Source organism: Chenopodium album, chromosome 25 (genome assembly GCF_948465745.1).
Source record: "Chenopodium album chromosome 25, dcCheAlbu1.1, whole genome shotgun sequence".
In the NCBI taxonomy this organism is placed as follows: Eukaryota; Viridiplantae; Streptophyta; class Magnoliopsida; order Caryophyllales; family Amaranthaceae; genus Chenopodium; species Chenopodium album.
The window spans coordinates 9623075-9766346 of NC_137858.1; the positions used below are offsets into that span (position 1 = coordinate 9623075).

A 143272-nucleotide genomic window follows, 5' to 3' on the forward strand; every position below is an offset into this window, starting at 1 on the left:
GCCTATGTGGCGCCTTGGAGAGGACATGTGTCTTCTTTCTCTTTTTCCCTCCGTCACCTTCAACCTTTCTTCTTTGGTGATTCATGGAGACATGCAATCTTTTCCTCTGAATGCACCTTCCCGTTTTTTTCCTCCAATTTGTTTCCTTATTTTTTTTTTCCTTTTTTCACTCCATGGTGATGCTAACTTGATATTTTTTGCCCCAATTTTCTTTTCTAGATTTTTGCTTCTTCTCTTGAACTCTGTATGATGAAGTTGACACAACACTATGTGTCGACCTTCTATGTGGTTTCACCGGCTTCCTCACCTTCTGCAATCGATAAAGCAAAATCGCAGCTTTTCATCAATGGCTACAAGATGTCAAAATACTTACCAGTTCATCATTATTCATTATCAGAAGGTAAATTGTATATATAAGCATTGGGTTTTAGTTTAGATTATATGTTTGCCCTTTATACATTGATATAGTAAAATTTGTTTTGCATTTGACTCAAATTTTCTGATTTCATACTTTATATATCTATATATAGTTATTAAAATTAAAACTTGTCTCTATTATAATTCATTTTATCATCAATATAGGGTAAATTGTATATATAAGCTTTGGATTTAGATTACAACTTGTTCATATGTTTGCCCTTTATACACTGATATAGTAAATTGTATATATAAGCATTGGATTTAGATTATTACATACCTTAATTATTATAGTTATAATTCATTTAATTAAAACTTGTCCCTTTGTAGTATATATGCTTGCTTTGCTTAAAATTGCTGGTGTTCTCGAGGCTTATGTTGAGCTTATATAGAAATCAATGAAAATGACGTTGACTTCTTTTCTATCTATCTATATATTTATCACTTTAGGTCCTAATCCAAATTCCAAATCATATCCAAATCCAAAATCCAAAAAAAAAAAAAAAAAGGTAGAAACCAGCAAGAACTCCAATTTTTGCTCTTACATGCACTATATTTAATTATGCTCTTACACAAGTTCTAATTTCCAATTTTTGCTGTTTATATTATATTGGTTTTGATATGGTTGTTTTGTATAATTGGTTAATGAGTGATAATATATTAATTGGCTAGATCACTGATTGTAATGTGATGGTTTGTGCAGGCTTGTGTTGGGGTTCTGTTTGCTCTGGCTTTGTTGGCTGGTGTTGGGGGTCTTGTTTTACATCTGCTGCCCACAATTATTGGTATTGTTTTTCTGATCTTTATGCTATTTGCTTTTCTTTACTATTGCTTGTTTTCTTTACTATTGCTTATACATCGTATGGTAGTTTTTTTGGTTCTAATATGTGCTTGGTATGTGATACATGTTGTATAGTTTTTTGGGTTCTAATATGTGCTTGGTATGTGATACATGTTGTATTTCACTATTTTGTTCTGTTTAGATAAGGATATTAACTTAAATGTGTGACAGTGATACCAAATTCTGTTTCATTATGGAGTAAGTGCCTGTTAGATTGTGGTCCTTTTTAATGGTGTGTGCTTTCTTTTTAGGCTGACTGGTAGTTTTAGTGTATGTTTCTAATAGGGCTTTGCTTGTTTTAGTTTAGGATAGGATTGATTGGAATGAGGTAGGTTATGTTGTAGAATTAGTGAATAGGAACGATGTTAATTGTTTAATCCGTTGGGCATGCGCACAGGTCATGGAGCTAGAGTCTCACAAGGTCTCTATTTCGTATTGTTGCTTGTTAAGGCAGGTTGTGGATCACCTGCAGTTTCCACCTCCTGTTTATGAATTCGTGAACATTCATAAGAATCATGTGAAGTTGCTTGTGGAAACAACGGACCTTGGATTTTCACACACCTACACTTTTGATGGTGGTGAGGGTGAAAAGTTGGAGGCTTCATCTGAAAAAAGCGGTAAAGGATGCTGTCAGACACTTGAGGCTAGAGTTTGACCTCTGTATTCATGATTGGACGAGTACTAAGATTTGGATGTACAAGCGTTGCGAGGTGCTGTTCCAGCTGAAGCATGGTGCTTTGGAGTCTAAGGAACGGCTGCTGCAGAAACCACCTGTTAATTGGCTTAGTGCTTTCCCTGAGAAGGCAGGTGCTAAGGATGTCTTTATTGACTACTTAGATGTGCTGCATGTGCTGACTGTAGAGACTTGTGCACGAGTCTCAGCTATTGAGTCCTCTGAGCTTGCATTGCAGGGGTATGTGGCATGGCTTACAGTGTATTGCCCTGGAGAAACAGTTAACATGGAGTGTATAATTAGTGACATATGTGTTGGTGAGGCAGCTGCTAGACAAAATGCTGCTGTGAAGGCTGTTTCTTTCCTCCAATGCAGGTATAGGATAGAAATAATTGACCTGAACTATGGCCATGAAAAATATGCTGGCATTAAGTGCTCATTGGCCCGAGAGAGCTACATGTCTGCTCAGGAACGTGTGCTTGGTGTGCAAGGAACACTTCACTTGGCGCCTTTTCTAGACGAGCATGACTGCAGCACACCAAGATCCCTCTGTAACAAGATCCCCAGTGCAACCCTACCACCTAATACTCCTCGTAAGCGTAGAGCTCGTCCTACTTTCAAGAGGACAGGTGCATCTAATCAGCCTCCTTCACTTAACTTTGTTAAGGTCCCATCAGACTTGGAGGCTGTTTTTAAGCGTAGGAAGAGGAATTAGTTATTGGGTGGTTTGTTTAGAGATGATAGGTCAAATTTCGAATCTGTGTTTGTTTATGGCCTGTTTAGTATTGTTGTTTTGTAAACCTAAGAGCTATAGTGCTCAGTTAACTTTGCAATGTTGTGTTTGCTGTACTCTGAATTTGATGTCCATGTATTTAACTTTAGCTTAAGCATTGTCTATGTAATTGCTATTTTGGATAATGACTTTTTAAGAGCAATGAAATCTACAATTTCTCAGTTATAAAGTTTGTTTCACTGTTTTGCATCTATATACTGTTATTTTTAAATTATTATAGTGTGAGCTTATGAGGCTTGGCTTTTTATTGTGTATATGTATTGATGGCGTTTACTATCTATACATGGCAGGAGTATATTGTCTTCTAGATTTTTAACAGTGTCGGCCATCTATGGGTATCGTCTTCATAGCCTATTATATTGTTGTACATTGAATATGTTAGGATTTTACTTTATATCATATGTTACCTTCGCTTGCTACAGAGTACCCTGATTACCCTTCATCTTCTAAAACTAAAACTCAAACAAGTAAACGCATACGGGGAATTACTGGAGAGCCCAAAAAAAAGAAACAAAGGAAGCCTAAACCTATAGGGCCAGGTAGTGTGGTGTTTAATATGCTATATTTAATTGCCTTATTATACATGTTGTCCAAACTGTAAACTAAGGCATTGTTATAAATATGTAGTTGGAGATGCATGGGATGTTGGTCAGCAAATGCCAACAGCTCCTTTGGAATTGGCAGCTCCTTATTTCTGTGACAAATGCTTGGCAAAAAAATTTGCCTATGAACCCCCCAAATTTTGCTGTAGTGGTGGGGAGTGTGTGATTGTTTATAATCAGCTTCCTCCTGAGATTATTAGACTGTTCACTGCGAAAGATGAAATCGCTGACCATTTTCAAACATATGCGCGTTTATATAATAATATGTTTGCTTTCAGTTCTTTGGGGGTGCATTGGAATCACAGTCAAAAAAGGGTGTATATGCTTTTAAATTACATGGGCAGTTATACCATTTTGTGCCTGACTTGTTATCTGATGGCACCCAGCCACAGTTCCTTCAACTTTACTTTTATGATTCTCAGCATGAAGCTAAGCACCGACTTGACCTCTTCCCAGAGCTCCAGGCAGATGTTATTTCAATTCTAATGGAAGTTATGTCGCATAACCCTTATGCCAGATTTTTTAAATCTCTGAGGGATATTAATGTCTCAGCTGAAACTGTGATTACCCTCAACAAAGACCCTACTTTGGATCAGCGGGTGTACAATGCTCCGACATCTGATGAGGTGGCTGCTATATGGACTGATGCCAGTGCATCCCATGAACAAAGTACTCCTCACATCACAGTGTACGGGAAATCTACTGAGAGCCACCGTATAATGCATTACTATGGCTGCTATGACCCTCTGCAGTACCCTTTATTATTCCCTCGTGGTGATTGTGGTTGGCACCATGGCCTTCTAAAAATGTCTTCTTGTGGGCAGACTCATGATCAGAGCTTTGTAGCCACAGTCACTGCAGATGGGGATGATGATGCTGCTGCTGCTGCATTGCTGCAAGGAGATGATCCATGTAAGATTTTCAGTATTCTTTGTTGCATGCATAGCTAATATACATACATTGCCAGTAAAATTTCTAATCAATTAGATGGGTGATATAGTTAATTTTTTGTTGCATATTGTTGTCTCAGCTGCTGCTAATGGCAAACGGGGTAGGTTTATTTCTGCTAGGGAGTATTATGCCTATCGTTTCCAAATACGGATTGGTAATTATCTGCTAAGAGCAGGACGGCTGTTTTTGCAATTCATTGTGGACATGTATGTGAAGATTGAAAATACGCGCTTGGATTTTTTCCGGAAAAACCAAAAAAAAATAAGGGCTGAATTATATCAAGGTCTTGTTGATACATTTGATGGTGGGGAAACAAATGCTTCTAATGTTGGGCACTCAGTTATATTGCCCCCCACGTTCCTTGGGTGCCCTAGGGATTTGAGAAGGAGGTACCTTAATGCAATTACTCTTGTGCAAAGGTTTGGCAAGCCTGACCTCTTTGTGACTATGACTTGCAATCCCAACTGGCCAGAAATTAAAGCAGAACTTGCTCCCGGTGAAAAGGCTCAAGACCTGCCTGATTTAGTTGCGCGTGTTTTCAGGGCAAAACTTATTGCACTGAAAAAGAAGATTACAGAAGAAAATGTCTTTGGTGAAGTGGCCGCTTTCATTTATGTTGTGGAGTTTCAGAAGCGTGGCCTGCCACACGTACATATGCTGATTATACTGAAACAAGGGTATAAAATCAAGGAACCAGCTTTGTATGACAAGTTTACTTGTGCTGAGATTCCTAGCAATGACAACCCTCACTTGCGTAAAATTGTTCTTCGCCATATGATGCATGGCCTTTGTGGTAAGGACGATCCTAGCTGCTCCTGCATGTACAAGAAAGGGTTTGAAGGAAAGTGTAAATATGGTTACCCAAAAGCATACAACGACACAACCACCAACAATGATAGTGGTTACCCTGCTTACCGCAGGCGCTTTACTGGTGAGTCTATTCGAATTAGGGGGAGAAGGCTAGACAACCAATGGGTGATCCCTTACAATCCTTACTTGTCAGCGCTCTTTGATTGCCATCTTAATGTGGAAATTTGCTCCACAATTCAAGCTGTGAAGTATTTGTATAAATATGTCTACAAAGGGCATGATAGATGTTCTTTCACTGTAACAGAAACAGGCGTGAGGCAACCTGTTAATCAGATTAAGCAATTTCAGTCAGGCCGCTGGGTCTCTCCTTGTGAAGCTGCTTGGAGGATCTTTTCATTTGATCTTTATGAGATGCATCCGCCTGTACTGTTGCTGCAAGTGCACTTGCCAAACCACCATTCTGTTAGGTTTAATGCTACTAACCAACTAGAGGATGTAGTTGCTGACAGTAGAAGGGCCAGAACGTCGCTAACTGAGTTTTTCAAAATGAATGCTGCATTTCCAGACAAGCCAAAATATCTGTATTCTGAATTTTCTGAACATAATGTGTGGCATCCTTCTTCTAAGACATGGACAGAACGTTCTATTGGTAGTGTTGTTAGCAGATTAGCCTTTGTTTCTCCATCTGAAGGGGAGATATATTTTCTTCGTCTTCTCTTAACGCATGTAAGGGGTCCCACATCATTTGAAGACCTGCGTACTGTTAATGGGTTTCTCTGTGCTACATTCCAAGAAGCTGCTGTTAAGTTGGGTCTACTTAGTGAAGATGATGCTGTGGAAAAGTGTATGGATGAAGCTGCTACTGCACAAATGCCACGGGCACTACGAAGGTTATTTGCAACACTGCTTATTTTTGGTAATCCGCGTGATCCTTTAGCACTATGGCATAAATACTACACCGCTCTTTGTGAAGACTACAACTACTCATTCAGAGGTGAGGAACAAAAAGTAAAAGCAATAACAGTTCGGGAAGTGGAACGATATTTAGAAGAGATGGGCAAGACATTACAAGATTTTAGGTTGGAGTCTTTAGTCGTTCCTGCTGATGAAGCGCTTACCAGGACTAAAGATATTGCAGATGCATTAGACGCACCTATACCTAATGAATATGTTGAAGCAATTGATACGCTAAACAGCAAGCAACATGAGGCTTTCACTGCAATTATGAGAAAGGTCAACAGTGGAGAATCGGGAGTCTTTTTCATCGATGGTCCGGGGGCACGGGTAAAACTTACCTTTACTGTGCTCTCTATGCTGCCATTAGACAGATGGGCAAGATAGTGCTTCCTACAGCAACATCAGGCATAGCTGCATCAAATATGGTCACGGGTCGGACAGCTCATTCGCGTTTTAAACTTCCTCTAGACCACACCGTGTCAATGGCTTGCAATGTATCTAAGCAAAGTGGCCTTGCAGACCTATTAAAAGCGAGCACTTTGATAATTTGGGATGAAGCTTCGATGGCTTTGAAACAAAATATTGAACCTCTTGATCTGTTGCTTAGAGATTTATGTGAGGAAGAACATCCATTTGGCGGTAAAGTAGTTGTTTTTGGAGGTGATTTTCGGCAAGTTTTGCCTGTTATGCCTAAGAAATCTCAGAAAGAAGCAGTGGCAGCAAGTTTAGTTTCTTCTCATTTATGGAAATATTTTACGCGTATTAGGCTAAGTGAGAACATGCGTGCACGGTCAGACCCATTTTTCTCTGATTTCTTGCTGGCTCTTGGAAATGGTGAGCTCCAGGAAACAGAAACTGGAAACATCCAAATCCCTGAAGAGCTCCTTATCCCATTTGAAGAAGAAGGTGTTTCCTTGCCACACCTTATTAAAGAGGTGTTCCCAGAGTTGTCAGAAGGTCACTTCAGCCCAGAAATTTTCACTGATCGCGCTATACTAACACCACTTAATGATGATGTTGATGAAATCAACAACCTCCTTATTGAAAATCACCCTGGTGAAGCAGCAGTGTATAAAAGCTTTGATTCTTTGATTGATGAAAGCTGCAACATTTACACAACTGAGTTTTTAAATACTTTATGCCCTGGAGGAATGAGTCCACACTCCTTGGTTCTGAAACAGAACTGTCCTGTAATTTTGCTTCGGAACATAGCTCCAGCTTCAGGCCTATGTAATGGGACTCGACTCATTTGTAAAGCATTCTACCCAAATGTTATCCTATGTATGATCACAACAGGCCATCATTCAGGCGAAATGGTCTTTATACCACACGCTAACCTAAGGCCTTCCTCTTCCAGCCATTACCCATTCAAGTTTGAACGGATACAATTACCAATTAAGCTGAGCTTTGCCATGACCATAAACAAAGCTCAAGGCCAAACTCTGAACAAGGTTGGGATTTATTTACGGCGTCCTTGTTTTTCTCATGGCCAGCTTTATGTTGGGCTATCTAGAGCACGGAAATCAAGCCAAGTAAGAGTGCTAAGTAAGCCTGTTAATGAAAAACTAGATGCAGATGGTGTAAGGAATGTTGTGTCTTTTGATATACTATACAAGGCTGGGATCATATCTGAAAAATCTTCAAAGGTCAGTTTTCCAGGACAATTCCTAACTATTTATGCTTACTGTACACTTATTCTTGAGCAGCCACACATAGCATAATACTTATCTACTTGAATGCAGGCTCTAACAAATGATTTATGAGTTAATGCTGCAGCTTTACAGCAGTATATTACCAAGAAAGATACAGTAAGGTGAGTTTTAAAGGGTCACTCAATCAGTATCTTCAATGTGTATTTGCTTATGATTCCTAAATATGATTAAGCTTCTGATGCAGGGTTTTTCTACCAAAGGGGCAATCTGGATACATTTCTTTTCCCAGCCTTTTGTACTTCCTGCAGTAGCATTAGCAAAATGCACTAAACCTCAAATTACTTCTAGAAAGAATTGTTGGAAGGTATATTGACAAATTTAGACTTTCATGTTGAAAATTTTGTAATGTGAGATTATGTTAGTGGTAATTGCTTATCCAGCTCTATTTATAAAGTCCATTTCATATGCTTTTACATAAATATATTTCCAATTTAAACCTGAAATTGTTGATTGTTAAGTGTTAGTGTGTTGCAGCTTATAAAATTTGGATATATAAAGTTAACACTTCAGAAAAACGTAGACAGTATCAGACAAAGAGGAATGCTAAAAGCAAAACTCTTTGGCTACCAGCACAAACAGAGTCCAGCTTAATGAAACCATTATAAGCAATATCTATGGCATGTAGTCCAGCAAAGTAAAGCAGATTAGAACCCATTGAAACAGCCTAGGCTATTCAAACGTGTGCAATGCTGTATTAGAAACTTAAAAATGAGAAGTTAAAATAATTAGATCCAGATAACATTGATAAAGAGGCCTCCTAAGAGCAAGTCTATTTATAAGCAGTGTATACAGCCTGCAGTCCAGCCCACATTCAACACTTTACAACCCATTAAAACAGCCCACATAATATTGCAAAAAAAAATATAAAAAGGTATAGAAGTTGCTTTAACGCAACAAATAAAGGTGAACACAATTGTTACAAAAAAGAAGAGATTCCAGCTCCCAATGTTAAGTAGTAAAACAGGTTTCACAGGTGCTTATAAATCACAGAAAAAGCTATGCTTACAACTTCTGGAAAAAAAAAATGAATAAACAAGGCTGTAATGGGAAGCAAGCAGATGATAGCAACTAATAATTCCTTATCTCAATGCACATTAGTTTAGTAGCTACCAATAAATGCTTAAATCACTAGAATAGATGTGCTTATTCCTATCACAAGAAAAAGCACAGTCAAATCGTCCCATTTCTTTTGTTTTACTTAATTATCACTTCCCTAGGTCTACAAAATATAGACCCATTGTTTTACCTGCTGGTTAATAGTCATTGCTTGGCTATATATTTGGGTATATACAAAGCACTCTCTCACTACTATCACCTACATTCTTTGGAAAATAAAAGGACTAAGGGAAAATTACTGAGGAACTCCTTTGAAGGTACTTCTTTACCTCTTCATTTAGAATTTAATTAATGCTTACTTGAATTCTTTTATTATGCTAGCATAAGTTTGGTATAATATATTAATTATTTTGCATGTTTTGGGCATTGCATTTATGAATTATTTGCTTAATTATATGCCACATTTTTACTATTATGCATACATTAAGAGAAGAATATAAGGTTGTAACTACCACAAGTCCACAATGATAAATAGATAATCAGCACAAAAGAAATAGGAGGAATAAATGACCATTTCAGTAGTAAAATAAATACACCATCATAATATGAACTTATTTGACTTAATTAATATGGTCTTGTACTTTTGAAAATTGCAGTCTATGTAGTCTCCAAATGAAATTAAATATTCCTCTACTGATTCTTATCTCATAAGAATCACACCCTTAAACTGTAATTTCAATGGTGCTTAAATTATGAATATGTAATTTTTTGTACTCATGTCCTGTTACTCCTACTAAGGCATTAATACTATATAATGTGTTCTTTAAGAGTATGCTTAGGGTTAATCAGTTAGGACATATTTATGTGTAAGAATATACCTGTCATATAATCAGTTAGGTTGTTCAGAGTTTGGCCTTGAGCTTTGTTTATGGTCATGGCAAAGCTCAGCTTAATTGGGAATTAACATGTTGCTATATAGATAACTATGTGTAAGAATATACCTGTCATATAATCTATTTATATACCACTTACTTAGATAGCAACATGTTAATTCATATAATCAACTAATCTGATGCTATAGTTCCCTGCAGAAGAATTTAAACTTAGGAAAAATTTGTCTATTCATGATTACTTACAAGCCTAAACTAATAATATATTCAACACAATGTGTAGATGAAGCCTGAATATACTCCCATTAGCAATTTGACTCCACAAACTAAGGCATACAAAGTTCGGGCAAGAGTAATTGAGAAGGCAGAACCAAAGCTATCTCCTAACAAAACTCTGTATCAATGGCTAAAACTAGAGGACAGTGAGGTTTGTTGCAAATACTGCTATTTTATTTTGGGTTAGAATTCTGTACAAGTTGTTTATAAGACAACGCAAACTAGATTTAATTATTTTTGTTATTCTTATTGCTTAAGGGAAATCGCATTCGTGGAACTTTGTTTGAAAATGAAGTTCAGAGCTTCAAGGGAATTCTTGAGCTAGGCAGGGAGTATGAAATTGCAAATGCTCCACTAAGAGATGTTGATGAGAAATGGAAAACAAGGGAAGATGGCCAGATGTCCTTTGGAGGGAACACATCTATCCAGCCCCTTCAATCTGAAGCAGGACCTGTGCTTCCTAAGTACACTCCAATTGCTTCTATTCCGCGCACCAGCTTTAAGAGTGAACGCTTCGGTATCTACTTAATTGCTTCTGCTTAAGTACTACTGCTTAAGTAATTTTATATACTATTGCCCTGCTACCCTTACTTTAATTTGTTGCTTGCAGATGTCATTGGAGTAATTCTATACATGGAGCAAGTTAGGCAGGTCAAGATTGCATCAGGGGCTTCAATGGATGTTCGTGAGGTTGTGATCGCTGATGACAGGTATATTCTTACACATAGATATCTAATTACTAACATACATTCCTCATTAGTTGATCCAATTAAAATGGTAGTCTATAGTATAATACTTGAACAGCCTATTGTTTTGAACATGCTTATTTTGCTCCATTTAGATCCAAAACATGAATATTATTAAAAGTGTGGATTTGAAAAGAAAAATACTTCACTTATATAATTCGTATGTGCAAATATTGTTAAAAGTGTGGATTTGAAAATCAAAATAAATTTACAAAAATTTCATGCAAATGTGGTTTTCATTATTTATGCTCACACTTTTTTGCTTCAATAAACCCCTAATTTAACTAACATGCAGTATATATCAACCTCTACTACTTTCTCTTTGGGGAGGGCTTGGTACTGATGGCTGCGAAAAATTAGCTGCTTGGGCATCAATCCCACTCATTGCTGGTTTTACCTACATGCGCCCAACAGCTCACAAGGGTAAGAGGTTCTATTGCACTTCTATTTTTTAGGGTGACACTAAATAGGCTCCTATGATAACACTTCAGAAAATTCCTGAAACCATAGGCTTCTCGCTATCATCCTCTATGTCTACATCAATCATACTTGGGCCTTCAGGAGAGACAGCAGAACATCTCAAGAAATGGTAAGCCACTGTATATATAACTAACATTTACAACATTCATTTGGCTATAATACTTACTTAGTATCTGTTCTCAACAGGAGTAGGGACAAAAAACCTTACATAAATGAGCTAATGGCTAAAGCTCTGCTAATCCGTGAACCACCTGTGGAGAGAATAATAACTACTATTGGTGAACTTGAACTGAAAAAGGTTTTGGTTCACAAGCATTACACTTGTGACTTGTATTTTCTACTCTAATCTATAGCATGTGCATTATTGAATTTGATATGTATCACTGCAGCTTACTGATACAATGCAAGAGGAGCGCATATGGCTCAAACGAAAAATCCCTGAACCTGATGTGAGGAAAATCATTGCCTACATAGGCTGCGACAACTGTGGCCGCCGTTGTGAAGAACTGGCTGGTGAGACCTTTAAGTGTTCCAGCTGCCCAAACAAAGTCTGCACAGCCACTACTAGGTAGCTATATTCTTGTGATGACAATAACAAGCACATATGTTAATTAAAAGCTAACTATAATATTGTTTCATGTAGGGTGAACTACACCTTCACCATAACTGATGGAACAGGGGAATTGAAGCTCACAGCTTTTGGCGCAGAGTGTGAGAAGCTTTTTGGCATGAAACTTGCTGACATATACAGCAAAGTAATTGCTGTAAGTAACTCATACACCTAAGACTTACAAGCATAATAGATAACAAGCTATGAACTTACTAAAATCTACTACCTTGCTAGGAACACTGGGATGACTTTGATGAAGCAGCGGCTAAACTGTCCACTAAGGAGGCTTACTTTTGTGTTGGACCAGCAAACATGTTGAGCAGAGTGGGGGCTCTGAGGTGGGCTCTCAAATCTGTCTCAATGGAGTAACTAGATGGAGGTTTGCTTAGCAAGCAGTGCGATTCGTATCTTATATTCCTCTACTGATCCTTTTGGTATTGCACTGCTTGTAACTATTGTGCTGCTTAGCTAATAAGTGGTTCTTCTAAACTTTTGGTATTGCACTGTTTGGTTGTAATCTTTTGGACAAATTTACAAACCTCAGTCATCCATTACCACATTAATCTAAGCTTTTTAACACTTAATGATTCTATGCATTTCCCTCTTACTTGTTTACTGAAAGCTGCCATCTTAGAATGCTAATTGTGTTTTTCTATGAAATTATGCATGTGAGATTATATAGCTAATAGTATAGATTATAGCTTTCTGTTTATCATGCTAATAATTTAGCTGTGATTAATTAAAATTTGCTAGAAGTCATATGCATGCTGGACATTATTCTAAGTGATGATGCTGAAAATCTTCTGAATGATGTTATAAGAATGATAATACTAAATTATATTGAAATTATTATATATGATGATGCACAATTCAGAAACTACTTTATTATATTGAATGATAATAATTTCAGAAATTAGTATTAGCATGATACACAATTCAGAAACTACTTTATTATTTCTGAAAATATTAGCATGATTCAATATATTCAGAAACTTTCAAACTAAGTATATATAAGAATGATAATACTATAATGATACACAATTCAGAAAATACTTAATTTAGATTTAGGCAAAAAAAGAAAACAGCATTAGAAGCTTAACAACAGATACCATAATTTATAGCTAAATTTTTTTAACATAACTAGCAGGTATATTAATTAAAAGGCTTTAGCCTTAATATTTACAAAGATTATCCCATAATATTACACTGATAATCAAAGTAGTAGCAAAATAAGCCTAAACACAAGGCCATAATTACATCCGAAAATAAGCTCCCACAAGGAGCAATCTATACATCAAAATTAACCCCAAAAGGAATCTGCTTCCCAACAGCAAAGCTATCAAACCATAACAACCACTAATCAATTTGTTCATAATGAGAAAAGTTGAGGCCATACATAGCAGAGTCTTCTGCAGAACCAGCGGACTTATAGCCTTCAACAAAGTCATCATCTTCGTCGCTGCCATCATTGGAGCCATCAGAGTCATCTTGATCATCCTGCTCTGAGCTAGCCTGATCGTCGTCCTCCGGGGCCACCCCTGCATCCTTCTGCTCTTCCGTTTCACTGTCTTCCTCCCCTGAATTCTCTTCACCCTCCTCTTCTCCTTCAACACCCTCATCATCTTCCTCCTCCTCTTCCTCTTCTACATCCTCCGCCCCTTCCTCAACTTCTTGATCACCCTCCACCCCCTCAGCTTCGTCATTTACTACTCCCTGGACCTGCTCAATCTCCATTGGAGCCACCCCATATCTCTGCTCCACCATACCACTCCTAGCCACCGCAGCAGCAGCTTCCTCCTCCACCATCCTCCTCCTCTCATTTTCGAGCTCTGCCTCAACCTGCTCCGCTTCTCTCTGAAGCTCCTCCCTACGAGCTTGTAAAGCCCTAAGTCGTGAACGTAGCATACTTAGTTGAAGTCACCGAGGACGACCATGAGGGGCAATTGTAGAAGCTCTTGATGAAGATGAAGAGGCACCATCATTGTTAGCCATTTTAAGCTTAAATCAATTAATTTACACAAAATTATCTAGGGTAAAGAGAAAAAAACAGATGATAGATAAAGAGAAGGTTGAGGAAGATTAATAACTTCTGACTCTTATTATAAGCTATGTAATAATGGCATCTTCACTCTTCAGTCTAATGTCAGTGAATACAGTTTTAGCTTTACATAGAAATATGTACTTTGCAAAGTCTGATTTAATTTTTGTACAAAAAAGCCCTTTTATAATCCTGACAAATTTTTTATTCTATTCCAGTTTCAATTTGTATGCCATTTTTAGTATGAAAATGAAATATTTTGTAATTTACAATTGGCTATGACTAAGGTTCTTCTCTCATTGAATTTTTTAAGGTGAAATATTATACAATATTGTTAAGTTCAAATTAATTCGAAGTATGGTAATTTGTACTCTATACCTTAATTCCATAATAATTAATTTATTAATTTTGTGTTATTTTTAAATAAATATTAATATATTAACAACGAAGTCACAATCTCTATAACGGCGAATTGGATAGGCGACAACGAAGTCATTCAAGACTCTCGACTCGTGTTCTTTAATGATTTGTCCAATCCGAATTACCCGATCCGAAAATCTGGTGATCCGATCCGAAATTTCAAATATCCGATCCGGAATTGGGCTTGTTGTTTTGATATCCATATATTTACTTAATTGGGCCTGGGCCTATTGTTTTGCGAATCAAAGAAATGAAAAAGACTTTGCTATATAACAAGTCAGCTGCACCTCAAATCCAAATTCCACCCTCTCTACTCACTTAGTCAAGGAATTACTCTGTACAATCATTTCAAAACAGAAAATGTAAAATAAAAGCCAAATTCAAAGATAATAATTGAATATGTCAAAGGCTCATATAAAGAAAGTTTATTAATCATAAAATACTTTGTCATCCAAAAAGAATAATCTACTTGTAAAACTGTAAAATTACCTATTTATAATCCTAAATACTCAACTGTTATCTCACTTTTTAACCCTCAATGAACAAATTTATCTATGTACAATTCAGATTCCCAGATCAGATACGGAACAAAATTTTTCCGAGAAACGGATATCCGACATTGAACAGCACTACATCATACGAAGAAAAAAAAATACGGCTAATAAAAACACAAATTAGGTATTGGCATTAACTTAGCCAATTAGTAATCAAGCGGTGCTAAAAAAATAAAGCAAATCCACGAATGCTAAGCTTCGTTTACCTAGCTTTAGTGGTTTTACAAATAGGGCATAATGAGAAACTAAATACACGTTTTGTTAAATAAAGGAATGTTCAATGACATTTTATTTCATATTGATAAAAAATTTCTAATGTATATTGCACTATTCTTCATTTTTGTATTTCTAATTTCAAGGTTATTGTTTAGTTTTCTTAATAATATAGAAGATTATTAAGGTGAAGTCAACACACACACATCATATATTTACTAATTGGAGAAACTAATACATAAAACCCAAAAATCAACCAATTATGTAATAACACTTTTACAGGCTTCTATCATAAACCATGTTCCATGGATCACTAACATTTAAACTTCAGCATTTGCAATTTTCAAGCCCCCACATTTTAAAAATCTACCATAACATTACACACTACCCATTATAGTAATAGTGAGTAGAGAGGTGTAATCTATTTAAGTTTAAATTTGTGTTTGAAGATCATGTATTAGATACATGGTTTTATACTAGCATGGAAGACTGTGAACATTTGGAGTTTGAAAGTATGGATGGTTTGGAATCTTTGGTTTTGTTTTCTATTGTAGAACAACATTTTCTCAGTGAAGTCAAGCATTTACACAAAGAATAAAAAGATAAACAATCAACCATAATAAGTTTATCAAAGGTAAAAAAGAATACTACCTTTCCCTAAAGGAAAAAAAGAAATTAAATTTATAGCCTTTTCCATCTTTCAATATAAATTGATTATAACAATATTTAAGAAGCATGGCTTAAAAGCCCAAACTATTAATAATACACAAAAATAGAAGCTGCAGCCATTCAAAGTAAAGAAAGAGCAACTACCTCTCTTCCAAACTGATTAAATAAGCCCCATCAATTCTATAAAGTAGCTCAGATGTTGCTGCTATAAGTACCATTACTTCACTACTAATCCCTCATATAACAATTTCAATTCTCATAGCAAATTACAAATACAAAAAATGGCAGACAATGGTAAGGGAAAGCTTCCTGTTGACACAAAATCACACTCATCAGGAAAGCTAACATTGAAATCAATGGAAAAAAGAATTGATGCACTTGCAAGACAAGTAGAAGAGCTAGAGCAAAAATTGCAGCACCTTTAAGCAACCACTTCAAGGGAGATTTCTATGCCAGAACAAAGGCAAATGCCACCAAAGAAGCGTCGTTTTATCCTCGGATCAGACTCAGACCAGGAGCAAATAGTAAGCTATTCCTACAACAATGACTTCCAACAACACAGTTGTAACACCCCAATAATTCTCCCTTTTCCAAACCACTTAATTTAAATAAAATAGTGGAGAACCATTAGCATGTTACCGCCACGTGTTAAAACGTTAAGGCTTTATCAAAGTATCGCAGCGGAAAATCAAACTTAAGTCTTTAAAATAACATAGTTTAGAAAACGAATAAGCCAAAGCTTACAAATTGGAACCATATAAGGCCCTTATTTAAAACCAAACCAATATTTAAAAATCCCAAAACATAAATGAATAGCAAGGCATAAATAAGTTCAACACAAAGAACGAATACTCTCAATCACACCAATCCCTTGACAATGCGTATGTCAAATCCCCGAACTTCACATCATCAAGCTAACCTGTGCAATACTGCTCCCCAATAATACAAGTGTAATAATTGGATCATCACAGGGTCATTGAAAGGCGAAGGCCATGACCAAAGAAAAACACACAAAGCACGCAATCAGCAAAGCTGAGTACATACAAGCTACAACGCACAAAACCTGGCATGCTCAATTAATTAAAGTAAATAAACATACAACTCGAATTCATTAATCAAGACTCTACACTTAAACAATTCAATTGACTCAACATACTAACTAACCAATTCCAAACACTTGACTCTTTATATTTAATTTAATTAATTTAATTTGGAGTAAGCAATAGACCAGGTTGTCCAATCCACCAAATCATTTTGGTCCCAAATGACCATTTCAAATAAAAGTTTAGCGCGATGCAAGAATGGGCGCGACTCCATTCTCACAAAGTTAGTCTAGGATCCCATCTAACTTTCATTATAAAATAAAATGTAAATACCAAAAGAGAAGAGGACATGTTGATCAAACAAGCCTCGAAAAGCCACGGGCTACCACCGTGTACCCTAACCCATAATTGTCAATACTCTAGAAGTGCACGCTTTCCAGAGTTTTATTGCTCATCCATGTTTCACTTTATGTGATTACAATTTTAATTAATAGCCGACTCAATCAAGAAGACCATACATAAAAATCATACATCAATTCATTTTTAATCTTATTTAGGACAATGGTGATCACATCACAAATTGACCTTTAATTCCATTAAACTTCCAAATTATCCAAAATTGTTGAACATAGTCAACTTACCTAGCCATTTCGGCTTAATCCACCTTTACTCAACATACTAACAAGTTATGATTGAGTAATAAATAAATAATAATAACCTTGTGGAATAATTAATAAATTCATTCCACTTAAACCATTCAATTCCAATCCTTTAATAATCCAAATGTGGTTAACAAACCAATCCAATAAAATTATGCTTGTATCAACATTCCATACAAACATTTTATCCAATATAATTCAACATGTTTGCATCCATAATTCCATACAAACATAATCAATTCACCAAAACATATCTCATAAACATAAGCACATGAATTAAATCAATGTGTAATCAAACAATTTCCATCCAAGTGTTCCCTAATCATGAAACTAAGTTCTTTCATTTTGGTACCTAACATGATACTACTTATAACGAAGTAGACATGTACGTACCTCGTACAAACAATCCTTTGAGCCACTTTTAATCACTTAAAATTCTCCTAGGGAATAATCACTTCCTAGAAAACAACCAACAATTAATATTACTAACCCAAGTAATTTCCAACAATATAATATGATGAAAAACTTATTAAAATAAAAAAAACATATTTATATGCTTAATTAACTTTAAACATAATTAATTTTATTAATCAAACTCAAGGATAAAATTTTAAGCATAAAAAAAACTTCGTTAAAATGAAAAACTGCCCGAAAATCATATTTAGAGGCAGAATTTGGCCACGAGAGGGTGGTGCTCATTACCATAGGTAGTGAGTCTTTCTTAAAACATCGTTTCCACATGGAAAACACTACTTTTTTGTCAAAATCGGATGAGTTTAGAACCTAATCGGGATTAAAACGGGATTAATATTAACGAACCGAAATCTAAACATTAAAACACGAATTTACATGTTCAAAATAATCTGGAATTAAGTTAAACTAATAAGTAGTATAATCACCAAAATTTCAAAACATCATTACTATAAAAGCCCTAAATCAATTGTTCATAAAAACCCTAAAATCATGATTTTCAATAATTAAAAACCCTAGCTTATTAAATTTACAAAATATGAAAATTATAACATTTATAAAATCTGAAATTATAAAGTTTAATCATCAAAATACAATTTGATACTAATTAAAATTAATTTCAAACAATAAAATCAAAACTATAATCAATAATTATAATTACATAAATTAATAAAACAAAAGAGAAAGAAAATAAGACTAACCTTTTGTGTGGGAAATTTTGGGGATGTATAGGGTATTTATAGGAAAGAGAGTGGTGTAGGGTTAGTTTTAAGATTGGGCCTCATAAAATTAATGGGCCAATTAAGAAAGTAAAGTGGGTTTGGTTTGTTTGTTGGACATAAATTATTGAAGAAAGGTTCATAAAAAGTTATTTGTAATAAAATCGTTCATCAAACCCAAAAATAATTTGAAACTTTTGAAATTAAATCCAAAAAAACATACAAATAAATATTATGAATAAAATATAATTTCATTAATAATATATTTAAAAATACGGGGGATTACAACAGTTTTGCCTCCAAGGGTACCAACCATAGCAGTGACCCAGACTACAATGTTGATGATGACAGTGCATCTTACAACCAAGACACCTCCAATGCATCATCTAGACAAGAACAAGACTACTCAGATAGCAGCAATGATTCAAACAGCAGTGAGTCTTACTACTAGAAGATCATGCAGCCAAGACAACCCCCTAAGCTATGACAAGTTAAGAAACTATTAAACGAAGTCAAGCAAAACTATAGCTACTTTTAATGTACTATCTAGCAGTAGGTTGTATTGTGTCAATATATGGCACTGAGCTAATTTTAGTGTTTTGTCTACCATTAAGTAATATTGTGTGAATGAATGACAACTTTAGGAAGTACATGTATGGTGCTGCTGTTATTATATATAATTAAAATTAATTTTATATAATTTACTCTGTTTATAATTCTATAATTTACACTGTTAAGTTTATAATTTGAGCATTGATCAAAGGAGTTCTCTGGCATTTTTTAGGATACTTGGAATCACAAATTAGGATACTTTTTAGTGCAGATTGACCCTTCAACAGATAATTACCAACTGTACTATTGTGATACTTCTGCTTCTTTCAAAGCCAATCTGCTAGCTGTGCTTTTCAAGTCTCTTTGAATGATAATTTCTTAGCTTGATATTCATATCACAGCCCAGCTTTAGTCAACTGATTGGCTTCTGATTATCATGCTTCATTTTTAAAAAGTCAACTGATTGGCTTCTGATTATCAGCTTTAGTCAACAGAGAAATAAGTCTAACATTGTGTCAGATAGTATTTTTAAAAAATCAAATAAAGAAAACCTTTTAATTTCGTTTTTATGTTTTTTTATAAATTATTTTTTAAAAAACCACATAATTATATATTGAAACCTTTTAAAAGTAATAATACTAATTAATAAACATAATAGAAAAAGATAAATACTAAAACCATAATAGAAAAGGATAAATAATTAAACTATTATAATCTTGAGTCAACCTCCTAAAAGGAAAAGAAAACAAGCAAAGGACTTTCATGGTCAAATAACAACTAAGCAAAGAAGAACAAATCAGCATTAGCTAAATAGAAATGTAAAAAAATTAAGCAAGAGTGGAGACTTTTGAAAACCCAAGTTATTAAGCCACATTAGAATTTTGGGCCTTTATGGTAGCCCAAGCCATTTTTAAGCCAAAAAAAAAAATGGGCCTTTAATACATATATATAGTACTCTTACACAATCATGTACAATACTCAAGTAAACCAACTTAGTTAATACTCTTACACAATCATGTACAATCACTTATTTTAGTTTAATTTTATTAACGACGTATACATTTACTAATAAATCTATATTTATTCATAATTACACTAAAAAAAAAAATACACATTAGCCTTAGAAAACCACACATCTAGCTATAATAACTAGCAACACCATACGACCTCGCGCGCAACGCGCGCGCCGAGCCACCCTAGTCTTATAAAAAGTAGAAAACTACTCTTATGAATAGTGTAATGTCAATTATACCCTTCAAAATGTGTATTTACATACATACCCTCATTAATATGTACAAGCTATTCATACATACCCTCATTAATATGTATAAGCTACTTGTATTTTTAATGAATAATGTTTAGACAACTATACCCTCTAAAGCACTTATTTACTTTTATGTTTTCATTAATGTTAGTTATCATGAACATTTATACCTCCTAAATATAGTTGTTTATATATTTTCTCTTATTGTTAATTTAACTAAATTTGTGATTTAAAAGCCAAACAAAAAAACCTTCTAACTTTGACTAGCTTTGACGCGCGCATTAGCTTCCCTAGTTACAAGAAAAACAACAGCCCTAGTTACAAGAAAAACAACAAAGAAGTGGTAATAAGCAATGCTATCCTACATGCATGTTGGATTTCGGGAAAACCCCTGAAGTTGAAGTGTGTAGCATTGATCAATATATAGAGAGTTTACAATATTAGTTCTAATCACGTTAGGAAACCCAGTACGATAAGATATAAAATATACATAAAATCTATCCTAATCCGCGACAAATATTATAATAAATATAATATCTATCACTACTCATAATAACAACGCTTATTTTTTTCTAAGCAAAACTGTAACGGCGTGGTTCTGAGCAGGTTGAGCATGATCCAAATATTCGAATGCATAATATATAAGTTTATCATATAAAGGGGTGACTATATCTTCTCCAAAATGACGCGATACTAATGATTCAGAGAATGCTCTAATGAAGTTGGTAATGATTTGAGCTCTTTCCCATTTGTCTTCAATTTCAGGTGCTACATCAAGTACTTTTGTCCTTGAAATTTCAACTTCAAATGACCCTTCTTTTTTCACTATGCTTTCAAGATCCTCTGTGTTTGCAAAATAGCAAGGGAAATCGAAACTATCGAGCTTTTCTTCGTTAATCAATCCCTGAAAAACATTATATTCACTTTAAGCTATCAATTGTAACCCTAATATAGCAAATTGAATTATTAAGTGAAATTTGGTTTAGGTACGTAGTACTTCTAAGGGTTAAGTATATTATCGATGAATTAAAAATACTAAATTACTAATTGATGTATGATTTTGTCATAAAATTCCAAATTAATAGAAATATTATTATATTTTTAAAATAAATTTGAATGCTTTATAACCACAAAATACGACATATAAAAGAAAAAAGAAAAATGATAAGAGTGGAGGGAGAGTAAGACCTCGGAAACAAGGCAAGTAAGAGCCTTAATAAAGATTTTGAACTCAAATGATGTCCAAGTGAATGGGTCTGAAGAGCATGGTCGACCTCGAAGGGTCAAGAGCATACACCCGTTGGTTACCACTTCTTTGGAGCGGCACTTGAGGAACTGAATGAAGTCTTGTTCAAATTGATCCCTATAAGCTTTAGCAACTGGCCTAGAACTTGTTTCGGATATATAAATGTTCCTCTTGTTTATTGACATACCTTGTTCATCGTAAAGTCCTAGTGGTACCTATACAATACATAACACATAATCATGAAAATGCTTGTCAATTAAAAAAATTCATAATGAGTTTAAATATATTTTTTTTTTATAATTTTTCCATCAAGAAAAACAATAAATCTTATTTTGATGGAAAATTTATGAGATGGTTTATTTTATGTTAGAAGATGGTGTTAGTTAAACTCCGTTTTATTGATATGTAAAATTTTTATGAAAATGCTTGCTAACCTCATAATTGGATATGTTTAACTTGTTAAATGTAGATATGAGACATAATATTACTCAAGATCACAATTAAGTTATATTTTAAGAAAAGAAAATTATCAAACAACTTAGGGTTCATTTGGTATTATTATAGTTTTCTATTTTTTGATTTTTTTTTCTTGTTTTTGTAAAATCATATGATATATGATATATCATGAATTATAAATTGGTCAAGCTAACTAATTTTATAATAATTTTCATAACTGTCAACCGGAAAGTGAAAATACTTTTTTTCTTATTTCTTGTTTTTGGTTTTTTGTTTTCAATAAAATCATAATACTAAAAACCAAAAACGATGTCAAATAAACCCTTAATTAAGAAAACAAACCTTAGATAACCAGTGGAGAGTGTAATTTGCATGAACAAAATGCAAAGTATTGTAAGGAAAAAGCACGTCATAATAGGAACCAGGCACACCCATCAAGAAGCACAAGGGCACACCATCATCTTTTCTCTTTAATACCTCCAAATTAAGCAAATCTTTGAACAATAAGTTGAAATCATTTGAGGGAAGGTCATTCATGTACATTTGAAGTTTAGGCACTTGATGAGTTTCATTATTATTGAGCTTCAATTCCTTGCATTTCCTTTGCACAATTTCTATCACCAATGATACTAGAGTCAAAGGAGCTGGGCCTACACCACATCCTAAATCAGCTACATTAAGACCTTTAGATAAGCCAATTTGCTCTGAAATTAGAGATTGAATTGTGCTCTCTAATATATCTTGGTTCATTGATAATGCTTCCCTCTGTTAAAATAAATTGAATATGATTATCATATGAATAACATTATATTGAATCGAAGCAATGCAAGTACATGATTTTAAATTAACAAACAATTAGATTTGTGCTTAAAATTTTGTATAATAAAAAATCATGGTACTAATAATTTAATAAGGAGTACAAAGTATATTTATAATAATTTATAAAAAATGTGTTCTTAAGTCGGTATCTTGATAATAAAAAACTTATCCAATTAGCTGTCTACGTTATTTTAATTTACATGTTCTTTTTTTAAACATAATCTAATTATAGTGTGTTTATGTAATAACTTGGATATCGCCCAAAATCAAAAGTAGACTTAATTGTATGCATTAGAACTTTCTGTTTATGTATGGGTAATATTCCAAGTTATTATAAGTATCTGTTAATGTATTTCTCCAAAAAAAAAAAAAAAAAATTATAAAATAAAATAAAATAAAACATTTTTTTTTTAAAAAAAAAAGTATCTGTTAATGTAACATATCTAAGTCAATTGACAGTTGTTAGAATACTATATCATGTCATTTAATGTGATCTACGTTTTCTACTTGGTTGCGTAAGTTGTTTTTATTGGTACATTGTGAAAGATTTCACCTGTCATTAAATGTGAGTGTGAGTGAGATATAGCTCAAGTGATTAGAGCTTTCCTTCCAATACCAAAAGATTTTAGGATTGATCTTATCACCCGCCTTTAATTTGTGGCTCTCTGAAAACCAAATATAAGCCATTGTGGCAGCCAAGCCAAACTTACGTAGACAACTCGACCTTGAATGCTCACCCGTGAAGACTTGGACTTTTGAGTTTACACACTAAAAGCTTGTCAATTTTTATTATCGGTACGATATTTTTGTCCTATTGATAACATGAGTGCAAAACATTAAACCCAGTATAATACTACGTAGAAAGGATGCAGATGATTCAACCAACCCATTGTCCCATTGACTACTGCAGATAACTGAATAAGCAAAGCAATGCACATAACATGTAATTATGTTGATACGAGAGTGGAGAGTATACCTAAATATGTGCGGAACACGCAAAAATTGTATTAACCTTTTTTTTTTATTAATTTTTTTGGGACACAGACTATGTACGCTAAATTATTGGACAAAATATGTTACGGAGTACTAATTTTTATTAAAAGTTTGATTTTTTTTTTCTTATGTTTATTATCACTTATAACGACGTAATAATAATTTTACGGTTTTAATTTTTTTTATCTTATCACTAACGCTTCTCTCTTCTCCTTTCTCTTCGATACTGTTTATGATTTGTAATTTCTAAATGATACGGAGTGTTGGAGTAATTCAATTCAATCATAAATGATTATTATTCTTGTATAAATATCTAAATGATCAAACTCCTAGCACAACATTTACCTTTGTCACTAAAATTAACTCGATAAAAAAATAAAAATAAAAAAACCCTTCAAATGTACAATATAAAATCTTTTGAATATTAATCAAAATATAATAACAATATACATACGAAATGCAATACAGGTACTTGCTAAATATATAAAAAAAAAAAAAAAAAAAAACAGATAATAATAATGTGAATTTGCCTTGATATCTATTTTAAATATCATATAATTTTTTTTTGATTCAAAATATTAGCTAACTCTTTTTTTCCTAAATAATTTCAATAAGAATTTAGATGCTTTAAATGTGTGCAATATCAAACAATAATACGAAATTTGTATACAAGAACAAGATTGTAATAGCGAATTATGGGTACCATACACATAATTAATGTGCTTAGCTTGCTTACTAAAAGACCTAAACTTTTGTTTCAAGTTAAACAATCATCAAATTATGATTAGTAAACATTAATTGATTGATTATTCATTGAAGGGAGAGAAATCAAGATTAAATTGTTATGAGTTTACCTGAACCGAAGAATTTTGAGCATAACTGAGCTTCCCATCACCTTTAGTCATGTGGAAAAACTCCTTCATTTTTATTTGTTTTTAATTTCTTTCTTTTGGGTGCTCTCTTCTTTTTTTATTTACTTCTCTCTCTTTTTTATTGGCCAAAACCCTCTTCTATAAATAGATGTTCATTTGATGGAAACACCCATTTTTATCATAAAGAAATGTAAACAGCCATTTTAAATGACCTATTCACAACGTGTCATTTTTTTCAATTAAGAAATTGATTGTTTATTTGTCTTGTATAGTTGTATTAACAACGTTGCAAATTAAATGGGCTGGTCGTCAGATTATATTATGCCAAATGAGGGTCTTAATTTGTCGGCTATTTTTGGTTCTTCTATGAACTATTCCAAATTTCCAACTCATAGAAACTCAAGTGATATATTTTATTAGTTCTCAAAAAAATTAAAAAGGCTAAAACGAAAAGGATTCTGACCAAATTTTAACCCTTCTGGTTTTTTTCTCCTAGGATAAAGTACAATCAATGTCTTTTTTTGTTATTTACATAAATACAAGAGTAGATTGATGAGACTCAATTTCAAGATAAATCAATAAGAAGGAAAACTCTATTTAACTGATGAGCTATCAATCACTCACAAAGTATTTCAATGTACGTATATACATTACCTATATAGCGGAAAATGCCTTCACCCAAAAAAAAAAAAAAAATTGCGAAAAATGTTATTTTGTTGAACATGAAAATTATGACTTAATTGTTCCCATTTATTGAAAACAATTGAACTGAACTAATTGGGGCTAAACTGAATAGAGCTGAAATGAGTTGTTTATGAGAGAAGAAAATGAAGAAGTGAACTGATTGGAGCTAAACTGAACTGAAATTAAACGAAATAGAACAGGCACTTAGAATCCCCCATTGAAAATTCTATCCACTTGTTAGGGCATGGGCCTAATGTCCTAATGACCTATGCTAACAACTTTTTGAATCTATGTCATTAACCACAAATTATGGCAGCCAGACGAACATATTGTACATGATATATTCTATTTACAGCTCAATCTTGAAAGCTCAACAATGAAGACTCAAACTTGTACACTCAATCAATTCAGGTTTACCAAACTAGAGATTTTGCAAAGGTAAAGGATGTACATGATCTGTATAATGTATTGACTCCGCCTACCTTAATTAATACTTGTATAAAATATACTACATTTGCGTGTTGATTTTCTTTATCTATTCATAATTAGGGGTATCAATTCGGATGATCGAATCGGGTCTGATATGGTCGGGTCGGGTAAATTTTTAAAGTTAAGTCATACCAAATTATTATGTTCACGCGAGTGCAAATCTGAATCGGATATTTTTCGGATTGGGTCAGGTCGGGTGTGCTTTTGACACCTCTAGTCATAATGTTAATTTATTCCGTATGAAAGCAGAAAATTTATTATTAATCCTTATTCCTTAATTTCCCAGAACCATGTGATTATGTGGAACATATGCTTAATGATCAATGGTAAAGACTGTTTTCAAAAAAAAAAAAATCAATGGTAAAGACTTGTCCACATTATTGAATGCTTATCATATAATCTAAAGTAGTAATCTACAACTTCTCCGACAGTAATTCCTTTTTTATTTTCTTCATTTGGCTAAACAACATTTCGCCTCAACGTCGGTAAATAGTCAAAATACTGCAACAATTTGCTGAAGTCTTGATAAAATTAACTACTGACAGCCTATTAATTGTCAATTCTGAATTGATGATGATTGAGCAAAACATGAACATATCATACTTGAATTGGGCCATACAATACTACAGGCCTACAGCAGTACATGATCTCTAGATTTTTGTTGTCATATGCTCATAGATTTGTATATAAACCGTGTGAATACTAAAATACAAACTTGTTTCCAAAAAAAAAAAAAAGGAAAAGAAACTAAGGAAAATTAATTTCTGACAATGATTTGTTTAATAACTTATACTCCGTACTGTAATCACCCCTCCCTATTCCATTCAAAAAAAAAAAAAAAAAAAAATTATACTCCGCACTATAATTGATTCATTGATTAGAAATTCATTTATAGATTTTATACCAGAAATAAAAGCAAAGTTATGGTCCTAAATTCCTAATTATTAGTATATAGGGAATTCTTATTGTAAATTGGTCCAGCTAATAGGTCATATCATAATACGGCCTTGATTAGTTCCACTTATTTTATGTTATTGAATAACTTCGAATAAACTTTATACAATAAAGCGTAAAGTGCGCAAATTTTGTGAAGCCCATACGATGAGGAGAAAGATGAGGGAAAAAAAGGACTAGTATGACGATTAGAGGGTAGAGATAAATCATGCGCAAATAGGAACAGGAGTAATCACATAGATCAGTCATCTTGTGGTCCAGCCTTTTGTCTAAGTAGCAAGAAGGGATGCTAATTGACCATTGTCGAGGCTTTACAAAAGAGTTCACATATTAACATAATGAGGCCTTGTTCTTTTGATCTTCTGGACAGAGCAGAGCAGAGCAAAGCAGAGCAGAGCAGAGCAGAGCAGAGCAGATTTCAGCAAAGCAGAGCAGATTGAAGCAGAGCCGATTGAAGCAGAGCCGAGCAGAGTAGAGCAGATTTCATTATTATTATTATTATTATTATTATTATTATTATTATTATTATCATTATTATTATTATAATTATTATTATCTCAAAAACAAAAGCCATACAACCTACAATAAATTAGTGGGAAGCCGAGATACAATCTGGGCCTCCACTCCTCTAGCTATTGCAAATCCTACCTTAGTGAAGATATGAGCTGCAGCACGAGCCCCAATGTCTTGCGTCGTCGAGAACCTTTGAATCCGCTTCAGTAACGCAACAGCCTCTTTCTCTAATTCCCCAAGAGAAGAAAAGGAGAAGGGAATGAAACCATATCCAATCGCCTGACATCGAGCTTCATACTTAACCCGCTTCCGATGAGCTGCATCAGCCACAACCCGCCCAGGAATGAAGTCAGATAGCCCTGACTGTGTCAAAGGAGAAGACCCTGTCAAATCAACACAGACATCGCGACCACGATCCCATGAATAAAGTAACACATCCGCGGGTCTGAGGGCCTCGTCGTTCCCTCCGGCCAACCCAATGTCAACCTCTTTTCTCGCTGAAATCCCAGAACGAAAGCAAACATCAACAAGGGTATCCCGAACAACATTATGCCGATGTTTAATACCCACAATACCAGCACAAGACACTGCGTGATCACCGAAAATATCTCCAGCAAAAACCCTCGAACAAGCAGAGCACAACGTCGAGATAGAGAACAATGGTACACCCAACCGATAGGACAACACACAGCGATAAGTCTTGGCGTTCATCGTCTGACCCAACCCTGAAATAGGAACCGCTCGAAGCCAATCAGAGGCGTGATCACCTTGCTGTGATTTCCATAATGCTGATTGTCGAGGAGTTAAAGAATAAGCAGATTCTGCAGAAGCGGTAACCTTTGTGAAATATATATCTGCCAATTTCTTCATGAGTTTAGGGGCAGCGACCTCACTAGGATTACTCAAAATGTCATACTCCACTGTTCCATTAAACAGACTCAACGCATCCTCAAAGGCTCGTCCAAGACCAACAATGCCAGCATGTCGAAGAAGTTGTGTCTGCAACCCAGCAGACTGTAACCGAGAAGCAAGAAAAGCATAGTGACGAACATCACCTGCAGAATAAACACCAAGCCCTCCAAACGCAAATGGTAAGGTGGCAAGTCGCCACTGCCAATCACCAATCCCCAGCCCCGAAGCAGTAACAATACGCTCCATGGAAGATCGAAGAGCTGCATCAAAAGTGCGCTGAGCCACCTCAAAAGTACTAGGAGGACAAGTACGCAATGCAAAGTAGAGTTTTGAAACTCCAGTACATGCCCTAAGTAACAACAGCTCACACTGAGGATCATCGAGCATAGCGACCTTATCCATAAGGGCAATGGTCTTGGTCACCCTCTGCATCACAAGCTCACCACTAAAACCAGAATCGGAACTAGCGGGGCCTCCAAGCAACCTAACACCACGCAAAGGTCGAGCAATATTAGGTGGAAAGACACCCACCAGCCTGCTTCGAGGGTCTTCTGTAGGCCAGAAAACTTCAGTTTTTTCCACATTAAGACATAACCCAGAACGAGGTCCTTCCTCCATAATCAACTGCAGAACTTGCCCCACCACCAGAGTGTCACCAATAATCGTGCCGTCATCTAAATACCAAGCCTGAAGACATACATCAAAAGTCTCTCTGATTTTACACACCAGGGGTTGTAAAACCAAAGAAAAAAGCAAAGGACCAAGGGGATCACCCTGCTGCACCCCTTGAGATGACCATAAGGTTTGGTCCCCATAGTACAACCTGGCTGGATTAGAATAGCAGAATTCTACCCATCGCGAAATGCCCGGACAACGACGACGTACCTCACGTAACATGACCGAACGATCAACCAGATTGAAGGCATTTTGAAAATCCACCAACAACATAGATAAACCAACATCAGAACCACAGTCCTCAATCAACCGATTCACCGCATGAAGAATTGCCTCACCACCTGAAGAAACCCCAACACCAAATTGAAGGCCATCAAAGTAACTCCCTAAAGACTGACCAACTATAACAGCACCCACCTTCGAAACGAGACGCCGCCAAACCGTACCCACAGCAATAGGACGGATACCACCACCGGGCTTGACAAGTGGCGTAAGAGGAGCACTAGCAATGTACTCTCCTAATTCCATAGGACATCTCCCAACTAGAAAGAGATTAACCACCCCAGTAATAGAGTCAACCAACTCATCTGATACTGCCACAGCCGCACCACTCAAGCAATCCATAAGATGTTGAGCATGCAAACAATCCCTACCACATGATGTGCCACGAGGGAAACTCCTAATCCGATCCAAAACAACAGCAGAAGTCGTAACGAGATGAAGGTGATCAATAGGTATATCAGGCAAGGATGGAGCTGGAGATGAAGGGTGCTTTGACTGTAAATCTGCAAGAGTGGCGTCATTATAAGGTGCAACGCCTGCTGAAGAAAGAACCCGAACCGCAGCAGTGTAATGGCCATCGCAAATCTTCCTACGACACTGCTTAATATTACGCTCTTCCAAATCAATGTCCTCATCATCAACCATCGACAAAGTAGGAGAATCCTCTGCCAAAATTTCCCTCACAAGCTGCAAATTACCACCCGCTACACTCCAAGAACAAATAGCACGGGAAATACTCTCTTCTTGATGCCGACGTCTTACCGAAGACCGAGACTCACGACTACTCCGCGGGCGAAAGATTTTAAGGATGCAAAGAGGTAACACCAACAAAGAGACCCAATTAGAAATGTCATCAGGCTTAGAGATCACCTTATCAAGAGCACCTTTCAGAACCCGAGAAAACCCCAAACGACACTTGGGAGGGATAGACTTAACAGAGCGAAACCCCTTAGAGAATAAACAATCAAGGAGGGCCACATCAAAACCACCGTTATGATCTTGCACCAATCCATCCATACGATCAACTCGAGCAGGAGAAGAAGGAGATTGCGGCTTGGTGAAATTATGAAGCACAAAACGAACAACACCATCTCCTTCATCAGGGGGTGACACATCCTCATCCCCACGATGACGACACTTAATACGTACCGTGTGCGTTTTATAGCAAACTCCACATAACCAAATCCCCATACGCCTAAAAGTAACTTCTGCCTCATTATAAACAGCCAAATTAGAAGTAAGAGAATGTCGGGTGATATCTCGCGCACCGATACAACAATGACGATCACTAAGATGTTTGATTAGAGAACGTCGAGTAAGGCCATTTCCACTCCCATCTTGACAACCACTAAGACCCACAAAGGGACAATGAAACTTCACAACGGCAGCCGACATAGCTAACTTGCACCACCCAAAACTGAAATACGCCCGAAAGAGCACCAGAAACTGTCGCAAAACAGCTCCAAAACAGCACCCAAGAGCTGCCAAAACTGGACCAAAAACTGCACCAGAAACTGCACCCAAAACTGCTCCAAAACAGCACCCAAAACTGCTCCAAAACAGCACCCAAAACTGCTCCAAAACAGCCCCCAAAACCGAAAATCGCTGGAAATATTGATCACCGAAACCCAAAATAGAAACCAACAAAGAACCTCCTCTAACTGACCAAAAACAACACCAATATTCGCGAGAAAAGCTGCCCTCAAAATGACCCAATAACAGCTTGAAATTGCACCCAAAACGCACCCAAAAACAGAGCAAAACCACGCTTGAAAACACAACAGAAACGCACCCAAAACTGCAGCTTGAAAACTGACCAAAACAGCCCAAAAAATACCAAAAATAAACGCACCCTAAAGACGCTTGAAGCAGCCCGAAAACCCGAGGAAAACAGCGTGATAATTCGCCAGAGAATTGATCAAGAAACCACCCACAAAAGCCGCCTGAAATCCGCCCAAAAGCTGCCTGAAAACCACCCGAGAAACCACCTGAAATCCACCCAAAAGCCGCCTGAAATACCCCTGACTGAAAACCGCCCACCTGATCACACCTTACGCCAGAGATGATGCCAGAAAAAGGACTCGGAACTGCACCCAAACAGCCTGGAAAATCGCCCCTTAAACGCCTGAATTTCTGCCTGAAACCGCCTGAAAACAGAGCCACCACCGAGAATCTTCGTCGAACCTCCTAGGAAGAGGAAACCACCGCCACAAGCTGCCTGAATTGCTGCCGGAAACCCGCTGGAAAATGAAAGTGGAACCCCCCTAATCGCCCTAACCTAGAGAATATTATTATTATTATTATTATTATTATTATTATTATTATTATTATTATTATTATTATTATTATTATTATTATTATTATTATTATTATTATTATTACTAATATTGTTATTATTACTATTATTATTATTATTATTATTATTACTACTACTACTACTACTACTAATACTATAATAATAATTGTAATGCTTTATTATTGTTATTAAATATTAAATATTATTATTATTATGATTATTATTATTATTATTATTATTATTATTATTATTATTATTACTACTACTACAACTACTACTACTACTATTATTACTATTATTATAATCATTAAATTTTATTATTAAAAATTAATTATTATTAATAATATTAATATTATTAAATATTAATTATTATTAATAATATTAATATTATTAAATATTAATTATATTATTATTAATATATTATTATTAAATATTAATTATATTATTATTAATATTATTATTATTAAATATTATTATTATTAAATATTAATTATATTATTATTAAATATTAATTATTATTATTATTAAATATTAATTATATTATTATTATTAAATATTAATTATATACTTCCTCCATTTTCTTTTACTTGCAATACACCTTTTAAGCACGCAGTTTTAGGAGATGATTAGTGAGGGTAAACGAGCGATTTTATCAATATAATTTTTACACGAAAATTAGAATAGAGTTAAGTATCATTTGTAAAAATTATAATGAAAAATTTGTCCATTTACATTACATAAACCAGAGCTCAAAACACGTGCCACAAGGCTGTGTTGCAAGTAAAAGAAAACGGAGGAAGTGTTATTATTAATAAATATTATTTATTTATTTATTATTATCATTAAGTATTAATTATTTATTATTATTTTTATTAAATATACATTATTATTATAATAATTCAATATTAAGTATTAATTTTAAGCAGAGTAGAGCAGAGCAGGGCAGAGCAGATTGAAACAGAGCAGAGCAAATTTCAGCAGAGCAAAGCAGCTCTAAAGAACGGGGCCTGATGATTGCAATGAACATAACCAAGTGATTTATATACATGATCATGTGTATTGTTTGGATTAAAATGACAGTGAGCTCATTACACAGAGCCAACTAGGTAGATTAGAAATTAAATTGATACTACAGCTTCCATACAACCACCCTATCCAATATTAAGAGGAGAAAATAATGTTAGCTATGTCAGCCAACTAAATTAGAATGCTTTACAGAGGCTGTTAGAAGAATACTGCAGTTGGAATGAGCTGCTGTCGGAAAAGCACAGCCTACTTCTTTTCGGTTCTGAAATCCTAACTTGTGAGATTGCTACTACAAGTACATCCATTAGACCACAGTCATCTTGCTTGTCAGTATCACAAGTCACGAGATGCTTGGTTGTTACAGCCGGATCTGAATCCTCATTTGATGGGCAAGAGCTAGGCAGGAGTTTTTGTGATTCAGGCAACGAGATTTTGTCTGATTGGTGGGAAGGAGCCACTGATACATTTCTTGAACTAGACTTGATGGAAAGCGATTTTAATGTCCTCTCTGTATAGAACATTATAAATGGATGCCCTGAAAAATACAAATCAAGGAAAACATATACTTGTAATTAGTACTTCATCTTGAAATATCGTTATTTACTAATTAGTCAAGAAAAAGTTGTCATACTTCCTATCCTTTGATAGTTTCTCCCACCCATAATTAGATTACCAAGAACTATGTTTGTTGAAAAGAGCTAATGCATTTGTAATATCAAAAAAAAAAAAAATTAAAATTAACACTTACCAAGAACTTCATCTGCTGAAATCCTTGCTGAAACGTCCCTCGTCAGCATTTTCTCAACTAAATCTCGTGCAAGTTTGGAAACTGACAGCCATTCACCAGAGTGGAAATCTAGTTTATTATTCTTGATTGCCTCAAACACCGTTTCTATTGACTTCCCTTGGAATGGAAGAGAGCCAGTCAAAAGGGCATGAAGGAGAATGCCAGCACTCCAGATATCCGCTTTCTCCCGGTAAGCTCCGGAGAGAACTTCAGGTGCAACATAGGCTGGACTTCCAGCTACTCCAGTCAAGCTCTGACCTGTTCACATACACAGAATGAGTACAAGCCAAAATTTCTAAAGACTAAGGTACACATAGCATTAACATCACAGAATGAAGAAACCATCGCACAAAACCAGAACAATGCAGCTTAGGAAACAGTGACTGTTAAAACAATCTAGAATATGAGCATCTAGATTACTCTTGAGATAATATCTAATGTAAAGTGACGAGAAAAATCATGTATTAAGTAGATGAATCATGTAATCAAAGTATCTAGAAAAATCTAGGACATATCAAGTATCAAATGTATCTAGAAATCACCAAAGGAAATCTGAATAACTAAAAAATGTCGTAAAATGGTGAAGCATAATCACCCTCATAACTAAATATATATATATATGTGTGTGTGTGTGTGTGTGTGTAATATGAAGCAATGTAATGCATACAAGATAATCAAGTTCCACTCAAGTATTTTTACCATCATCACCATTATATCAAATTTCCTCTCCAGATATAAAATAGCCCGCTACTACTTCCGCACAACTATTTTACAACAGTGACAATTATGTGCTGTTCAACTAAAAATATCATACCCATCATACCCATACAACCACTCCATGTCTTATGAAAAAGAATCACATAGCACAATGGACAATTTTGCATGCAGTATGCATTTGCAGATGATACACAAGTTTAATAACCCAGCAAGCATTAAACAAATAACAATGGGCAAGTCCATTATTTTGGACACTGCACAATAGATGAATTAAACAAAAGACTAGTCCACAGGCAAATACATTTTAAAGCAAACATCTGATAAGAGCATAAGACCAGGAAACAAAAAACCATCTACAGATACTCAACTCCCAAATTGGATACATTAATGACCAATCTACATCTAGCATTATTGTGATTGCATTGCTCCATGCTACTAATTTCTATAGGCATAGTCGTACAATAAAATCATGCAAATATTGTTCACAAAAGCACATTCCGCAAAGTGCAAGCAACATGAATTGTTACTTGCCAAGCACATACTTCAAATCGCACGCAAGCATACAACAGATAACCCTTTTCAATATTCAAGATCACATATTTCAAATCGCACACCTTTGTCTTCCCTGTCACATTCAACAGCAAAAAACAACGGGAAAGCACCAGAATCTATCATCCGGTTAACAACTAACAGACATGATTCATGATATTGTACAGCAGAAAATTCCAAGTTTTAAGAAATTTACCACTAGCAACTCTGACAGCCAAGCCAAAATCAGCAAGTTTCATCTTCCTTGAACTTGTAAGCAATATATTCTCCGGCTTTATATCTCTATGCACAACTCCCATCTCATGACAATACTTGATCACAAGCATCAATTCCTTCAATATATGCGCTGCTCGTTGTTCCGAGCACCTATTCTCCTTCATCTCATCAACCAACCTCCCACCAGAACACAACTCCATCACAAGATGAAAACAATCAGAATCCTCATACACTGCATTCAACATCACAATCCCAGGATGCCCTGATAAATGCTGCATTATCTCGACCTCCCTATGCACCGTCTCTTCACCTTTCTTCAAGGTTTTACAGGCATACTCCCGCCCACTAGCCTTACACCTACACAACCAAACCGACCCGAATTTCCCCTGCCCTATAGTCTTGATCATAACATAATCATCCTCAAGTTTATTCTTCCTACTACCAATTTGTGTAGCAACATCAATACACCCAATCTTCCTCTTCAAACCCCGACTCGGTTCGACATACGACAACCCAATCGAAGGGGGCACAGTCGAAACCCCAACAATTCTACTCCTAACACATGATGATCCATCAAAAACATTATTACTACCTACATCTTCTTTACACTTCTTCTTCAACCTAGAACAATCTTCAAGCGATAAATGTGCCCTAATAATCGACCCTCTATCTTCATTAATCAATTGCAACGGATTAATTGGGGTTTTAATTAGGTTTTCACAATCATCATCAATTCCGCTACCTTTTCTTTTCTTCTTATTCATCATTGTTGTTCGAATTCTAACAACAACAACATTGCCATAAAAATCCAAACTTATGAATCTAGAATCGAATTAAGAATATACCAATTAATCAACCCTAATTTCGGCAAAAACCCAATAATATAAATCGATTTCTAGGGCAAGAAAAGCACAAACCTGCGGATCAATGCGGTGGAAATCAGAAAATTGAGGGTTTGAAGAAACGGAAGATTGAAGAAAAAGGAACGAAGAAAAAGGGGAGAAATCAGAAAATTTGGTGAGAGATTACGTGAAGATGCGGGGATCAGAGTAAAGTTGCGCGAAGGTCAGATTTGGGTATATTTTTTGGTAGGGAATGTGAAATTTAACCAAAAAAAGTTACCAAGTGTCCTACTCCGTATATGTTTCTTAATAATAATAAAAATAAAAAAAATAATAATAATCAGAAATCATGTTGAATTGAATATAACCTAAATTCACCTTATTTCAAAAAGGGGAGTGAAAATCTATCCTACTCCCTATATGTTTCTTATAGGATTTATACCCACAACCTTAAGTTTTAATTCTAACATATTAGTCACTAAGGTCATGTTCACTCACCTTAAAAAAATAATTTCAGTTTAGTAAAATTAATTTCAGTTCAGTTCTGTAAAATTCAGTCCCTCTAGTTTGTTGCAAAATAATGTGAGTTTTTTTTTTAAAATAAGTGAAAATAAGAATAAAACTTAATTATACATTATACAAATCAATATATAAATTTTACTACTTTAGTTTGATATGATATATTAATTTGACTTAAATTTGATCGGATTTTTACACTAATGTATAAAACATTGACTAATTGAATCTTGTTATATTCGTCTCATTGTATACTTTTCAAATTTGTAATTTTCATAAATACAAAAATGTAGTGCGTAATTTCAAATAAGCAATGATAGTAAACGAGAATTAACAGTTTTAACCTGGTATTATCTACATGTTTATGGTCAGTTCTAAGCTGATTTGATTAGATTTTATCTTGACAACAAATGTATCAAGTATTTGAAATTAGTTGAGAGAAGAAGTTTTAATGTAATTTTTCACAAATTATAGATGACTTTACTTTAAACAAAAATATTCCTTATGTTAAAAAAAAGTGTTAGAATTCTTAGAAAATAGAATTAATGAGTTGGAAGGTAATATTATCTAACAATAATATCAACTTCACGTAACCTTTCCTCTGGTCTAAATCTCAACTAATGAATCTATATTAAGGGAAGTTTAATTTTTCGTCAGATGTTTGGAGTAAGAAATATAACTGAGGAGTATATTCATTTCGTTTCATAGTAATCGCAACATTTTAATTGGCACATGTGTCAATGCATAACTTTGACCATTAATGTATACTTCGTATATTCATAAGGACTAATCTTAACTAATGGATTGATAATAAGGTAATGAATATACGTAATATATATAACTTGGGACCTTGTTCACTTCACCTTTAAGAAAATAATATTTAGTAAAATTTTTACTCCAATTTCAGTTTAACAAAATAATTTTGGTTCAGTAAAAATAAGTTCAGTATAGTAAAAAAAAAAAAAAATCACTTCATCAATAATAGATAACTTTAAAGAAAAAATACAACAAATAATCAGTAAAAAAAAATTATTTAAATTCAACAAAAATAATTTCAGTTCAGTATAATTAATTTTTTTTTTAGAAACACAATAAAAATAGTTTAACTGCAGCATAATTTGTTTCAATTTAGTAAAATATTTAATTTTAATAAAATTAATTTCATTTCTGCAAAAATAAGATAAAGTGATCTCGTAATATGAAATGAATTTTATTTTTGTAGGGCTTGTTTGGCATTATTTTTTGTTTTCTGTTTTTTGTTTTTTTTAAAACAAAAAACCAAAAACAGAAAACAAGAAAAAGGTGTTTCCACTTTTTTATTGTCAGTTTTCAAATTTATCATGATTTTAATACGTTTGTCTAATTTTTGTTTTATTATATGACATATATCATATGAGTTTGAAATCCAAAAAACCAAAAAACAGAAAACCACAGCGATGCCAAACGAACCTGTAGTTTTCCATTTTCTTTATGCTTTGGCTGAACAAGATTCTGAACTTCTTTACGCTACTCTAGTCTTCTCCTATCCCCCTCCCTTCTCCTCAGCGGCCAAGAGACGACGGCCGGAGTTCGCCGGAAGACGACCAAACTCCGGCGAGCGGCAGCTGCAGCGTAGTGCAACAATTAGATTATACCCCTTTTCCCTCGTATGTTTATTTTCTTCCAAAAACTCAATTCCAATCAAATTTATATTATGTTAGGGTTTCATTCTTCTAATTAACACCTAATTTCAAACATCTTTGTTTATTTTAGAGCAATTAATCTCACTATACATTGTTAATTATCTCTTAATTGTTGAAGAAATGCATAGATTCTTAATTTTGACTGTGTTATTTGCAGAGAAATAATGGTGGATTGTGTTGGATGCTTAAACCCTACTAAAACCCTTTTCAAAGAATCACACTTTTCACCTCTTACTTCCCCAAATCACAGTTTTCATTGCAATTACGGTCAAAATGGATTCAAGTTGAAGAGCAAATTCAAAGGAATTTATGCTTCTTCAACCATGTCAACCCCAAATCATCCTCGACCCGATTCGTCAATTGATGTTTTGAATCAGGGTAATGCCAATTTAGAGGTTTTGCAAGCTATTGAAGGGTCTCTCTCCAATTGTCTTTCTGAGACCAACCTTCATCTCACTGTTCCTGGCCTTAAGTCTAAAACCCGGGGCAAGGTATAAAACTCTTCAATTCCTTTTTTCTCTGCTGCTTATATTAAGTTAATTTTAACTGTTTTTGTTGGAATCATAAAATTTTGATCTTTGTCAAATTTTGTTTTGGTTATGGAGTTTTCAAATGCTAGAGATAATAAGTTCACAATTTTTGCTGCTAAGCATTCCTATTTTATTTCAAACACAAGAGTGATCAATTAATATAGTGTGTCAATGTTTGGTGAAAAGACCTACTCATGTGGTCCTCAATCATTGGTTTTTGGGTGCACAAGAATCGGGTGTATTTTTGTTTGGAAAAATTCGAAATTCTAATCAATTTATTCATCGGATTGCGGAGGTGAATTTAATGTCATCTAGCTCTTGAATATGTTGAATATGAGGAGCTCTTTGCTTTGGGTCTAGTAACTTTTGACAGGATAAGCTATATGTAGGTTCGAGACATATATGATGGTGGGGATTTTCTTGTTCTGGTTACTACAGACAGGCAAAGTGCTTTTGACAGAGTTCTAGCTTCAATTCCATTCAAAGGACAGGTATTTACAACTTTGATTTTTAGTTGATGAATGAATAATGGGAGTTCGCAGGTGTAATATGAGGTCAGTTTCCTCGTTTCAGGTACTGAATGAGACGAGTTTATGGTGGTTTGACCAAACTCATCATATTACTCCGAATGCAGTAGTGTCAGTTCCTGATAAGAATGTCACAATAGCCAAAAAATGCACCATTTTCCCTGTTGAATTTGTTGGTAAGTTATACAGTTGTGATATTCAAATTTTCTCAAGTCTTGCTATAAACGGCAAATGCTCATGCCTTACTGTGTGCGTTCTCTGTGTTATTTGATGCTTGTTTATAGTGAGAGGATTTGTTACTGGAAGCACCGATACATCATTGTGGACAGTCTACAAGAATGGTGTACGCAATTACTGTGGGAATGCTCTGCCAGATGGTTAGCTTGCCAACCCACTTAAGCACTTCAGTATAAATTAGTTAATTTCTTTCTCTAGAAACTTATGCTATCATGTGGTAGGCCTGGTAAAAAACCAGCGGCTAGAGAGAAACATACTTACACCAACAACTAAAGCGGCTGATCATGATGTTCCTGTTACTCCAGACGAGGTAATGCATCATTCACCAAATTATATTGATTTTGTAGTTTACTTGGTCTTTTTTTTTTGTTTTTTTTCGTTGTTACTTGCTATCCTAATCCACAACGACCACTAGGGTATTGCTTGGATACATGTAGGCCTTTCATTTATGCTCTATGGTTCTTTACCTTCTTTGTGACCTTAATTTCTTCCCCTTTTCCTTCTTCTTTCCTTTAATTTAGTGAGACATGAAATAACTACAACGGTACATCTTTTTCTCATTGAAGCTATTGTTGTTTGAGGTTAATATACAATGAAATAGTATTTCTTAAATAGATATCCTGTTTTGAATACCAAACTTTTGGTTTTTATCGTAGTTTTGTTGCAAATTTGTTGATTTTGCAGATAATAGAACATGGGCTAATGACGAAAGCTGATTTTGATGAAGTTAGTGAGAAAGCTCTGAGTTTATTTGAGTATGGACAGGTCATTCTACATCTAACTTTTGTTGATGAATTGTCTATAGCTTTCTAGACACTTGCTAGTTTCACTTCACAACTTCAAAAAGTCTAGCTCAATCCGAACTTCAATGGCATGCCTATTGCTTTGGTTGTTTAGCTGGGTAGTGCAAATGATTTGATTTTTTAAATCATCATTTTTGAAATTTCAGCGTGTGGCATGGGAACATGGTTTGATTTTGGTGGATACTAAGTATGAATTTGGAAAGACAAGTGATGGCACAATTGTTTTAGTTGATGAGGTCAGTAATCAGTCATTAAAGCTTCCAGCATTCGCCCCTTTGGTGTACTAATAATCAGATTGCTGACCCAATTTCATTCATCTGTTTGTAGGTGCACACGCCTGATTCTAGCAGATACTGGATTGCAAAATCCTTCGAGGAACGTTTCCGTAATGGTCTTGAACCTGAAAATGTTGATAAGGTATCAGCGTTTGAAATTGCAGCTGTCATTGTACATTTGGGTGTAGAAAGTGTTTATCCATCCATCATCCACTATATACTGCTGGCCTGATTTTCTGGATTACATATTGAAAATTTGATATTCATGTATATTTTTTTGGTTTGTCAGGAGTTTTTGAGACTGTGGTTCAAAGATCATTGTAACCCATATGAAGATGAGGTGAGTCATTTGGGTGGGTCTATTTATGACTTATTTGTATGCTCACTTGTCTTTAAAATTTGATATCCCTTGATGATACAAATGTGTCCTTTACTCTGTAGGTTCTTCCGGATGCTCCTAAAGAACTTGTTTGTGAGCTAGCTTCACGGTATGTCTTATATCTCTTTTAGCATCATATCAAGATTAGATACACACTTCTTTTTTCCTTTTTGGGGGCATTGTGAGGTGGGTGGGTGGGTGTGGGTTTGGGGGGGGGGGGGATCCTTATTCTTTTTTTCATTATGAATCTCTTTAAGGCGTCTCTGTGTGATGATTGGTGTGAACAAATGATGTAGCTTAACTGCTTAAGCCAGCTTAAGGCCTTGCTAAGCTGAAAATGACATTTTTTGCATTTAAGCAGTCCTTTGGTTGGATGTAAGGAGTTTCTGTGATAGGCTGCCCTATAGAGGGGCACTAATCTATATAAAAGGGAGTCTTTTTCCTAACGTTTTAAAGCACCACATAGAAAATCAAATTTTAGCAAATGAAAAAAAAAAAAAAAAGAATTGCAATATACCAAAGATAACAACTATTTTAATTAAGATCATTAACCATGGTTAGATTTTTCCTTTTTTCTTTTAATAAGTAAATTATTTTAGGAATAATATTAAAAAAAAAACAGCCAGCCACTCCATCCGACTAGCCTCCCTTCCGGCACAGCGCTGCCCGGCCATCTCCCCTCCGGCAACCTGTCCCCCACCCTGTATTGACCCCGCCTCCTCCTATTATGGCTTTTCCTGTTGGTTTTCTCAGGATGCCCTAGCCTGATATTGTCCATAGACTGAACCTTTAAAACAAAGAGTACTCCACTAAAATGAAAGACTGATTTACTTTTAAGAGCAGTAGGCTCTAGACATATTTTCTTAGCCTATGCTGGTTGTTCCAGCCCTTGAAATTCTCAGCTCTCTATTTCAGTTGTTAAAAGTAATTATAAGGATTTATTAGAGTTGAGGCACGGAGTTTGTGTATATATAATGTTATTTTCTCAAAGATGAGCAGTTGAGCACTGGTTTGGTTCTTGACTGTAGTTCCAACTGTGCTCTTTAGTTTATCAACATTAACTTACGTTTATTCATTTTACTGCAGATATATATATTTATATGAGACGATAACAGGCTCCAAATTTGATATTCCAAAAACAGAGGTAATTCAGTGTTGTATTCTTGTGTAGTCTCTTGCACCACTTAGGATTTGACAAAAATTGACATCTCTTACCTATGTGCAGATACCAATTCATGACAGAATCTCTCAAAATGTCTCATCGGCATTGGCATCTCTCAAGTGAAGATTCTCATTTGGAATGCCAGACATTATTTGTATGTGGCTGAAAGTTAGATCAGGGACGTTGAGTTTCTTAGAGGCTTGAAGTCCTTACCTTTACCTTTTTTTCACCTGCTGGATAGGATAGAAGGTTTCCCAAAATAACAGTTGCTGGTTGCCACACAAGGGGAATTTCAATTTTAATGCCTGCATCTCCAAAATTTTGTACTATTGTATTCTGCTACTTATTAGTGGTCAAGCCAGAGATTCTCCATTGGAGGCAATAGAGTACCTAATTGTAATATTGACAACTGCAGGCAGAGTGAGCCATATAGGAATAAGTTATCTGCGAAGGCTCCAAATTGTATGTTAATTGACAGATCACATTGAACTGATGCGTACAGAAGCTAGTTGTGGCACTTCACTAGTATTTATTAATTGTTTTCAGTTTGTAAGCCATTGTAGAGACTAAAGATTTCTGTAACTTTCAAAATAAATAGAAAGCTTTTGATTTCTGCTGATGCTGAGCAACGACAATAGCTAGACAACTAGTGTCTGATATAGCTTGGACAGAAACAAGAACTTCATTACATTTTACTTCATATTTGTCAAGAATAGAGACTATGGAGTAGAGTAGACCAACCCCACAGCCCTATTGGGGTGGAAAATATTTTCACTCTCCTTTGAGTCAATTGTTGGTGGTTCTGATTTGACTCGTGCTCGAGAGGAATGCTTGGTTTTGTGCCTTTGTACATTGATGGGTTGATTGAAGCCACAACCTGATAACCCAAGCGTCTCTTGGCTCTTTATTCTTTTCTGTTAGAGATGTGTGAACCAGTGAATGTTGGCTCAAAATACCATTCTAATTGTAATGATTATTGATTAGTTTATAGTCTTTACACATTTGCTAATCAATTTATTGGCATGTACTCCATATAATTTCAGACAAAGGTTGAAAATCATGAATATTAATTACTCTGTATAAATTATGCTGTTTGTGGCCGGTTTTATTGAGCTGCATTGTAGGTTTATATAAGTGAATTGCCATTAGCACTTGACCACCTACTTGGGACCAATCGAGCTATGACAAATTATTAGAAAGACTAGAAAGTAGAAACCAATCGTGTTTACGCATAGGTACTAAAAATTTAATTTCTTTGGTAGGAGTTTTACCGTAACCTAAAAGGACACCCTTTTGCGATACTATACGAGTGTCAAATGTGTGGGACTGTGGGTCTGTGGGTTGGGTGCAGGTGACATTTTCGAAGGGACCAGTTCGGCTCAACTCAGGCATTCAGCCAGCTTCTTCCATCTTTAGTCTTTACTCAGGCTAAACCCTTTAAACCCTAACCCCCAAAACAAAAAATAAAGACAGGGAGAGAATTAACGAACTCTAGACTCGAATTTCATTCATTTCTTCATCTCCAAGCTTCTACCATTGCTAAGTAGCTCTATCTTAGTTATGCGCCCAGAATTCATCGTCTCTTTAATTACCTCAATTCACCATTCTCCCTTATTCCAAATGTTCAGCACTCTCTAGAACTTACTAGATAAACTACTTTTTTGAATAATATTTTTTTCTTGAATTTCTGGTAGTTTAGTTCAATTATTCATCTTCAAAAATGAGGAAAATCAAGCTAATTGGGTTTGCCTCTAAATCCCTAACCCGCATTTTCAATGTAAGTGATCAATTAAATTTATTTAATTTGATTTTATGAATGATTAATTTTGATGCTCATTTCTGCAATTTGATAATGTGCAGTCGCGTGGATTCAATTGCAATTCATTTGAAGGAAGTCAACAAGCATTATTAGCTCACAGAAGAAGTGTATTATCATTCCTTTATCTCTTAATTTCTGTTTTAATTTTTAATTTCAGCTGTAATTGGTCACAAATTTGTTTTCTTTTTTTATTAGTTATATAATTATTATATGATTGATTGATGATTTTCTGTAATACTGCTTGATTTTAGGATTTTGGAGTAATAGATATATAACTGGGATTAATGGGAATCCATTTAGAGAAGCTGTATATACAGTTCCATTGACAAAGCGCTATTTTCATGCCACAGGTTCTGAAATTTTAATTAAATTTTGAGGTGTTAATGGGTTTTTTCTTGTATATGTGATTAGAAATTGATTGTTTGGTTGATTATGTTTATTATAGGGTCATTGCGGTTGAGTGAACGGAATTACTATGATATATTGGGGGTTCCGAAAGATGCTGGTCGTGATGATATTAGAAAGGCTTTCCATGAGGTGAGTATTGCTGTGTTGATTGTTGGTTACATGTTAGGGATTGGTTCTATACTTATATTTGACCATATGGATTTTTGGGAATTCTATGAGTAATGTTTGCGCCTTTAATTTTACCAGATTGATTTGTGGAGTTTTGAGATTATAATGATATTTAGAATGACCAGTGATGTTTTGATCGTATTGAAGAGTTTTGCTGAATTGTAATTATTTAACAGAGAGAAAAAAAAATTTCTGGCTTTCTAGAAATGCTTTCTCTCAAAAAACAAAATGGTGGCGCTAGGCCGCTAGCAACAGGAATAAACACGATATTTAAAAGAGTTTTAATTTGTTTAGCATGCTTGCAGTCTGTCTAATACATATTTCTTTGTAGATATAAAGCATATATAATGAGATTGTTTGCTTAGATACTTGGATGTGATTAGGCTTGACATTTAGCGGTAAGCTGGAATCTAATAAGTTGAAAAATCAGAACTATAGTTATTTTAGCAAATGGAGACTAGATTTATCAAAAAAAACAAAAGAAGCAAATGGAGACTAGAATATGTTTCTCTCTGGGCCTGCCATCTTCACTCGAAAATGTTTGAAGTCAATGATTTGAACTTTTTCGAATCTGTGGGAATGTGAGAGTAGAGTGTCTATACTTAGTTTAAGGATAAGACGAAGTGCTGTATCTATGGAGCTTAGAGCCTTAGACTATCAGGGCACCTATATTGGTATGCATGGTTCTTTTCTCTAAATTATAGCATGGTCAATTGTTCACCTGTGTTGTTAAACACAATCTTCCCGAGAATGGTTACCATATTACATGGGTGTTTTGATTATTCAGGCTTGACAGTGTCATTCTACTACATAATCTCTTCTGTACTGCTCTTAGGTACAATTAAACCTGGCCATCAGTGTGAGTTTAGGATGATTTTGGTAGGGTTTTATTGTGTGCTTAGATTTTCCAATGAATAACATCAATTAATTAGATATAAAAATTGTGGAAGTGATAACATTGATTGAAATTGTTCTCTCTTGTCCCAATGACTTTACTTTGTGAAACCATTTTCGTTCTCGTTTGTCTTATAAGCTCCATTTATTCTTGCTTAGTGGTATCAATCAATCAAATCCTTAATCCCATAAGTGGGGTCGGCTACATGAACCAAAAGTTATTATTCCGTGTAGTCATCGACAAAAATCTTCCTTCTCCATCTCTTACAATCCAATACCTCATCCTCATGCAAAATTCTTGCTTAGTGGTACTGGTGTATTGATATGTTTTGTTTATAGATTGTGGTTGCTTGGATTATAAATCATAATCTAAGTCATGTGTTCCTAAGTCTTTCTTATTGAGTTGAATAAACTATAACCCGTTTCATCAAAATTAAAATGAAAATTCAATCACTAGATATATTTGTGAGATTTTTGGAAGATTTTTTATGTTTTGGATCAATTGCAAGAATTACAAATTCATACATGTAAATATCAATATCCATACTGATTTCTACTTTACATGATTGGATATATATAAATACTAGGGTTCCACTTTATTTTTCTAATTTTCTACTTATTAAGATCCCTTTCCCATGAGTTTATCTATTTATTTGTTTATTTATAATTATAATTATATTTTAATGTCTAAATGTTGCTTAACAAAATCTGCAGTTGGCGAAGAAGTACCATCCAGATACAAACAAGAACAATCCTTCCGCAAAAAGAAAATTTCAAGAGATAAGAGATGCTTATGAGGTCACTATCTTCATTGTTTAGGTTACCTGTTATGAAGTGCATCTTTATTGGATTCTGTAAACTAACGGTCTTTCTTCTTCACCATGGTGGCATGCTTGTAGACTTTGAGAGACTCTGAGAAAAGAGCACAGTATGATATGGTAATTAGCAAGTACATTATTTAGCATTTTCACTTAGTCTGTGTCCGTAAAACTGTGATCTAATGCTTTTGGTCATTGTAATATACGAAGTATTGATTATCTTGGCAGTCTGTATGTAAAATTTTTGCAGACATCATAGTGATTATTATTGAAACCCTGTGTATTTTTTATGACCAACATTGTCTATTTTTTTTTCTTCTCAAGAACCTAAATTTAGGTTCGGGCTATGCAAGGCAAGATTCTGGAGGCAGGGGTCCAGAGAATGTACATTATGATTTTGCTGATGCCGAGGCATTTAGACATGCTTATAAAACCCACTTCTCAGATTCATTCCATAAAATATTTTCTGAGGTATAGTTAGTGGCCTTAGTTCTATTTCATAAATCTTCTTTAGGTATATGTATGTATATGCTTGGATGGGTTCTTGAGTATGGGCATATGTGGTGCGTTTGGAATTATTGGAATCTGTTATTTCTTCAATTACTCAAACCTTGTTCAAGGATTATAGATTATTGATTGAGTCATTGAGTAATGTGTCATTTTGCAGATATTTCAAGATGAGGTGGAAAGTTTTGCGGATGATATTCAGGTTCAAATGTCAAGAATATTATTTCTCATTGTCTCTTATCATTTACAACTAGATTGCTGAACTTGTTTGGAACTTTTCAGGTTGAGCTCTCACTTTCATTTTCTGAGGCGGCAAAAGGTTGCACAAAGCAGCTGTCTTTTGATGCATATATTCCCTGTGAATCCTGCCGTGAGTTAAATAACCTCTACTGTTCTTCTGATACTGATTGCATCTTTTTTTTTTTTTTTTTTTAATAATTAAATTTCTCACAGTCTTGGCTGAGATAGGACTTATCTACAGCCAATAACCTTAGGTCATGTGTTTAGAGAAGGAACTTTTAGAAAGGAAATTTTATCTGTTTGAGATTTGGCATCACTTCCTTTTGCTTTAATCGGAGGTCTGGAAGCAGTTGTTGATGTAGTGTCTTGGGGTATTATCTTTCTCTCCTTATGATCTGATATAAGGAAAGCTGGGTCAGGATCTTGGTATGACTTTGATATTGAAATTGATAGTTGGCAGTCTTGGCACTATAGGCTCTAGTTTGTGCCCTTCATTTTATAAAAGAACTAGATTAAAATCCCGTGCAATGCACGGTTGTTAAATATTCTTGACAACAATATTATAAAATACTCCGTATAAAGTTATGAAAGATATGCAAATATATTTCATTTATGTATATATAGAAAATGATTGTTAAATTGGAAAGAAAATATCATAATGTATAAATAGTTTACTTAAAAAGATTTTACAAAAAAAAAAAAAAAAAAAAAAAAAAGAGAGAGAGAGAAGCAAAAATGGCGGGAAAATTTTTTACCAAGTAATGACAAGTGTCATTGGTTATTCGCTTTTAGTATAAGTTAATAGATAGATTTTGCAACTTTCTATAACCTGATTTTGTCAATTTAACTGTCCTGTACACTAACCTTCTATATGCAAAATTTTCTTTAAGAACATATCAAAGTTGATTTTGTCATGACTTGGCTTGTTATTTACTATTTTAGATGGACGTGGCCATCCTATTGATGCGAAGGCTAGAATTTGTCCTACTTGCGGTGGGATTGGGAGGGTAAGTTTATCTGGACCCATGAATATGACCCTCTCTCTTTCTTCTCATGATGATACTGTACCGCATTTGGCCTAGTGTTTACAATATGTGCTGATTAAATAATTTATGAGCAGGTAACTATTCCTCCATTTTCATCAACCTGCAGCTCTTGTAAGGGGTCAGGAAGAGTTATTACAGTAAGTAATGTAATTCTTTTCATGTCACAGTGAAAGAAGTATATACTCTTTGTATTTGAGTACTTCAGGGTATACATTTATTTTCCAGGAAAAATGTGAGAATTGCTATGGACATGGGGTGCTTGAAGGTGTTAAGGAAGTTAACGTTACAATACCAGCTGGTTAGTAGTGAATACTGCTTGTGTAATTTCTTTCCTGATCAATCTTTACAAATAGAATGGAGAGACTCCTTACCATTATACCTGTAATAGAGTTCTGGTTCTTAGTCCTTTGTTTAAGAAAGTGTAGCTCTACATTCGGAATTGAGCTTCTCAAAATGATAAAAATGAAGCACAAAATTTGTCTAGCACACACACACTTATCACACACACATACGCGCTAATCCTAGGAGTAGGCAAATCTACTATTCTTAGGTAAGAGTTAGGAAGCTATGATGTGTGCTCTAGAAATTGTGATTATCGAATCTATTCTCAGTTAAATGTTAGGAAGCTATGACAAGTGCTCTAGAAATCATGATTATCAAATTTGTAACGCATTCTTTGGAAGAGTATTTATCAATTCTTTTTAACAATAGTGTATGAAAGTACCGCCATGTTAATATAGTCCCCTAACAAATGAGCTTGACTTGTGTATTTCCTTCCATGTCTTCCAAATTGTCACGAGTTTTAGAAAAAAAAATATACTGATTTTGTTGAAACTTTTGGTCGACATATATGAATCCTATAAAATGATTTTTTATTTTTTTTCCTTTCTTTTTTGGGACTGGTGTGTGTGTGGGGGGGGGGGGGGGGGGGTGGTGGTGGTGGTGGTGGTGGTTTGGAGAAAGGTCTAGTAATTGGGCTTAAATCTATGCTATTTTGTTTTTTAATTTGCTATTTATTGCCAATGTTCTGGTTCTAGCCATTATCCCTGAAACTACTGGTTTTCTTTATGCCTTGGTTTGTTTAATTGCATAGGTGTGGATTCTGGTGACACTATCAGCATCCCTAAAGGTGGTAACTCCGGGGGACTAGGAGCAACATCTGGAAATTTGTACATAAGATTAAAGGTATATTTAGTATTTACTATCCAGCTATCCGAGTTTTGTGAAAATGCAGGTGTACAGCAATTACTGTGGATTTTTTGACATTTGCTACCACTAAAAACGCCTCTCTTCAGATTCGGAACCAATTTTTTTTAAAATTTTACTTTGCTACCATCAAAATCAGATTTTGTTAAAAACAACTACCACTTAACGGAATCCGTTAGGATTTCCGTTAAGTTTATTAAAAAAAAAAAAAAAAAAAAAAAAAAAAAATTAAAAAAAATATTTAAAAAAAAAAAGGAAAAACCCAGCCACCCCATTGCCACCCCCTCCCCTAAACTGCCACCCACCCCTCCCCCTCCCACCTGCCGGCGGCCGGCGCCAAAAGAGTTGGCCGGCGCCGGCGACCTCACCCACGACCCACCACGACACCACCCTAACCCCAAACCCAGACCACCACCACCGACAACCCTATACCCAAAACCCACGAACCCGGATCTCACCACCACCACGACACCACCCTAACCCCTAACCCAGACCACCACCACCAAAAACCCTATACCCACGAACCCAGCCCCACCACCACCGACAACCCAATACCCACGAACCCTATACCCACGAACCCAGACCACCGAAACCACTAAACCCAAACCGTGGAATTGGGTATCGAGGGGATTGGATCGGGTTTTCAAGGGGAGGGGGGCTGGGAACGAGGTTGGGATCGGGGTTGGAAAGGCGTTTTTAGGGGAGGGTTGCGACGCCGGCGCCGACACGGGGGCTAGGTGGCCGGATTCGCGGGCAGGGGGCTCCCAGGCGACGGTTGCGGTGGGTTTGATGTTGAATAGTGGCGGTGGATTAGGCAGTGGGTGGGAAGGAGTGGTGGCTGGACGGTGGTTGGGTGGTGGTAACGGAAATACTAACGGTTGAAGACAAGTGGTAGTGATTTTTAACAAACTCTTATTTTGGTGGTAGCAAAGTAAAATTTTAAAAAAAATTGGTACCGAATCTGAAGAGAGGTGTTTTTAGTGGTAGCAAATGTCAAAAAAACCTTTTTAAAATGAAAATTGAGTATTGAAAATTGAGTTGTATCACCAAAAATATTCTTCACTATGTATTATTATGGTCTTATGGGTAGATTTAGGAAGTGGCCTAAGAATTTGGGATGGTTGAAATTAGAACCATGACCTATTCTTTAGGAATAGATTCTGAATTGAGTTCCTACTCAATAATTGGTATGAATTCACTCCCACCCCTCCTCTGCTGTTACTTGTTAGTTATGTTGCTTATCTTGAGTTTCTTGTTTTGCTGCAACTGCGCTATAATTTTAGGGTGACTTGACATGTGATCCTCTAATCGCTTCCTTAATGCCTTTTTTTAACATCCCCATTTCTCTCTTCATATGTAGGTTGAAGATGACCCTGATTTTAGTAGAAATGGTTCAGATCTTCATGTGGATGCTAATATAAGCTTTATACAGGTATTTAATGAACTTGATGTGTTCAGTAAATACTGCTGTGACATTTCTTTTTTTCCAAAATCGATCACATTTACAGGCCCATTGGCTACGAGGGTAAAAAATTGAGGTAACATTAATAAAGTTTGTGTAATATCATCCAAAATGTCACGTATGCATGTCCAAAGTAAAAAATATCCACTTGAAAAGTTGAAATACATATATTTGTCTTCATTAATTCCCGTCACCACTTGTATGGGGGATAGCAGTAAGTAGTGAAGGAAATACATGTTTGCAAGTGGAGAACTGGAGATGCATTACTTCAGACATGAATTTTTAATATGATCTATTTTTATTTTAAATTGAATAAAATCTTCTTTCCTTTTTTCTTCTCTGAATGAAAAGTTATCCAAAAACAAAACACTTTAAATAAGTTTCTTTTGTAAGACCTATCTATCGGGTTCATCCATGTAGTTAATAATTTGAATTAAAAGAAATTGACTATAATCTTTGATTAAAAAATAAAAATAAATAAATAGCTTTGATTTTACCTAAATTCTAAGACTTGTAATAAATGTATTATTCTCTATCATAGCATGTGGCATATTTGATATTTCATAGTGATTTACCACAACATTTAATGCCAGTCCCTCTAGTTTTCATCACTTTCTATACATGTAATTAATAATAAGCAAGCTGTATGTTTCAAATTGAGCTGTATTTTAATTTCTTGAACTGACTGTTTACTGGTAGTAATTTGGACTATATAAACCCTTTGGGAAGTTCTTCTGGAGCTGTCAAAAGACTCAAAACAAGGGATTTTCTCTGACTGTTTGACTTCTGCAGGCTATGCTTGGTGGTAAAGTTGAGGTGCCAACTCTAGCAGGAAAAATTTCATTGGATGTGAGACATTCTCTACCATTACAACTCATTTAACTATCTGTGTTTATCTTTATAACCTCTCCCCACCTTCTGCCCCCATCCTTTTTGCTTATGTCTGTGTGTTTATTAGCTGCTTCCTTGCTAATCATTATTTGCATCATGGGTTAAAACACTATTTTAGTCATTTATTGAAACAATATTCAACATTGCTACTTCAAATTACAAGTACTATGTTGTGGTGATTGATAATTAGAATGCTTTCCTCTGTCCTGCTTCACAACATGCATAATAAAGTTTGGCATGTTGCTTAGTGGGATTGTGTAATATGTCATCATAAGGGTGGAAATGGATAGATTCGGCTTGGATCTTATGGAGTCCGAATATAATTTGATTAATCAATCGGAAGATGGACCTCCCTCCTAATCTGAATCAGAATAGAATATAAATCTCGTCCTTCGAATGTGATTTGAATTGAAGTTTATCTAATTCTGGTCCAACTGAATAACTAAATCTAAGGTTGTTGACTGTTACAAATACTTAATGTTGAGTATGAGAGCACTGGCCTGGAAATAGGATTAAGTGGAACTTGGAAGTAATGGGTCGACATGTTGACTTCCTAGTCTTCTGTCATTCTTCGTGCTGTAGGTTGAGTTGGGGGCGTTATCATCCTTTTGGGAAATGAGCTCACTGGAAGTTGGGGTGGAGTATTAAAGAATAGGAGAGAGGAGGTAGAAAATGGATAGAGAAATCCATAAGGAGCTAAGTCTTACATGACCTATTTATGTAACTGGGAGAAAAAGGTAGGTCTCTCATGTAGCAAATGGGTCATCCTCTCTAGATTTTGGCTTTTCTTGTTTAGAATTTGGATCAGACCTTTCTTTTTTTTTTTTTTTTTTTTTTTTTTTTTTTTTTTTTTGTTGGGTTCTTATTGAACTGTTGCCTTTTGGTGAGGTCAGATTTGATCAAATACTATGGTTTTCCTTAGTTCTCATTTGAACCACCTAAGCTACTTAAAATACATATTACAACTTATCAAAAAAAAAAAAAAAAAAAGAAAAAAAAAGACAACTAACCATCTGCCTTTCCCTTCTCTCTGGTTGGTTACTGCTTGCTGGGTAACTTAGTTCTGTTTATCGCTTTCTTGTTGTCAATTAATTGTAATACTTAATGTAATATCAGAGTATTAATTTATACATGTAGCTATCTTTCAAGTGTCATTGTCCAGTTTCTGTTTCTTTCAGATACCCAAGGGAGTTCAGCCAGGACAGGTTCTGGTGCTACGAGGGAAAGGTGAGTATATTGTATACTATCTAATTGCACAGCCATTTAGTTTTCCTTTCCTACTATCTTGATACCAGCGGAAACATATTTTGTAGTTACATTAATATTATACTCTATGTGGCAGGATTGCCCAAGCATGGTTTATTTGTCAATCGTGGTGATCAACATGTTCGCTTCTGCATAAACTTCCCAAAGTAAGATTTCACATTCCTTTACTCTCTCTCTCTTTCTCTCTCTCTCAATAATTTTGGCCCCTTGTGTTCAGTTGATAAGTTACTGAAACTTTAACCCTTACAACTAATTGATTGTTGAGGATATCCCAAATATAATGAAGCCATTAAACCCACACAACTAACCTGTTCCTGGAGAATCATAGGCCTAGCCTGTTGCTGGAAGCAAGGTCCACCAGAAATATTGCCTCCATCCAGTACCAAACCCCAGTAGCTTCCTTGGTAGATCGGCGAAGTGGCACTTGAGCTGTCAGCTTGGTGGCTATATCTTGTGTAGTGTCAACCGCTACAACTTGTCGATAATTTACATTCCTTTACTCTCTCTCACAATCATTTTGGCCCCTTGTGTTCAGCTGATAAGTTACTGAAACATTAACCCTTACAACTAATTGATTGTTGAGGATATCCCAAATATAATGAAGCCATTAAACCCGCACAACTAACCTGTTCCTGGAGAATCATAAGCCTAGCCTGTTGCTGGCAGCAAGGTCCACCAGAAATATTGCCTCATCCAGTACCAAACCCCAGTAGCTTCCTTGGTAGATCGGCGAAGTGGCACTTGAGCTGTCAGCTTGGTGGCTATATCTTGTGTAGTGTCAACCGCTACAACTTGTCGATAATTTATGTTATTTTACATTGTTTTCTAATAAAAGAGGCCCTGGTTGGCCTGCCGATCTCCGGCTTTTTAGCCACCACACATATAAAAATAAAATAAAATAATAGTCTATTTTGACCCTTTCCGCAAGATAACCTAGCCCCCTCTGATCCCTGCCTAGTTACCCTGGGGTTATCTTAATTGGGAACCTGGTATTTCCTAATTACTCACTGTACTAATAATATGGCCTTTTCTGTGGCTATGGAAAAGCCTCTCAGCTCTTTTAAAGCCACCTATATTAATAATTTTGTGTGTTATTGAATCACAACTTAAGGGTAAAATTTTTTGCTGATGTTACTCAGTAGGGGTGATAATTGACCAAGTCAGTCACAACTCACAAGTTGAGCTGAGTTTGAATTTACTCGAAATGAGTTCCTGTCAACTTGAAACTCGTCAGCTTAAACTTGATTCGAGCTGAAGTTGAACTCAGTTACTTTTCACCTATGCTTGAAATAAATTTTACATTTTACAGCTATGTAACAAATATTGCAGAAACAATAATTGTTCATGGTTTTTGGTATGTATATAAATCCCCATACTTCCAAGGCTGCATTGAGGAGCTAAAGAATTAAGAATAGGCTCTGAAATCTCCATTTCTTGACTCTAAAGGTCCCTGTCTCTCCTCTCTTCTTAAAAAAAGTATGGCGATGTAATACCTACCTTTATTGCCTATTAAGCTAAGTTCATTGTATATCATAATGCCTAAGTTTTCTTGTGAATAATTCATTGCGAGCAAAATTGTAGTAACCATATGCCTTTTATTTTATGTTTTTTGGCATCGACTTTTTTTAAGAACTAGCTATGTTGAAATTTATTTGCTTTTGACCAGTGCTCTTCTAATTGTGGAATGTGCGTGGTCGCTGTTAACAGTGATCTTAGTAGCTTGTATTTTTTATCTTAATTTTTATAGGAAGGTAAATGAACGCCAAAGAGCTATACTGGAGGAGTTTGAGGAGGAGGAAATTACTCGTGAAGAACGTTCTTCTGAAGAAAGTTGGTGAGCCATACAAAAACATTTTTGCTCTCTGACATCACTTTGAGGCTTGAGCTGTTAATCATTGATGATGTTATGGTAATTTGGTGCAGATCATATTTCACATATACAACCATAGCAAATATGTAGTTGCATCTTGCATGAGAGGCTACTATTATACTTCCCTTCCTTGTAGCATTAGTTTATTTTGTTGCTTTACCATGTCCATGAATCTTAAATTGCCTGCGCTTCTTAACTACTGTTAACTAACAGACGTTTGCTTCATATCAATTGGAAAAAGGCCTCTTAAAAGAGTAAGGTCCGTTACCCCTTAGGATGGGGTAATTTTAATGTCGATGTGGCTTTTGTGTTGTGTGCATCCTTAATAAAGGAAGTAATATCTTTGAAGCAAACTATCAAGGTCCATGTACTCAAAGTCTCAAAACTTAAAAGTCCTACATTTCATGATAAGCATTGTCCAGCAACTTCATGCAGAAATCTTTAGACATACAACACCAAGCTTGTTACAAGTTAGGGACTGCTCTTTTTCAGCAGTCATTGTGATGGCATATTTGGGATTTTATAGACATGAACTGCCTGCAGACACAATGATTAACTGTGGTAGCTTCTTGCTAATTGCTATAGTAAACCTATGTAACACCAGCTGCTATTAAACTGCACTTTATTTATTAAAAATTGATTTTGAGGACCCTTGTGGAGTTTAGCTGCTTTTAACATGTTTTCTTAAATAAGACCTGAGAAACCTTAGCTCTTGATAAAAATAAGACCTCAATGTTTCCATCTAGTTCATTATGTGATGTACAGTATACAGGAAGTTCTCTGTTATACTGTATGTAACACCAACATGCTTTTAACTCTTGATAAAAATAAGACCTCAATGTTTCCATCTAGTTCATTATGTGATGTATTGGGCAGATCATACAATACCTCTCCTAGGCTATTATACTTAATGCCTTTCTGATATATAATATAAATGTTGAATATGGATAACAGGCTTCATCAGCAGCTATCTACTGGTTGACTTTCAGGTGGAAGCAAATTCTTGATTATGGAAATAGGCCGAAATTAATGCTTGAGTTGTCGGTGCTCCTGCTGATTCTTTTGCTCGTGAAGAATATCATTCTTTGAGGTTTTGCTGGACAATCATCCCTGCTGATTGTTGCCTCCTTGTCTTCATTATTTCAAACTGCGGGAATGTCGATTGGAGGTATTTCTACTTCTCTTATGCTGAGATTGCCATTACTCTTCTGGTCTGACTCAGAAATTCATGCTGCTGCAATTGGGGCTACAAAATACATGTATAGAAATTTTGACATTCTTTTATAGAATAAAAAACTTACAATACTAATAGTTGCTCTCCACTAAATCACTCCCCCTTTTGTGTTGTGGGAACCCCGAGTAATCTGCCCATTTTTTACATACAGGAAGTTCTCTGTCATACTGTACGTGATCAGTGTTATAGCAACCGATCAACAAGAAGTTGTGTATGCTTGACAATACTCCTGATCAATAGAAACCCAGTTCGTTTCTAACTGTTGCAGTTATTTTGTGCAACATGTATCAGCATTTCATAACATTAGTCTGTGTCTCTGAAATTGGTGATCCTATAGGTTTGACTGGTTGCCTGCATTAATGCTCTGTTTGTTCAGTAAATTTTGTTAAGCCAACTTGTCAAAAAGAATACGGAGTACTAAATACGAAGTACATAGTATAACCAACTTGTCATATTGGTTCGACTGTCCTTTAAGATATAATTAGTACAACAAAACTTGTCAAAAAAGACAGTACTATGTATTTAGGATTATACCTGTAAAAGATGTTCTTTTAACTTAGAAATGTTGAAAACCTTTCAAGATGATTTTAGTTGTTACTATTTGTAAATTTTGAATTACTTATGAAGTTCAATTTTTTATTCAATAAAATATTTTTTCAAGATTATTCATGTACCCCTATGTTTTCCCTCTCAAAAAAAAAAAAAAAAAAAAAAAAAAGTACCCCCATGTTTTGGAATATTTTTTTGAATATATACTCATTTATATTTTATTATTAATGCACTCTCTTACACTATTTACCTTTTCGCGTGCTTTTTTGTGAGGGGCCGTTACAAAGTAGTATATAAATTATAACCTATATATAACATTATCTACAAGTATTTTGTTATTATACCAACTTACCAATCTTTTTTTTTTTTTTTTTTGAACAAGAACTTACCAATCTAAGATACAAGAATTTCTTGTATTGGAAATTTGGAATACATGAAAAGTTTAGTATGTTTTTTTATTGTCAATGAGTAAAAAATTATCATATGTTGATATTTTGAAGCACACATCTGATCTAGAAGAATCTAATAATAGTCAACCTACGTTTTTTTTTTTTAATCTTTATTTATTGACAAAGATAGTCAAAAAAGTTTTTGAATAGTGTCAAAAGTAAAAAAGTGTTCTATCATAAAAAAAAATAATAATAATAAAAATAAATAAAAATAAAAGAGTAAAAGTGTTAACTAATTTGGAACGGATGAAACAACTACGGAGTAGAAAATAGGAAAAAGTATTTTAAAAGATATTGAAATTTTATTCTGTTTAATTGTTATGAGTATATGTCTGCATGATTTGAGATATTAATGGTACATTGCCGAATAGTCATAAGAAAAGGATTGAAGGAAGCATTTTTTCTGTAAAGTTCATAAATATTGCATTGTTTTCTCTTTAATACGAGGTAGACTCTAAAGTCTCATATCATGCTATTATATTCAATGTACCCTATTAATTTCCTTATTACTGTGGTTTTGTACCGTTGTGACTCACTTGTGAGTAACTCTCATTTTTGTTGCGTTCTCCTTTTACCTACTTTTATAATTTTTTTTTTGACGGGACCTACTTTTATAATTTACTTGCGTACCCATGTAGCAATTTATCAAGGAGTCAAGGACAGATGAAGTGCTTGTTTCTAGGTCTTACATTTTAAATGTGATATAACCAAATATGAAATCATTTGAAAGATCAACCCTTCCTGATTGGTTGGCATTATTTGGAAATTTTCAACCCACCATGTTTTTATCTACTACTGTATTTATTAATTTTTGTAGTGATTGAACGTCAAAGTCATGAAACTCTCATAAATAGTTAAGTTGCAACACCACCCTTTTTTATGTTTCATCCTTACACCACATTTTTCTTAGACAATAGAAAACTCAATTAAACATAAACATGAGTGCACAAAAACTACAAGATGATAATACTTCCACTTGTGAAGGCCTTTCTTTCATGACCAAATTACAATACGCCGCTCACTCATTCATCACCAAATTCGCCTACCACTCCGATGGCACCGTCAACCGCTTCCTCGTAAGCCTCGCCGATATCCGCTCACCACCTTCTTCCACCCCAGTCAATGGTGTCACCTCCTATGATCATACCTTTGACTCTTCCCGTAATCTTTGGTTTCGAATTTTTATTCCCGCCAACGCTCCCTCCACTTGTTCTCTTCCGGTTATCGTCTACTTCCACGGCGGAGGCTTTGTCTCCTTCGCTCCTTCCACCATGCCGTACAACACTTTCTGCCGGAAGATTGCCGGAGATGTTTCCGCTGTCGTCATCTCCGTCGGCTACCGCCTTGCGCCGGAGCATCGGTGGCCGGCGCAGTATGAAGACGGTTTCGACGTCTTGAAGCTCCTCGACGACAAGGAGATGAGGGAGAAAATCGGGGTTTTTCCGGCGAATGCTGACGTCAGCCGGTGTTTCCTCTCCGGAGATAGTGCCGGCGGGAATATAATCCACCACGTGGCAATACGAGCTTGCGGGACCCACTTCAAGTCAATTAGGATTCGCGGGCTTATTTCAATTCAACCGTTTTTTGGCGGGGAAAAAAGGACAAAGTCCGAACTTCGGGTGAAGAACCCCCCGGTGTTGACTTTAGCCCAAACCGATTTCTTTTGGAAGGCGTTCTTACCTATCGGGTCGGACCGAGACCACCCAGCAGCGAATATAATTGGGCGGGGATCCGAGGATATCTCGGATTTGGAGTCCTTCCCGCCAACACTCGCTGTTGTTGGCGGGTTAGATATATTCCAAGATTGGGGGAGGAAGTATTGTGATGTGTTGAGAAAGTATGGGAAAGAAGTGGAATTAATTGAGTACCCAAAAGTTGGTCATTTCTTTTATAGTGCTCCAGAATTGCCTGAATATGAAATGTTTGTTGCAAAAATTGTTGAATTTGTTCGAAAATTAGACACTTGAGAAGTGATATTGCTATGTATATTAATATTACACTTTCCGATGCTTTATGAAAGCAAGATCATGTTAATCTGTATAATAATTTAGGAGCATCTCTGGCGTCAATTATTAGTTGAAGAAGGTTGTTGCATAGTATAAATTATATTGTTTGTTCAAATTTGATATCGTTTCAATTTTGTCATATTTATCGAATCAAGTGGCGAACTCACTCAAGAAAATGATTTACACACATTAAAAATTGATTTTGGTACACTTCTATATAGTATGTGTTTAACTGTCTATGTGAAGAACATTATTGAAAACTGCGTTCTCACAATAGTTGTGACAAAATCAATTTTTTTGTTTTGTGTATCTAAATCAATTACCACGCACTCGCTATAAGTCTAATCTTTGTCTCAATTATTACATTACTTGACAAGATTGCTAGAAGCTGCTCGTGAGTCGTGGCTAGATGCTAATGTCGGGTATACAATTATACATGTGAAAAATAATTAAATATGACAAGGTTATGTCAATTATATGGTTGAGGTGCGTGAGTCTGTTAGTCTGCTAGCAAGCCAAGCAAGGTGATTATTTGCATTTATGTCATTTAGTTGAAATGATGAACATACGTGAAAAAGTTGAGACTTTCTGACTATGAAAGCATGGATGTTGAACTTTCGTACTAAAGAACCAAACTATCGGTGTGTGTACTATGAGTTGTTTAATTTGTAAGTAAAAAATGAATTTTACTATAACTAATATGTACCATGAGCATTGTAGGCTTGTAGCTACTTGCTAGTTTATACTCAACCTGTTCCTATAAGATTGCTCATTTTATTGTCAAAATTGGATTTTACTATAATGATTGTTTCATATCTTAATTGGTAAAGTTTTCCACATGTAATTCTACGTATATATAACTCTACGTTTTCATTAATGATTGTATAAGCTTTTTTTTTTTTTTTTTTTTTTTTGACGGGAATGATTGTATAAGCTCATGTCCACAATTTTGATTCTTAGAAAAAATAAAGATTGACTTTGAGACAATCTTTAAGAAACATAGTTTATAATCTTTATGTATTGAGATAATAATATCATATCATATAGTGTAAACTGGGTGTATACAAAAGTTTTTGATATGTTCTCATTAATTAAACTTATTTGAAATAATTTTAATTTAGTTAAACTTATTTAACATTACCCACAAGTTCAAGTCTCAGCAATCAGCATCTATATGTGTTTCAGTCTTTAAGAGTATGAAAATTCGTACATCCCTTCAAAGACATTCAAATATAGATGAAATTCCTCATTTCAAAAAACACTCTCTCAGTTGAAAAAAAAAATTAAAAAATAAAAAAATAAAAAAAATAGAATACACTCTCTCTTACGCTTCAAAAGGTGTGTCATATAGCAGCACAATTGTGTAAATTACCTACAAGTTTAAGTCTCGCCATCTATAGGTGTTTCAAGTATGAAAATTCGTACATCCCTACAAAGAAATCCAAAATATAGATGAAATTCCTCATTTCAAAATACACTCTCTCAGTTGTAACAAAAAAAAAAAAAAGAAAGAAAAAAAATTAGAATACACTCTCTCTTACGCTACAAAAGGTGTGTCATATAGCAATTGTGTAATTGTGTGTAGCAAAATAGTGGAAACAACTCAGTAGAAAACAACGCAACCGCAACAATTATCCTTTCCTAATTTTGCTTCTTGTTTGTTTCTCTGTCTTCCTGCCACAATTTTCGTTTTCCTAATAAGACTCTTAAGTATCCATTATTATTTATTTTTTCACTATAAATATTTTCCTAAAAAAAAATTCACTATATATATAGAAGCAATATCTTAGCAAAAGTAAGCACTATTGAAAATTTTAATTAACGAAGGACTGAATCTTTTTGCGTTCAAGGCTATGGTAAGACTTACTTTTTGCTGTTTTTTTTTTTTTTTTTAACTTTATGCATGAATGATTCTTGAATGTTCTGTGATTAAATCTTTTTGAATTGCTAACTATTTTTTGAATATTTGTGCATATTTTAATCATCTCAATTAAGTGTTTAATATTTTTATGTAATTTTATATTTTGTTAAAGTTTTAGGTTAAGGTGTTATAATTGAGTTAGAAAAATTCAAATTCCGTGGGAAGTTTTGGAAGTGTTTTAATTTTTTTTGTTTTTGTGGTTGACACTTGACACTCCGTAAGAAACTAAGAATGATATGTTTGAAAGGCGATAATTACTGGTAGGGAAATTAGGGATCGATATGACATTTAACAAAATTTATGGTTATACATTGGATCACGATTTTATTGCCATGTATTTTAAATACCATAGTTGTTTTGCTTATATTCTGTTTCAACTTATTAGCATCTAAGGAGACGTATCACTTTCTTGAATGTTATAATTGTAAAGTTTCATTTAAAGTCGTTTTCATCTCTATGGAGTCATTATTATTGTCAATTTAACAGGTAATAAATGTATATAATTACTCCGATAGGAAACATGATACTTTGATAGAAACCTCTGATTGAAAACTTTTGAGTTTTGATTGTTTTACGTGGCAAAAATAAAATATATATTATTTTAAGTCACTAGTCAGAAACAACTGATAGGGCTTGCCTCTAGTCTTGAGAACTTACGATCATTCCCAGTTAACTAGCTACTCCCTCCGTCCCTAAATTACATTCCTCTTTGGAAATTTACACGGGAATTAAGGAGGGAAGAATAAGACAAATAACAATAATTAGATAATGCAATAGGAAGTACAAAGATAGATTAATTATTACTCATGACATGTCATCAATCCTTTGCAAAAAAAAAGGACCAATCACATGCTCCTAATTGAAAATTTTTAACCAATCATAGTCATTGTACTTTGGCACAAGGATTATGAGTGAGATTAAGGGCTTGTTCACATTTACTTAATTTCAGTTCAGTTCAGTTCAGCTCCAATCAGTTCAGTTCAGTTCAGTTCCAATCAGTTCAGTTCAGTTCAGTTCAGCTCTTAATTTCCCTCTCACATAAAATATTCATTTCAGTTCAATTCAGTTCAGTTCAGTTCCAATCAGTTCAGTTCAGCTTCAATCAGTTCAGTTCAGTTCAGCTCAGTTCATTAAATATGAACAGGCCCTAAGTAAGGATGAGTGAGAAAGAATTAAATATAAAACAGAAAAAGAGAGTTGATTTACTAAAAAAAACTTACCAAAAATAAAAAGGAGAAATGTAATTTTGGAATACCAAAAATAGAAAGGAGGAATGTAATTTAGGGACGGAGGGAATACTAATTATCAACAATCCGTTTTGATTTAAGTGTTCCAGTTTGATTTTGGCATTACTCACATGCACTGTTTGACCCTTGTTTGTGCTTCATACACAAAACAATACATAATGAATACTTGTTAGAATTGTTTTGGTTTCAAAAACATATTATAATTTATACCTATTGATAATTAAAGAAATTATTAGTTAAAATTAATAGAGGGAGTACCGGCAAGTGGCAAATAATGACATTTGGATCCTAGAAATAATATTTTATAGTGGGCTTTGAGCCCACTGGGCCAATATCTGTTTATGGCTAAATTTATACTTTTTGGGCTCATTTGATAAAGGCAATGAGCAACCAAACAAATATCAACACTAGTTAGTTAGTGGAAAACTGAAAATTTTTAGTGGTATAAAAATTATTTTCCTGATAGAATTTCTTTCATCTTTTAATTGATGAAATGATATTTGCGTTGCAAACTTTATATTGGATAAATTATTTCCACACTTGAAATAAATAAATTATTATCATAATATTTTCATGATTATATAGTTCATAGTTGATATATTTTTTCTAGATAATTAATTATATTACTTTATCTTAGGCATAAAATAGTATGATCAACATTTTTTTAATTTATCAAATTTTTAGTTTCATTTATCTATTTTTTATTCTTATTATATAGTCTCTCGAAAATATTTATAATATGTTGGATTAAAACTTTCAAAAAATTTATGTGCATTGTAGATATAATAATACTAATTGTGACAATTTTATAAGGTGAAAAAATAAACCAATCATAATGTATATCATTAAATAAATATCGTAGTCATTTTTCAAAAGACTACTGTAAAAACATCCGTAAACATAACCTTCCCTCCTGGAAAATCCATTCCCTGCAATATTACCAATGTAGTTTCAGATTAAATTATCACCCTAAATATGTACTAATATCGCTTACCAAGACAGGACTTATTTTCACCTTGAGATATTATCTGTTATGTCTTAATTGTTAAATTAGGAAACTATCTATTTATGCAAAAGCTTATATATACACACCTTAGTGCTCATATGTTTCATTGTTTCAATACACAGCTACTCTTTCAAAGATCAATCAACTACTTCATCAATTCTCTTGCATGCTCATCTCTTGACTGCGATAATTTTGTTTTAGAGGTAAGGGGCACTACTCAAGATGTGGGATCAAACCCCATCTATACTATCTCCGTTTTCTTGAGAGTGAGGGATAGCTCAAGTGGCTAGAGCTCCCTCCCGATTTCAGGAGATCCTGGGATCGATTCTCATCCCCCGCCCTTATGACACTCTAAACACCAAAAAAAAAAAAAAAAAAAAAATCTCCGCTTTCTTTACACCAAAAAAATGTAATATCGATGGAAGAAAATAGGAATATCCTCTAAAAAGAAAATCGTAGCAATTATAAAAAACGACTTGTACTTTCTTTAATTTACCCTTATTTGACTTTCTCCGCAAAAGTAAAATTAAATACTCGTATTAAAAATGTATTTATATCACAAAAGAAACGTGATTACCGGCGACTTACGGCGATATACTTTATTAAGATTAGATTATAAGATTATATCTTTGCCCATAAAGTAGAAAAAATCTTTATTATGGTTTTAGAAAACTGACCCACATAAACGTGGTGCACTAGTGTATAATGTAATGCCATTTATGTTTTTTTGTGATAATTTTGTCAAGGATATAAACAATAGAAGTTGTGGCTCATAGGCTAACAATAATTTTACATCCAAACACATACGACAACTTAATTGAAGGTCTTGTGTTTCTTAGGTACGCGTATACTATTTCACTATTTTGTATTCCTCGTCTCTAATTGTTCTTGTTTTGAATTTTTTTGTGAGAAAATCACTATCAAATCAAGAACTTTTAGAGACGACGAAAGTATTTTGTATTGTGTTTTGGGTATGTTTGAAGCACTTTGCTTAGATATCAAATGAGTGGTGCATGATTTTTTACTTGTTAGCGTCTCTATTCATATTGTTTGATGAATTATGATAAATGATGAAAAAAATTTGTTCTAAAAAAAAAAAAAAACAAAAAAAAAAATCATGTAGATACAAAGTATATACTTGTATTATTATATTCGTGACGCATCTTAGTTAGTGTTGCACTATTGCTGTCAAAAATGTTGGAAATTTGGCATACTCATCTAGGTTTGTACTGAGATGTGATAACTTGTCATTTTTAAGAAAAAATTTCCTCAATTTTCTTATCAAGATTGAGTTTCTTCATTAGCAAAGGCGTAAATAAATTGTTGAAAGTTGAAAATAGTTTTATAAATGATGGAAGAAGTTTACCTTTTTGATAAAAAATTCAAGAGTGTTACATTTTTCTCTATGTTTCTGATAACTTTTTTTCGTTATCATCCAACTTTTCTAGTAAAGAGCCAAACAAAAGAAAATAAAGTTTGAGACTTGATTCATACTAAACGAAAAAATTCAGTCCAAATGTTATCGTGTGAGTCGAACATAGCCTTATTGGGCAAAGATGAGCTTATTATTAAATGTTGTAACAAAAATTGCAGATTCAAAGGATTAAGAAGAGATAACATTGGAGAAAACATGGAAATGGAAACTCCAACAATGAGTCCAAAGATGAAGAAATATTTGTTGATACTAAATTGCATAATGTTAGCAATAGGGATAAGTGGCGGTCCACTTATCATGAGGTTGTATTACCTACATGGTGGTAAGAGTATTTGGCTTTCATCTTGGTTAGAAACTGGAGGATGGCCTGTGATGATTGTTCCTCTCCTTGTTGCATATTTTCGACGTCGAGCGGCTAGTCCTGCGCAAGCCAAGCTCCTCTTCATCAAGCCTAGCACCTTTTGTTTTGCGGCTGTTGTTGGTAAGTTTTCCCCATCCTTTTTTGTACGAATTGAAGTATTTGCTATAGTTTGGTCCTTAATTCGTTGTCTTGTGTAAACTATTTGATGTGGTTGATTTTGTAAGTATTGTCATTTAGAAGTCGGATTTGGTTAGTGTAAATACAATTGATTAGTTGGATTTTTAGTACAAGTAATTCTCCCATCATATTAATTTATTTGCCTATAGCTATTTGCACAAGATCATATGCAAGTGAAAAAGTAGAGAGAAAAAAAAAAAAGAAGCGCGTTGGATATAAAAATTAAAATTTTCATTTTCTTAGGATTTTTTTACAATTACCACCTACTATTGTTGTTGTTTTAGTTTTTATCACCTACAATGCTTTTTTTTTTTTTTTTTTTTGTATTTTACCACCTACTATTTTTAAAACATAAAAATTTCCCACCTGATTGCCTACATGACGTCATTGTGGGCTCCACTGACGGATTTTTTTTCAATTTCATTCATTTTTCTAACCTTGTTCTTCGATTTTTTTTTTTTATTGTAAATCTAATTTATGGAAACAAACCAAATAGGTACCTAATTTACAAAATTGGGGCTAGCTATAAGATGGTGTTCATTACTTAGGGTTTTGAAATGAAATTAGGAGTTTGTTATTTAGTGATTAATTTATGAAATTGGGACTATTTTGCATCGATTTAACGTATTATGTTTTGTTGCTTCATATGTAACAGGACTAATAGCAGGGACAGCAGACTACTTCTATGCATATGGAGTAAAACACATACCAGTTTCAACATCATCTTTAATCTTAGCAACTCAACTAGCCTTCACAGCAGTTTTTGCCTTCTTATTAGTCAGGCAGAAATTCACAGCATGTTCAATAAACGCGGTTGCTCTCCTAACCTTTGCAGCCGTAGTCTTAGCCCTTCATGCTAGCAGTGATAAACCCGCGGGTGAATCAAGTGCTGATTATTACATAGGGTTCTTCTTTACTCTAGCTTCTTCTGCCTTATTCGCTCTTATGCTTCCTGTGATTGAACTCACTTATAAAAGAGCTAAACAAACTGTTAACTACTCTTTGGTAATGGAGATTCAGCTTGTGTTGTCATTCTTTGCTACCGCTTTGTGCACTATTGGGATGCTTGTTAGTGGCGATTACAAGGTAATGTATCGCTTTAATATATATAGACCACTTAACGAACGTTTATGTTTTTGTCTATTATAGTTGGTTTAAAAGTTGTCATTTATATTATGCAGGGTTATGTAACAGAAGTGCAAGACTACAAACTTGGGGTTGTCATGTACTTTGTTGTGCTAGTATGTAGTGCAATTGTATGGCAATTCTTCTACCTAGGGGCGGCCGGGGTCATATACTATGGATCCTCTTTGTTGTCCGGAATTATTATAGCGGTTGCACTTCCGATCACAGAGATAGCCGCCGTGTTTTTCTACCATGAAAAGTTTCAAGTAGAAAAGGGGCTATCTCTTGCTCTTTCACTTTGGGGATTTATTTCTTACTTTTATGGTGAGGCTAAGGATATCAAGAAACAAAAAAAGAGGGAAAGAAGCAATTTAGAATCTATAAATGTAGATATAGAATCATAAAATAGGATGTTATAGAATATTCTTATTGTGTGAATTCTACTTGTTAGAATTAGATAACCAGGATTTATGTTGGCCCAAATCAAGGATTAAGGTTTTTCCTGAGATGTGGAGTTGCTATGATTTCAATTGTTATACTTTTGATTGTGTAATATCCTCTCAAATCATAATTTTTAAAAGGTGATTTGAGAGTTTATAACTTAATTTATGATCAGGTTATATGGAGGATTTGGTTTGGTTTGGTTTGGTTATGATAGATATTATTTTCTAGATAATATTTGTCGGATATATTTGTATATATTTTGTATAATTATCTTATTAGATTCCTAACGTGATTAGGAATCGCCTTGTAACATTATATAAAGTGATCAATGGTACACACTCCAATTTGAGGAGTTTTCCCGAAATCTAACATGGTATCACAGCTTTAGGTTACGATCCTAGATTTTTTTTATTTTTTCTTCTTGCTTCCGCTACTTCATACTGCCGCCCACCCCTTTTCTTTACTGGTTCTTTCCATTAGCTTGCACCTATGGCTAAAGATGGCGACACACCCCCTCCTCCACCGCCAAAACCACCAGTAAACGAGTTTCACCCGGCCCTCGCGGTCAATAATATCAAAACTGCGATCCCGATTACATTAGACTACACAAACGTTCATTATTTTACTTGGGTAGAATTATTTGAGAACCATGCTTGCGCATACAACGTCATTGACCATATTGATCCCGAAACTCCGAAACCCACTGACATCTTAGATGCCTTTTGGACTCGTTTGGATGCGATAGTTAAACACTGGATTTATGGAACAATTTCCGTTGATCTTCTCAACACCGTGTTGTCTAGGAAAGCTACTGCTCAGCAAATTTGGGACCGTATCAAGGAAATTTTTCAAGATAACAAGAGTACAAGGGCGGTATACCTCGAGAATCAATTTAATACTCTTCATCTTGACAATTTCGCCAATGTTACTGCATTCTGTCAACAATTGAAAAGCATTGCTGATCAATTAGCCAACGTCGATCAACCCGTTTCTGATCAGAAATTGGTCCTTCGTTTGGTTGTGGGCTTGAACAAAACTAATTTCAATATAGTGGCCACGATGATTGCACAATCTGAACCTCTGCCGTCGTTCAATACAGCCAGGTCTCGGCTGTTATTGGAGGAAACACGTCGGAATTCCGACTCTACACCACCACCTTCAGCGTTTGTTGCCCAGCAACAATCGGGACAGCAGGCGGACTCCTCACAGCAGCAGCCGCAGCAACCGTCCGCCGGCAGGGGCAGCACAACCTCCGGCAAGGGGCGTGGTGGCGGAGGAAAGGGGCGTGGCAAGGGTCGTGGTCGCGGTGGACCAGGCCGTGGTGCCCTTGCCAACCCGCAACAGCAACAGCAACAGAACGCTCCTCAACAATGGCAAAATCAAGCTCAGCCCAATGTAATTGGGCAGCCTCAGTGGGCCCAGCAGCCACAGTGGCCCAACCAACAGCAATCCTGGCAGCAGCAAGCTTGGGCCACTCCACCAGCGCCTTTCCCCACAGCAGGCCACTATCAGCCAAGGCCCATACTTAGCAGGCCCCCTTCGCAAGCATACTACTCAATGGGGCCGACGACTTATGGCCCACCGATGAACCCGACTGAGCTAGGCAGCGCATATTCATCGATGAGCTTATCGACTCCGGAGAATGGTTGGTACATGGACTCGGGTGCAACCTCTCATATGACAAACAATCCCGGTACTCTTCTTCCCCTTTTTAATTTAAGCACTGCTAATCATATTTTAGTTGGTAATGGGCATCGCATTCCAATCACTGGTTATGGTCATACCTCCATTCCTAACAATAATCTTAGGCTTAATAATGTTCTACTTGCACCACAAATTATCAAAAATTTAATCTCTGTGCGTAAATTCACTTCTGATAATTCGGTGGCTATTGAATTTGACCCTAATGGTTTTTCTGTGAAGGATCTTCGTACGGGGAGGGTAATAACGAGATGCAATAGTACCGGGGAGCTCTATCCAGTCACACCCAACATTCCAAGCACATGTCTAGCCACTTCTCTCACTGCTGTCAACCCGTGGCATGATCGTCTAGGACATCCCGGGCCTTCATCTTTACAGTTTCTTAGGAGCAATAATTTTATTTCTTGTAATAAGGAGCAAGACCCCTCTTTTTGCAATTCTTGTCAAATAGGAAAACATGTTAGACTTCCCTTTTACGATTCAAATAATAATATTGTTTCTGCTTTTGACATTATTCATGCTGATTTGTGGACATCTCCGATTCGGAGTATTAATGGTCATAAATATTACTTGGTTCTACTTGATGATTTCACACATTATGTTTGGGCTATCCCTCTTGCTTATAAATCTCAAGCCTTCCAATCGTTCTTACATTTCCGACAATATGTGCAAACACAATTTGAACGTCCTGTTAAATGTTTTCAAAGTGACCACGGTCGCGAATTTGACAATGACCACCTTCAAAAAATTTTGCCTTGACAATGGTTTGGCTTTTAGATTTTCCTGTCCTCACACTTCATCTCAAAATGGGAAAGCCGAACGCATGATTAGAACCATAAATAATGTCAAACGAACTCTATTATTTCATGCTTCCTTGCCACCTTCTTATTGGTCACATGCTTTAGAGACGGCCATTTACCTTCTTAATATTTTGCCAACTAAATCTCTTAAGCACGTGACCCCGGCTCAAGCCTTGTTTCGTAGAAACCCTTCATATGACCATTTACGGGTTTTTGGATGTCTTTGTTTTCCTAATCTCTCCGCTATTGCTCCACATAAGCTTGCTCCTAGGTCCACACCTTGTGTCTTCTTAGGGTATCCCTCAAATCATCGAGGTTACAAATGTCTAGACCTTGCAACCCGCAAAATTATTATTTCTAGGCACGTAACTTTCAATGAGTCTATTTTTCCATTTAAAGACATTGAGAAATTTACCTTAAAGGATTATGAGTTTTTGGGTATTGATGACAGATCACCATTACTAACTCACATGTTTTTGCAGCAGCCCACGTCTCAATTACAAGCCCAAACTCAAAATCCCAACCCATTGGGCGCTAAAATTTCCAGCGGCCCAACCAGTAGCCACCAGCCCGAAGCCAGCGGCCCATCAGTTGGGCGCTGGAAATCCAGCGGGCTGGACAGCCAATAGAAGCCCAGAACCAGCGGACCCTCATTTGGGCGCTGGTTCCCCGCCTTCTCCCCAATTGGGCTCGCCTCACGCTGGGCCCAATTCTCCCCTAGCTGCTTCTAGCCCACTCCATTTCACTCCTCCAGCCCGCCAATCTTCCATCCTCACTCGACCCAACATTCTTACATCCCCTCAAATGCAGACGAGATCCCGTCATGGCATTATTAAACCAAATCCAAAATATGCTCACTTGACCATTGAGCATAAATCCCCTTTACCCAAAAATCACAAACAAGCTCTCCAAGACCATAATTGGAATGCCGCGATGTTAGATGAATACAGTGCTTTAATTAAAACGGGAACTTGGGATTTGGTACCTAGACCTATGGGGGTGAATGTTGTTAATTGTATGTGACTTTTTAAGCATAAATACAAGTCTAATGGTGACCTTGAAAGGCACAAAGCTCGTCTTGTATGTGATGGCAGGTCGCAGGAAATTGGAGTTGATTGTGATGAGACATTTAGTCCGGTTGTTAAACCGGCAACTATTCGCACAGTACTTAGTTTAGCCATGGCTAAAAAGTGGTCCATTCATCAGTTAGATGTTAAAAATGCTTTTCTGCATGGTGACTTACAGGAAACAGTTTATATGCATCAACCTCCTGGTTTTTATGATCGGAGTAAACCTGACTATGTATGTCGTCTTCGCAAGGCCCTATATGGTTTGAAACAAGCCCCTCGGGCTTGGTATCAACGGTTTGCGAATTTTTTGATCAAGTTGGGGTTCGTCATTGCTAAGAGTGACACTTCTCTTTTCACTTTTCGGCAAGGGAATGACTTGGCATATTTACTGCTTTATGTTGATGATATTATTCTAGTCACTTCTTCTGACAGGTTGCAAACGGAAATTATTTCTAGTTTACAGATGGAATTTCCTATGTCCGACCTAGGGCCATTGAGTTACTTTTTGGGGATTGCAGTTACTCGCACACCCAACTATATGCTATTGTCTCAGCAGAAGTATGCACAGGAAATTTTAGAGCGTGCAGGTATGAGTTCCTGTAAACCTGCCGCCACTCTAGTCGACACTAAGTCTAAACTTAGTGCCAATTCGGGTTCTCCATTTCGGGATCCTACTCTGTATCGCAGTCTTGCAGGTGCACTTCAGTATCTTACGTTTACTCGTCCAGATATTGCTTATGCGGTACAACAGGTGTGCTTATTCATGCATGATCCCAGGAAGCCGCATTTTGATGCGTTAAAACGCATTCTGCGTTATATTCAGGGTACTATTGATCATGGTTTACATTTATATCCTTCTGCTCCTACTCGCTTGATTACTTATACTGACGCTGACTGGGGAGGTTGTCCCGACACCCGTCGTTCCACATCGGGATATTGTTGTTTTCTTGGGGACAACCTCGTTTCTTGGTCAGCGAAGTGTCAGCCTACTTTGTCTAAATCAAGTGCAGAGGCGGAATATTGAGGCGTTGCAAATGTGGTTTCTGAAGCTTGTTGGCTTCGTAATTTATTATTGGAGCTTCATTGTCCCCTTCGACAGGCTACTATCGTTTATTGTGATAATGTCAGTGCAATCTATCTCTCTAGTAACCCGGTTCATCACCAACGCACCAAGCATGTGGAATTGGACATCCACTTTGTTCGGGAAAAGGTAGCGTTGGGTGAAGTTCGGGTTCTACATGTGCCTTCACGATTTCAGTTTGCGGACATCTTCACTAAGGGCTTATCAAGGGAGCTATTTTTAGACTTCAGATCCAGTCTCTGCGTTCGTCCTCCTGCCGCTTCGACTGTGGGGGTGAGATAGATATTATTTTCTAGATAATATTTGTCGGATATATTTGTATATATTTTGTATAATTATCTTATTAGATTCCTAACGTGATTAGGAATCGCCTTGTAACATTATATAAAGTGATCAATGGTACACACTCCAATTTGAGGAGTTTTCCCGAAATCTAACAAAAAATAAAATAAATAAAAAAAAAGGAGACCATAAACATCCTAGCTTATGAACAAACATGTAATTAGGAGAATAAATACAAAAACAACACGTATAATGAGAGGCTAAAGTCAGGCATACTCAGAGTCCATTAGTATATTTCGCTCATTATGCATGACTAGTTGGGTTATTAGTGTGGTCCATATCAAGTTATTACATCTTAAGGTCTCTAGAAAATTTTCGTATATTGAGAAATTGATGGCGGATTGTAGAAGAATCTAAAATTGGTGAATGATCACGAAGATTCTAGATTTATGTGGCAATTTAAAGAGCATGTGTAGAATTTTTCACACTTCTTCCACCCCATACATCTATCACCTATAAATATAAGATGTTGGAAATCATATGAGAGTATGTATCTACTTACATATCCTCCAATATTTCGATATTATATACCAAAAATAACAAAAACTTAAAAAAATTTACAGTATGCTACATGACTTGTAGATTGACATAAGTGTTCTTTTTATCGAAATACTACATTAATAGTTATAACTCATGTTCGTGATTTTTCTTTTTCGTTTTTTATTTGATCTGATCAATTGATCAATCATTTCAGGGGATTTGAGGGTTGCGAGTTGTCACTCATGTCTAATTGGTAATTGAATAGAGATCTATAAAAATGTTTAGAATCCCTGGCTACAATTATATGATAAAACTACATGCATAATATATGGCATAGAATTTTAATGGTATGGTGTATTCAAAATTAGTCGTCATACTCATGCAAAATAGGAAATAATTGAAAATTAATGTATATATAATTCTAATCTTTGTGAATTAATGAATTATTATACTCTATTTATTAAGTAAAAACCCTAGTCGTCTCCTCTCTACTTTTTTCTCTCTACGTTCTTCAAAAAAAAAGTGTTTCACAGAAATTTGGCTATTTTCGACCCTTTCCACTCTTTAAATGTAGTAAATACCCAATAGTGGGTTTGAGTGTGGTAAATGTCCCTATGGTGGGCTTTGTTCCAATTTTATTTTGTTTTTATGGGTAAATATTTGTGCTGGATCAATTAAGAGATTAATTTTTTTGATTACAATAAGATGAATCAGAAATTTGTATTCACGACTATAACGATTGATAAACCTCCTTCACAGCAATATGAAAGAGAGAATGACGAAGCGACGATTTGCAACAAGAATCATACCTATAATGAAAAGATAATATTTTTGACTAAATTGTTATGTATTTATTAGATTTAAATTTCTTTGTAGATGTCGTATGACATTTAATTTATGAATCAATCTTTATTAAAAAAAATACTCTATTTATTTTTACCTAATATTTCATTTATAAATTTTTTTTTTAATCATTGTATACACGTGATAATATCATAATAACTCGTAAAATTTTAAGAAAATAAATTTTAACCATAATTAAATAAATAAACCACAAAAATGAACATTTCTTTTAAGATAATCTTGATATTATGAGCAAGGACGGCTACCAAAACTCCAAAAGAGCTGTTTTCTTGCAAGAAAACAATTTATTTTATTATTTATTTTCTTCAACAATCAACTAACTTTGGTGCCAAATATAAACTTTACATTATTACAATTTTAAATGACAACGTACAAATTGATAAACATACATAACATGATCAAATGAAATAATTCAACCAAACAATCACAACTCAAGCATACAAACAACAGAAATTATCAAAAAAAAAAAAAAAGTCAAAGGTGGGATCATTATTCACTCATTCAGGAAGTTTCCTCTTGTTTATTTATGGTAGCTTCAATAACAATATTGTTGGCGGGAGCTAAAAACAGTTTGTACCACCTTAGTAGTAACTTCCTTCGGCCGCGCATCCACTAGCAACACCACCGCCACCTTAACCAATGGAGGTGGTTTATTCAGTTGCAGCAGCTGGAGGCAGGTTTGTAGGCCTTTTCAATTTCTTAGCTACACAACATAGGCAAATGGCTAATAGTGCTAGGAAGAAGAAACCACCTAAGGATGCACCCACTATTATTGCTGTGTTGTTATTAGTATGTTGCCCTGGGGGTGAAGTGGGAGGGGGTTTTAAAATATCACTTGGTGGTGGTGAAGAATAGATTGCGGCCGTTGGTGGAACTCCACCACCACCTCCGCTAGGCCCTCCACCTTGTGGTTGAGGTGGGGATACTGGAGGAACAACCACACCACCATGTGGTGGTGGGGGTGCATGTTTCCCCCTTGGTGGTGCTGATGGTGGTAATGATGTTGACGGGGGAATTCCATGAATTTGTGGTGGTGAGGCTGAGGGCATGGGTGGAGATGTGCCTTGACCGGGTGGTGATGGTTGTGGGGGTGATATTGAGGGTGGTGGTGGTTGTTGGGGTGATAGTGATGGGGGTGATGATGGGCTGAGTGGAGATGGTTGTGGGGGTGATAGTGAAGGTGGTGATGTGCCATGACCGGGTGGTGATTGTTGTGGGGGCGATAGTGATGGTGGTGATGCACCATGCGGAGATGGTTGTGGGGGTGATCGTGATGGTGGTGGGCCAAGTGGAGATGGTTGTGGAGGTGATAATGAGGGTGGTGATGTGCCGTGTGGAGATGGGGGCCATAATGAGGGCGGTGATGGGCTGGGTGGATATGGGGGCAATGGCGAAGGTGGTGGTGATACTGGTGGTACTCCAGTTATAGGTGGCCATGATGGTGGAGATGACTTGTGATGTCCTGAATGTGGGGGACTACATGGAGGAGGAGGTGAAGTGTATATGTAATGATTCGGTGGTGGTGGTGGTGAGACATAGGTGTAATAGGACGGTGGAGGTGGTGTAGATGGATTAGACGAAAACTCGTTTAAATAGCGCATGTTTTAGAAAACAAATAAATTAATCGATGATAGGTAGAATTGAAAAGGTTTGTGAGTTGTGAGTTTGTGACTTGAATTTGTGTATGACTATATAGAGTAAGTGAAGTTATGTTTGATGCCTTATAAAGAGAGAGCTTAAGGAACGTGAGCCATTATTAGACACAATTAAATACACATATGACTTTGACTTTTCGATATATATACTCCGTATTAAGTTTGTTATTATACAAAAGGATGCTAGATATTCTCAATGTAGATATTTTTAATATGAGTATTATTTTATTTTATTTTATAATTTTTACGATACAATTAGATTTATGGATAGAAGAAGTTGTGAATTTGTAAGTGTATAATACAAGTCAAAGTGATGCATTTATTTTAAAAAATAAAAAATATATATAATCAACCTAACGATTTAAAATATTGAGTTGAGTGCATCAAATTAAATTCATTAGAATATAATGAAGTAATTAAATTCATAATACTATAATGAAAGTAGTTTTAAAATATTGTTACTCCTATATTAGCCAAGTAACAAACTACGTAGTATATAAGATTCTTTATCAACAACCTATTGCAATAGAAAAGTTGTTATAATATAATTACAAATAGTTAGTTTGAAGCTATCACATTTAGAAATAATTTTCTACAACCATGTTGTACTATGTTGTTTCTAGTGGTTGTGGATACGTCCATGTTAGAAGTCTTGTAATCATTATTATTTGTTGAAAATAATAATGCTCATAATTCGTGTGATATTAGATAGTTATGGAGCTTAATTTTGGTGATGTAGTACTAAAATGGGACCTTGAAGTAGTATGTGATTATTTGAGGAATTGAGGATGACTAAGCTAGTATGATACATGAGATAATTTTGTTGCAGTCTAGCAAATGTGTTTTGGATAATTCTATGATAATCATCTTTAAAATGACTACCACTATACTAATTCTTTATTGGCTGATTTTGATATGTTATGTGGTCGCGCAAACTCACACGGAGTGAGTTTGACTCGCACAATGTTTTTTGATTTCTAAATTAAATTGAATTATTAAAATGTAGCTTATATAATATGGACATACGAGTATTATTTATTATGTTCGTATATGCAGCCAGGATGAATGGATGATGATGGACGATGTGAAGATCGTTAGATTTGTCTTAAATACAATTTAAAAGATTTGGCCTAATATAGCAAACTATTATATTCTAATCCATATTTAATGGGAATAATGCAAATATTGGTCTTTAATTTCACATCCTTAACTTAAATTGTCATTCCCTCTATATAACCCACAACTAAAACTCATAACTTCCAAATTAACAAACTAATACCATCCCTGCACACCAATCCACCACCCACTTCTTAGGTGTCCTATCTAATGGTAAACATATAGTGCTTACTAACTTGTAATTACTATATATATTATCAACAAAGAAGACAATAAGTAAGCAACCAAAATATAAAGTATATAAAAAAATAATTACTACAAAAATTCGAGAATCAGGGTAAGAATTCACCAATGTATTACTATAGAGTAATACTTTTAGATGTTAATTGGTAAATATTACAAGCTTTAAACACACCAGAAATTCCCACTACAAATGTCACTTCAAACTTGAAACCTAATACAAATGAGTCTTTCTTTTTATCTCATACACTCAACATCTCCTACACAAGGCCAAAACGTGCATAAACATATATATAGTGTTAAAGTATAAAATACAATTTTCCCTCAAAAAAAAAAGTATAATTACAATTAAACAGACAATTGGTTAAAAAAAATAATGTAAATTGCTACGAAAGGCCAAATTGAGGTGTTTGACCAAACTTCAAGGCAAAGGATTTGAGTCCAATATTTGCTTCGAGTTTGAGTGAACCACCAACTAGGTTCGACAAACAATACTTTCCACAAAACCACAAGCGGTACCATTTAGCTACACTTTGATTAAGCCTTGAAACTTTTCCCGCATATTCTCGAAATTAACATCATCACCCAACAAACCTTCACTCGTTTTCACTTATAATCACCCACCAAACCTTGACTCATTTTTCACCTTATTGTGATGGGTGCAAGGTGGCCTCTATTCTATTAGCTCCTAACGGACTAACATTCTTTATAAATAAATACGAGTATAACCTAATTTTGTAGTTGTATAAGAAGTGCTATTTTTTTAATAAGCATATTTTTTCCTAAAATATACAACAAGATTTACATAAAGTTTTATATGTGTTTGACCACACCGTGCTGTCGGGTTTCTTGGTCAAGGGTTACTTGGTTAGGGGTCACTTGGTCAAGGGATACTTGACCAGTTAGGGGTTACTTGGTTATGAGTTACTTGATCGATTTGGGTTTACTTGATCGATTAGGGGTTACTTAGTTAGTGTTTTAGTGTATTAGTTGACCACATATTGTGGTTATCGCGCTGTAATATTTATATTTTTTTTTTTTTTTTTTTTTGGGTATAAAAACTAAAATTCTCTTCTCTAAATTAATACTATATCATTTGAGAAATTTATGACATCATGGATTAATTGTCATATTATTAATATTTTTTAATAAATTGATATTATTCTATATTTAGGTAAAGATTTTTCCAATTTTGAACAAAATGTTCCAAAGCAATATTCGACCTTGCCGAATGCCCAGACCTCATAGTTGGAACTTCGAAGCATTACACTACTCCGATTTTCGTACGTATTTCTCTACAATTCGTCATCCATTTCAATTTTCCGGCCTTTTCAACTAAAATTTCACACTCAGTTTCCCTGATTCAATTCTCTATTAATTCCTCCTATTTGATGAACAAAGAAGAAGATTGAGAGCAAAACAATTCTGGGTAAATCAAACTTTTCCCAGAAATTGAACTCAGAATCGCAAAAACCCAGGAATTGTTACTCGCTTTTAGGTAAATTGTTGTCTTAATTTCTTTTTTGTGTTGCCCCTTAAAAGGGTTTTCCTTTTTTTTTGGTTCTTCGTTTTTTTTTAATACTAACAAGCTCAGAAAATTCTCAGATTTGGGGGTTTTGTTGAACCCACTAAACCCCTAATTGTAAAAACTTCTTTTGGGGGGTCAATTGTTCATGATATTAGTGCATAACAATTAAATTTAAAGATTTGGGGTTGAATTGTTGTTCACAGTATAGTAATGGGTGATTAACAATCTTCTTTTTAAATTTAATGTGATTATTTATTTGTTTGTTAGGAGTAAGAAATGGGTAGGAGTCAGTGTGAGATGGATGTAGATGATGGTCCTGAGGAAGAACCGGAGCTTGAAGAGAGTGATTCACCTGACCAAAACCAAACCAGCCCTCCTGCAAATGGGAATGGAAGTATGAATGGAAATGGAAATGGAAATGGGAGTGTCAATGGGACCGAAAACTCGTCTAAGAGGGCACGTGGTGGTGGTGGTGGCGGCGGTGGGGAGGACCATGAAGCAGGTGGAGCATCTGATAACAAGACTCAAAATGGTGTTGGTGGGGACCCTACTACGCCTCGGTCCTCCTCAGGGAGACCGTTGATAAGAACGTTTCATGATGCCAGTGGCGGGCGCTCTAGTAATGGTGTCAAGAGGCTTAAGGTAACTAAATCCTTGAAATTGAATTGATTATCAATTATTAGTACTTGGAAATTGGAAAGGTATATGGCATTATTGGTTTTGTTTTGTTATTATCGAATGTGGTTTAGGAAACAATCCCTTGTTTGAATTACTTGTAGATGATTGAAGAGGATGAGGAGGCCGGGACTAAAGAAGAACAAGCTGAGTTCATCAAAGAGCTTGAAGCCTTTTATAAGGAAAGATACATGGAATTTAAGCCCCACAAGTTTTATGGAGAGCCGCTAAATTGCCTTAAGTATGCTCCTTTTACTTTCATGTTTGCCTCTCGCTCCAATTGCCTAATTATTGCTTATTAAATATGAAGTTTGCGAAACATGTCAGCTGACAAAGAAATTTCTTATTTCTCTGCTGTTTAGGTTGTGGAGAGCTGTGATTCAATTGGGTGGATATGACAGGGTATAATTCCTTTTGCAGATTCTTTGTTTCAAGTCTTATATATTCTCATTCTTAGTATACTGTGCAGATCCTAGAAAATGCTAATGGTTATGTTTCATGTATGTGTTAGTTTTTCAAGGCTTTGGCAAAACTTTCCGCTCTAGAGACTAAAATTTTTTTAGTTGTTATCCCCTTATACTTCTACTTGTGCTGTGTTGCATGATCTAGATGCTTTCTTTGTTGTACCCCATATTATGCATGAATTTTACATCATATTATTGATGTGCAAGAATGATATGCTGGACCCTGTATTGCCATTTGTGGTTAAATTTTTTTTTTCCATTGCTCAACGAAACAAACATTGCATATCATAACCTACAGAACTGATGTGCAGCCAATTTAGAGTTGTATAGGTTGGTACAGGCCTATCACAGGCTAAAACAGCCTGACAACAAATGTGAAAATCACGCAGCATTTATTTCAACTCTTTGCTTGACACTACTACAAAGTATGAATCTATGTTACACAACCGTGTCCATAATTGTAACCTTTACCAAAATTTAAACCCCTATGCCCAGTTAGTTTAACATTGTCATTTATCTCAGCTTCTGCTTTAATGTAAGTGCAAGGGTTTGTAAGCACTTGTTTGTTTGTAATGGCATAAGGTGAATGTAGATCTATTGGTTGATTTCATATTCCTAGTTAACTTAAACCAGATATCCTCTTTCATGAACAAAGGATTGATATAGAAAATTTTGTAAAAGTTATTGCCATTTCTTTCACAGGTAACCACATACAAGCTGTGGCGGCAAGTTGGAGAATCTTTCCATCCGCCCAAGTAAGAAATGTCTTGTTTATCAATTTTTTGCTTGTATGTGCTAGAAAAGTCAGAAGATAACAGTTTTTAAAGTGAATAAACTGCATTTTATATTGGACTTTCTGTTGGGAGACTTGAATTTGTATAACGTCAGGCATATTATTCTTCTGTTATTTCTCTACATATAACCTATATAAATCATTTTCTTTCTTGTTTCAGGACCTGCACTACAGTTTCTTGGACATTTCGAATTTTCTATGAGAAGGTAATGCCTATGTACAAGGATATGGCAATGGGTCTACTTTTTATTGTTTCTTCTTGTGTGCTATACTTCTGTGATTTACTGTATTGTGCGAAGTGCGAACTCAGATGTATATTGCGTAGTATAAAATTAATTGCGGATTTGTTGTCAACTTGTCAAGGATGAACTTATACACGGTTAGCGTTCTGAAATTGAGTGTGTAATTGGGTACCCTCTTGTTGAACCAATTAAGTCTCAAAGCTAGAGGTAGAAAACTTTCCCCGCAGCAAAGAAGGATTTAATTAACTCTTATACTTAAACTGAAATTCTTGTGGTGCAAGCCTATAGTATAACCATATTTTATACTTAAATTACAATTTACAATTTACAAATTGGTTTACTGACTCAAAATGTTGCTGTTTTAGCTGCTGTACAATATACCAGAGGTTTAATGGATTTATTGTTGCTTTTGCTCTCTGTACAGGCACTTCTGGAATATGAAAAACACAAAAGAGAAATTGGTGAGCTTGAATTTCCTGATGCACCAATGCTTGAGCCATCTGCTGAAAATGAGGTAGACTTCAAGTTTACAAAAATTATTGTTAAGAGTGGTTGTGTAGTTTGCGTGTGTGTGTTTTTTTAATCTTTGCATTTGATCAAGTGGCTATGAATTCAGTCTATATATTGCTAAGTCTTTTTATTTGGATCTTATGATCCTAGACTCTGTGCTAATCATTCTGACAATATTTGTAAAGCCTCTTATTGGGCTTTCTATGTTTTTTTTTTTTTTTTTTTTTTTTTTTTTTCCCTTTTCTTCTCTTCTCTTTTTTTTTAATTTTTTCTCTTTCATTTTTTTTTTTTTTTAACTTTTTGGTGCATAGGTGCCTTAGCTTTCTTTTTCATCCCAACTATCCTCAACAGGAGCAATCTCTATGACAAAACTTACTTGGAAGGGAAATCATAGAAAATCTAAATGTGTATCTCCTTTACATGTCAGTCTCCGGGTAGTCTTAGATGGAAAGATGGCACGTGAGAACAAAAAGATAAATTTTGTATTCAGCTCTTATTTTCATGCCACTTATGGGATTAAGGCTTTGATTGATTGGTCCTAGGTTGTAGTATAGGCTATTTATCCCTAAAAACCCAAAAAGGGTAAAAGGAAAAAAATCTATAACCTTCCACACACCCCCCCCCCCCCACCCTAAAAAAAAAGTTATAGTTCTTTATGTCCTAATGTGATACATAAATATTGATTTACCGTTTTCTGAAAGCTCTGTGATGCTTTCTATTAGCACATTCCATCACCGGAATTTGAAAATAGGATAATTTTGGAAATTAGGTGATCTTCTGTTGGCTTTTGTTACATTGCATGTACAACCAGAGTGGCTTTTTCTTGAGTAGGGATCTCTGCAATCTTTTGCATGTTACAGTTTCCTGGGTTTGCTCCTGGCCTTTAGTGCTAGAGTGGCCTCCTAGGTTGCATAGAAACGGATATGGGTACAAAACGGGTACGAGGACGGGGACGGGATACGGCAAAAACAAAATTTCAAGAAACGGGTACGGCAAAAACAAAATTTCAAGAAACGGGTACGGCAACATTTTTTCTTTGTAGAATATAGAATTTATAAAATTTCTACAAAAAATCTGTACAACACAAATTGAAAGAAAATAATTCCATAAAATGATAAAACACATAGCCATTAAAAACGAAAAACGAATTTAAAAAAAACGAAATAAAAATTGTTTTAAAAAAAATGAAATAAAAAAGTAAAAACAAAATACCCCTATTGCCCAAAGTCCCAGACTGCTACTGTGTGGTCTGTGTCGAAAGAGAAAATTAAAAAAATAACTCAAATACTCCATGATTATTGCATCACATTTAAAAGAAACAAAAAAAAAAAAATAAATGGAAATCACTAATCAGCATCTCGAAGTGTCGAAGACACAGGGAATTAAAAAATGAAGAGAAGCTGAGAAAACTGTAGAAGGCACAGAGAAAATTAAACTAAAAACAAAAAGAAAAGGGCTTTACAGCTCAAGAACTGAAGACAGAGAAAGTGAGAAGTAAAAAAAAAACGCATGAACTGTAGAAGTACAAGTAGTAGGTAGAACTTTCAGCTAAATGGGAAGCTTCGCCGGTCTCCGGTGTCGGAGTGGGTTGCAGGTGGTCTCTGGTCACTGGTGTCAGCTGAATCTGCTTCCTTCTACCCTCCAATTTTAGGGTACAGTTTAATCGTGAATCAGGTAAGTTTAATGGGTTTTTTTTTTTTCCTAATTGGCTGGGCTTGATTTGGGTTGAGGACGTCAAAATCTTGACCAAATGTCCCTGAAACGTCCCCAAAACTACCATCAGCCGCATCCAAAAAGCCACGCCGTACCCAAAACTAAGCGGACACCTTGGGGACGTATCTGAGCCGTATCCATCCCCGAGACGTCCCCGGTACGGGTAACGGCCAAAGACTGCCGTAAACGTGCATCCTTGGTGGCCTCTACACTAAGCTCTCATTCAAATTGCATTAGTTTTTTTTTTCTTTCCCCCTTTATTGCGTTTCTGAAGCAATCTAAGCATGATAAGTAGATGCTATTATATTCTTTGTTCGATATCTGGTAGAAGGTGGTCTAAGAATTTTCTGTCGCGCAGCAAGCAAGATGAGATGGGAAAACCGAAAAATGTCAAGCTTTTGGCATTGTATTTTTTTAGAAAAAAAACTACTGTAGTCTTGTGCCTTTTTATTTATCGGGTAAAGGTTAGTGGTGGAAATTTGGAAAATCGTTCTGGATCCTTCCTCACTCTAAAGAACATGGATCGAAGATAAGGAGGGGGAATACTTCATCAGATTCCGTGATTTGTTTGGTCTCAAATCTCACATTAAAGACAGCCAGCAAACCATGTTAAGGACACGTCATATGGTCTTTTGTTATTTGTGTGGGAATTGCTGCAACTATCTATTGCTTACATTTTTATTGAATTTAGTGTAACAATTTTTTTGTGATTTATTTTTATTGAGAACAAGATGAGGGAGTGTCGCCTAAGATGGCTTGTCCATGTAAGACGGAGATCAAGTGAGGCTTAGGTAAGGAGAATGACAAAGTGATGGAATCGTGAGGGGGTAGAGGAAGACCTAAGAAAACTTGGAGGAGGGTGATTGAGAATGATATGAACCTTTTGGAGATTGGGAAATATGGTGTTGGATAGGACGGATTAGAGGGAAAAATTCTATAATTTAAATGTACTACCTTCGTTTCTTTTACCTAAGTCCATTGTGTTTTGCAAACTCTGTTTATTTTTCTTTGTTAAGTTTAATCAAACTTTTTATGTGTATTTACTCTTGTTAAACTTGTTTATTTTTTATTTTTAATTACTCCTTAGTCCTCCTTTATAAAACTTTATAAAATTTTTATTTTAATATCCTCTTTTTGGGTTTCACCTTACGCTGTCCTCATTATTTTTGCTCACTATATATATATTTTTAAAATCTTTCGTCCACTTTCATTTTACTCCCTGCGTTGTCCCTTTTTGATTGCTGCATAGAGCAAAGTTCACTTTTTTGAGAAGCAAGGTAATATTGTGCACATGGGGTTGCAAGTGGGGTTGATGAAGATAGAGAGGGATAGGGCAAGAGGGGTTGCAACTGGGAAAAATTATGACATAAGACATAAGGTAATGGAGCAATCTCAAAGGGACATCCCAAAGAGGATTATGGGACAAACTAAAAGGAATGGAGTATCTCTTTTGCACCTTTCTTCCATTTTTTGGTGGACAGTTCCTTATGACGATTCATGTTAGCCGACTCCAAATCATCTTGGGACTAAGACTGCTGTTGTTAGCTTTACTAATGATATGGTGCAAAATTCTGATGTGTTGAATCTCCGTTTTAGGGAAATGCTTACCAAGCCAGTTCAGGAAGGGTGAGGAGGGATGCTGCTGCTCGTGCAATGCAGGGTTGGCATGCTCAGCGGGACATTGGATTGGGAGAAGTAGGGGAGCCCATTATTAAGGTATACAATGGTGGAGAATTGGCTTTATAATACTTAGCATCGTTTGGTGTATATGCATAAGAATTGACATGTGGTACAGACTATGGCACATTTTAGGATTTAGTAGGCAATAGATTAGAGATACTGTATATAAGAAGTATTGTGAGAATCTTCCATCTAACGGTATAATTGTATTATAGCTGAGCAATGTGATATGTTGGACAAGAAGGGAATAGGGGAAAAAGAATATTTAAAAAACCGTCCTTTCCCTTTACCTTCTCTCAATGATCTGTTGTATTCTCCTCCCTCCTTTGTCACTGTTCCTCTTCTTAGTTCTTGCCTATTTGTCTACGGAACAAAGCCATTGCCCATTCCGTCGCCTAGATTTAATTCATGGAACATTAAAACTCTTCCCCTTTTGTGCTTTCTTTCTCAGCCCCATCTCTTAAACTTGTAGTTGTTGATTTCAGAGTTGCTTGTTCCAAAGACCCCTAAGGCCCTTTTCCTTACAATATTAACTCCCCTTCTTTTTTTTTTCCCTTTGTTTCCTCCTATTAATCTTGTCTAGAGGTGTAAAAATGCTAAGTGGGGATTTAGTGCTCGCCAAGCTTGTGAACTTGAGGTTTGGCTCTTGATTTTGATTTTTTTTATTAGAAATAATAATGACGTGATAGACATCAAAGAAAGAAATCAAAATTTTACCATATAAAATTATACTGCAAATATTTACTAAATTACTTGCAAGCTGACCTGAACCTGACTGAGCTTAGCCTCATCCATTTTAGAGATTTGGCTTTGCTGGACTGCTTGTGCTCAACCAAGCAGAGTTGAAGAGTCCCCTGAGCTGGCTCAGTTCTGTTACATTCCTAATCTTGTCGAATGCACTGACAATGGCTCACCTCTTGCTGTCAGAATGCGATAACTGGCAAAAGGCTTTTTGTTTTCTTGATTAAGGCTAACAAGGGTAGAGAATCTTGGCAAGGGGAATGGGTGATGACAGGAGGAGGAGCATGTGTAGCACTGGTGGTATTAGATGGCAGCCTGGGTTGGTGGAGGAGGCTCTAAGCATATGGGATCATGGGGATGGTGATGAATTTTGTGTTTTGTAGGGGGAGGAAGTTTTGTTTCTTCTTTTTTGAATCTATCTTAATGAATTTTTGAATTTGATAATCTGTTCATCTTCATTCTCCTGAGATTTCATTAAATGCTTTCTGCTTGCAGGATAAGGGCACCAATTCTTCACAAAAGCGTGAAAAGCATCTGAAAAACATTGGTATATTGCTGTATCTTATCATGCTTTTTATGTATGCGTTTAACCGAAATCGTTGCTGATATGTTTGCATGATTATGTGATGCAGGTGTAAAGCAGAAGAAACCAAGTAATCAAGAGCTTGCAGAAAATGAGATGCCTGAAGCAAACAAACAGTTGAGATTCTTAGATTCCCCTCTCCTCTTAGACCCCTTTTGGCCCCCCTCCCCAACACATACAAACACAGAAGACCCTATAAAATAAGAAGACATGATTGAGCATAGCATTTGTATATCCTTTCTGGCTAAACCAAACAAAATATGAAAAGATATGCCTCTGTCTAGTCTTCCGGTCTCTTGTAACAACTTTAAATGCTACATGTTATATAACAATTAATGAAATAAAAAATTAAAGAAACCAGCTGCAAAAACTTAGGAAAGAAAGCTTATGGCTAGAATATTTGTATAAAGTGTTTTCCAAACTCACCTGACTTATGTATCACATTTCCCTCTTAATTTCAGGACGGTGCCAACAGTTCTGGATGCCGGCCCCCCAGCTGATTGGGTGAAAATCAATGTCAGAGAAAGTGTGAGTTTCTAAGACTGGTTCCTAGTTCCTACATAACTCAGTTGTAACTTTCTTCCCCTTCAAGCAAATGTGTCTTGTTGCTGATGATGGTTTGGTTTGTATTTCTTCCTCTTCTCTTGCAGAAAGATTGTTTTGAGGTTTATGCCTTAGTTCCCGGGCTTCTTCGAGAGGAGGTACTGTATTTCTCCCTTGTAGAATGAGATTATGTGTTCCTTTTAATCCTCTGGCTAGATGTTCTCTTTTTCTTGTATCCCTGTTCTCCATGAAAAGATATGCCTCTGTTTAGTCTTCCAGTCTCTTGTTTATGAAAAGGTACTGTTTTGCAGATAGGTTTTCACTTTCTGATTGAAAATATTTTTACTAATTAAAATATCTTGGTATGGTACAGCATTGCTATAGTGCTTACTAAACATGAAACTCTCTTTTTTGGACCTCTAGAATTCATATGGTTGCTTGGATGATGCTATTTTTTCATCACAAAAATATTTATCATATATACATGATAGGTTTATGTTGCTAGGTATGTGGGCATCATAGGTTGTACTTTACAATGGTCAATTAGGCGGATCAATGTAGGGAAAGAATTGGGAGACTGCTCAGTTTTGAAGTGCAGTTATGAAGTTTTATGTGGTACTAAGTATTGTAGTATATAAGATATCTACGTTAGAGAGAGTAGTTATGAAATAAAGTTCAAATTTAACACATAGGCAGGCATTCAAGTTTCATCTGTACATTTGGTGAAAAGATTGGGGCTTCTTGGGCTGCTATGGCCTCGCAATGTTATCTCCAATCTCCATGTTCTGTATGGTATCTAAATTTTGTTCATCATTTATACATCAATAAATGCTTGTTGGCATTCCCTAATATTGTTGTTTCATTAAAGGGCCTCCTTTATCTGATGTCTTTTGTCTAAAAGGATTCCCATGTTGCTTGGTTCATGAGATGCAATGTCAGGATAACCCTGATCAGTGCACTTATCTTGCATATTATTCAAAAGGTGTGCCTCTTGATTTAAATTGATGAAATGCACTTCACCTTCTTTCTGTCTCTTAATGCTTCAGGTCCGCGTTCAGTCTGATCCTGCTGGTCGTCTGGTCATCACTGGTCAGCCTGAGCAGCTTGACAATCCCTGGGGCATCACCCCGTTTAGGAAGGTAAATTGCAATAACCCCTGAGTTTGATTTTGGGTGGTTCTGTGCTTTGTATTACAGGTTCATTAGATCATCCTCAAAGCATGCTTTTCCAGAACCTGCATATTATTAGATCTTTCTGCTCATGACATGCTTGTAAAAATCATCATTTAGTGATGTCATTGGACAATTTAATCTTATGGTTTTATCATTTAGCCTCATCGCCGCTTCGTTATGTGCTGGCTTAAATGGTGGGTTTATGTTATCAAGTCTTAGATGTATTTTGTCTCTTATCATGTCAGAGAATCATGAAATGAGATTCAGGAACGGCCACTCATGTATAGACAGATGAAAAGAGATTAGTGGTCTAATGAACTTGGTTGCATTTCTTACACTTAAGCCTAAGCTCAGTCTTTTGCCTGATTGCAAGAGCGAGTGGGATAGGAGGTAGAAGAAAATGTGTTATAATCTGACTAATTCCGTGTGGTTGATGGCTTTCAGATTGTCATCTTTCCGGTGAGGATAGATCCACTACATACTTCTGCTGTTGTTAGCTTGCATGGAAGGCTCTTTGTCCGTGTTCCTTTTGACCGGTCAAATACCTGAAAATTCTTCGTGCAGATTCTAGTGATTCTCATTAGTCTACCAGGGAAGTATAAAGGAGCTGAAGTTGCTACTTTGGGGGGAAGAATATTGGAATTAGAGAAGCTGACTAATTGTTGTTCTTAGGTTAGGAGAATTAAGGGACATCTGATTTCTTGCCTGCAACTTTGTGGCTCTAGTGACATTTGTAGCGGTACAGCTTCCAATTTTGTAAATTTAAGTAGATGGAAATCATTTCTGTTCATTGTTGAATGAATGTATAATGCTGTTTATCTACATCATCTTTCTTCTATTTAGTATAATAACTAACTCATAATAATCAAAACTAGATTATTCGATGTTGAGAGAACCAAAATCAACCTGATTTAACTTCTGGATATTAAAGGCCTCTAAATTCATTTAATATTGGTTCTCTCTTTTTTCTTTTCTGGTTGTTGAAAACATAGATCTAGGCTATTGAATATGAACAATCAAAAACATGTTTTAATCAGTGAGCAACACAGATTTGGTAATGAAATTGGTATACTTAGATTCTCTTCATATGACGACAAACTGAAGGTCAATTAACTTAGAGGCTTGGTTGACTTTTATCACCTCAACTTAGAAAAATACATTATAGGAAGAGTGATGAGCCCTAGTTTTTTGTAGATAAATTGCTTCAGTATATTGAACTGTAAGACGTAGAGGGGTTAAAAACTGATTTGACTTACTCAATTCGAAACCGACTTGAAAAGATCAAATATAGATTTCGACTTGTATGGACTCAATAATTTAACATGAAACAATTATTAAACACGACCCGACATCACTATGCCCGACCCGAACCGAACCAGACATTGAGTACAAAAACACTTACACTCACTAGTGAAACCTAGCAAAGCTGAAATAAGTCCAAAAAAACACTAGAACACTATATTACAAAATTTTGTAAACGAAAAGAAGGCCACGGAACCCGCCACTTGATTCGCAAAAACTGATAAACTAAATGCCCATTTGTTGAAGCAACAAACAAAACTCATAAATGATGTTAGAAATTTGACAAAATCCTAGATTTCAAACAATGAGAGAGGAGCAACAACACCCATTGTTGCTCCACCCCAATAACCCCAACAATATGATTGATGGAAGAATCACAAATACAGATGATTTGATTGGAGGAGAGCAAAAGACTTGGGAAGAGCTCAAAAAGATATGGAGGATTGCTGGGCCTTCAATATTTTGCCGTTTTGCAATGTTTTCTCTTACTGTTATCACCCAATCTTTGGCTGGTCATTTGAGTGACCTTGATCTTGCTGCTTTTTCCATTGCTACCACCTTTCTTATCTCCATTAGCTTTGGTTTCTTGGTATGATTACTTTCTCTTTATTTATTTGTCGTTTAATTTGATAACATTGCTGCATTTCAGGGTTTTGTATTGATTTTGATTAAATTTAGTAAGTGGGATTTGTTGGGTTTATTGAAATGTTTAAGGATTTTTACTTTTTAGTTGATTTGTGTAGTGAGTAGAGAGTGATAAAGAGCAATGATGTTGACAAGATTCGATTTTACATCTTGAACGTTATTCAATCCTGGGTTTTGGGTATCACGACTACCACATACTTGTATAATTTTACCTTGCCTGCTAAGCTAGTTGACGTCCACAACTACATATGATGGAGAAGAGTTCTGTATTATATAGGTTTCTATTCAATGGGTATTTATTTTAAAGGAAATTATGTATATTTAAGGTCTATATGTGGGTGCTTAAGGAGGTTTATGCTCTAAATAGAGGGTGTTTTTTGCATGTAGGTTGATGATGCCAATTGTAGGTGATTGCAGGTTAATTAGTGACTCTTATTTTGTTTTTTTGATGGTAAAGGTTTTTATAACTATGATGATCTTGTGTGTAAATTAGATTTATTTTGAGTTGTTCACATCTGCCCAGTTTATTTTCATCTATAATCTTTCAATATCTACTACAGTACATAAACCTTGGATTATAAAGGTAAAAATATATATCTCTAATAGCAATTATGAGTTGTTTCTCTCATAAGGAGTATACAACATCTTTGACTCCTATAGTAACCATTTTTGTAATAATGGAGATATTAATGTTGTATAAACATGAAGATAAATATTAGTTAGAGAGTTGTTGAGGGGATTTTTTTTCCCTGTCACTTTGTTATTAATAGCAAAAGTTGGTTTACTATTCTAGCATTGTTGTTCAAAGTAAAATTTGAATTTATAGCATGTGAAAATGGTCACGACCTTATAATAAACCATATCCATATTTGTGTTACACAAATATGGGGCATGCGGAGGGTACAGGGATTGAGGATTACTCTTGGGGCAACAACAACATTAAGATGTTATCGGAGCTTATGTAAGATAGGGAAGTAAGGTCTCTATTAACTTTTTAAAATTGATTTATGGTGTTCAGATAGGAATGGCAACTGCATTGGAGACATTATGTGGACAAGCCTATGGTGCTAGACAACACCACATGCTAGGCATCTACGTGCAGCGCTCATGTGTAGTTCTCTCTTTTTGTGCAATTCTTTTGCTTCCTATGTTCATATTTGCCGCACCTCTACTGAAGATTCTTGGCCAATCAGCTGAAGTGGCAGAACGAACTGGCGTAGTGGCAAGATGGTTGATCCCCATGCACCTGAGCTTTGTATTTCAGTTCTCATTTCAGAGATTTTTGCAGAGTCAACTAAAAATGGCTATCATTGCTTGGTCTTCTGCTGTGGCTCTGGGAGTTCATGCCATTATTAGCTGGCTTTTTGTTTATAAGCTTGGCGTTGGTATAGTTGGGACTGCACTTACTCTTGATTTCTCATGGTGGCTCTCAGTTTTAATCATGTATGGGTATGTTGTTTATGGTGGGTGCCCTAAGACATGGAATGGTTTCTCATGGCTTGCTTTTACTGATTTGTGGGACTTCTTCAAACTTGCCTTGGCTTCTGGTGTCATGGTCCTGTAGGTATTTTGACTCATGTTTTACTTTTCTAATTTCGGCCTATTATTTAGCTCTTCTGGATATTATTTCTAGTTAGTTATGCTAGCCTTGACTGATATAATTAACTTCACTTATGTTAATGAGTTAACTCTTATTAGTTGATTTAAATCTATCGATGAAACGATTTTATTAATGTTATGTTCTTTATGCAGGTGTTATTTGAGCAAATAATAAATATGATCTTTTCCATTATTTTCAACGTGTTGTAGATTGGAGAATGTCTATTATCGGTTGCTGGTTATAGCGTCTGGGGATGCTGGAAGCTCACATGTTGATGTTGATGCTCTCTCTATATGGTTGGACATGGATCCTTGTTATTGTTTTGCTTAATGCTTATCATTAGCCTAATCAGCTTCTCCAATTGTTGATGAAGTCATGTCGTCGTTGCAATTTGTATCCCAAACTGACTAGTTTTTAATTTAGTTGTTATCCTAGGATGGAAATTAATACGAAGTATTAAATTTTTATAAATACTTATTCTTATGTGGAATGAAAAATTAAAAAATTATTAAGGGGTCAGGTAATATGGATTGGATGGAGTATTATATCCAAAATTGCTCGCCTAATTAGGTTTGATGAATTCTCATTGACAGTGTGACTCTGTATGGCTGGGAGTCTATGGTTCCTCTTGGAATTCTTGCTGCCACTGGGTAACTTCTTCACATTTTCAATGTTCTTGTTTTAATATTGACTATAGAAAATGTAATGTCAAGTTCTGAATTATTTCATTCTTGGTGTACAGCGTTCGAGTAGCCATTGAGTTGGGAGCAGGAAATGTCAGTGGTGCCAAGTTTGCAGCCAAAGTGTGTATGCTGACATCTTTAGTCATTGGACTGCTATTCTTCTCACTGGTCTTAACCATCCCTGACAGACTAGCAATGATTTTTACACCTAATATATCCGTGATCTCTGTTGTCCGCAAGTTAGCATATCTGCTGGCTTCCACCATTTTCCTGAATAGCATCCCTCCAGTTCTTTTGGGTGATTTGTTTATATTTATTGGAAAAATGTTTTGAACAGACTGTCTTGTTTTCATCATCTAACAGATTCAATGATTTTCCTCAGGTGTTGCAGTTGGATCAGGTTGGCAAGCATTGGCAGCATATATAAACATTGGAAGCTACTACTTGGTGGGCTTCCCTCTTGGGATTTTTATAGGACGGGTGCTAAACTTTGGATACATGGTAAGTTGTAATAAACTGGAAACTTGAAATTTTAGACGTGAGGAAGAACAGGATTAAGGGGAATCTGGTGGTTGTATTAATGCAATTAAATAATCACTAAGGAGAATTACAGCCTAAACCCAGTCCTTTGAGTGGATGGACACTCTCAACTACAAGCTAAAGCAATATAAACCTAACAGTACTCTCGTTTTCCTCCCTGATATCCTCTATCTGTACCATTCTGACGTCCTTTCCCTCTATCACCTCTAACAAACTCTCTGGCCTCTTCCTTAAGCTACTTCTAATAGACTCATTATGCACACCCACAGTGCCCTTTCCCCCTGGTCTAGTCTAAGTGTAACTTAAGCTTTTTATGCACTCCTATCTCCTACGTTGTCAAAATTTTAGCATCAACCAATCTCCAGCTTTGAACGGTACTCTTTCCGTCCCACTGGATTTGCCTCATATTCCTTTTTTGAATGTCCCATTGAGTTTGCTCTGTAGTCCATACTGTAAATGGCATAAGGGACCACTACTTTACTCTCACATACACTACTTTGGTCACACCAATTCCTCGTTCATCAACTTTATTCTTGGATGATATGAGAGATAAGGATAAATCATTTTCTGATTAGATTATTATATCTGTGATGACTGACAATGTCCCTTTATTTTTTCTTTTCTTCCCTTCCAAATAATCAGGGAATCTGGGCTGGAATGCTTGGTGGGAGTGTGATACAGATATTGCTTCTGGCCATCGTTGCAGTCAAACATGGATGGGAAAAGGAGGTACTGAACTTTAAAGTCATTAACACAAAATCAGCAAGTTTATATAAGTGCAGCTGATGTTTTTGCCTTACGTGATGTTAAGTATCAATTGTCTGTGACCTCAATTGTCTGCAGGTTCAGAAAGCTCGCGGGAAACACATTTTGATGGATAAAGCTGTAGATGACTAGACATTTCAATGTGCTTTGTCATCCATCTTAAGTGGCAGGTGCCATGGTTTGGCCTATGACTTTGATTATTTTTAAAAGGTACTTTATATCACTTATTTGCAAAAGATCCATGTATAAAATTTGTGCTGTCTCCTCACTGCTTCCCACTAAGTTAAGTTGTTATGTATACTTCTCTGTCAAGAAGTTGGTGAAAGATTTTATTGCAGAAAGCGTAGTTTTGGAATTGATAAGTCCTCAATCAGTAAGGTTGGCTGTAGATCTAGTGAATTCCAGGATGCTGTGAATATTATTGATAATAAATTAGCAAAATGAATATGCAACCACTGTATGAGTCAATTTAGGGGTACTCAATTTACATAGCATTGTGATTGTATCATCTCCGATAAAGTCAAAGACTCGAACTAAGGCTAGCCTTGCCTGTTGTATGATAACAAAGTGGTCACAAACTCATTTTGCTAAATTCAGGGGTACTCATTTTACATGGCATTGTGATTGTGTCATCTCTGATTAAGTCAAAGACTCGAACTATGGCTAGCCTTGCCTGTTGTATAATAACAAAGAAAATTTTTTGGGCCATGCGAGATATATTGTAAAATTCCCTGCATTAAGTGTCTATACCTTTCTGCCAAACTCTTTAGAGAGGAGAGGGGAGGTCCAAAGCAGGGGTAGATCTTCAAACTAAATAAATTGTATCTCGTCCTCTGAATGCCAATACCCATAATTCTTCTTTTTTCTCCAATTTAGAAATAAGATAAATGCATCATCTTCACAAGTTTCTTTGACATCAGTGTTATTTCTCTATATTGAGGGTAGTGGAATGAAATGTTTATTGATTTGCTGTTATTATTTTCCTTGCATTCATTAAATCAACTTGCCTACAGGGAATTGTTCAAGGACTGCGAGTTTATTACTCTCCTAATTTTTTAAGTGTTGTGATAGGTAAACACTTTAATCTCTCTTTTTGGGGTCTATCTATTGCAGTCATGCAGAGCTGAAGCAAAACCGCCGTTGCTGTTTGTTAGGGTGATTAAATGGTTGCTACATTATACATCTGCATTAACATGCATTTCCTGCATTTTTTTTTTCTCTTTATTTAAGAACTTTGCAAAATTAAAATATGCATCAATAAGACTTTGGTGCGGTTTGATATGATAAACTCATTATAGGAAAATTGTAAGTTGTAATTGTTTTTCTGTATTGTTATGGGAAAATTGTAAAATAATAAGCTGTGAATTACAGAATATGGAATTACGGATTATATGTATAGAGCTTGGATAGGATTGATGTTTAATTTAAAAGAATTCCTGGTGAGTACATTTGCTAGTTAAAAATGAGGCAAATACTCGAAGCAATGAAAGCAGGCCTCCATATGACCATAATCTTCTTTTATACTTCCATGAACTAGTTCTGTATAATGGTTAATATCTATATGAGAGCACCTTGATCTGCCTCTCTCTTGCAATAAAGAGGTAAAGGGACTGCAGGAAGTCTTGCAGAAATTCTTGGTATACGCGGTAAGTTTTTATGCTTTGGACATTAATGTCGGTGTATATGGTAAATTCTCTATCAAATCAGGCCCTAAGATTGCCTTGTAACCAGCAGTAACCAAAACATGATCCATACCAACGACCTTAATCCCTATGTTTCTCAGCAACAGAACAAGAAATGATGTAATCACTGTGTTAGTTTCCTGATGTTTGAGTTGTAAACTATGTTTTCTCTGGTAACGCTAACAGTAGTGCATCAGCCTGCATACAAATCAGGCCGTAAGTGGGGCAATTGAGGGCATGGATGTGGCACGGGCCCATGTACAAAAGAATTATAAGAGTGCCTGATATGCACCAAGCCACCAAATAATGGACATTTGCGCTATGTTTGGATAGCAAATAATGATGGAAAGAAAGGGGAGGGAAATAGGAGGAAGGGAAAGGGAAAGGGAAAGAAAGGGAGGGGAGGTGAACTCCATTTTCCCTCCAAATCTCTTTAATTTTGGAGCGATTATACTTATCAAAGAGAGAGGAAAAATGGATGCCTCCTTCTCATTTCCTTTCCTTTCTTCAATTCTTTACCCAAACAAGAGAGTTTGTCCCCCCTCCCTTTCCCTTCCCTTCTTTTCCTTCCATTTTATTCTATTCAAACGAAGTCTGGATATTGGTAATCCTAGTCTAAAAGAAATTTTGACAGTCTCCTTTGCAGATAGGCCATGTAACGCATAAAATTGTTCTTTAGGAGTGTCAAAATCATTTTTCTAAAAGTCTCGCTAAATTATGAATTTATATTATATGTAGTTATATTATGTCAATTTGTAACGTTTTAACAATGTCAACAACATACTCTTTTTTTTTCATATTTTATAGATTGATGGTATATTAACTCAAAGAAAGAAGAATATGCACAGTTATTTTTCTAATGCAAGGATAGTCACAACTCACAAATTGGTACATAATGTAGATGAAATTCGACATCAATTTTTGATAACAGCTCTAAAACTTTAATCGACACACCACCACAATATATATATATATATATATATATAAAATAAAATAAAAAAATTCCAAAGAAACTAGTCTATTCATGTTAGATGCCTACTAGGCTACTACTATGGATAAATTCGGTTATGGTCCCAAATGTCGCATAAAGTCGAAATCGAACCCAATACTACATGATACATGGACTACATTATTATTCCAATTTATCTACTGTAGTAGATTAGTAGTATCACTTTCAGCGAATTGACAACATTTTAAAGATCATTGAAATATAAAAAAATTATTGAACTCGTTATCAAATCAAAATCCGGATTAACAAAATATTAATATATATAGTGGTGATTAAGGTTTGGTAGCTTTTTTAAATAGTGTGATTTTAGAGCACTTGTCAAGTTGTCATATTGGAATATAACAAAAAAAAAAAAAAGGTAAGATCATACAGAGTGCAGGGTGTTATATCATTGACAATGTTTACCATACAAGTCCATATTAATCAATAAAGGTGAGAAAATTGAAGTTTAATTAATTATGAGAGTTTGGTATAGCTCAAGCGGTTAGAGGCTTAGAGCTCCCTTCCCGGTTCCAAGAATTTTGTGATCGATTCTCATCACCCGTTCTTGTGGCTCTCTAAAAACCAACCATATGTAGTGTAATTAGATTGTGTTATTCATCATAATTTCGATTATTTGAACTTTAAAACACTAAACTTATCTAGATATATTTTATAGAACTGAAATTATATGCATGAAAATGCAAACTTATGATATGATTGTGCTTTCTTTGAATTGAACTTAAGTGCACTTCACTGTTGTATTCAATCCTTTTTTTATATTGTAACAAAATAAATACATGGTGCTTAAAAAATTAAGGTAACACGTAGCAGGGTTTGTTAAAGAATTGGGGGAAAAAAAAAAAATTATGTGAATAGGATGTGATAACAGACAAAGAATAGTAAAGAATGTAAAAGTGAGAGATCATGAGAAAAGATAATAAAATTTAGATACTAGTATATAAGTGAGAATTAATTAAAAATGATAGAAAATACGATGTGTTTCACTTACCGATTATATAAGGTGTGTGGTGTGTCACACTGTCACTTACCAAAAACTGAAGACAAATGGATCACATTTTTGCACCATGACCCTTGTCGATCAGGTTTGTCACAAGGTCAAAGAACAAAAAATTGTCACATACAAATGACACAATCAATAGCTCCTGGAGTCCTGGCCAATTAAATTAATCCTTCCTGCACTAACTGATTAGCTTATATTTTTAGATCCCTCCATAATCTAGAATTACGTACATCATTTGTAACGAAATTAAGATCCCGTTTTCTTCACCTTAATTTTTCAATTATAATTCTTCTTTAAAAAAACTGAATTTTACTGAACTGAACTTATTTTTACTGAACTGAAATTATTTTTATTGAACTAAAATTAATTTCACTGAACTGAACTTATTTTTACTGAACTAAAATTGATACGAAGTATTATTTTTTTAAGGTGAAATGAACAGGGCTTAAGAAAGTAGTATTAAAATTAAACAACTACTTGTACCAGCTTTGTTTTTATTTGTTTGTTTTTATATTAGTTTTAAATTTATTAGTGCATAATTTTAACTATCAATATATTAATTACACGTACGTAGTATTAAATTTAGAAATTAATAAGCGTTTTTTGAGCAATATTTGCACCTTCCATTTACATTAATATGATCAATGCATTTTATTTTTATTACTATTATTATTATTATATATATATATATATATATATATATAAGGTAAGGAGAAGGACCCCCTTTAAAAAAAAAAAAAGGTAAGGAGAAGGATCCTAACCATACCTCGACCCTCGTGATTTTCTAGATTTGATATTTACGGGTTAGACACTTTGAAAGTGAGAGGGAAAGGGTAAAGAGTCCCCACCCTTAAAGTATCTTTATTGGAGATTAAATCTCCAACCTCAAAATTGAAAGGTACAACCCTCACCACTTGATCAAGTTTAACTTGATAATATAATCAATGCATTACATACTTACAACTGAATGAGTTGTGCATTTTTTGTGAGGAACCACGCATTGATTTTTTTTTTAATCAAATCAACATAGTACTGACTTATTCAGCTGTAATTTTTTTTTTTTACGAAATTAATTCAGTATTGTAGCTACGTCGGTCAATCCGGAGTATATACTACAGTAGACAGTAGTATATATTAATCTCAGCAATTAAAACGACCAATTCTATAAAATTGTACATTTACATTAGAAATTCCACTCATGAAGAGGGCTTCCTAATGTTTATTTCTTCTTACCTTCCAAACAAAAAAAAAAAAAAAAAAAAAAAAAAAAAAAAAAAAAAAAAAAAAAAAATTGTACACGTTATACACAAATTTGTGCGCAAAAAATGATATTTCGTCAGCACTGAGCGTAACAATAAATGCTCGAGTTCTCGTGGGAGCCACATAAGTGCTTGTGTTGTGTATCATACGGAGTATGGTTCATTTACGTGCGACATTTTTCTTCACTCTTATATAAAACCATCTTTTCTAAACAATTCATCTAAATTCCTACACACCAAATTAAACTCCTCCATATTATTCTAAAAAATACGAAGAACAAAACTATGAAGAAGATTGAAGATTTAAATCAACCATTAATATTATCAAAAAACGATGATAATATTAATGGCGAAAATTCGATTATTGTCAAGGATAATAATGTTGATCAACAACAAGGGTGTTTAAAACTAGGAGAAAGAATATGGGAAGAGTCTAAGAAACTATGGCATGTAGCCGGTCCATCGATCGTTAGTAGGATTGCATCTTTCTCAATGAACGTCGTTACGACCGCCTTCGCCGGCCACCTCGGAGATGTTGAGCTTGCGTCTCTTTCGATTGCTAACACCGTTATTGTTGGGTTCAATTTTGGCCTCTTGGTATGTTCTTCGATATCTCTTATGATTTTCTTTTTTTAGAAGATTATTTCCTTTGTTTTTGGGTTTGTTTCACATTCATGAATGATGATACTATCATTTTTTTTGAAAATTTTTGTGTACACTCGTTTGGGGCACGTAATAAATGTTATATTCTTTTCTTTCTAGTGAGGAGTAGCATTTTTCGGAAATTCTTAGGGAAAGGGTATAAGACTGTCCACAAAAAAATAAAAATATTCGGTGCATTTATATTTGTTAATAAAGATGATGAAAGTAACATGATTAAAAACAAAATGTAAAAATAAAATTTGATGCATGAAAAAATGATGAGTTATTTTATATTTATCTTTAATTTTATTATATACTATAAGTTAAGAAAATTAAGATAACTTCAAATAAGTAAAAAATCAAATGCATATTTGTTTTGATTTTGACATTCATTCATTTTTAATATTATATATAGTTCTACATAAATATTAATGAAATATAAACTACATATATTTTAGCTAGTTAAATTGATTTAGCTAAATGATATGGTGTTTGCCTATAACTAATAAGTTATTAAACGTATATTCATGAATGTATGTTAAGATTGTTAGAGTAATTTGGTAGATGTTCATCGTCTATCTTTGGTTTAATATTAACACAACATACCTTTTTCAATTAAAAAATAAAATCTGTTTATTTATTTATTTATTTATTTATTTATTTTTTTGAACCGCCAGAAAAGTCTAAAATCAGAAGAAAACTGAAATTTGTTGTTCATGAATCCAAACAGCTGTTTGTAGTTATGTGGTTAATTCCCAACTCTCTAGATAATGCCAGCACAAACTTTTTTTTTCCTTTTTTTGACTGGCAGTTGTCTTGTTTCTTTCTCCTACTTCTTACCGTATTTTCAACCAGTGGTCAATTTCTAATTTGAAATACTACCTTTTTTTTTTTTTTTTTTTTTTTTTTTGATGAATTTAAGTACTACCTTTGTTAATTTTTATGTGCAACTTTGATATATTTTGTATCTCACAAATAATACCCCAAACTTGTACATTAAAATTAGCAAAGGTAGTATATAGTTTATGAATACAATGGTTAAATAAATTACAATAACTAAGGTTTTTTTTTTGTTTTGGAATTAAAATTTGGGAAAAAGGAATTGTGTAAAAAGCTAGAAAAAAATTGATGGATTTGAGTAAGACCAAAGAAAAGTGTAATATTATCATAAAATTGCTAAAAACAATATACAGTAAAAGGAATTTCGAACTATTTAAAGCACCACATACAATAAAAATAAAAGGAGACAAATAATTATACAGAATACTACGTATTAATGTATTATATACTTCCTATATATTTGTCTATTAGGTAGGACGAGAAGTTTTAGGTAAACTCTTTTATTTAAAAAAAAAGATATACTACCTCCGTTACATATTATGTGCAATGATTAGACATTTTTCCTCTCTACTTTATGTCAAATCGTTGTAAATAATATGTAATGGAGGTAGTACAAGAATATAGGAGAGTCTTAAAAAGTTTTAGCTACATTGCTGAAGCATTAATACAATACTCAACATGTGGAACTCGAGAGTTGGCATCCTTGACGATAACTTTGGAGGGGTCAAGTTATTCAAACTATGGGTGCTATATAATCAAGTTAATAATTTTAAATTTGAAATAACGTCCCACGCCTTAATATGATTAATCTTTTTTCACTTAAAGGGTAAAATCAATCAATCATTTAGTCTTTTATCTTAGTAATATCTTAATTAATTAACTGAAACAATTAGAATATTATCAATGTCGGACTTCTCTTACAAAAAGAGTGCTTGATTGATGTCCTACTTTAAAGTTTAAACGATATTAATTCTACTATTATGACTGCGGTTAGTTGTTGATCGATGCTTGCATAATTTTGCTTTAAATCAGAGTACTGCGGAGTACGTAACATAATTAAGGTCATGTTTTTTTCACTTTATTTTTGCTAAATTGAAATTAATTTTACTGAACTTATATTATATTTACTAGATTGAAATTAATTTTTAACTAAAGTGTAGTAATTATTTTTACTAATTCTCTATCATATGTCATCTATAAAGTTACTGAATTTTACTAAAAAAGAGTAATTTTTACCGAACAGAACTTATTTCTTGAATTAAAATTATATTTACCGAACTGAAATTATTTTTTACGTAATATTGTTTTTATAAGGTGAAGTGAACAATACTTAATTCTTCAATGATCATGAGCATTTAATTGTAAGATACACCGACACAATATACAAGTACACATTTATATTTAAGCATGAAAAATATGTTTGATTAATCTCATCAGAATTTAAGGCTTGTTCTGATTGATTGATTGATTGAACTGAACTGAACTTATTAGAGCTGAGCTGAGCTGAACTGAACTGACCTGAATATTTTATGAGAGAAGGAAATTAAAAACTGAACTGAACTTATTATTGGAGCTAAACTGAACTGAACTGACCTGACCTGAATATTTTATGAGAGAAGGAAATTAACTTATTATTGCTAAACTGAACTGAAAATAATTTGAAGAGAACAGGCCCTTAGTTCTTCCTCCTTATCCGTTTAGTTCTTGCATTTGGACTTTTATGGCCAACTTTATAAACTTTAACTATTAAAATTCACTAGAATATAAAATCATATCATGTAAGATTTTGTCAAATTAAAAATAGGATTTTTTTGACTTTTACCACAAAAAAAAAATCAAAAAAATGTTTTTTACCACCAAAACTTTTATTTTACCACCACATAAAAAATTAAAAGTTGTTTTTTACCACCTGTCATCAAAAACCTAACAGAATTTTTAAAATTTTTCGATTTTCGTGTCAAACACATGCTTTTTAGGGGTTTTGGTGGGCAGTCTGGACCTATAGGTCCAATTTGAGGTCAGAATTGACAAAAAATGATCGAAAATGCCTCGTTTTGCGTGTTTAATAAAACCTCGATTTGCGTGAACACGCATAATGAGGCATTTCCGATCATTTTTTGTCAATTTTGACCTCAAATTGGACCCATAGGGCCAAAGTGCCCCCCAAAACCTATGAAAAACATATTTTGCGCACGTAATTCGAAGGAATTTTTTTTAAGCCGTTAGATTTAACGGTTTTCTTGATGTTTGGTGGTAAAAAAAAATTTTTAGAGATTTTTTTGGTGTTAAAATAAAAGTTTTAGAAGCTTTGATGGTAAAAAACAATTTTTTGATTTTTTTTGGTGGTAAAAGTCAAAATTTCCTTAAAAATATATATATTTTTTTTAATATAGGAGTATTTTTTTTTCTTATATCCAATTGAAGATATCTATGATCAAAGATGTGCATTAAATACGGTAATAAATAAATTAATTAATTAATTAAAAGTGGAAACATTTAACACGTGAAAAGAGCCAAGTGAGTGTAATGACTAATGAGCTCTTTAATATAAAGGAGACTGGACTAATGAGTAATGACAATATAATGGCTACCAAATCTAGAGGGGGGTGGTTTAATTTCTTCTATTTTTATTACTATTATTATTTTTTATTTATTTATTTATTTATTTTATTTATGTGAATTTGTCTAGAGTGTTCCAAACTTCCAACCCTAAGAAATCCTAATGAGAGAGCATTTTCTAATCATCCTTAAGGATTTCATAAAGTAGCATAACTTTTTCATCTAATTTGTTTGTTGAATGGAATCTACCAACAAGGCAACAACATATCAATTTTGTTATTGGAAGATTAATAAAATAGCGTGGAATGGTAAACACTAAACAGCTGCCTCTTTTATTGTGCTCCACTTTGTGGTAGATTTCACGAATCTCCTACGCGAATTAGTTGCGTGGTAAAATCAAACACGGACAAATAATGACAAATGATGGACCAATTTTTGTTTCTTTTCAATTCTACATTCTACTAGCTTAGGCTTTATAATATTAAAATTTTTAAGTGTAGCAACAATTGATGGTATTTTCTACATTATTTTCCATACATAAGCTAAATCATAATCGTGTGCATGACATACTGCATGTATGATTCATCACGACGTGCTTTAAAATTATCATTTTGTTACTTTTTACTGATAAAACTGCATATATAATGACAAATATATTTTGACAGACGTAAAAATAGGGAGATTAATTATAATGTTATGTGATTTTCTAAGTTTCAATCTTGATTTCAATTGTAATAATCCTCTAGGAATTTTTTTTTTACTAACACGTCAAATTCGTTCATTTTACGCAAAATGTTCCATAGCTAGGGATGGCAAGTGCATTGGAAACCCTATGTGGGCAAGCATTTGGAGCCAAAAAACTACACATGCTAGGCATCTACATGCAAAGATCATGGATAGTCCTCTTCCTTTGTTGCTTCCTCCTCCTCCCTTTCTACATCTTCGCAACCCCGTTACTCAAACTAGCAGGCCAGCCAGACGACATAGCTGAATTAACAGGTGTAGTTGCAGCATGGCTAATACCTCTACACTTCAGCTTTGCTTTCGTGTTCCCGGTGCAACGCTTCCTACAAAGCCAACTTAAGACGGCCATCATTGCTTGGGTTTCGTTTGCAGCATTCTTTGTTCATATATTCATGAGTTGGCTCCTTGTATATGTCTTTCATATGGGAATTGTTGGACTTTGTGTTACCCTTAATGTCTCTTGGTGGATCCTTTTCTTTGGCGAAATGGCGTATGTTGCTTGGGGTGGTTGTCCTGAGACGTGGAGTGGATTTTCTTGGCAAGCTTTCGTAGGTCTTTGGGAGTTCGTTAAGCTCTCTGCTGCCTCCGGTGTCATGCTTTGGTACGTTACTTACAATAGCTTTCTTTAACTTCATAATTTTCTATTCGACTATTCCTATACAACGGCTACACCACATGATGATACACAATTCTTTAAGAAAATTGAAATGCTATCGATCTATAGTGAATTTACTAATACAATCATAATCATAATAGAGATGAAAATCACAGCATAATAACTTTTGTGTCAGTGATCATAGAAAAAGTCTATGGAGTGTTTGTTCAAGAGAACTAAGATTGAAAAAGCAGTTGTGAAACAATTATATGATCATAAACTTGATCAAATAAATTACTCCGTACTTCTTATCAAGGGTTTTTACACAATTTAGTGAATTTACTAATACAATCAGGTTGTCAAATCCCTGAATAATTAATACAATTAGTTTCACTGAATAATACAACTAGCTAGCTAGCTACCAAGTACCAAATCTATACTAATATATTAAAAGGCGTTCCTAAGAACGTCCACGTGTCACGTAAGCTCTCCTCACTACGCTACGTCACCTACTCAACTGTTCATTACGCCAAGTGGCTCTCATTCCATTCGTTTTTCATTCCATGTCATGGACTCATCATAATAATAAAAAAAATTATTCTCCACAAGATTTGAACCCACAACCTCTAATTCATTCAGAATGAATCTTACCACCAAGCTAGGTAATTTTTTATGCAATCATTCGCATACAAAATATTAATATGTAGCAAATGACAATATGAACAACAAATTTAATTACAAGAAGAATAAATCATACATTACAATGTATATTAATGTTAATTCCATGTAATAATCCGGGGCATCGCCCGGGCCCAAAAACTAGTACAAGTATTAATTACGGAGTAGCAAACTAGCAAACAGTTATCAGTGAGTAAAGGATATTTAAAGTTGTTGAATTGAACCGACTAGAAAATGCATGTATAATTGGTAGGGCTAGCAATAATAGGCTTCAACAATAAGATATTGTCATAATATATAAATGGTACCGAGTATAAAATACTTATGTAATACGGATACGAAGTAATGGAATTGAAGTAAGCATTAATATCGAGTAAACTATATTTACAGTCTCTAAAGTTTGGTAAAAGTTTGGATTTAATCTCTCAAGTTTCAAATGGATGATTTTGGTCCCTCTACACCGCCTTGGGTGGTTACTTTAGGGACTTTGGCTACTAACCGGACCAAACTGTAGGGACTTTGCATTTTTTTTATTCACTTGCTATTAAATACTTTCTCCGTTCTTTTTTACTTGACCCTCTTTGACTTTTACACTATTCACCACCCCTCCTTTAACCGTATTTTGTGAATAATTGTAAGGAAAAACATATTCATGTTGGATCATTTTAAATTCGTCTCAATAATTACTATCATAATATATAACTTATATATTTTTTAATTATGAAAAATTAAAGTTATTGATCGTTAAAGTTTTACATTAGCATGATATAAGAAACATGTCAAGTAAAAAAGAACAAATGAAGTATGTTAATTAACCTTACACCCTTAACTCAATTTTGTTGTTTGTGTCTATATTTTCCCTGGTGTAAACAAAGCTTGGAGAATTGGTACTACAGAATACTGGTTCTGATGGTAGGTGGCTTAGAAAATGCTGCGATTGCCGTTGATGCCTTGTCAGTGTGGTAAGTAATGTCATTTTGTTCATTATTCATTTTTCCTGTACGTTACAATTATATGTTGATAATTTCTATTTTTGTGGACCTGCTATTTGTACCACACTACATGATTAATTTTAAATTACTGATCTTGTCAATTTATTCTAAGGACAGCATGACAATTAATGGCTGGGAGATGATGATTCCTCTCGCTTTCTTCGCTGCAACCGGGTAATATTTATTTTTCTTTTTCTTTTCAACAAGAGTACATAGTAGAAAACTTTTATCCTAAGGGTCTGTTCTGATTTACTGAACTAAACTGAAGTTATTAGAGCTGGACTGAACTGAATATATTATGAGAGAAGGAAATTAAGATAAAAACTGAACTGAACTTAATGGAGCTGAACTGAACGGAACTAAAAAGTAATCTGATAAGAACAGACCCTTAAGAGTATTAATCGTATTATAGTAAATGGTACAATTATTTTCATCCATTATTTAATTATGATCATTTTATCAAGCAAGTCTTGATTTACTCGTATTAAAAAGGTTTGCATCTTACAGCCATATGACATTATTACATTTTCCTTCCCACTCTCATAGGTCCTAACCCGTTAAATCAAGTTGGATTGGCTTTTAAGAAAATCTGCCCTAACCCAAATAAAATAAAACGTCCATTTATTTTATGAATTACAATAGGAATAGGATAGTATCACTAGTTCACTACGGTCCAACACATACGAAGTACAACATATACAAATCCTTTATACTACGTATAGTTTTTAGCTTGTACAAATGCATGCAATTCCATTACTAGTATTTAATTATGTTAGTATCACCATAAGATGATATAAACCCTACCAAGTACCAACTATTGTTGGAGTAGATCATGTACGTTTTCAACAATATGAATCATGCACAATAAAATTTTAACATAAGATGATGTGCACGTTATGTCGAGTACACATTATTAAATAATATTAATAAAATAATCTACAATATGAATCATGCAAAATAAGATTTGGTTTCGATAATACTAGTACGTTGGAGCCTTGGGTGGTAACTGGTAGGTATGTATAGTAGGACAGCCAAATTAATTTCTGCTACGGCTTCATTAATTTAACCCGGCCCTTTAGTCCTTTACCAACGTGTTACATGTCTTATTGAGGAAATTGCTGTCACTGACTAAGTAACTGAATATACACAGCTACACACATTGTACACTTTCAAAAATCAAGGTTGTCCTAGTGGTTGGAGGCCCTCCTTCCACCCCTGTGAGTGGGTTCGATTCTCACCCCAATCAAGTTGGATACCTTATTTCCTTCCAACTTGCAACGGAATTCTCCTTACCTTATTAAAAAAATAAATAAATAAAACATTGTACACTTTCAAAACGGATGCTGACCATATAGGTTTGAGTACAGTCAAACGTGTCAGCGTGTATGGTAAATTGATAAATGATGAGATTTTAGCTTATTGAAAGCAAATATTTTGTATAAAAGTGGTTTGACAAAAAGATGAGTTATTTTTGGTGATTTGTAAATAGACGATTTAAAGAGCTTATTGAAGTTTAATAAGATAATCTTCAAAGGTTGCTCAATCAGATTCTTGCAATAACCTACATTGGTATTTGGTAAAATAGATGATTTTAAGAATTATTCAAAACATCTGATGCAACTAGCTTGTACGTATGGTCTCTTTGAGTAAGGAATGAATATCTTGCCCTTTAACTTTTTCCCTTGACAAGTCTGAAAGCAAAGAGTCTGACTTGCTAAGTTGAACCGAGATTTTACTAGTCAATTTGTTAAGAGGTAGATCTCGTACGGTGCTATAGTCTTGGTTTGATAGCTGCCCTTATCACAATTAAGGCTTTTGTTTGTAATAACCTCAATTCGAAATAACTTATGTGACACAGTTAATTAGGTATCAACCTCTCTACCTCTCATAAGTTACTTTGTATTTAATTTGCTACATAGTTTATTTGCATAACATTTTGCAATAATATGTACTAGACTTAAATTAAATGATACGAAGTATAAGTTAGCTGATCAATTACTTACTCCGTATGGTATGTTTCAACAGAGTAAGAGTGGCTAATGAACTAGGAGCAGGCAACGGCAAAGCAGCAAAGTTTGCAACAAAAGTATCAGTGGCAACCTCCACAATAATCGGACTAATATTTTGCATAATAATCATGGCACTCCATGATAAGTTCGCCATCATATTCTCAGACAGTGTTCCTGTTCTTGAAGAAGTTGATAGACTTTCATGGCTTTTGGCTGTTACCATTCTTCTAAACAGCGTTCAGCCTGTCCTTTCAGGTAACACCATCATCGTATATAATACTTAATACGAAGTATATGTCTACTTTAATTTGTTGTTATTTTTAGTACTTTAATTTATGGTTACAAACTTATAATAATGAATCACCTCTTTGAGATGGATGTTACCATCCTTCTCAAATACGTATGGTTGTATGAAACATTCAAGAATAGAGTTGCATTATCATAGATATTAACATGGAATCAATCTAATAGAATCTGTCGTAAACCTATGTTACATTGTTAGTCTAGCTATTACTAATACTATCAATTTGATGCTAACAATAATGATCAAACGGGCCTAGCTAAAAGTAATGGACTGGATTTGAGGAACAAAGGTTAAATTATATAAATCACTTTTACTTTCATAAACCTTTGACAGAAATTAAAGCCATGGTTATAAAGATGAACATGATATGACCCATTTCCATTCTCTTTCTACCACCCCCAAAAAAAAAAAAAAAAAAAAAAAAAAAAAAAAAAAGTTTGCAAGATATGACATGGGAATAATGAAATGCTTTACATATCTAGAAAAGTGATAGTTCAAGAGATGCCTGTTAGATTGACTCTATTTTGTTACATGAGTGTGGTACATGTACTTATATTATTTAACGCGTTTAGTGACATATATAAATTAAAAGTAGATGATTTTATGAAGTGCGTACGGGTGGAGATCTGATAAGATAGAGATAAGTGAGTAGAAAGACATTAGATATATTATGAGAGTTGTACATCTATTGTATAGTAGGTAGTTTTTGTTATTGATTACTTATATCAAATTAATAAAAACGGCCTTTATTTTCTGTAAATCTAAATTAAGAAGAAATTAAAAATCAAGTATACCGAAATAAGTTAAAGAAAACCTGAAAATAAGTTATAAGTACACCTATATAATGAATTATTGAGCTAATATGTTACTCCGATCCGTATTTGTTTATGGTGGTCTAGGGGTGGCAATTGGATCGGGATGGCAAGTATATGTAGCATACATCAATATCGGGTGCTACTATGTTGTTGGACTTCCTCTTGGAATTGTTATGGGATGGGTGTTCAACACTGGTGTTACGGTAACCTTTTTCAACTTAACTTTCTTATTTTGTGATCATTTCCTACTATTTTTGTAGGAGCTTTTTTCTTATAATGTGTATGGTTATTGCATATAATAGGGAATTTGGGCTGGTATGATCTTTGGTGGCACTGCTCTTCAGACATTGATACTAGCCATAATCACAATGTCATGCGACTGGGATAAAGAGGTACAATAAATGTTTATCATTTCTACTTCTCTTTGTTTTATAATACAGTCTATTGGGTTAAATGAGACTTTTATTTAGAGACGGACTAAGTATCATGTTCTGTATTTTGATCGCCCTATACTTGTGATTTTGTTATGAGCAGGCACAAAAGGTGGTTGCTCATGTAGAGAGTTGGTCGAGGGAGCCTCAGTATAGAGTCGATCAAGCTGCTGTGGAGTGAATTTCAGACAAGTTATCTTGTGAATATTATCAAATTCAGACGTATGATTTGTGCGATAAAGGGCCGATGCTTAAGGAAGGCGTTCGTGTCCATGATTATCGATGCTAATCAATGATTGGCTTTGAGATCAATATATTGTTGTACTTAAACTACAAAGGATGAGGTTTTTTGGTTTAATGAAAAATCAGGTTACTCTGTATTAGATTACAGAGTAACCTGATTTTAAAAAGGTTTTTTTACAGGTTTGTTGAAATAGATGGGCAATTTTTGCATTATTCACAAGATCAATGCCCTATCAGCCATTAAGAAAATTTGTTACTCTGTATTAGATTACAGATCAAACAAACAATATAATCAGTATTCAGTATTATTAATCACCATTCTCATGAATTATGTTGAAATAGTTGTATCATTTTGATTTATTAAACTATTCTCGTGAAATTACATTATTCATTATTTGACTCAAATAAATCCAATATTGATTGGTCATAAACTCATCTATTAACGGTATCAAAATAAGATGATCTGAAATTATGTAGCAAAAGCTTTGTGCAAATTATGTATCATGACTAATGATTATGTCTAAAATTGTGAATGGCTTTACTTGTCAATTCCAATGGATTTAGGTACAGGCTGTGCAAGTAACGCAATAAAGATCTACAACGTAGTATATTCGGATAGCACAACCCATTCGAAATTGGGCCAAAAATATTGTATGCATTGTTGTCATGTTAATCATAAACTTGAGTTTTGAGCCATTGAGCATTGTGCCTTTGTGGGCTAATGGCCTATGCTTTTTCGTCAATATTCATGTTTCTAAAATCTAAATCATATCTTGAAATCATTTAGTCCTCCTCTTCAACTAAAACTAGTGAGTAAGCTCGGGCGTTGCCCTAGGTTTCTACTGTTGTAGGCGTGCAATTGATAATTTTTTTAAAAGGCTTTTCAAAATAGTAATTGTCATTGTCAAATCAAATTGAGTTATTCTTTGAATATCTTTTTTTTTTTTAATTGAACCTTGTGACACTTATATGAATTTTGTTTCACACAAATAACATAGTTGATATTGGCTTAGATGGTTAAATAGTCATATCTCTTACAAGAGGTTGAGGGTTCGAACCCCCTTATCCTAATGTTAGTTGCTTGGGCAATGTGGCATTGTTTGAGTGATGATGTGGCATTACCAGATGTTGGGAAGATGACGTGGCGCAACAAAATAGGGACTACGTGGCACATCGACGTTTTTAGGAACGCCTTTTAATAGATTAGTATAGATAAGATGTTCCCGTCAAAAAAAAAAAAAAAAAAAGATGCTAGCACAAGTTTGAATTGAGAAAACTGAAACTTTTACCATTTATTACACTAACTTCTAAGAAAATACTCCCTTTGTCATTATATTTTTTTTTTTCTATTGAGCTTTTACACATATAGTAATGAATAATGAATTTAGTAGGGTGTAGCGAAAATGCGAGATAAATAGAGCTAGTAAAATGGTGCACTTCACCTAAGTTGAGAAGAGAATTTTCTATTTTAGATAACAATTAGATTTTTGTATGAACATGAAAAAAATATTGAATTTTTTTTTTTTGAATAAAAAAATATTGAAATATTACTTGTAAACAGAGGGAGTAAATTATTAATTAAGTTCTCAATATAATTTGTCAGGTTCAAAAACCTATATACTAAAAGACACACCAACAATAACACATGTCATCTCTGGCGTATTCTTTGGTTTTTTTTAATAAAATTTTATTAAAGAAATAATATTACCAAAAAAAAAAAAAAAAAAAAAAAAAAAACACACACACACTAATCTTATACGTAATAATAATATAATTACTTAAAATAAAATGATTTGACATATCTTTAGCACAAATTTTTATATAGCTATAAAAATTATATTCTTAACATAATTATCATTATTTTGTAATTCTTTATTTGTTTATTAAAAAAATTAATTAAAAACTAATAATGGTTATTGAAAATTACCGTGCATGTCACATGAACTAACCTAGTTTCATAATATAAACTTCTTCGGTTTTTTTTAGTCATTCGGAGTACTTTTCAAATTTTAGGAAGCCTGCTTATTGTATTTTGCTTCCTTTGTTTTTTGATCAGATAGACAGATACTTTACACATACACCTAAACTAGTCAAACTTACAAAGTAAATCAAAAGTACTTTAATTATTCTCATAATTATAATTTCTTTTATATAGATCTCATATAATATGTACTTGTACAGTTGTACTTATATTGTAATTTATATTTATACTACATGAGTTATTTTTATCTTTTCTTTGGAGGGGGGGGTAGAAGGGAGGTGAGGCAATGTTTATAACTATATACCAGGTATTGTATCAAAATTGATTAATTAGTCTCTTAGCTTACTAACTCTAGAAATTCGATCGACACATTATATTATGATAGTTTAGAGTGACATAATTGATTTATTATACAAGGAAGGAAGGAATTTAATATGCTACATTGTTCTTAATCAACAAGAAATTAAAGCAAAATTATATTCCATTATGAGCAAAGACAGTACATCTTTATTAACAAGACCACGAGAAAAGGCAAAAACCTATTAATAAAGAAACGTCCAATTTTCCTTTGTTTAATGATCATATGCATGCAATCATTACATTTTCAATAACATAAAATAATTTGTTTATACAACTCCATACATGGTTGGTGTTGAATCATTCTCATTACTCATCAGCATCACAGTCAAATAAGACTTGCAACTTCTTAAACACAAAAACTTAGGTGTGACTTTTGTTAAAATGAGTCTCATTACTATATATATATCTAAAAGCTTAGGATGCTCTGAAATACTCGTAAATATAATCCGTATATGTATTAATATACCAGCTATGTAATTATTATGTGCAACAAAAGAATATTTGATTTTATGTCTCATAAATAATACCTTTTTGTTGCAGATTAATTAACGGAGTTATAGATATCAGTTGGAGTACTTCAATCAAAATGACTCGAATGTGTTATGGATGGAGTGATTAAGATGCTAGTTGGATTATTAATGAAATTAGTGCTTCAATCAAGATATGAACCCTAGCTAGACCAAATGACTTTGTTGTTTTTATATAAGCAAGTAGTAGTGGTAGTTACTCGGAATTAATTAACTTGAGTCTCCACACAATTATTCACTTGGATTTTTCTTTAATAGCCCTCTTGTGTAAGAATTGTAGATTATCTTTCGTTTTCAGCATTACACAAAAGTCAGAAGAATATAAGGGATGGCAAGAAGGAAGGATGGTTTCATCATTATTGAACCTCTTCGATCTTTATTGACTCTTATTTTAAAAGTAAAAATGCTAGAATCCAGATAGATTAACTAGAAGTTATAATGTTTGTTACAACCAAGTTGTTAGAAAATAAAACACCGTTAATTGGGGACAATCATAAATTTTGTAATGCTCATATCTCTCCTGCAAAAAGGATTGTGCGAGACTCATTTCGTTCACCTAAATGAATATGTTATGGTACGAATTTTTACACAAGTTTGAATGGTCTAATATGGATTTTTCAAGTTTATTTTGGCATGGTCTAATTGTCTAATTTGCTCTTTTTGTATCACTCGTAGAGTCACAGACGATCTTTTGGCATGGTCTAATTGTCTACAATGATATTTTGGCATGGTCTAATTGTCTTATTGTCTAAAGATCGAAATATCAACTAGATTGCGAAGGTATTTACTTGGAAAGATGTGGATACATCGAAAATCACGGTTCACGTCAAGTTTGAAGTGTTTGACGAGCTGATAAAATGTCGTGTCATGTCGTGTTTGTGTTTGGTCTCGTGTCAATTTCGTGTTGTTTATAAAATCTATCAAAAACTATGTAAAATGCAAGATAAATGTATAATTTGACCACTTTATCTAAACGGGTCGTGTTCGGGTTGATTTCGTGTCGTGTCGACTTCGTATTTTCTCTCAGAAACTTCGTGTTCGTGTCGTGCTAGTTTCGGTCGTGTTGTCGTGTCGTGTCAAAGATTGCCAGCTACAGTGCTTGAGTATGAGATATGCTAAATATGCAAAATAATTATGATTTTTTTTTGTAAAAGTAATGTTATTTTCTTTAAAATTTATTTGTGGTTTACCAAACTTTATTATCATTGTAGATGTCGTATGACTATTTTATAATGATACGAAGTATTAAATTTGATTTACCTCAATCTCGTATTATTGGCCAGAAGGTCTATTTAAGTGAAACTTTTTAAGACACGATATAATCAAAATTTTCCCTAATTATAGTCCTAGTAGATCGTTCTTGTGTAATTGTACTTCATATGTCTTAATTTTTTTTATATATTTACCTATCTTATTACTTTGTATTGTTCTTTTATTAGTGAGATCTAAATTCTGCACACTAGGTATAGAAATAAGATATCCTGGATAAGTAAGCTATAAGATTGATAGGCTTAGATTAAGATCTTTTAAATCTCAAACTCAACTCATTAACATAAAATTAGGATCATTTATCCCAATCTAAAACTGAACTGAACTGAACTGAACTGAACTGAACTGAACTGAATTTCAACGTAAGAGAACAGGGCCTAAGATCAGGGGGCGTTTGGTTCACAAAATATAGGTATGAGGTATGGGTTTAGAATGACTAAAACCCATACCATATGTTTGGTTGTCAAAAAATATGAATTTCAAACCCATACCTCAAACCCATGAGGTATGGGGTTTAGAAACCTTGGGGGGGAGATGGGTTTGGCTCATTCCATTCCCTTAGGTATCAAATAAAAGGAGAGAATAGTGAGATATTCCATTCCAGAATTAAACCAAACATATGGTATTAAGTATCAAGTTCCAACTCGATACCACCTTAACCCCATTCCTGATTCCAACCTCATACCACTCTGTAAACCAAACACCCCCTAAGATCTCAAACTCAACTCATTCACACAACATTATAAGATCATTCATCCCAATTTTGTCATAAAAATCACATCAGGCCACCACCAATAAAATAAACTAATTTTGCTGAACACGTTCTTAAATAAGATTTTCTAACTTAGGAATTACGAGTTCAAAATTAACGCGCTGGGATTGCGACCTTCTAGCTTAGACTTCCAAGGCCCTTTCTAAGTCATTCAAAAAAAAAAATAAAAAAAAAAAATGACATCAGTACCAGACTACCAGTATTGAGTATCCATATTCACACCAACTCAGTACTCAGTAGGAAGCAGATCAAAGATAACACAAGTTTCTTAGAACACACATTAAATTCATTCACACATATCAGGAAATAATCACAAAAAAGACACTGACCTGAACAACAGTTTCTTCTCTTATTACTGACTTATTCCTATTTCTTTTTCTTATTTGCTAAGTAATTAAAAAACCAAACGAATGTTTCTGATTTTTTTGTACATCAAAAAATTAGCACTAGTATAAAAATATACACATTTTTATATTCCAAAAATGGACCTAACTACCAATCTCCAAATTCACACTTGAGAAAACCTTGACAATACTAATCAAAACTCAACCATAAGAAGCAACAACCATTGTATTCCATTCAACATCCAACCACCGTCTACCCCGCCGCGGCGGCACGACCGAAACCGATCTCGACTCACCAACTCGGGTCTCCGCCACCCGAGTCGACTCGCTCCTTTCATATTTTATTAATTTCATATTCTCTCTCCTCTCCTTAACCTCCTCAACATCTTTCCGCACTTCCTCAATCAATTCCCAAACCCCATCATTCTTCTTATTCAAGAACATTAAAACCAATTTTTCCCGGCAATTTTCGAGCCTTTTTAAATCATTTAATAATTCCCCAATTAAATCATTGCTCAAATCTTGAATCCTTTTCTTCCCAAATTGATTGATTATAGCATTAATCTCTCTCATAATCATCCGATAATCTTCTCCAACAAGCTTAATTACTTCATAAATCAAACTTATTCTTTGATAATGCAGACTTTCAGGGGCCCCACAAATCACCTCAACCATATTAATCAACAACCCTAATCTCTCTCCTCCTCCTCCCCTGTTCTTCCGACGCGACAATCCGACACCGTGATCAATGACGTCAGCATACCACCTCACCCACTCCGACAACTCCCACGTGTCACGCCCGGAATCATCCTTAAACCCCGACAAATTCAACAACGGTCCACTCGAATAACCCAAGATCTCCTCCTTCAAAGCAGGGGAACCATGAATGATGACGTGGTGCAGCGTCAGCAAACACTTAAGCGCCACGTGGACACTGGTGGTCCCATGAAGACGTTGGAGTAGCGCGTGGATTAAAACCCCGGAGGTAGAAGGGCGATAATGATTAACCAAAGATAAAACCGCGTCGAGCGGGGGCGGGTCGGAAGGGTGGCGGTGCGTGGTGGCGCGTAAGACGGCGATACGAAAAGAAGTGGTTGGTTTAGAGGATAATAAAAGGGTGGCTTTGATAAGAGAGACTTTGTCTTTGAGAATTCCGACTAAGTTTTTCATTTTTTGAGGTCGACCCATTGTTATTCAGAAAAACAGAGTGTTAGAAGGAGAGAGAAAATAGGGGGAAGAGTCTGTTGGTTTTTGGTTATTTTTAGGGTATTTATATAACGGCTTTTTTTTTTTGAGGTGGAATTTTTTTAGTGGTCTAAATAAATAGACGCGGTCTACGTGTTGAATTACGAGTTATTATTTTTTTTAAGGGATTGTAATAATAAAGTGGGAGTTTAATAAGTCTATGTTTTTGTTGAGAATATTAAATTATGGTATTTAATCATAGTCTTTGCTTTAATAATTTTGGTTGATAAATTAATTAGTAGGGATTATTTTTATTAATATTGGGGTTATTGATCGAGTGGAGTGGGGTTATGTGGGTTAGCGCTTTTCCCGAAAAAGAGCTTTGTGGTTCTCGTAATAATATGAAGACAACGACAGTAAAAATAGCCGTTTCTATACTTTTTTTTTGTTAGAAATTTTTTAATTTTTTCTATTTCTATTTACCTCCATTGTTTTTTAAGAACTATGAAGGACTTTACTATTTTTTAGCAAAATTAAGGGAAGGCTTAGACATTGATGCTCAATTATTCATGACATTAGTATTAGAATTGTAGGGTTTTATTTTTTTATTTTTTATTTATATTTATTTATTTTATTTTATTTTTTTGAATTGTATGGTTTAATAAATACATGGTTGGCAAATTAGAAGCTAAATATTTAACAGATATTCAATCAATAGTTTCCAATCTAGATTCTAGATGGATATACTATGATGATTAGAGGTGAACATTAAAATTTTAATGGATATTAAGCTAATTAGGGCATAATTGAAATATATATAGTCATTAGCTTATAAGTTTGAAATTACACAATCATGCATTTGCCATTTCAAACAAATTAACTAAATTATAATAAGATATCTATAAGGAGCAAAAATCAAATTGAACTCGTACCATCTTTGATTACAAACATCTATAGTTTAGGAATATGTAACTAAAAAAATAATATTAAAAACAAAAGTAACAAAAATAGTTGATACATATGTGATATGTAATCTTAATTTGTAATCCCTATTATAGAAAGGAATGATTGAGGATCTCAAGTTAGCTAGGTTGAATTAAAAAATAAAATAAAATAAAATAAAATAAAATAAAAAAAAAAAAAAAAAACCTTGAATTAGAAAAAATATGTCCAAACTTCCTAAAGCCTAGAATTAGGACAATAAATCCTAACTTCCTAAAAAAAAAAAGCTATGGAGTATCTTGTACATAATAACTCTCCATAACAAAATTTCAAGCTTATTGGGAGGATTGCATGCATTATTATATTTATATTATTATATACTAAAGTAATCATCAAAGGGGACACTTGGCATAATTTTGTGTAAAATTTTCCCACCAAAATGCTATTTACTTTTTTTAAAAAAAACTCTATTAATAAATTAAAATTCTTTTATTAAATTTTATTAATGCAACACATAATTAAGAATTTAAAAGATAGACATTAATAAAGTCAAATTTGAAAAAAAAAATAAATAAATAAAATAAAACAAAAAACTAAATTGTTACATAAGTCATTTAATTTCAATTAAGGGCCTATTCACATTTACTGAACTGAGCTGATTACAGCAGAACTGAACAGAACTGAACTAATTGGAGCTGAACTAAATTGAGCTGAGCTGAAATGAATACTTTATGAGAGAGGGAAATTAGGAGTTGAACTGAACTGAACTACACTAAAATTAAGTAAATGTGAGCAGGTCCGGCCCTAACTCTATATAGTTTCAAATGACTATAATTATTAATAAATCTTACTTTATAAACTCGTGCATTGCACGGGACCAAAAACTAGTGTTACAATACTTTAAAACTTCTCCTACTATTTGTCTATTTTAGTCAAAAAGGAAAGAGGTTAAGTTTTTTTTGAAAAAAAAAAAAATAATAATTGGATTTTATATTACGCCAAAATGCATAATCAATCAGTACGGAAGTGTGAATAATAAAAAATTTATAATCAGTATCTATAAAGTCTATAATTGAGATGCTATATTTCTCTTTGGTGGTGCATTATGGTACACGATTAAGATAATATTGTTAAAGCTCATGTTACATCGCGTGGACCAGGGTACGGTCTTACTAGTTGCGAAGACAATTGGCTTGTTTAACAAATTGAGCTTTGCATATTATTATTTGCCAAGAGTTATTAGCATTTGAACCCTACCATTTTCCTTACTATACAAGAAACAAATTCAAGTTTGATCATGTATATATTTTTGGAGATAATGCTCTCTTTTTCATACCACTAACTCAATGTGTATATCGTGTGAGGAGTATGTGATTGAAAGAAAGGGATTGTTCTCGCTTCATACACATCTTTAACAAGTTCGAACATGATATGGATTGTGACGCGTTAGGGTTTATTTAGCTTAATTAGCATAGTGTGATACAGTGAGAGTGTAAGGTGTCTATTGCTTTGATTTATTTCTTGGAGTAATGACATTTGGCAATCAATCATATAATTTCTAAGAGTAATTTTTTTTATTTTTATTTTTATTTTTATTTTTATTTTTTTTTTGTTAATAAAGTTATATTTTTAAATATAAAATTAGATGAACGACGTCTATAGAGAAATTTATATCAAATAAATACATGACAAAATCAAATAAAAATATCTTTTCAACAAAATTACGATCATTATGGCACATCATGCATTCTCTTTCAATCCATATTGTTGTGGTTTACTAATTTTTTTGATTAAGGGGTTTATCGATTTGTTGTAGCTTAGACGTAATGAAAATTTTGGTATGGTTCATCTAATTGTAATAAAGGGATTAACCTCCTTTTCGATTCTGCACATATTTTTACTCATTAAACAACTTTATAACAATCCATCAAACAAAAAAATTAAAGCAAACCCTCCTTCAAAATAGAGAAGAAAAACCCGATTTTTCAAAAGAGATAAATCCTCCTAAAAAAACCCTGTCTATCGAGGGATTAGATGTAATTATTTTAATTAAATAATAATCAATTAGGAAAATTAGATAAAATTAGGAATAACTAGATGAAGTCCGCACAATGCACGGTTTGTTTGTTTGTTTTTTTTTTTTTTCCCTATATTTATGAGCTAAAATTTGTGATATATTTAGATAAAATTCCTAATATTAAAAGATAATATTTAATAAATTTAAACTTAAAAATCTCATTCGCCAATTTTGCTTGCGTGGCATTTGAATTATTTAATTCTAAAAAAAATTAATAATCTTTTATTTAATTGGCTACAACTAAGATTTATAATTCTACGTGGCACGCTGCGAAAATTAGATCCTACGTGGCTCTCTAAAAACTGGGAAAAAAAACTCCTCTTTAAATATATATACTAGCAATAGCCTATGGAGAGTTTGGGTTGGTGGTTCAGCTCTTCTCTAGTCACCCTCTCGCCAAGTCTGTTGCTGTCCTTAAGCAACTACCTACAAAGAGGATTGTTGAGTTCAGGCAGCTGCCTCAGCAGTACATCTCAGCCGAGCAGCCGCCTTTATCTGTTGCTATGACACACATTCCTACTGCTGCTTACTGGACTATCAGGAGTGTTGTGGCCTGTGCCACACAGATTTTCAGTCTTATTGGCATGAGCTATGAGTGAGTTACTCTTAATCAAAACAATCTAATTGATTCTACGAGGAAGTAAGTTACGCACTCCATGCAGCACCCTCAAGTCTAATTGATTCTGAGATAGAATTTTTCTTCTTTTCCCTGTACTTTTAGCCAGCTCATAGTCTCACACTAAAGGTAGCTTAAACAAAGTTGCAATATTGGAGCAAGTTGTCCCCGATAAAGAAACAAACCATGACAGCACACAAATTACTAATCTTAAACATCTATAATCACAATATAGGAACATATCTTCAAAAGGAAAGAACAGCTATCATCTCAAACATCAGTAACCACAATTCAAGACTAAGAACAATGACAACACACAAACTGATAACAACAATGACCCGCTCAATAGGACATAAAAATAAGTTCAAGATCGCACATAAAAATGAGCTCTGAATTCAGTTCTGCTTTTCAATTCTGACCTTCGAATATCCACTTCCTCCCCTTCCCTTCCCCAACCCAAGGCCGAACATCCAATTCCTCCCATCCTGCTCCCCAATGGTGACCGGACATCCAATTCCTTCCCCGATACAGCCAATAGAAAGGGCGGACATTCGTAATTTCGCCACCCTCTCAACAATAGAACGACATAAATGAAATATTATAAGCAATCAAACCCAAAAAAACCAATGATTGACTACCAGAATCGAAATATTAAAAGAATTTTGCAAACTTAGGGTTCATAATTCGAATCAAGGCACACCTATAATAATCATAATACATTACATTCACAGAATCATATATTCACAAATGAATGAAATCACAATTTCAATTAAAAATTAAAAACTAAACCTCAAGACTGGAGTTTTGCTTTGTCGAAGAGAGATAACTCAGAGAAGGCTAAAGGCAAGCAGGCTAACACCGGTCGGCCAACGTCGATCTGAGAGCAGCGCCGTCCTTGAATGAAAGTGAGGGGAGAGGAAGTCAGTAAGAAGTTACGGGGCGTGGGAATGGGAATTAGGGCTTGTTCGGTGCTAGCGTTTGAGCAGCTTTTAACAAAAAAAAACGTGAGTGTTTCGCAAAGTAGTGGTTAGGGCAGCTTTTATGAAAAGTTATAAATATTAGCTTTTGAAAGTAGAGGTAATAATCATTTCACCATCTAAGCCAATTATCAAGTATACTAGATGTAAGCCCGTGCGATGCACGGTTTTTAAATATTTCATTTTTGTATATATAGGGGAGGGATCCGGTAAGAACCCCACCTTATATAAAAACCCTTTCTTATGTAAGAACCCTAATTATGTTCTAAACTTTTTCCTATGTTCTAAATTTTTTTCAACTTATGTTCTAAACTTTTTCCTATATTCGAAAATTTTTCTTACTTATGTTCCAAATTTTTCCAATGCTCTAAATTGTTTTTTAGATTATGTTTTAAATTTGAACCTATGTTATAAATTATTTTTTTCAGCTTATGTTCTAAATTTTTTTTTCTATGTTCTAAATTATTTTTTCAGCTTATGTTCTAAAGTTTTTCCTATATTCTAAATTTTTTCTACTTATATTCCAAATTATTTTTAATGTTCTAAATTGTTTTTAGATTATGTTCTAAATTTGTTCCCATGTTCTAAATTATTTTTTCAGCTTATGTTCTAAAGATTTTCTATGTTCTAAATTATTTTTTTCAGATTATGTTATTAATTTTTACCTATGCTACGATTATTTTTTTCAACTTATGTTCTAAATTATTTTTTCTTATGTTCAAACTTTTTTGGTTGTTAATGTTCTAAATTTTTGCTATCTTTCATATTATTTTTCTTATGTTCTAAAATTTTCTGCTTATGTTCTAAAGTTTTTCTACTTATGTTCTAAATTTTTTATTCTATGTTCTAAATTTTTTTTTCTATGTTCTAAATACGAAATTCTCAAAATTACAGAAATGCCATTACTAAAAGATCATTTTAGATGGTTAGATCAAAACTAATAAAGGGCTGAGATTGGTTCTTATATAAGATTGGGTTCTTATATAGAGGAGGGTTCTTACATGAGCCTTCCTCTATATATATATATATATATATATATATATATATATATATATATATATATATATATATATATATATATATTGTAATTTCTTAATATTTTTTGTTTTTATTTTCTATTCTATTATTTTAACATTAATTTAAGATAAAATATTTTGTTAAGTTTTAAATTATTCTTATTCAAATTTCAAGTATATAGAACTTGAATTTATAAATTGAAATAAATATTATCTCATTCATCGGATAGTTAGATAAAATCATTAAATCAAAATATATTTTTTAATTTCTAATTATTTGTTAAAATAATATAAATCCTAATGTAAAAGATAATATAATAGATAATCTTTGTTTTTTTTCATTATTTAAATCTTAAATTACTATTTTTGTTTTCAATTCTCAAATTTCATTTGTTAACTTTTTTCTTAAATGGCGACTAAAAATATAAATTCTAAATTAATATATAAATCTTATTTTTCATCGGTCGAAATATTACTTTTGCTTATGTGGCGTGCGATGCACGAATTTTCATATACATTTTGTATAAAAATATTTTTTTGGCGATATCTTAATTGTTTTCTTGCATTATAAGTTTTAAAATTTTTGTATGAAAATATCATATCATCAGATATTTACATAAAACCATTAACATCAAATGATAATTTCTATTTTTTAAATATCAAAATATAATTTTTATTTTTTTAAATAATATAAATCCTAATATCTAAAGATAATTTTTAGTTTTGTAACAAATAAAAATGATAAAATTTAGTGTTCTTAAATAATTAAAATCCTAATAAATTACTATTCGTCGTTTTTACCTACGTGGCAAAAATTTAAAATTTCATTCGTCACTTTTGTTTAGGTGGCGAGTGATTTTTTTAATTCTAAAATAAAATAGAAATCTAATTTTTAATTGATCGAAAATATACCTTTTCTTATGTGGCGCTCCCAATGCTCTCCAAAAATGCCTACTTTATTTATATATATATTAGATTAGATTGGTCTACTAGATGGTTAATGACGTCACTAAAGCCATTAAGTCTTCAGTTGAAGGTAACATTGTACCAATTATGATTGTTTTGGTAGTAAAAAAAGCGGATAGTAGTTTACAAAAAGCCCTATTATCAAATAGTAATTGACAAATTTTTCCAAAATTAAAATCTATAAATAGTGTAAAAAATAAAAACGTGTCAACTAATTTGAAACAGAAAAATAATTTTTATTTTAATGAAGATAGTTTTAGTATAATTTTGACATCTTTTTTTTTTTTTTAAAAAAAATAAAGGCCCAAGGGAAAGAGACCCGTGCAGAGACTTTACTTTTCCGTTGTCTAATGAGAAGTGGGCCAATTATATGAAAAGACAGTATTATAGTTTTGGGCTTCTATTTAGATCTTCATTTGGGCTTTTTGCACTATTTTTATTTAGTTATTTTGGATTTTCATATTAAGGGTAGTTCAATTGTTGCTAAGGTGGTATCACAATCAATGTTTACTGGACCAGCTACATTTCTCTTTTCTCTTTTCTCTTTAGAATTTGTAAACTTTGAAAGACCATTAGGCCAACACAAAAATAATGCAAGTAACTAACAAAGACTAAGCGTAGTTGATTAGAGATTCACTTGGTAACTTGATGTCAAGTTCAATCAATTATACTTCTCACTTTTCAAATACGTGGGTATGTACTTACTATGTCATAAAGTTGTTAAAGTCCGATCATGGTCATGGTCATGGTCATGCTCCTTATGTTCTAAAATTCTAATTGAATGAAGAAATGGGCTTTGTTCAAGTTTGTTTATTTTTTTTTTTTTAATTAATTATGGGTTAGTTTTCTCCCCAGGTTTATAATAGTTGTTTTTACAATGTTAGAAACATATTTTCTGCCACTAATAGTTATAAGTTCAAATTTTTAGTAATAAGGTCACAATCCTTGAGAAATAAAAATTATATAAATGTCAATAAGTTCACTAATTAAATACTACGAGAATAAAAATACAACAAAGCATGTATACATGCATTATAAGATCATTATCATCTTGTTATCGTAATGAATATTCTACAAGATTCCATCTATATTTTATTACTTGATCTTTTTTTCTCGTTCGTTTGAAACTTTTGAGGCACTCCTAAGGTCCAATTAGGTCAAATTTCATCACTCACAATCCCTAATATATTTGATGATGCATGACAAAAAGAAAAAAAGTAGCAACATATGTAACAATAAAATATGAAGAAGTTTAAATCATGAGCTAGAGTACGTACCTCAAGATTCTAATGTAAGTTGTCATATAATTAATTTTTGGTTTGGATAAATAAAATGTCAATTGTCAAATAAATTTGTACTCAAGCTGTCAAATTACTTAAGAAAAATAAATACTTGTCGATTAGAAATTTAGAATACTCAAGAAAATACTACGTATAATACTTGTTCAATTTGATTAGACAGTTGTATTTGGTTTGTCTATTGAGTAATATTGAAGGTCACAAATAAAGCAATATTTTAAGTAGTTGTCTTACTAGAAAGATTACATCACAAATTACAGACTATTTGTCCATATCCCGGACCCGCCTTAGGCTCTCATGTCAACCCACATTTACATCTCGATCCTGAAACATATTCCTTCGTACCTTCATGAAGTTTTTATCACATCCAAAGATTATTATTAAAAATAGCCATCTTTAAGACTTTAACTAATACGAGTAGTATCATTTCGTAATTAGTGATATTCAAAGGGTTTATGCATGATATATTGATATGTCAATGTTGTAAAGGTTTATTTCTATATATATTATGTTGGTGATACTCTTAGTAAATCAGGAAACTGATTTTAACTTATAAGGAGGTTTAGTCGCTTTTCCTTCTTCATCAATGTGGGTCAACTAACAAATGTTTGAATATAAAATGACACTGACAATGACCCAGTAATGGTAATTTTAAAATTTAAATTATAAATAGGAATATGAAGTCCATCTAAAATAATTACTACATCCGTTACACATTATTTGCAACGATTAGACATTTTTCCTCTCTAGTTTATGTCAAATCGTTGCAAATAATGTGTAACGGAGGTAGTAGTAATCGCATCTAAAACTTAAAATATGAATATGAAGGGCCATTGTAAACAATAATTAGTAATCACATCTGTTAGTGGACAGTTGCAATACAATAATGGAAAATTTTCAAGAGAAACTAAAGGAAGATTATAATTAGAGATGAAAGACAAAGCAACGTAAGTCCAAATTATTAAGATAGAGAGAGCATTAAATTAATTAGAAAATACGAGTAGATATATGGGCTAGCTTGTGCATTCAACAAATGCTCTCTATATATTAGGACTTTGGAAATAAATAATGAGGCTCTGTGTATATATTAGACTCTTTGAATATATTCTTTGCAAACCATATAAATATGCATTAAATTAGTATTTCAATTATTACTCCAGAGTTGAAGAGTGAGGGTATATGGCGTTTTTAGGCCTATTAAGTTTTTGGTTGAGTTGGTTCTTTAACGGATAAAGTGTAAAATTCGATTGGGCTTCAACATTGATCATGTTTTTAATACTCTATTAATTAATATTAATCACACAACTTTAACGAAATAACTTTGTAAGGCCCCGTTCACTTCACCTTATATTTTGCTAGACTGAAATTATTTTTACTAAACTAAAATTATTTTTGCTGAACTTAAATTATTTTTATTGAACTGAAATTAATTTTACTAAACTCAGATTAATTTTGCTGAACTTAAATTATTTTTACTGATTTTCTATTATATTTCTTCTTTAAGTTTACAAATTTTTACTACTGAATTTATTTTACTGAACTGAAATTATTTTTGCTGAAATGGACTTATTTTTATTGAGCTGAATTTAATTTAATTAACTGAAATTATCTTTATTAAATGATGTTTTTTAAAGGTAAAGTGAATAGGACCTAAGCCTAAAAACAAAGGAAACCAATCAACCTCGCCACTATCAAATAATAGATCAAATTCATATTATAAATTGTACTACCTTACATTCATACGTACTAATTATTGTCCATGGAGAAAATGTAAGTACTGACTACTGTAAAAGGCTGATACATATTAATACAAATAAATTACTAATCACAAATTAAAATAATAGTCGCAGACTTGATACATAGAAAAACAAGATTATAAGAAATATCTAGGCAAGCATGATAAATATCACAACTCACAAGTGATAAAAATCCAGAATCTTCCGATATTTTCCTTAAAATAAACACATTGTTATAGAATTATAGTTATATCTACCCTTAGACCTTGATTATAGGTATCAAATCTAATTAAATACATCTAAATGACCCAATTGATAAAGACTAATAAGATTATTTTAGACATCTAGTTCTTCAAATGCATGACTTCGATCAATAGTTTATTTCCCTTCCTAAATTGATAAGCCTTAACAAGGAAGAAGTTAAAACCCAACCACTACTAAGGAGGGAATAAGAACTATTGAATGAGATATACTCGCAAATCGTAATGTCGTAATGATGATACTTAATGACATAGCACTACGACGAAATTTAAAACAACCTTTATATTTTTATTGTAATAGAATTATGGTATGTGGTATGTCTCGTAGGTACGATCCAAGGAAGCGAAATTGAAAGACATAGACACATTAATAATTTATACTTACGATTATATATTTTTTAATATTTTAAATTAAACGTGAGGATATTTTCATATGATCAAGGTCTTCGATCTCAAACACCGCCCCAATTTATAGGTGACAGTGTAATAAGTTGAACAATGTGATAACTGACAAGTCGTCATAAGACTATATGTGTCAATTATGACGATCAAATTGAATTTGGTTGGGTCGATCGAGTTGGGTCGGATAAGGTCTAATTTAATATAATTCTGAATCATGCTAAATCATTATGATCAAACAAGTCAAAATCCATATCTAGTTATTTTTTGTCACAAGAGACTAATGAACTAATTTTTTTACCCACATATAAGGGCTAAGGAGAAGGCGCTCTCAATCTAGAATCTCTCACTGATCAACACGCGAGTTAAATAGTGAGCCAAGGTAGGTCATTTGGGAGGGGGGGGGGGGGGGGGGAATCCCCTTTAAAACCGACCAAAGTTTCTTAAGTGAAATTTGATTTGCCTTTTATGGTTGTAAGACAAACTTGCAAAACTTTTCACTAGACCAAACCTTATTTGATAAGTCATCGTATATAAGACTACATGACTACCTCGGAGTAATCAAACATCATGTTAGATTAAATCTTACACGAGTTTTTGCGTTTTTATTAGGTGATCTTTATCCTTAATTAACATTGGAAAATGATTAAGGCTTTACAATTAGATGGAACCTTAACAAGCTAATACTCCCCAAGTAGCAACCATTTGGGAAGCACGTCACCATTATATTATACAAGAATACAACTACCTATATCTATGAGGATTATATTCACCTCAAGTCAACATTCATAAAATTAACTCATTTTCTCATAAGATTTCTTCAAATACACTCACTCCTACTAATCATATCCCCAATTATTTTCTCTTCTTCTCTCAACTCTTCCAACTCCCCAAAACACACCCCTTAAGGTTAAGCTAATATAACCTCATCCAAAAAAAAAAAAAAAAAAAACCACCAAAAACAAAATGCAAGACAAAATTCACTATCAATTCTCCTTCCTCCTCTTGCTCCTCCTATCGCCGTCCTTCGTGGCGGCGCAAGATAGCTTCAAAGGAAACTCCGGGGAGCCCTTCACACCATCCACCGTTATAATCATAATCATGGGAATCATTTTTATGTTCACGGGTTGCCTAGCCGTATTCCTCCGTCAATTTTCGGACGGATGTTTCGGCCTCAACGTAACCCCCATCAACCCCAGCGTGACAGCCGACGGTCAACTAATCAACCAAGGCCTCGACCCCGAGTTCATCAAGGCCCTTCCTACGTACTTCTACGCGGACGTAAAACAACATCGTAAAGGTCAAGTCGAGCTCGAATGTGCCGTGTGCTTAAGCGAGTTCCAAGACCCCGAGGCCTTACGACTATTACCGGGTTGTAGCCATGTTTTTCATCCTCGTTGCGTCGATCAATGGCTATTAAAACACGTTACGTGTCCCGTGTGTAGGCACTCCCTAGAGCCTGAACCAGGTAACATTAAATCATCACATAGTATAATTAATATTCCTACAACGTTACATGATGATTCGGATGGTTCACACCGCGATTTTGGTAGTTCGATGGAGTTTGTTGATAGTGAGGATGTAAAGACGAAGACGATTGTAGGAAAGTTTCCTAGATCACATTCGACGGGGCATTCTATGGCGGATTCGGAGAGGTTTACGCTAGTGTTACCCGAGGATGTTCAAAATAATATACCAAATCGGTCTAAGATGTTACGGTCTATGCTTAGTCCTAGGAGTGCTTACCGGTGTGGGTGGTTTGCTATGACTCCACCACTTTTTAATGCTCCGTCTCGTTCGGTTCGGTCCATGGTATCATCCGGTTTGGTCATGAATAGCTCGAAGAGCATGGCCGCCCTACCTCCGGTTAAAACCTCTGATCGGTTATGGCCTATATAAAAAAATAGGTCGAATTTTGTAGGAAATGATTCCTCTAAATTTACTTGGTGGTGATTTAAGTTCTTGGCACATATAGTTTATAAGTGTTCCATAAAAAATAAAGTTTCTAATCCCATTTTTGAGTATTGTGTGATGGGTGTGTTTTACGTTTAGTTGGATCCATACTGAATCGAAAAGATTGGGTTTTGAAGATAACACAACATTGTGAATCGATAAAATTAAATCAGGTACGGTGATTCATTGAAGAGGTACAAATGTTACTTAATCTTTCCAAAGAGGAGGATTCCCATGTACGAATTCTATGATTCATTGGAGTAAATTTTTTTATACAAGTATATAAATAATAAAATTAAAGATACTTATTGACATATATAGTTGAATTGGCGCGAGAATACTATATGTAGTCAAACATGTTGATTGAGAAGTTTGTTTTGCCTGCAATAAGTTAGCAAGGTCTATGTGTACATTCTCAATAATTGTAATACTTGTATTATTTTTGTTATATAATTATACTATTCCAAAACAAAAGAACAAGTTGTGAAGTCAATTTAATTGATAATGATAGCGTTTTATACAGCTAACAAGCTAAATTAGAGATACAATTATACGTACAACTTATAATAAAATCATTGTTTCATTTCTGGTTTATAGTGGAGATAACGTCGATATCACTATATATTTTAATTGTAAGGTTATGTATAAAAGAGGCAATTTCGATTTCTTACAAACTTGGCTCTTTACATTAGTTTTTTTTTTTTTTTTTTTTTTTTTTTTTAAATTTCCCTTTCTTAATCTATTTTATATATATTTAGTTTGTATTTCGTGCAAAAACTCGTACTGTGAAATTATATAATAAGGTACTGGTTTTGATTTTGCAATTAGTATATATTGTCAATATATATGACATCTTAATTTGGTATCTTCAAATTTACGATAGATTATTTTATAAAAATAAAATCAGTATCATAGATGCAATTAGATCATGTTTAATAAAGAGTAATTACGAACAAGGACTACATGTACTATAACTAAGGACAAAAGTGGTAGGTCGTAGCAACGCCTTGAAGGCTTACATGTAACATAAGTAATAAGAACAAAGAGTATATGTAGTACAAGTATGAACAAAAGATTAGGTGCCATTAAGTAATCAAAGTGACATTCTTTAATATATAGACTAATATAATGGTTGCTTGGTTTCATAAACATTTATTTAATTTCTTAAACGTGGAATAACTTACAAATGTATACATTCAAAGTTTCAAAAAGATGGCTAATGATCATAAAATTTTGACAACGATGTTCGACTCTCTAAGTTATTGTTATGTCCAAGTAAGGTTGAATTCGAGCCGACTATTGATTAACTTATTCGAGACAAACTCATGATAGATAATTAGATACACATGCTCGAGCTATCTTATGTTATCTTAATAACAACACTGTTTTCAGCTTTTGGATCTTTTGTTATCGTCTATATATGACTGTTTTGAGCCGATTATTAGATATCTAAATCAAAATAAACAAAATAATACACACGCATTATTGTTTACGAGTAATGTGATTCAACTTTAATTATAAATAAACGAATGATAGTATGAAACTACAGATTAAAAAATGAATCAAGCAAAAGGAATTTATTGTTTATAAATTTGTACTCATTAAATTTTATTTCATTTCATTTCCAAAATGGGAGTCTACTAGAAAAGTAGAAATAGAGGGAGTGACATCTATCTCTTCAAGGATCATTGTGACAAGTCTCACATAGTCACATTCATGTCTATTATAACCTGCTAGCCTAAACAGGCCATCATAAGAGTTCAAATTAAGCTTGTTGAGACTCTACTAGGCCCAAGCCCATAAATATCTAGGGAGGTGTCTTGTTCAATAAATAAATAAATAAAAAATAAATAAAATTGTGGGAGAACAACAAATAACACAGTTACAAATAAACACCATAAAAGAAGGAAAAAAAAGTTTCAAAAAAAAAAAAGAAAAGAAAAAGAAAAAGGAAAAAAAAAAATAGTATTAGGGGATGAAAAATGAAGTAAAAAAAACCCTCATACCATCTTATCATATGAACTTTTTCTCGATTAATTGTTGCAACCTTATCGGCCTAATATGTCTCCATTTGTACATGTATAACACTCGATTTAAATTTCGAGCTCCGAGTTTAGGAGTATGCTAAGAGTGACAACACCAATCTATCTCTTACGGCTCCAACATAGACGTTACATGGCTTGGTGACCTAATTGCACTCCTCGTTTTTTGCATCAACATTAATGAAGAATAGTCTACGAATCGATCTGATTTGGAAGAAATAATGCTACTCCAATGTTGTGCATTATTAATTGTTGTATGATAATCACTCTTTGGACTACTCTCTTTAGGAAATAATGGGCTCCAAGAAGTAGTCATAGTAGTTTTATCTTTCCCTATTAAGTCACCCGTTGAGTAAGACCTATGTAACTTTTTTCCAATGTCACTAGTTACTCTAGGAGTACTAGGATCATCAACACTCAACATTTCCGAATGTAATAAGTTTGAGGACCCTTCAATGTTGACTGTAACATGATCATGATCGTGATTGTGATCGTGATCGAGATCATCGTTGTTGTCATCGACAATGTGCTGAAAATAACCACTATGACCAAATCTTTGTGACAATGGACCTGAAGTAGCATCAAATGCGGAGGACATGCTCACACTAGATCCTTGCCTATGCTCTAAGCTGGACCTGCATGCATGACAAACTCTTAGCTTGATGTAGTATTATTCTCCGTCCATGCGAAATAATTTAATAATCACTTATACTATTTTAAAATATTCATAAAAACTTAATTGTAAATTATATAAGAATATATGGAGAAAATATGAATTGAACAAGCTATGTAACGTGATTATTAATTTTGAACCAAGACAGTATATAATCTATTTTAGCATGTAGGTTGGTTGTTGAGGACTTGAGAGGGTTGTCCATTATATAATTGCTATCTGGCAAACAGGCAAAGTAGTAGCAAATAATTAAGTAGTTGATTGAGAATTTAAGATTCTTAATTATCTAAAAAACGAAACAAGCTAAAGACACATTGACTTCTTAGTTTTTAGTTTTTAGGGCCTGTTCTCTTCAGATTATTTTCAGTTCAGTTCTAAATTTCATTCTCACATAAAATATTCAGTTCACTTCAGTTCAGTCAATCATATCAGAACAGCCCCTTAATCTTTTACCATTGAACGTTATCTCTATTAATTGTTTTTGTCAACTAAAATTGCATTCACAATAAAACATTAAACATTTTTTACTTACTAATTAATTTAGCTTAATTACGTGGTGTTAAGATGAATATATTACACTCTTGTGTATAAAATAAAAATATTAATGCTTATAAAAATATTATCATCCCTCCTACCCTTTTTACTTGCTCTACTAGTCCATATTAGCAATTAAAAGTCATAGAATCGTAACACTTCTTAAATTTTAGGAGCGTGAGATAGATAAATTGATTAAGAAATGGGTGTATTCATGTGATCGAGACCCAAACCGAAACGTAGAGTGAAAACAAAATACTGAAATAAAGTGAGGCAAGAAATTTAGTAAATCTATAAAATGCGGGCCTAAGTCGCACCTGCAAATTATGAAAGAGAGTCCACTTCACAAGATTAAAGTAGGTTTCATCTCAACACCATATGACAATAAGAGGAGTAGCCCTTTGGTCTTATAAAGTGATTAACTTTTTTTTTTTTTTTTTGACTAATGTGGGACACTTACGTGTGGTGATACTGTTTATTCATCAACAAAATCGCATAAATAAACTAGGACAAGTGAAAAGGGATGAAGTAATATACGAAATATACTAATCAAATAATTATTCCAAAACATCTTAAGAAAATAATCCTCATTAAACTAAATGATCGAAGATGTTGGAAATTCCAAGAAAGATCTAAATTTTAAAGATAGAGACAAAATACAACTCATGAGATGACAAGCAAAGACATTTTAGTACAGTAGTACACCGTATTTATCCTAAAGTCTCATTATCTCATATAATAACAAAAATATATGAATAAAAATGACGATGATAATTTATTTATTAAATACTCGGTGCATGTGAAAATTATATTTGTAAGAAAGTAATACGAGTAATCCATATGACCAGACCATTATCCATATCCTAAAGTTTTTACATTAGAAATATATTTATTATCAACTTTAATAGATTTTGGTCTGGTTACCTTTAGTATTGATGCACATATATAAGCTAAGTACTCTAGCTTATACATATTATAGCCAAATTTGAACAATTAATCCTAAATAATTTTAATACAATTTTGTAATTAGTTAGCTATCTAGCTTGTTATAGACTTATAATTTAGATCATGTAGCACTTAAGGGTTAACCAAAAAAAAAAAAAAATCGAACCTGCAAATTGGGCAAGTAACATGAGAAGAGAGCCAAGGAGCAATGCAAGAAGGATGAAAAACATGGAAACAATCAGGCAAAATACGCAACACCTCTTGATCCTTAAACTCGCTTAGGCACACGGCACACTCCACCTGCCGGTCCTCCTCTTTAAGCCGGTGCATTTTAGCCTCGGAGAATCGTAGTGAAGGAAGTGACTCTATCTCCTCCGCATCCAAACCACGTTCCTCCCGCCCATGTTGGTAGTGTAGAGGGAGGTTACGGTCACGAAAATGGCGTACACATAGCGCTATACCGGCTGCTAATAGGAAGAACCCTATGTAGAGGACTATTATAAGAGGTGTTGACCACCATTTTTTTGGTTTTCCATCTTCAGCAAATGCCAAAGATGGTGATAGAAGTAAAAGTAGCACAAAAAAATGATCTTTCCTCATTATATTTTCACTATTTTTTAAAGTTTTTTTGTTGCATAACTTTGTGTTTGTTGGTTTGGTTGTTGCATGCTTAGGTTGGATAGTAGTAGTGTTACATAACATGTATAGAGTAATTTTTTTAGTCTATGTACCAAACATGGTCAAGTTGGATCATAATTTGATTTTAATAGATTAATTAATAATTAATTAATTTTCACATGTTAAGGTGCATGATTGGGGGTTAGTGGTCATTTTGTAACTTCGTATAATCGGAGAGGTTGTATACTGTTTGACTATGAATTGGTAAATGGTGTCCTTTCTTAATTAGTTTGGGGCCAAATATAACTAAGATCAATTAATTTATTAATTAATCTAAGTTACATATATATACTCTTTTTAAACAACCAAAGTCTTAAGATGAGCTTATCATTTGCATGAGCCCCACTATCTTACTTTCTCTAGTCACCACACATTTTCATTCTCTATTCTTGGCCCAATTTTCCTTACTTCAAGTTCGAGTCCATTAAGCTTAATCTATTTAAACTCAATACGACTTTTTATTAGTTATTTTACTTTGACTTTTGTATTGTATTAGTTTCTATATACATTGATCATGTATATTTTTTTTTTTTTTTACAAAACTACTATATTTTAAATGGAATACATACTTGATATTGTTTTTTTTCCCCTTCCGTATGTTTTTTTACTCATTAATTAATACAAATTTTTGTATGCGGCTGGTCACATTGTCCGGCAGGGAATACTTATAGGGTGTTAATGGTTTGGTCAGGGGTTATTGATAGGGTGTTACTGATTTGGTGTAATTAATGGTTATAAATCTTATAATTGCATACGTGGAAGGTAAGGCAGAGAAATTTAAAAAATTAGAGTGGATTGCCTAAGCTGTTATTTACTATTTTTGTCATTTAGTTAAGTAAATTATCTTGAAGTAATGAATGCATAAATCAGCAGTAGTGGACAGTAGTGATTGTACTGGGAGTTGTAGAAAGTAGTGGCCACATATGCAAATGTGTGAAGGTGTGTAATCCATGTTTGAATTAATGTGACCAAACTTTATAGATTTAAGGTTTATGGGCTACACTCCTAGGCCCACTACAGGAGAGCCCACTAATTTCACACGTATATAAGATGAGTGAGGTCCATCCTAAATAATATGATAGGTTGACGATAAGAAGAGTAGCTATATAGCTTACAAACCTATTACAGAATAAACTAGTTATCAAACTTATCATCAATTCATCATATGGGAGTACTAAACGTGTTTCTGATGTTTAGAAAGCTATAACGATGGATTATGAGAATTGATACCAGAATTTCCTGAAATTAAGAAGGTATCTTTAACCAACTGAATTAGCCAGTTTCTCTCATTGTAATCATCCACTATTTGATGCAAGATAATTATTCTTTCACATGCATATGGGTAAATCCCAACAAATAAATTACTCGTACAAAATTACTTATCTCCATTTTTCTTAGCTGACACGTACTCTTTTTTAGAAAATTTATCTTTACTTGACACTTTTCCTTTTTGGATAAGTTTTATACATTGCATTTACTAGTCTAGCCCACTTGTTTTATCATTTTCTCTCCTCTCTTTAATACTCCTTAATATATATATATATATATATACATGATTAAATTGAACACTATCAACTAAATAAGAACGGAGGAAGTATTTATGATACACGTATAGAGTATATGAAGAATATTTTCTTCCGATGTTCGGATACCTAAATGTATATTGTACATTTAATAGATAATATAGGCATATTCTTTTTTTTTTTTTTTTTTTTTTTTTTTTTTTTTTTTTTGCTCACGTATTCTTTTCTTTGAGTATATTTTCTGCTAAACTAATTTGCAAAGATAAAAAAAAAACCAACCTGCAAACGGGGCACGTGATATGAGAAGCAAGCCAAGGCGCAATGCAATGAGGATGAAATACGTGAAGACAATCAGGCAAAATGCGCAACACTTCTTGATCCTTAAACTCGCTAAGACAAACAACGCATTCTAGCTCCTGCTGCTCTCCTTTTTCATTTCTATACATTTTTATCTGTTCGAACCTAAGCGACGGAAGAGAATCAATCTCCTCCACGTCCAACCCGGGTGCACGCTCAACGTTACCGTTGTCGAATTGGAGGCTATGCTCACGGCAATTCCTTATACAAATCGCCAAACCCACGGCGAATACGATGAACCCAATAAATACAATTGAGATGAGAAAGGTTGACCACCATACTGATGATTTACCCTTATCAGCTGATACTAAAACGGGTGATATTACTAATAGAAGCAAATACAATGAATTATTTCTTCCCATTTATTTTTGTTTAGGAAGATTGTAGCTTAGTAGGGAAACTTTTATTAGCAACATTAACAATATTACTATTAGTAGTACTTGAATTATTAGGTAGTATTTAGATTATTATAGTTATAGTACGTGGTTATTAATGGTTAGCATGTATTGTTAGAAGTATGATTATAATCCAAGTATATGAATGTATATTCTATAATCTACAATTATATGCATCAATAATCATGCTAATTGCTGTTGTCAAAAAAAATAAAAAAAAATAAAAAAAATAATCATGCTAATTCGGGTAGTTTGATGATAATTAATTAGTAAGATTTTCATCTAATGCTTCTGGCGTGGTAGTCATTTAGTCGTTGACCTATTACGTTGGTATTACAGAAATATAAACAATTGTGTTACTCATTAATTATTGGAACTTGGAAGTATCTTTTGAAAGTAGACGCGAGTATTAATGTATTATGATACAAATTTCTTATTTTAGCAACTATAGTACTCGTACTTAGTTATTATGCAACAAGCCTAAAACGGAGTACCTTCATTAATTTTTAATTAGTAACAACATTTGACTTTTTGCATTGACAATTAGTGGTAGTATTATTTCATTGACCATGGTAGTATTATTTCATTGACCAAATTAAACCACTAATGATGCTCTAATTCTATTTCTTGAGACGTAGGATTACACCATAATCTATCCTATGACCGTTCACCTATGTCATCACACCTAAGTATACGGTTCAATGGTGATTTCATTGACTTAAAAAACTACAAATACTTTTCATGATCACCCCGAAATTATTATTGTTACTACGGGCTACACTCCTAGGTCCACGACAGGAGGAGAGCCCACTAATTTCACACATAAGATAAGTGAGGACGTGAGGTCCATCCTAAATCATATGCAGATTGACGATAAGAGAAGTAGCTATATAGCTAACTAACCTTATGAAGAATAAACTAGTTATCATCATACGGAGTACCATAAGTTGTGTGATGTTTAGAAAGCCATCAAAACATATAATGAGAATCAATCTTAGAATTTTTTGAAATCGGGTAGAAATCTTTAACCATTTGAACTATTCCTCGCTTTAACCATCCACTATTCGATGTAATGATAATTATTCGTCATATGCATATACATATGGGTAAATCCCAACAAAAAAAGTGATAAGATTTATGATAGATAACGAATATATGTATATATTTGGATGACAAAAAAAAAACACCAACCTGCAAACAGGGCACGTTATATGAGAAGCAAGCCAAGGCGCAATACAATGAGGATGAAATACGTGAAGGCAATCCGGCAAAATGCGCAACACTTCTTGATCCTTAAACTCGCTAAGACAAACAACGCACTCTAACTCCTGCTGCTCTCCTTGTTCGACCCTATACATTTTTATCTGTGCGAACCTAAGCGACGGAAGAGAATCAATCTCCTCCACGTCCAACCCAGGCGCACGCTCAACGTTATCGTTGTCGAGGAGGTGACGCTCACGGTAACGCCTTAAACATATCGCCAAACCAGCGGCGAATATGATGAACCCAATGTATGTGACTGAGATGAGAAGGGTTGACCACCATGCTGATTTACCCTTATCAGCTGATACTAAAACTGGTGATATTACTAATAGAAGCAAATACAATGAATTATTTCTTCCCATTTAAGTTGTTTAGGAAAATTATAGTAGGGAAACTTTTATGAACAATATTAGTACATGAATTATTAGGTAGTATAGTATTGGATTATTATAGTACGTGGTTACTGGTTAGCATGTATTGTTACTTGCATAGAAGTATGATTATATTCCAAATATATGAATGTATATTCTAAATCTACAATTATATGCACCATTAAACATGCGATTTGGGTAGTTTGATGATAATTTATTAGTTAGATTTTCATCTAATGCCTCTAGCGTGTTAGTCATTTAGTCATTGACCTGTTATGTTGCTATTACAAAATTGTAAACAATTGTGTTAATTGGAGTTTGGAAGTATCTTTTGAAAGTAGATGCGAGTTTTGATGTATTATAGTACAACTTTCTTAATTTTAGCAAGTATAGTACTTATGTTATGCTACTTTTTTTAAAGTAACAACACTTGACTTTTTACAGCATAATAGCATATGTATAGTATGTACTTTTTCTACAACTAGGGCAGCTAACGCGCGCGATACGCGCGGTATAGTTAGTCATATCAGTAATCTATTTCCCTTTGAACATATATTAAAATTTTAGTTATTAGCAGCATAATGAGAGAAATTATAAAAAGAAATATTTTAAGGGTATAAATGTCTACACATTATTTTTAATAGATAAAATAAAGAGATAATTATCATTAATGAGGGCAAATAAGTAAATTAACATTTTAGATGGTATAATTGTCCAATCGCTATTCATTTAAGAAACTTGTACATAATTAATGAGGGTATAAATGTAAATACACATTTTAAAGGGTAGAATTGGTATAACACTATTCATAAGAGTAGTTTTGTACTTTTTATAAGGTAGAATTGGTATAACACTATTCATAAGAGTAGTTTTGTACTTTTTATAAGGTAGGGATAACAATTCATTCAATTGCAATTGTTATACTAGTAATATTAATTATGTATTCATGTGTATGTGATTACATAGAAAACAAAACAACTCACTTTTCACTAACTCTCTCATTTATTTGATTGTTTTATTTTAAACTACAAATAGTAGGAAAATCAATAAAGAACGAATGGAGTATATGTATACACGATTATCATCAGAGTATTATTTAATATGTCACATGTTTTATATTGGTCCTTAGAAATTGATGAATTTTCATGTTCTCCTCTTTAAAATCTTCCTTTGATTATTTCAGTACAAAAATGGAGAGAGCAAAAGGGTAATAATATAGACAAATTTCAAACATATTCTAAAAATTTATTTTTCTTTGAAAATTCATGATGTTAGTTAATTGAATGAAGTAAAAGTAACCGTACTCTCAGATGATGTGGGATTCAGTCGATTCACAAAAGCCAACTTAAAATTAAATGAAATTAAAAGTGTAAGTGTATTCATGTTAATACTTGACAATTGACATCAATTTAAGTTGAATTAGTATGTAATTTGACAATCAATTTATTAATAGTATAATTTTTTAAAAAAAATGAGTTAGACCATGTTATACCATTTTTTTTTTACCATGTAATATAATATATATCCCTTCACATATTCATCAATCATCATTACAAAAAATATTACTCATATACATTTAAAAAAAAAAAATGTCATAAGCAAAACTTTAACCGCCCAAACAGTCACAATCCAAAAATTACAATAATAATACTCAAATTTCATTGACCAAATTAAACCACTAATGATGCTCTAATTCTACTTCTTGAGACGTAGGATTACACCATAATCTATCCGATGACCGTTCACCTATGTCATCACATCGAACAATACGGTTCAATGGTGATTTCTTTGGTGATTTCATTGACTTAAAAAAACTCCGAGGACTTCTCATGATCACCCCGAAATTATTATTATTGTTATTGCTATTGCTACCTTCTGCCATCCCGGTAGATCCTGACCGGGAAATAAAAGGCGGACTCATAGTAAACCGCCAATGGTCCGGTTTACCTGGTATTATTGTAACACAACTATTACTTCTCCTGGACCGGTACCCGGTCCGTGGACTAACCATTGCTGGGGGTAGACCACTTATATTATTTATATTCCTTAACTTGTTACGTACCTCGTCAGGTAACCTTAACGTATACTTCTCACGATCTTCAACCAATGAACGCCCCGTCGAATGTGACCTAGGAAAAAATCCCCTACGTTCACCCACTCCATTGTTTGTATTTATCGTAGGACTTTTTATTATAACCTCCGGAGATGATCCTACATGGACGATCACATCGTCCCCTTGATCGTCACCACGAGTAGGTTGCGAAACTTGATCCAACGACGACGTTTCTAATTCATCCTCGTACGATTGTAGGAGTACTTGCGCTAGGGACGTAGGAGAATTCGGACGGTCAACTTGAATTTCCAAATTTGCCCTACAAACAGGACAAGTGACGTTGGATGCAAGCCAAGGTGAAATGCAATGAGGATGAAACACGTGGCTACACCTAGGTAACAACCTCAAATGTTCATGGTCAACGAACTCGTTTAAACAAATTGCGCACTCTAACGGCGTCGTTTTACTAATCAAGTGGACTTTAACGTCGGAAAATAAAAATGTAGGAAAAGCGGCTGTTATAGAAGGGTCAAGTCCACGTGGATTTTCCCTCTGTCGTACTCCACCATCGTCGCCTTCGCCGCCTTGGGTGCCACCGTAGATGTAGGCGCTAAAGCAAGAGATGAATGGGCGGGCACAGCAAGTGAGGACACCGAAGGAGACGACGACGATGAGGATGATGATGGCGTTGGTGGGTAAAGGTGAGTCGTAGTTGTCCGAAGTTGTTGGTGATGGTTGGGCTGTTATTGTGTATTGAAGGGTGGTGAGTAATAATAGAAAGAGGGTGCGATGAAAGTGGTTAAGGTAAGGCATATCATGCCACTCCCTTTGTGAGTTGAGATTGATTATAAGAGTTATTAATCAAGGATTTGGCGTGGTGTGGGTTGAGATGTTAAGATAATGAAGGAAATTATGTTGGAGTAGTTGTCATCAACTTGTCATTATTATTTTTTATTTTATGGTTAAAGAATCACAATGTAATAGAGATGACGATCTTAAAAAAAAAATTATTATTGTTGTTATTTGTTGGAAGATGTATTATTCATTTACATATGAGTATAATTTAAAACAATAAATTGGTTATGCAATAAAAGATCAAAATTGAATTTGAGGTTAAAAATACTAACTCCGTTACATATTATTTGCAACGATTAGATATTTTTCCTCTATGTACTTTCTGTCAAATCATTGCAAATAATGTGTAACGGAGATAGTATGAAAGAAAATGTGGTCACATTACAAAAGAAATCACATACACTATGTCACATTTTTGGTCAATTAACCAAGTACCAACCCGTTGTATTACCTCTAGATCTCTTTCATTTTTTTCTTCCTTCTCTTTTTAGTTTTTACCCTTCGAATTGTTGAGGAGTTATGTGATCCTATCACTTTTTTATTTTTTTTACACCAAGACCAACCATTAAATTACTTCCTATATTGATTGATGGGTCCCCTCCTACAATGTTGTGTGATACAATTATTTGAAAGATAATTTTCAGATATGTCAGGTCTCATCTATCTATGTTGCAAATTTACAGCATATAATTGTATCATTGTTCTGTTCATGACAAATTGACAATACAACTGTTTTTTTACATGAGTGTCAATTAATTTAGTTGGTTAAAGTCTTGGGTGTGAACGTGTGGTACTCAAGTTATGGATCAAAAACACTACATTACTTTGTCACACCCACACTAGGGCTGGCAAAAAGTGACCCGACCCGAAAACCCGACCCGAACCCGACCCGAAAAAAACGGGTTTGGGTTGAGATTTTTGACCCGAAAACTTAAATGGGTCGACACGAACCCGAACCCGAAATTAAATGGGTTAGGTTAAGGTTGAAAATCTCAACCCGAAAACGACCCACCTAACCCGAAATAAGTTAAATACCCAAAAAAAAAAAAAAAACAAAATACCAAAGTTAACCAGCCCAAGCCCATATTTAGGTTCTAATAAAAACTAAAACCCTAAAATCCTCACACACTCTCACTCCTCAACTTCACGGCCCTCACTTGAGTCACTTCTCACAGCCATAAGCTCTTTCTCTCACCTATTTCAGTTTTCTCTCTCTTCAACCGTGGAGATCCATTTGCAATTCAAGAATAGGCAGCGGCAGGCAGTTCCTTGACTTCCTAGTTCCTACACATTAAAATTTTGAAGAATGAGAGGTGGCGGCAGCGGTTTTATTGATAGTAGCAAACTATCAACTAGCAAGACCTAAGTTCTAATTAGTGAAATTAAAGGATTTAAGGGTGTGAGGAAGCTGATGTTTGATGATGTTAACAGTACTATTCTCATTTTTTGTTATATATCCTCTAATTTATGGTTTGTAAGGTATGATTTTTAATTAAAAGAAAAAAAAATTGGGTTGTAATCGTTAATTAGGAATTTAGGATTGTTACCTTGTTTATTTTGGTTTGAAATGAAAACTTATGAACTTTTTTTACAAAAATCAGTTACAGGACAAAGAAACTTGATTTAGACCACAAACCAAAAAAAAAAAAAAAAAAAGGTCAATTTCGGTTGACCCGAACCCGAAATTATCAGGTTCGGGTCAGGATTTCCAACCCGAAAAAGTTAAATGGATCAGGTCAGGTTGGGGGGTTGCTGACCCGAATTTAGGTGACCCGAACACGAACCCGACCAGACCTGATCCATTTGCCAGCCCTAACCCACACGCCTTGTAACTATTCACACTGTCACACACAACCAAAGAAGAAGGAAAGAAAAAAAAAAAAAACCAATTGTGATCATGTGAAAGTAATAAACATAACATATTCAGATTAAAGATTATATTGATGACAAACATGATATATCCTTTATCTTAAAGATTTTGCTTGTTATGTGATATTCTATTTAATTTATTGTGAAAGGAGAATTGCAAAATAATACAAGGTTTTTAATCAGCTTATAGTTAGCAAATCGATTACGTAGGTGGAGTATGATAGTTAGAAAATTAACTGTATTTTATCTTTTATACAAGTATCATTTTAGCATATTTATTTATTTTAGAAAATTTTGCAAAAAATCACCTTTATAAGCATTTTTTTGCAAGAAAGCACCTTATAATTTTTTTTTGCAAAAACACACCTTAATTAATTTTTTTTTTTTTTGCAAAAACACACCTTAATTAATTTTCTTTTTTGCAAAACCATACCTTTATGCCGGAAAATAGAGTTTGACTCTATTTTCAGGCGTTGGCTACCCCATCCCCAGGCCACACACGAAACCTCTCATCATAATCAAGAGATTAGCCGTCTTCATATTCTCTTACATGTATATACTTGTATATGGGGTAAGGATGCATGGTAATATGGGAAGTTTAATTTGGAAAAAAAAAGGTCTAGCAAATGGTTAAAATAAATAAATAAATAATACGGTGACGGACAAGAATTAGACAAATGGCAATAAGAAAATTTTATGATATCTCACTTGTATATTTCGACTTTGGACAAAACATTATCAGTTTGGCCAACGTGTTTGCCTTTCCCAATCTAAACTATATACAAGTAAGTGAATATGAAGCCGGCTAATCTCTTGATTATGATGAGATAGTGAGTGTTAGATAATGATATAAAACCATACTATAAGGAAATTATGAGTAACCGCTAGCAACCAACCTAATAATTAATAATTATAAAGACTAATCAAATAAACAAATCCCTAATTCCAAGCTTAGGATCCATTAGCTCTATCATTAATCGTTGACATGCTTTTAAAGACTTAAATAAACTACATGACAACATACTTCATGCGTATGTAATTGAACAAGAAGACGAAAATAAAATAACAAAAAATCTTCTGTAATAATTTAATTATATACAATGACATCTCGAAATTAAACCATATATGAAATTACAATTTCCTCCCTTAGACACCCAACTAAAAAGTCTTCCTTTGGTTAAAGTTCCTCCACAAATTCTATGTACTGTATTAAACTCCAATTCAACTGTAAACACAAATATATTCCCAAACATATCCTTTGTTCCCCACCAACCACACGATTCGAACCAATTATGAGCAACTCTTCGTTGGCAAAATCACTAGTTGATCAACTTTCACCTCGGCCGGATTAATAAGAATCCGACCGGGGTTAAAACAGATTAACCCGTACTCAAACTTTTGGGCTTTTTCTCTTAAGCCCAAAGCCTAATACCAAATTATGAAGAGATTACAAACCTCTAATTTTGGTCCAACCCAGCTCAACTCCTTGCTAATTAAGCTAGTAACAACTAACAAGCTAAGACTTTTTTGGGGTTAAATTTGACACGATTCATGATAAACTCTTTTGATCACCCTCCGATTCGAGGTGTTGAAGTGTTATTGGATTAGCCCATAATCGATCCGACGATCGCTCACCAATGTCATTACATCTACCAACATGAAGTAACGGCGATTTATTCGGCGATCTCATTGACTTCAATAAATTTATTGGACTTCTTAATATTCCCCCTGACACATTGTTATTGCTACTAGTATTATTATTTTTACTAGTAGTGTAGCTGTAATCCATGGCAACTTCCGATTTCGGGGTACCCGGCCGGGAAATAAAAGGCGGGCTCATCGAAAACCGCCACCGGTCGGGTTTCCCTTGCATTGTACCACACCCAACACTACTAACACGGTACCCAATTCTTGGACTAACAATAGCAGCTGGTAGACCATATAATTGATTATTACCATCATTTACTAACTTGTTACGTACCTCATCCGGTAACCTTAGCGTAAATCTCTCACTATCTTCGACTAACGAATGACCCGTCGAATGTGACCTAGGTAATCTTATCATACGACCGCTCTCACTTAACCCCTTCATAATGTCCTGTATAGGACTCTTAGCCGTTATCTCTGGTGGCGGTTCTACACGTACGATCACATCCCTAGGATGACCGTCGTTTTGGTTTACACCATGGTTAGACGGCTCTGACTCGTCCCCTGAAGACGGTTGCTCGAACCGTTGCTGGAAAGTGATGGTTCGTTGATCATGGACCGGAATCTCTAGGTTCGCCCTACACACGGGGCACGTGACGTGGGAGGCGAACCATGGACCGACGCAATGAGGATGAAACACATGGTTACATTTAGGCAACAATTGTAAAATTTCATTGTCAGTGAATTCTGTTATACAAATTGCGCACTCTAACGACGTCGTTTTGCCTACGCGGTGGACCTTAACGTCGGAGTACAAAAAGGTGGGGAAAGCGTTTATTATAGTAGGGTCGAGTCCACGGGGAGGACGTCGTGTTTGCCCTCCTATGTGATTATTACCACCACGGCGACCAACTCCGTAGCCACGAAAGCCGAAACAAGCGAGGAAGTGGCGGAGGTAGACGGATATGAACCCGACCGAGAAGAAGACGATGATCATAACAATGAGGGCGGTTGCCATAGGGGAGTTGTAGTTTTGGTTAGAGTCAGGCCATGGTGGTGGTTGTTGGGCTAAAACTGGTGAGGTGAAGACGACGACGACGATGGCGACGAGGATGAAGCAGAGATGATTGACATGAGGATGGGTATGGGAAGTACAAGGCATGCCCACTCCTTGGTCGAGTGGAGGAGAGGGAAAGAAAATGTTGTTTGAAAGAGATTAAGGGTAGTGGTGGAGGTGGAAGAGTTTTTAAGATTGTAATAATAACCAAAATGTGGTGGATAACAAGAATGGTAATCAAGGTATGAGGTTGACTTGAAAAAAATGGGTCCCATTTTTTGTATCTAATTCTTATTTATTGTCTCATGTAATTTTTTTTTTTTTTTTTACGAGCATGTAATTATTTAGACTTAATATATACGAGTATTTATTTTTTAATCAATTACGAAGTATTAAGTGCAGTTTCTACTAGAGTAATTAAACATATATGCCATTATCTTCGAGTGCACCTATGTACATATAGTACACTTGATGCAAATAATAATCTGTAATTTTATACTCTATATCTTTGAGTGCACCTAATAATGTTACTCGTATGTCAATTTTCGTAGAGGTTTATGCATGTAATGGATGTGGGTAATTTTTTTGCATAACC

The 143272-nt window shown here is 34.1% G+C and overlaps 15 protein-coding genes and 1 pseudogene across 23 annotated transcripts; 9 read left to right on the forward strand and 7 right to left on the reverse strand.

Annotated features, from left to right (window-relative positions):
- Positions 1-20854: 20854 nt before the first annotated feature.
- On the reverse strand, positions 20855-24908 carry LOC145615516 (putative caffeine synthase 5). The gene is made up of 4 exons (XM_081670592.1): positions 24785-24908; positions 22461-22883; positions 21605-21877; positions 20855-21320 (listed from the first exon to the last, which is right to left on the reverse strand). Exons 1-4 carry the CDS (start codon positions 24851-24853, stop codon positions 20979-20981), a joined length of 1107 nt encoding a protein of 368 aa, XP_081526718.1. The 5' UTR covers positions 24854-24908; the 3' UTR covers positions 20855-20978.
- Positions 24909-32594: 7686 nt separating this feature from the next.
- Positions 32595-35958, reverse strand: LOC145614618 (serine/threonine-protein kinase PEPKR2-like). The gene is made up of 3 exons (XM_081669682.1): positions 34883-35958; positions 33382-33678; positions 32595-33168 (listed from the first exon to the last, which is right to left on the reverse strand). Exons 1-3 carry the CDS (start codon positions 35667-35669, stop codon positions 32810-32812), a joined length of 1443 nt encoding a protein of 480 aa, XP_081525808.1. The 5' UTR covers positions 35670-35958; the 3' UTR covers positions 32595-32809.
- A 1769-nt stretch (positions 35959-37727) lies between these two features.
- Positions 37728-42472, forward strand: LOC145614288 (phosphoribosylaminoimidazole-succinocarboxamide synthase, chloroplastic-like). Its single transcript, XM_081669315.1, has 13 exons — positions 37728-37906; positions 38100-38433; positions 38862-38963; positions 39046-39175; positions 39284-39376; positions 39458-39546; positions 39921-40001; positions 40186-40275; positions 40367-40456; positions 40604-40654; positions 40756-40802; positions 41780-41837; positions 41919-42472. The coding sequence occupies exons 2-13, from the start codon at positions 38107-38109 to the stop codon at positions 41976-41978; spliced, it is 1218 nt and encodes a 405-aa protein (XP_081525441.1). The 5' UTR covers positions 37728-37906; positions 38100-38106; the 3' UTR covers positions 41979-42472.
- Positions 42473-43323: 851 nt separating this feature from the next.
- LOC145614135 (chaperone protein dnaJ 1, mitochondrial-like) lies at positions 43324-55985 on the forward strand. 6 transcript variants are annotated; one of them, XR_014107059.1, is made up of 20 exons: positions 43325-43632; positions 43716-43779; positions 43926-44024; positions 44120-44211; positions 45859-45942; positions 46044-46082; positions 46287-46433; positions 46630-46671; positions 46752-46839; positions 47652-47716; positions 47830-47892; positions 47981-48053; positions 48849-48940; positions 50322-50393; positions 51216-51272; positions 52493-52541; positions 52657-52726; positions 54328-54414; positions 55440-55618; positions 55836-55985. XR_014107059.1 is itself a non-coding variant. In XM_081669135.1 (19 exons), the coding sequence occupies exons 1-19, from the start codon at positions 43576-43578 to the stop codon at positions 55537-55539; spliced, it is 1440 nt and encodes a 479-aa protein (XP_081525261.1). In that variant the 5' UTR covers positions 43324-43575; the 3' UTR covers positions 55540-55818. The 6 variants fall into 6 exon arrangements, 2 of the variants coding, with proteins under 2 accessions (XP_081525261.1, XP_081525262.1); XR_014107060.1 differs by lacking the exon at positions 55836-55985 and having other exon boundaries at positions 43324-43632; positions 54328-54489; positions 55440-55547; XR_014107061.1 differs by lacking the exon at positions 55836-55985 and having other exon boundaries at positions 43324-43632; positions 52477-52541; positions 55440-55481.
- A 1611-nt stretch (positions 55986-57596) lies between these two features.
- LOC145615496 (putative carboxylesterase 18 pseudogene) lies at positions 57597-58735 on the forward strand (annotated as a pseudogene).
- Positions 58736-63607: 4872 nt separating this feature from the next.
- Positions 63608-66755, forward strand: LOC145615112 (purine permease 3-like). 3 transcript variants are annotated; one of them, XM_081670189.1, is made up of 4 exons: positions 63608-63701; positions 64456-64778; positions 65491-65921; positions 66017-66755. In XM_081670189.1, exons 2-4 carry the CDS (start codon positions 64493-64495, stop codon positions 66362-66364), a joined length of 1065 nt encoding a protein of 354 aa, XP_081526315.1. In that variant the 5' UTR covers positions 63608-63701; positions 64456-64492; the 3' UTR covers positions 66365-66755. The 3 variants fall into 3 exon arrangements, with proteins under 3 accessions (XP_081526315.1, XP_081526316.1, XP_081526314.1); XM_081670190.1 differs by lacking the exon at positions 63608-63701 and adding an exon at positions 63770-63833; XM_081670188.1 differs by lacking the exon at positions 63608-63701 and having other exon boundaries at positions 64044-64778; positions 66017-66754.
- Positions 66756-66893: 138 nt separating this feature from the next.
- On the forward strand, positions 66894-68864 carry LOC145613619 (uncharacterized). The gene has a single exon (XM_081668715.1). It carries the CDS (start codon positions 66894-66896, stop codon positions 68862-68864), a length of 1971 nt encoding a protein of 656 aa, XP_081524841.1.
- An 8088-nt stretch (positions 68865-76952) lies between these two features.
- On the forward strand, positions 76953-87235 carry LOC145614726 (AT-rich interactive domain-containing protein 5-like). Of its 2 annotated transcripts, XM_081669796.1 has the most exons (14): positions 76953-77251; positions 77549-77923; positions 78061-78197; positions 78319-78358; positions 79123-79175; positions 79374-79419; positions 79880-79969; positions 83275-83394; positions 84595-84646; positions 84732-84798; positions 85144-85210; positions 85333-85383; positions 86272-86364; positions 86842-87235. In XM_081669796.1, the coding sequence occupies exons 2-14, from the start codon at positions 77558-77560 to the stop codon at positions 86944-86946; spliced, it is 1287 nt and encodes a 428-aa protein (XP_081525922.1). In that variant the 5' UTR covers positions 76953-77251; positions 77549-77557; the 3' UTR covers positions 86947-87235. The 2 variants fall into 2 exon arrangements, with proteins under 2 accessions (XP_081525922.1, XP_081525923.1); XM_081669797.1 differs by lacking the exon at positions 83275-83394 and having other exon boundaries at positions 76954-77251.
- Positions 87236-87874: 639 nt separating this feature from the next.
- On the forward strand, positions 87875-93393 carry LOC145614383 (protein DETOXIFICATION 27-like). Its single transcript, XM_081669433.1, has 9 exons — positions 87875-88288; positions 89363-89904; positions 90154-90240; positions 90538-90594; positions 90687-90925; positions 91010-91128; positions 91810-91896; positions 92011-92142; positions 93046-93393. The coding sequence occupies exons 1-8, from the start codon at positions 88004-88006 to the stop codon at positions 92062-92064; spliced, it is 1470 nt and encodes a 489-aa protein (XP_081525559.1). The 5' UTR covers positions 87875-88003; the 3' UTR covers positions 92065-92142; positions 93046-93393.
- A 3555-nt stretch (positions 93394-96948) lies between these two features.
- Positions 96949-108068, forward strand: LOC145615611 (protein DETOXIFICATION 27-like). Its single transcript, XM_081670682.1, has 8 exons — positions 96949-97482; positions 101730-102271; positions 103819-103905; positions 104053-104109; positions 105961-106199; positions 107148-107266; positions 107366-107455; positions 107598-108068. The coding sequence occupies exons 1-8, from the start codon at positions 97171-97173 to the stop codon at positions 107673-107675; spliced, it is 1524 nt and encodes a 507-aa protein (XP_081526808.1). The 5' UTR covers positions 96949-97170; the 3' UTR covers positions 107676-108068.
- Positions 108069-112910: 4842 nt separating this feature from the next.
- On the reverse strand, positions 112911-114212 carry LOC145615077 (putative clathrin assembly protein At4g40080). Its single transcript, XM_081670150.1, has one exon. It carries the CDS (start codon positions 114176-114178, stop codon positions 113192-113194), a length of 987 nt encoding a protein of 328 aa, XP_081526276.1. The 5' UTR covers positions 114179-114212; the 3' UTR covers positions 112911-113191.
- An 11216-nt stretch (positions 114213-125428) lies between these two features.
- On the forward strand, positions 125429-126363 carry LOC145613620 (E3 ubiquitin-protein ligase ATL6-like). Its single transcript, XM_081668716.1, has one exon. It carries the CDS (start codon positions 125429-125431, stop codon positions 126359-126361), a length of 933 nt encoding a protein of 310 aa, XP_081524842.1. The 3' UTR covers positions 126362-126363.
- A 1727-nt stretch (positions 126364-128090) lies between these two features.
- Positions 128091-134099, reverse strand: LOC145613621 (uncharacterized). The gene is made up of 3 exons (XM_081668717.1): positions 134084-134099; positions 130776-131199; positions 128091-129092 (listed from the first exon to the last, which is right to left on the reverse strand). The coding sequence occupies exons 1-3, from the start codon at positions 134097-134099 to the stop codon at positions 128567-128569; spliced, it is 966 nt and encodes a 321-aa protein (XP_081524843.1). The 3' UTR covers positions 128091-128566.
- A 238-nt stretch (positions 134100-134337) lies between these two features.
- Positions 134338-135187, reverse strand: LOC145613622 (RING-H2 finger protein ATL39-like). The gene is made up of 2 exons (XM_081668718.1): positions 134754-135187; positions 134338-134413 (listed from the first exon to the last, which is right to left on the reverse strand). Exons 1-2 carry the CDS (start codon positions 135185-135187, stop codon positions 134338-134340), a joined length of 510 nt encoding a protein of 169 aa, XP_081524844.1.
- A 1598-nt stretch (positions 135188-136785) lies between these two features.
- LOC145613623 (E3 ubiquitin-protein ligase ATL6-like) lies at positions 136786-138062 on the reverse strand. Its single transcript, XM_081668719.1, has one exon. It carries the CDS (start codon positions 138060-138062, stop codon positions 136875-136877), a length of 1188 nt encoding a protein of 395 aa, XP_081524845.1. The 3' UTR covers positions 136786-136874.
- Positions 138063-141036: 2974 nt separating this feature from the next.
- LOC145614685 (E3 ubiquitin-protein ligase ATL6-like) lies at positions 141037-142876 on the reverse strand. Its single transcript, XM_081669757.1, has one exon. It carries the CDS (start codon positions 142780-142782, stop codon positions 141523-141525), a length of 1260 nt encoding a protein of 419 aa, XP_081525883.1. The 5' UTR covers positions 142783-142876; the 3' UTR covers positions 141037-141522.
- Between the last annotated feature and the right edge of the window lie 396 nt (positions 142877-143272).

What these genes read in the sequence shown, in the direction of transcription:
- LOC145615516 (XM_081670592.1), bottom strand. Translation starts at nt 24,853, where the DNA reads ATGAAGGAGTTTTTCCACATGACTAAAGGTGATGGGAAGCTCAGTTAT. An exon ending in CTCAAAATTCTTCGGTTCAG is followed by an intron (nt 22,884 to 24,784) that starts GTAAACTCATAA and finishes TTATTTTAACAG; the next exon opens with AGGGAAGCATTATCAATGAA. An exon ending in CTCTCCACTGGTTATCTAAG is followed by an intron (nt 21,878 to 22,460) that starts GTTTGTTTTCTT and finishes TGTATTGTATAG; the next exon opens with GTACCACTAGGACTTTACGA.
- LOC145614618 (XM_081669682.1), bottom strand. Translation starts at nt 35,669, where the DNA reads ATGATGAATAAGAAGAAAAGAAAAGGTAGCGGAATTGATGATGATTGT. An exon ending in GGCTGTCAGAGTTGCTAGTG is followed by an intron (nt 33,679 to 34,882) that starts GTAAATTTCTTA and finishes GTATGTGAACAG; the next exon opens with GTCAGAGCTTGACTGGAGTA. An exon ending in TTCAGCAGATGAAGTTCTTG is followed by an intron (nt 33,169 to 33,381) that starts GTAAGTGTTAAT and finishes TGTATTTTTCAG; the next exon opens with GGCATCCATTTATAATGTTC.
- LOC145614288 (XM_081669315.1), top strand. Translation starts at nt 38,107, where the DNA reads ATGGTGGATTGTGTTGGATGCTTAAACCCTACTAAAACCCTTTTCAAA. An exon ending in AGTCTAAAACCCGGGGCAAG is followed by an intron (nt 38,434 to 38,861) that starts GTATAAAACTCT and finishes AGCTATATGTAG; the next exon opens with GTTCGAGACATATATGATGG. An exon ending in TTCCTGTTACTCCAGACGAG is followed by an intron (nt 39,547 to 39,920) that starts GTAATGCATCAT and finishes TTGATTTTGCAG; the next exon opens with ATAATAGAACATGGGCTAAT.
- LOC145614135 (XM_081669135.1), top strand. Translation starts at nt 43,576, where the DNA reads ATGAGGAAAATCAAGCTAATTGGGTTTGCCTCTAAATCCCTAACCCGC. An exon ending in AGATAAGAGATGCTTATGAG is followed by an intron (nt 45,943 to 46,043) that starts GTCACTATCTTC and finishes GCATGCTTGTAG; the next exon opens with ACTTTGAGAGACTCTGAGAA. An exon ending in TCTGGTGCTACGAGGGAAAG is followed by an intron (nt 52,542 to 52,656) that starts GTGAGTATATTG and finishes TCTATGTGGCAG; the next exon opens with GATTGCCCAAGCATGGTTTA.
- LOC145615112 (XM_081670188.1), top strand. Translation starts at nt 64,379, where the DNA reads ATGTTATCGTGTGAGTCGAACATAGCCTTATTGGGCAAAGATGAGCTT. An exon ending in TTGTTTTGCGGCTGTTGTTG is followed by an intron (nt 64,779 to 65,490) that starts GTAAGTTTTCCC and finishes CATATGTAACAG; the next exon opens with GACTAATAGCAGGGACAGCA. An exon ending in TTGTTAGTGGCGATTACAAG is followed by an intron (nt 65,922 to 66,016) that starts GTAATGTATCGC and finishes TATATTATGCAG; the next exon opens with GGTTATGTAACAGAAGTGCA.
- LOC145613619 (XM_081668715.1), top strand. Translation starts at nt 66,894, where the DNA reads ATGGCTAAAGATGGCGACACACCCCCTCCTCCACCGCCAAAACCACCA.
- LOC145614726 (XM_081669796.1), top strand. Translation starts at nt 77,558, where the DNA reads ATGGGTAGGAGTCAGTGTGAGATGGATGTAGATGATGGTCCTGAGGAA. An exon ending in GAATCTTTCCATCCGCCCAA is followed by an intron (nt 79,176 to 79,373) that starts GTAAGAAATGTC and finishes TTCTTGTTTCAG; the next exon opens with GACCTGCACTACAGTTTCTT. An exon ending in ATGCCTGAAGCAAACAAACA is followed by an intron (nt 84,799 to 85,143) that starts GTTGAGATTCTT and finishes TCTTAATTTCAG; the next exon opens with GACGGTGCCAACAGTTCTGG.
- LOC145614383 (XM_081669433.1), top strand. Translation starts at nt 88,004, where the DNA reads ATGAGAGAGGAGCAACAACACCCATTGTTGCTCCACCCCAATAACCCC. An exon ending in GGAATTCTTGCTGCCACTGG is followed by an intron (nt 90,595 to 90,686) that starts GTAACTTCTTCA and finishes CTTGGTGTACAG; the next exon opens with CGTTCGAGTAGCCATTGAGT. An exon ending in AACATGGATGGGAAAAGGAG is followed by an intron (nt 91,897 to 92,010) that starts GTACTGAACTTT and finishes AATTGTCTGCAG; the next exon opens with GTTCAGAAAGCTCGCGGGAA.
- LOC145615611 (XM_081670682.1), top strand. Translation starts at nt 97,171, where the DNA reads ATGAAGAAGATTGAAGATTTAAATCAACCATTAATATTATCAAAAAAC. An exon ending in GTTGATGCCTTGTCAGTGTG is followed by an intron (nt 103,906 to 104,052) that starts GTAAGTAATGTC and finishes TTCTAAGGACAG; the next exon opens with CATGACAATTAATGGCTGGG. An exon ending in GCTTTCTTCGCTGCAACCGG is followed by an intron (nt 104,110 to 105,960) that starts GTAATATTTATT and finishes ATGTTTCAACAG; the next exon opens with AGTAAGAGTGGCTAATGAAC.
- LOC145615077 (XM_081670150.1), bottom strand. Translation starts at nt 114,178, where the DNA reads ATGGGTCGACCTCAAAAAATGAAAAACTTAGTCGGAATTCTCAAAGAC.
- LOC145613620 (XM_081668716.1), top strand. Translation starts at nt 125,429, where the DNA reads ATGCAAGACAAAATTCACTATCAATTCTCCTTCCTCCTCTTGCTCCTC.
- LOC145613621 (XM_081668717.1), bottom strand. An exon ending in GTTACTTGCCCAATTTGCAG is followed by an intron (nt 129,093 to 130,775) that starts GTTCGATTTTTT and finishes TCATGCATGCAG; the next exon opens with GTCCAGCTTAGAGCATAGGC.
- LOC145613622 (XM_081668718.1), bottom strand. Translation starts at nt 135,187, where the DNA reads ATGGGAAGAAATAATTCATTGTATTTGCTTCTATTAGTAATATCACCA. An exon ending in ATAACGTGCCCTGTTTGCAG is followed by an intron (nt 134,414 to 134,753) that starts GTTGGTGTTTTT and finishes CATATGATTTAG; the next exon opens with GATGGACCTCACGTCCTCAC.
- LOC145613623 (XM_081668719.1), bottom strand. Translation starts at nt 138,062, where the DNA reads ATGCCTTACCTTAACCACTTTCATCGCACCCTCTTTCTATTATTACTC.
- LOC145614685 (XM_081669757.1), bottom strand. Translation starts at nt 142,782, where the DNA reads ATGCCTTGTACTTCCCATACCCATCCTCATGTCAATCATCTCTGCTTC.